Source organism: Macrotis lagotis, chromosome 5 (assembly GCF_037893015.1).
Source record: "Macrotis lagotis isolate mMagLag1 chromosome 5, bilby.v1.9.chrom.fasta, whole genome shotgun sequence".
Classification (NCBI taxonomy): domain Eukaryota; kingdom Metazoa; phylum Chordata; class Mammalia; order Peramelemorphia; family Peramelidae; genus Macrotis; species Macrotis lagotis.
In genome coordinates, this window is record NC_133662.1 from 234030064 (window position 1) to 234174242 (window position 144179).

The following is a 144179-nucleotide window of genomic DNA, read 5'->3' on the forward strand; positions in this document are numbered from 1 at the left end:
GAGTCAAGTACAGAGTGCTGGAGGTAGCAACTAGAACATTCAAGATACCCAGCTGCTAGTTCTTCCATGTTATCCCTCAAATTGCCTTGCATTCATCTTATATCTGTTTTTTTTGTATGTTTATATGTAACTATTCTGTCTCTTCCAAAAGAATGAAAGCTCTAAAAAAAAGTAGGGATTGTTTCATCTTTGGATATATTCAACTTGTAGCAAAGTGTGTGGCTCAGAGTAGATGCTCAATATATAATTATTAATTGAAAACCTGAACTATACTTTTTTTTAGGTTTTTGCAAGGCAATGGGGTTAAGTGGCTTGCCCAAGGCCACACAGCTAGGTGATTATTAAGTGTCTGAGGCCGGATTTGAACTCAAGGACTCCTGACTCTAGGGCTGGTGCTCTATCTACTGCGCCACCTAGCTGTCCCTGAACTATACTTCTAAAAGAAAGAATAAAAGGGAGAAGGAAGATAGAGAAGGGAGAAAGATGAAGGAGAGGAGAAAGTAAGTTTCTCAGCTAGTCACTGCTTCTCACTGCCCCCTGCCCCCACGTGTTTTCCACCACACCCACTAATCTATATTCTGGATCTAAATATTTGAAGATGTTTATCTGTCCCCAGCTGAGGGTAAGTTTTCCCCACAGCCTTACTCTCTTCACAGGGAAAAGGATTTTTCCATGCAGTTGTTGCGTCATAATAATTTCCTTTCTTCATGTGAGTCCCCCCACCTCTGCAGGGATGGGCAGGGGAAACCCCAAGTACTGGATATAAATACCCCAAGCCTGATAAGATGGGGAGGCAGCAAAAGTTGAAGGCACATCATCCTCAGAAACCACAGCTCCTTCAAGATGCAACACACCACTGCGGTCCTCTTTTGTCTGTTACTTGTAACCTTGGGACCCCAAAACAGCTTCGGCAGAAGTTGTAAGTATGAGGCTGATTACTTAGCTTCTCCCTGCTCCTGTGCCACTCCTCAGAGGAGCAGAGTAGACCCCTATGTGTGGGAGACTTCCCAGGGAACTTTGATGAACTCCCAGGCAAGATTTTCTCTGAAGAGAGGGAATCCGGGGAGGAGAAGAGGGACCTTCTCAACTTTGGTTGGGATAGATTGTGGGTAAGGATCTAGGACAAAAAAAAAGTAGAAGGAATAACATTCCAGACAGGGGGGATCTTTTTAACTCACTCCCTTTTAGGCTGATGGTCGTAGAATTAAAACTAGAAGGAAGATCAGTTTCCTGATCTGAAACAATTTACATGTAGGGAAGGAAGAGGTTTTAGGGCAGTACATGTTTAAGTATTGATGAGTTCAACTATTTCATTTTCCCCACATTATCTCAGAAAGGTTTGGTGAAAAGTCTCAGTCTGCACTGTTTTGAAGATAAGTTGCAGGTTTAACACCTATATCTCCTCATTACCTTTCTGGGGCTCCTTGCCCAATATGTTGCTGCCCCGTTGGTATAGGTGAGTGGTAAGGATTCGGTCTAATTGTCTGGGCAGACAAGCCCCTGAAGAGCCCTGGGGTTCTGAGCCCTTGTCTCATGTAGAGAGCATGTAGGTGACTTTCCCTACTTCTTCTTCCTTTCAATTTCTGTATGGAAGGACAGACTGATGACTTATATAGCCCTATAGCCCTGTTCAGGCAATCCTAAAGCAGGATCCAATCTGGGAGATGCCCATTTCTTGCTAATGTTGCTGGCGAGGTGAGCAGAATACTTGGCAAAAAGGTAAGGTCTGACTGACTGTCTTCTGGGATTTCCTTACAGTGGTTGATTCAAAGTCCACCTGCTGCTTCAATTTCCTGAAGAAGCTTCCTTCACCCCATCACATCAGAAGCCATATGATCACTAGCCCTTCCTGCTCCTACAAAGCTGTAATGTAAGGATCTTGGCCCAAACATGGTACCACACTGATGGGGGCCTCTGTAGATCCCTCCACCAGAAACTATCCAAGGACAAGAGACAGCCAGGAGACTATCAGGGAGCAGAAAGAACATTTTAACTGCTTAGGCACTAAGGGGTGCTCTTGGTTTAGAATAAGTCCCTTTGACTTGGGGCTCAGTGGGATCATAATTCCAGATTAGGTACTAGAATGAGGGAGGGGGAAACTAAAGACAGAGGAGCCAGTAGTTAATGGCTTTTGTGGGAGAGGAAGATGCTTTGATCTTGTGAATAGCCTTTGAGAAGTAGCCAGAAATCAGATGATGTGAAACAGAAAGTGTGGTTCAGCCACAGGAACATTAGCTCAGGAATCAGAGAGCCTGGAATCAAATTCTGCCTCTGACACTTGCTCTTCTTGTGACCTTACAAAAAGGCAAGTCAGCTCCCTGGGCCTCAGTTTTCTTCTCAGTAAAATAAAGGGGTGGGGTGGGGGGGGGCTAGATGGGATCTGAGGTTCCATCCAGCTCAAGATTTGTGAGCCTAGGTCATTTAGGTGGCCCAAAGAAAGGAACCTTCAGTAAGAGGAAAGGAGGAAAGGAGGTCGACATTTAGAAGGCAAGACTGATGAGGCATTAGGTTCTGGGAAGAAATAAAGAACTCTGCTCCAAGTATGGAAGGCATGAATAGGTCTGATTTTGGTTTAGCCATCATCTTTTATTCTAACTGGAAGGACAGTCCTTTCACTCAGAGTCCAAGGGTCTGCTGATGCATATTCCATGGCAGGTTACCATACTGGGAACCATTCCATAAAGAAGATGTGAGAGATTGAATCTGTTAACCTGGACTAAGTTGAGGATGAATGTGAGGGAAAGAGAATAGGAGGCAAGTTTGGGGGGTATTAAAGAAGAGGTCAGAGGCTCCTGTTTTATTGGTCAAAGATTAAACATGCCTCCCAACTATGCTACCCTATAAGGGATTTGATCCCAGTAACCTGTTAGGAATAAAGACATTTCTTATTTGAATTTTCTTCTGATAATGGTCTTCAGACTTTCACTTTGTCTCCATTCACAGGTTTACTCTGAAGAAGGGCAAAATAGTCTGTGCACATTTTGATGACAAATCGGTTCAGCATTACTTGCAGAAAATGAATAAAACGAACAATATTGGCCCAATTTAAAGCCGAACTGGAGCCATCTCTAAGCAGAAAACCAACTCCGTTGCACGCATTGTGTTTGTACTCCTCCTTCCTTTGTATATATTTTATATTTAATTGTCTGTGTCTATATTGTGTCCCCAGTTAGAATGTAAACTCCTTGAGGACAAGGAAGGCTTCCTACTCCCTCATCATTTTTTGTCTTGTATCCCTAGCACCAAACACACTCTCTGGCGCATAGCCAGGAATTAACAAATGTTTGTTGAATTGAAGGTGGATTTCCAACAAAGAATGAAAGCTATTTGAGCAGCCTAGAGCCCTGCTTATCCACTAGTTCTTTAATGGTAATTTAGCTGACTCTGAAGCTTGAACTGTGTCTTAATAAGCTATTATTACATCTTATTTATTTACAGGTCTAAAACTTTTGATTTCTATAACCCATCTATTACTTGAACTCTACTTGAAAATGGATGTGTAAGCTTGTTGAACTCATATTGATTGTCATAAGGCAACATAGACCTGTTAGATTTGGAATGAACATAATTTATCAAAAGGCAAATAAATGTTTTGACTACAACTCTCTGTCTTTTGTGTCTCTCATTGGTTCCTGGGCACAGTAATTGTTAGACTCCTTTGCTTTAAGTCAAAGGTAGAAAATCCCCATCTTTAGACAAGTATCCAACTCAGAAGGGATGAGGGGGGTGATTTATCTGGAGTACAGAGTAAAAGTACACTCTTTTTTATACTGCAAGGATAAGATACAATTAAATTATTCACTTTTCTAGCCTAACTGGAGTCTCCATCCCTTCCATTTCAGCCTTGCAAACTCCTGTGGCAAACAAAGGCAACTTGAGACCAGGGAATTAGAATTTTAGAGATGGAAAAGACCTTAGTAAGTTTGGGGCGAATTGGTTCCCTTCTCTGGGTGCTAGTTAACTCACTTTTCAGTTCTAACATGCAATGAGTCCTCATTGTGTGACTACTGTCCCCCGGAGTAGTTAGGACCAAATCTGCTATGCTGCACCAGTCCCTCACAGAATCAAGGAAGATCCCTTGAGGATTAGAGTAGTCCTAGTGTCCTTCCCTTAATCTTCCCCCTTAGAAATAACCAATGTATCGAAAACCAAACTCCAAGATACTATTCAATGTCTTCTGTAAGAATATAAAGAAAAGGAGGTACTTTTTATCAGCTTTTTAGTTGACTCCTGGCCAGTAGAATTATTTTGATGGAATATCTAGGCCATACCTCATATGGAGGTCTCTAGAAATACTTTCCCAGGTCCAAAACACTTTGTGGTCAGGATATATTTAAAAACCGTAATTCATAAGCCCCTCCGAATTCCTTTTGTTCTCTCTCTCTTGTCTTTCTCTCTCTCTTTTTTAACTAGAAATCAGAAGACATCAATTCAAAGCAAATAACATAGCAATATAGATATAAGAAAAAATTCTCCTACTTTCCTATGGGAAAAACACTTCTACTGTGACCATACTACTGGGGTCTGGAAAGTATGCATATTGAGGTTACATGTGACTCGGGAACATATATAAAATACGTTTCTCAGAAACACATAGAGAAAGCATATGCCCAAGTATAGACAGGGTCTCCATAGGACTGGTATAACTTATAGTGCCAATGCCACAGCACTGATGTTTTCTAGTGATTTCACTAAGTTGCTATTTCTTTTTTTTGCACACTTAAAATATTTTATTTTTTCCGTATATTTGCAAAACTATTTTTCAATATTTAATTTTGTGAGATTTTGAGTTCTAATTTTTTTCCCCTCACTCCTTTTTTCCTTATTCCTTACTCCCTTTTCCATGATAGTGAGTAATCTATATAGGTTATAAATGTATAGTCATGTCAAACGTATTTCCACATTAGTTATGTTGTGACATAAGAATCAGAACAAAAGGGAAAAGCCATGAGAAAGAAAAAAATCAAGCAGTAGTGAAAATAATATGCTTCAATCTCCATTCAGACTCCATGGCTCTTTCTCTGAATGTGGATTGCATTTTCCATCACAAGTCTGTTAGAATTGTTTTGGATCATTGTGTTGCTGAGATGTAAGTCTATCATAGTGGATCATTGTACACCGTTATTGTTCATGTTCTCCTGGTTCTGCTCACTTCATTCAGTTTCAGTCCCATTAAATCTTTCCAGGTTTTTCTGAAATCTGTCTACTTGTTACTTTTTTTTTTTTTGGTTTTTGCAAGGCAATGGGGTTAAGTGAATCGCTTAAGTTCACACAGCTAGGTAATTATTAAGTGTTTGAGGCTGAATTTGAACTCAGGTCCTCCTGACTCCAGGGCTGGTGCTTTGTCCACTGTACCACTTAGCTGCCCCCTACTAATTACTTCTTCTTTTTTTTTATATATTTTTCAAGGCAAAGTGGCTTGCCCAAGGCCACACGGCTAGGTAATTAAGTGTCTGAGGATGAATTTGAACTCAGGTACTCCTGACTCCAAGGCCAGTGCTCTATCCACTGCACCACCTAGCTGCCCCTACTTATTACTTCTAATAGAACAATAATGCTTCATTAAATTTATACACTACAACTTGTTCAGTCATGCCACAGTTGAAGGACATCCCCTTATTTTCTAATTCTTTGCCACCACAAAAAGAGTACAGTGGTCAGATATGGATCAGGATGACTGGAGATGGTGCTGGATACATTGGGAGACCTTGTTTTTTTGAGTTAGTTTTTAACAGATCTCATTTTGACTGAGGCTACCCCCATTCAGTGATTAAACTGATATTGCAATATTGTGACGATATAACAATTTACAGTATTTATCTATTTATTTTTATCTCAGAATAAATTTTTTAAAAAGTCAAAAAACAAAAATAAATAGATAAATTGTATAAGTATAAAACAAGTATTTCCATAACACAATAGGAAAGAAGAGATGATTCTATATGAAACTGCAAATCTACTCTGTAAAACTTTCAATTTCATTTAAATACATAATAAAATTATCATATAACCATCTTGTTTTTCTTTTATATTGCCTATCCCTTCAATGTTTTCTCCACCTTAGAGAGATAGCTCCCAATAAATCTATATGTATGTATTATATATGCTCACACATATGTAATATACATGTGTGAAAAACCATTCTATAAGTACTTCTTTTTGGCAGTTACTTCTCTGAATGCAGATAGTATTTTTCTTCAATGTCCTTTGTAGCTAATTTGGTATTTATAACAGTCATAATGACTTATTGCTCAAAATCATTCTTTTTTTTTTTTTTAAGGTTTTTGCTAGGCAATGGGGTTAAGTAGCTTTCCCAAGGCCACACACCTAGGTAATTAATTATTAAGTGCCTGAGGTCAGATTTGAACCCAGGTACTCCTGACTCCAGGGCCGTTGCTCTATCCACTACACCACCTAGCCACCCCTCAAAATCGTTCTTAAAACAATATTTGTTTTACTTTAAGTGGAAGCAACAGGATGTCAACCAGAGTGTATGAAACTGATCATTTGAAAAAAAATCCTTTTCCTAATTCTTCTGGGCTTGTCTCTAGTTCTTCCAGGTCACAAGTAAATTCCAGAAGAACCGGTCTAATTTTGATGATTGGTGGCATTTGTTATGGGAAGGGCTCCCTGAGAAAAGGATCACTAGTCCTGATTAACCTAACATTTTCTTTGGTATAAGTACATTGCAGGGCTCCCTTTTACAGTTAGCACCCTGTCTCCTTACCCCATACCCTAGTATTTTTTAAATTTTATTTTATTTTTTCTCAGTTATATGTAAAAAATGTTTTAACATCCATTTTCAAAACTTTGAGTTCTAAATTCTCTCCCTTCTTCCCATTTTACTTCCCCTCATTGAAAAAGCAAGTTATTTGATATAGATTAAAAATGTATAGTCATGCAAAACATTTTCATAATATTCATGTTGTGAAACATAGCCCCCCCCCCAAAAGAAAACATAAGAAAAAAGTACACTTCAGTCTTTATTCAGATATCATTAGCTCTGTCTTTGGGAATGGACAGTATTCATTATACCTTCAGAGTTGTCTTAAGTCTAAAAGTTAAGTCATTCACAACTGAGTATCTTACAATATTGTTGCTATTTTGTATATAGTACATTTCCCATTGTATCTGTTCCTGAATGTCTTTCCATGTTTTACTAACACCATCCAGTTCATTATCTTTTAAAAAATGATTTTTTTTGCAAAACAATGGGGTTAAATGATTTGCCCGAGATCATATAACTAGATAATTATTAAGAGTTTGAGGTCAGATTTGAACTCAGGTCCTCCTGACTTCAGGGTTGGTTCTCTATTCCTTGTGACACCTAGCTGCCTAAGTTCATCATTTCTTAAAACAAATAATATTCTAACATAATCACATAGCATGATTTCCCAACTGATAGACATCTCATTTTCCATTTCTTCGCCACAAGAAAAGAATTGTTATAAATAGCTATATATATATATATATGTCATTTTTCTTCTGTTTTTCCATCTCTTCTTTAGATCTGTCATGGCATTACTAGATCAAAGGGTAGGGATAATTTTATCGACTTTTGGGCATAGTTCCAAACTGTTCTACAGAATTGTTGAATCATTTCATCACTCCTCCAACATTGTATTAATGTTTCATTTTTTCCCTATATCCCCTCCAACAGTTGTCATTTTCTCTTTCTTTCCTGTTAGTCAACCCAATAGGTATGAGATAGTATCTTCAGAATTGTTCCAATTTGGATTTCTTCAATCAATAGCTATAGGACATTTTAAAAAATATAACCATAGATGAAATTGATAGCATCTGAAAACTATATCTTTGAATCATTTATCAATTGGGGAATGGCTCTTATTTTTATGATTTTGACTCAATTCTCTATGTTTGAGAAATGAGATTGTTATTTATTTATTTATTTTTTTAATAACTAAAACAATGGCATTTAATGGGAACTAGGGGGCATAGTTACAATTACAAAGTCCGAGACACAAAACAAGGATAGGGAGCTGGGTGGGACAGTTACAAAATAAAGGGATCAACAGAAGGGTCTGGAAGGAAAGATGGTCCAGAGATGCCTGAGCCAGGCTAATACGGCCTCTCCAGTCTGTCTTGTGAAATGAGATCTTTAACAAAGAAACTTGTTTCAATAATTTTTTTTTTTTGCTACAGTTACTATTGCTAACTGTATTTCCTCTATCCTATCTCTGTTTATTTTCTTTTTTCTCTCCTTTCACCTGTCCCTTCTCAAAAGTGTTTTGCATCTGAACACTTGTTCCCACAATCTTTCTCCCATCTCCTTCCTCTCCTACTTTCCTCTAGGGTAGGAGATAGATTTCTATATCCAATTGAGATTGCATGGTATTCCTTCTCTGAGCTAATTTCAATGAGAGTAAAGCTCACTTATTCCTTCTCAACTCCCCTTCTTCCATTTTACTGCAAAGCTTTTCTTTATCTTTTACCCCATTCTATATGGCACCCTTTCTCTTTCTTCTAGTACATTTGTTTCTCACCCCTTAAATCCAGTTTTCTTAATATCCCTTCTTATTCAACTCCCACCTGTGCTTTGTCTATGTATATTCCTTCTGTCTTAATATATGAGAAAGTTCATACAAGTTATCAGTATCATCTTCCCAAGTAGGGACATAAGCAATCCAACATCATTAAGTCCCTTCTGATACGGCTTTCCTGTTTACCTTTTTATGCTTCACTTACTAGGAGACTTGGCTGCTGTGCTATGTCTGGGAGTCTCTGGCTAGCTTACCAAGACACCATTGGGGCTGGGCTGCTCTCCTCTTTTACTCAAAAGAGACAGCTCTTTCCCAAAGTCCTTCTAAGCTGGAAAATTGTTTTGCTCCATCTTCAGAATCCATTTAAAGATTTGATTTAACATTGTTTCTGAAAGAAAGTAGGGAGAGCTTAGATAACCTCCTGGCTTCTCTCCTTCATCTTCCCTCTCTATTGGACATTGAGTCTTTGCTGTCATCTGGAAGCTGACTCCCTGGTCTTGCTTTAATTGTCTCTTTGGTCTTGTGTTCATCCTCTGCTTCCATCTATTACATTGGAATAGTTGATCTCTTCAGGTCTATCTGTGGCCTTTTGTCGCCATCTATTGGCGTGCAGTGACTAGTCAGCTCTCTATAGTACAGTTAGTTCCAACTCCCAGCCAAGCAATATCCCAGGTTAAGATAAAATCTTTTCTTTTAACTACCCATTTCCTCATTCATGGTTCTGAGTCTCCAGTTCCAGATAACTATGTCAGTTGGAATTGGGAAATCCTATCTATCTCTTCTCAAATTCTTGATCGTGAATGGAAAATGCATTTCATAGACTTTCCCCTCCCAATGGCCCTCCCACAAAATCCATAGGAGCTATTTAGGGATTTGAGGTTCTGAGATTCCTCTTATTGCAAAGATTTTCTTTGAATGACATGCCAGTGTAGCTTAGGTAAAGCAGTCATAGCCATTGGCTTCTGCAGTTGAGCCACATTTCTTCATCTATTGTGCATATGATTGTCTACTTACATTGATTTCTGAGGTTATACATATAAAACTTCCCACAAGAATGTTTTGTCTCATCTCTCATCTCTTCTGGGGAAATGTAGAACAGTGGAAAGAGTTAAATATAGATTCAGATGACCTGTCTTTGAATCCTTTGAATCTGCTACTTGATACCTGTGTGGCTTAGAAGAAATCATTTACCCTCTCTGGATATGTTTCTTCCCCTGTGACAGGTGCATGGTTTTTGAGGTTCTCTTCCACTCCCAGATCTATAAGGATGCACAAGTGCAACATTTACAAACTCATAATTTATGCAGAATAATTGACTAAGAGTGAGCCTAGGATTGGAGAAATGAACCAATTCAAAGAATCCTATAGAGTCAGATCCCCAGAGTAGCCAAGTAGTTTTACGAGACCAAAGATGCCATTGTCAGTTGGGTCAAAGAAGCAGTTAGAGGTACAGCCTAGATGGAAAGAGTCTAGGTTTTGGAAATTGGTCAAGGATTAGGTGACAAAGCTTTGGTGCTAATGAGTAGATTAAAAAAATACTCATAGTATAGTATTTTTTTTTTTGGCTAGGCAATAGGGTTAAATGACTTGCCCAAGGTCACACAGCTAGGCAATTATTAAGTGTTTGAGGTCTTATTTGAACTCAGGTCCTCCTGACTCCAGGGTGGGTGCTCTATCCACTGTGCCACCTAGCTGTCCCTTCATAGTATAGTATTTCTAACAGTGAACTGTTTATTTTCCCTTATAATTGAAATCAATGGATGATATCATAGACCTGGGTTTTCCCTTTAGTCATGAAGATAGCATCTACATATCTCTGTGCAGTATTTGTCTGGGCATTTCTCTAAGATTGTCACAGGGTATCCACCCAATATGTAGGGAATTATCCCTCTCTTCTGACACCACAAGGCTGCCAGCAGAACACACATTCTTCTCATTGACCAATCCATTAGAACAAAGCCCCTTGAGGACTGGGACTCCTTCAACTTGTATCCTCAGTGCTTAACATTGCCTTAATACTTGTTGGTAGATAGACTGATCCCTTGCTGCTGTTATGCTAACAGCCCATTTTCTTTTTCCAAGCATACATTTCTTGATGCATTTATTTACTTTTTATTTATTATGAATTCCAGAAATGACAACCTTATGCTATAGATAGTGTGGGGGGAAAAGTCTAGAAAGATAAAAATGGATGAGACTAGAGTAGCAAGAGGTAGTGATAACCATTCAATTGATCAGTAAACAGGCATTTATTAAGTTCTTCAGATGTGACAAACAGCAAATTAATCATTGGGGATGAAAATGCAAAGGCAAAACAGTCCCTGCCCTAAGGAACTTATAGTCTGATGTAGGGGAAAAAGATTTATATTATAATCTACTATGATACTACATAATCACAGTATAACATAATATATAAATATAATTGATAACATATGTAATGTAATTTGTGATTGTTATACGTTGTGATACATACCACACCGCACCATACCATACCATTTCACACAATACCGTATCACATTATATCATTATATTTTGCATTATATTATGTTATGTGATGCTATGTTATTCCACATTATATTTTATCATATTGTGTTATATTAATTATATTATATTTTATTATATTTATATTACACTGCATGGTATGATAAGATCTGATATATAAATCATTCTTAGGCATGGAAATGGCAGAGCCAAGTATGACGCATGAGGAATAGCAAGTTCATTGAATCGTAGAATTCTTTCTAGGAGAGGAGGAATGTGTAAGAAAGCTGGAAATGTAGGCGGGCGCCCAGTTGCGAAAGGGTTTTATATTTGATTCTAAAGAGATGAGGAAGTCATTATGGGGGAGAATGGCATAATGAGGCAAGCATGAGGAAAATCACTGTGGCAGTTATATAGAGATTGGATTAGAATAGAGAAAGGTGTCAGGGAAACTAATTAATAGATACTGCAGGGGCCCAAGCAAGAAGTGATGAGGGATTCAAATAAATTGGTGGTTGTGTGAATGGAGAGAAGGCAACATGTTTGCACAATGTTTAAAACATTGAAATCATTAGATTTAGCAACTTATTGGTAATGTGGAGTCAGCAAAAGTGAGGAGTTGAGAATGATGCTAAATATATATTTTTTTAATTTGAATGACTGAAAGGATGGTGGTGCCCTTGGTAATAATAAGGAAGCTTGTAAAAGAATGAATTGGGGGGGCATAATGAATTCTATTTAAAAAAAATTGAGTTTGAGATGTCTCCAAGATACCTATTTGAAATGTCCAATGGGCAGCTGCTGATGCAGAAATGAAACTCCGGAGTGTCACAAAGACCAGACCTAAGTGTGGAAGTCATCTGCATAGAGATAGTAATTGAAAAGAGCTGATGATGACAGAAGAAAAGAGTTCTATAATTAACATTTAGATACAACTCATCTCAGAACTTAAGCAGCCAAGTTTCCTTCAGGGATAAGGCAGTTTCAAGAAACCTGATACCTCAGATAAAGGTTCATCTAGATGACAAGTTGAGAAAGTATTGAGGATAGAACCAGTATGTTGAATTTACCTTGCTGAACTCTCTCAACATTTTCCTCTAAATAACTTTAAAATATTGACTCAAATCAAGTTTTAGAGTGACAAAGCCAACAAAAGATCAAGGCAAGAGATTTTTCCAACCTTAAGAAAACTTAGGTCTTCAGATGAAGTCTGTAAGAAAAAGGTGGAGGCCTGTGTGGAGCATACTCATGTAGTGGAAACAACTGCAGCCACACAGCAATACCAGTAGCAGCAGCTTTGGCAGCTCTTGGTCCAGAGATTGGCAAGGGGTTATGGATCACATCCAGTTCTGGGCTGATAGTCAGTCACAAGGGAGCAGGGTCTGAGCACAGTTCCAAAGTCATCAAGAGTGCTAGTGTTTACTAGCAAGGGGAGCAAGGTCCCTTCCTGGGTAAATGCTAGAACACAGGCCAGAACAGTGACCACACTGCTCCTTGGTTCATACCATTTTGAAAGCACCCAAAGCTCACAGATCCTCAGAACTAGCTCTGAAAATAGAAGCACAAAAAATACCCTTAAACTTGAGACAGTGTCCCCTTCACCTGGAAATAGAGTTCAACTTTAACCTAAAGTAAAAAGTCAAGGAATAGGCTAGAAAAATGAGCACACTAAAAATAGAAACAGATTATTAAAAGTTACCATGGTGACAGAGAAGATCAAGAGACAAACTTAGAAGATGATATTGATGTCAAAACAGATGCAAGCAAAGCTTGAAAGGAAAGAAAAAAATTAATTGGATACAAGTCTACCAAAAATTCCTAGAAAAGCCAAAAAGGACCTTTTAAAAATCAAATACAACACTAGACAAATATAGAAATAAATGAAAGATTCCTTAAAATGATGTTAATTTCTTGTTCAATCTTGGGTTTTTGCCCAAAGATACTGAAGTGCCCTTTCCATATCTAGTGTGTCCCCATTTTACAGATAAGGAACTGGGGCAAATAGGGATTTGTCCAGTGCCACACAGTTGGGTAAGTATCTGAAGATGGATTTGAACTCAGATCTTGCTGCCTCTAATCCAGCATCCACTGGACCACCTAGCTTCCCAAAATAAATAGTATCTATCTGATGATAATGATGATGATGATTATGATGATGATGACAAGAAGCCCATGATATCAAGGGAGGTAATGCCATGTCAAAACATATGAGTTGGATTTGAGTGAGGGCTTGCTGTGCTAAGTATCAGTCTCATTTTCTTCTCCAGTCTTCTGGGTCTGATGACCAAATATGAATCAGGATGACTGGAGATAGCGCTGGATGTGAGGCAATCAGGGTTAAGTGACTTGTCCAAGAGTTAGTAAGTATCAAGTGCCTAAGATAGATTCGAACTCCCAACCTTTTGGCTTCAAATCAGCGTTCTATCCACTATACCACTTAGCTATAATGTCTATAAACTAGAAGCCTTCCCAATAAGAAGCTAGGACATCCATTATCACTACTACTATTAAAAATTTTATTAGAAATATAATATAGCATATATTATAATATCTCTATATAAATATAACAACGATAAGAGAAGAAAAATAAATTGGAAGAATTAGAATGAGAAAATCAAACTGTCACTCTTTGCAGATGATAAAAATAGTATGCTTAGGGAATCCTAGTGAATCAACTAAAAAACCAGTTAAAACAATTGAACAAATTTAGCAAGTTTCAGAATTTAGAACATATCCACATAAACCATCAGCATTTCTATATAAAATCAAGAAGGAAGCGACTGAAAGAGAAATTCCTTTTTAAAATAACTGAAGACTTTTTAAAAGATTTGAGAGTCTGTCTGCTAAGACAAACCTAGAAACTCTATGAACACAATTACAAAATACTTCACAAAAATCAAGACCGATTTAATCAGCTGGAAAAAGATCAACTGCCCATGGATAGGCCAAACCATTATAATAAAAGGACCATTTCACCCAAATTTATCTATTTAATTATTGTCATACCAATCAAACTATGAAAAATATCTTACAAGGCTAGGAAAAAAGCAATCAAAGAGTGTTCCCAAAAGACAAATGCATAGTTCAGTTAACAAGCAGCAGAGTAATAGAGGAGGTGATATTGGTCAGTGGAAAGAAGCCCTGAAGTAAGAGAACCAATATTCAAATCCCACTTCTGTTACTTAATATTTGTGTGATCTTGGACAAATCATTTGCTTAAGCTTCTTGAGACTTGTTTTCCTTATCTGAAAAAATGGATGGATAATTCTGACTTTCCTTTCAGAACTAGACCTAAGGTCCTGATCATTAAGGATTTGTTATGCTAGGCAACTGTGATAGCATTTATAAATTTTTTCTTCCTAGGTGTTAAAGTGCTCTGTTGTATAGAAATTTCCAATGCCAAATATTCTGTCTGTCTCATAAAATTGTGTTCCATGACCCCCCTCTCTCTTTTCCAGAAAGTTTTCCCCTGAGACAAACCATTATCACCAATTTAATCTCTGACTCAGCTTTACTTTGTAAAGAGCTCTTACAGTTTTGGCACAGTTTATTTGTTTTTATCTAAACTTAAATCTTTTTTGCTCTCCCTATTATAGATTCAACTTTCTCTATTATGCTAATTGTGCTTTGTGGATACAATCCCTTTGTTAACTGATTTATTCCTTAATGCCAAAGTACACTGGCTCTAATCTTGATCTCCCACTTAACAATTAAATACCTATTAGCAAATTGTCTGGAAACAAAGGCTTCTTCCCTATCCCCTTCCTTTTTTTTTTTTTTAATACTAAAGCACAAGGTTGTCCTGGCTCCTAAGTAAGCTAGTAGAAGTGTGAATTAGCAGGAGGGGAAGAAGAGGTAGAAGAGGAAGAGGAGGAATAACCCTGGAGGATCACCTTGTGATATTATTTAGTTGTTCCATGTTCATTAGTCAAATCTAGAATCCATAGTCTAAAAATCTTAATTTGCATTAAAAGAAGCATCACTTCCAGAAATAAGGAGGTGAGTTCTGCTGAAGAAACTTTGGATCCTTTAGAACACTTCTAGGAATGATTGTTTAGCAACATCACTGATAATTTAGAGAGGTTCCAGAGAAGGGCAATAAGAAAAATTTATAGATGACATACGAAGAGCTATCAAAGAAATTGGGGAAAACTCATGGGAATAGTGAATAGAGCACTTGATCTAGATTCAGTATCAGACATTTCCTAAGGTATAAATGACTAAGTCATTTAACTTCTGTCTGCCTCAGTTTTCTTTACTTTTTTTTGATGTAGATATCATTTAAAAATATTTTAGTTTTTTTCCAATAACATATAAAGATAATTTTCAACATTCATCCTTTGTAACATTTTGAATTGCACATGTTTCTACCTGCTTCCCTTCCATCTCCCTTTCTGTAATAGCAAACAGTCCAATATAGGCTATATATATAAAATTACTTTTAAACAAAACTTATCAAATAGACTATTCTATGGAGAACTCACACAAGGCATGCACTCACAAGGGGTCAGAAGAAGAAATTCTGGAATACCCTGAAGATCTCTTAAGAACTTTGGAATTGGGGCAGCTAGGTGGCACAGTGGATAGAGCACTGGCCCTGGGGTCAGGAGTACCTGAGTTCAAATCCAGCCTCAGACACTTAATAATGACCTAGCTGTGTGGCCTTGGGTAACCACTTAAACCCATTGCCTTGCAAAAACTAAAACAAAAAAAAAAAAAAACAACAAAAAAACAAACAAAAAAAAACCCAACAAAAAAAGAACGTTGGAATTGGGGCAACTAGGTGGTGCACTGGCCCTGGAATCAAGAGGATCTGAGTTCAAATGTGATCTCAGACACTTAATAATACCCAGCTGTGTAACCTTGGGCAAATCACTTAACCCCTTTGCCTTGCATAAACAAAAACAAAAAACCTGTGTAACTGATTGTACACCATGGGAGACACTGGCACAGGACTGTCCAGCATGGCATACCCTCATCAGTGAAGGTGCTGCACTCTATGAAAAGGGCAGAATTGAAGCAGCTGAATGGAAATGTGACATACATAAGTTTAGAATACCCATCTATAATGTTCACATGGACTGTTTGTGCCTGACCTGTGATAACAGCATTCTGAGCTCATATTGGGCTGATCAGCTACAGTTGGACACACTGTTATTTGTTTCAAATATAGTAATGTCATTTTTGTCTTCTTTGATAACAAAGGATAAGAATCATACCATTGTTAAGCATATTTCCATATTGGTCATATTGTGAAAGAAGAATCAGAAAAAATGGAAAAACCCCATAAGAATAAAAATATAAAATAAATTTTTAAAAAGTGAAAATCATATGCTTTGATCTGTATTCAGACTCCATAGTTCTTTCTCTGAATATAGATGACATTTTCTATAAGAAATCTTTTTAAATTGTCTATGACCATTATATAGTTGAGCAGAGCTATAATCACACAATGTTGTCATTACATGTTCTACTTATACATTTCCCCATGTATAAGATGCACCCACTTTTGAAAAATTTGGGGTCTAAAAGGTGGGAGCATTTGTAACAATGGTTGTAGATGTTTTGACTTGCATTTCCCACTTTTCTGAGCTTCTTGTCTTTGTGCTCCTTACTGGTACATTAGGTTACATTTTGCTGTGTTCTGCCCAGAAATGGCTTAGAAAAGATTTTCATCCAGTGCTGAATTCCAATTCAAAATGATCCAGTTTGTAAAAGTCAATGGAAATTGGACTGCTGAATGTCAGTTTGGTCTCCTCCTCCAAATGAGAAAACAATCCAAGACTGGCTTCAGGAAGAAGAAACCCTATTGAAAATACCACTGTAGAAGAAGGCCATGAACTGATTTCAAGAGGAGATGGATTGAAGAGCAAAAGGCAATTGGAATTCCTCTGTCCACAAAGATAGTTTAGCATGAGTCAAGGAGAATTGCTCATGAAAAAGAAGTGACTGATTTCAAAGGAAGACATGATTGGTGCTTCAGGTTCTTGAAATGGAATGGACTAAGCATGCATCCATGTACCAGACTTGCCCAGGGAGAGCTTATGGTCAACCACAGACCAGAGCACAGATAGGAGAGCAGTCAGAGCCTCTCCTCTCCTAAGACAGTGATTTGCCATCAAACACAGATGAGGATAAGCTAATAGATGGGAGTTTTGACAGTTGTATGAATTTTATGATGAATAAAACTTGACTTCAATAACTTTGTATAATTTTTTTTCAAATTTTGGGCCCCCAAATTCAGGTGGTTTTTATATATGGAGAAACATAGTAACTCAGTATTTTGTACATGCGAGTCTTTTTTTTCCTTTATGATTTCTTTGGGATACTGAGATAACAGTGGTAATTTTGGGTCAAAGGATATATTCAGTTTTATTGTCCTTTGTACACAATTCCAAATGGTAGGATCAGTTTACAACTCCACCAACAGTGTTTTAGTGTCCCAATTTTCTCACAACATTTATCATTTTCCTTTTTTGTCTTATTAGTCAATTTTTTTAGATTTTTCAAGGCAATGGAGTTAAGTGGCTTGCCCAAGGCCACACGACTAGGTAATTTTTAAGTGTCTGAGGTCGGATTTGAACCCAGGTACTCCTGACTCTAAGGCTAGTGCTCTATCCACCGCGCCACCTAGCCGCCCCATTTATTAGTCAATTTGATAGGTGAAATGGCACCTCAGAGTTGTTTTAATTCGATTTTTTCTAATCAATAATTTAGAATGTTTTTCACAGTCTCAGTTTTCTTAATTATAGAATGAGTATGACAACAGCACCTAGAACACAAGGTTTTTTCAGTGTCATAAGAGACACTTTAAAGGACTCAGCCACAGTGTTTATTTTTTATTTAGCTACGAGAAGATAGTTCAAAGAGAACAAGATAGTTGTCTTTGGGCATTTGAAGGGATATCTGTCCTCTGTTTGGTTTTGGGGGACAGAAACTTGAGTATTGGGTGAAAATTTACAGGGAGGAAATTTAGGTTTGGTGACAAGGAAAAACATCAATTTCTTATTATGAGAGCTTTTGGAAAATGGTGTTAAGAGGAAATTCTTTGGATTTTCACCTTGATTTATGAGGCAGAACTCAGGACAAAGTGAATTAAAAGTGTTTATTATGTTACATCAAAATAGCAACAGGTTGACCAACTGATCACTAGAGATGAGCAAGATGTTCAAAAGGGAGCCAACTTTTATTGATAACTTTTGTAATGAAATTAAGTCAATTCAGAGAGGTCTGCATCAACAAAAGTGATAGACCATTACATCTTAACTTCTCCCCAAGGTAGCAGGTAAGTAACAGATGGGGTTCATTGGCTACAGGGTTGTTAGTAAATAATTAAAAATTATAGACTGGGTGACAGTTTTGACAGTTTTGACTGTTGTCAAGGTTGGAACACTGAGTCAAGTCAGCATGATTTTCTATACTGGAAGTTGCCTTAGGAGGTAGTGGGTTATGTCACACTTTATTATTTTTTCTAGTTTATGTCCTTTTATATATGTGCTAAGACAGTTTGCTGAAGCAGGAGTCATGAGAAAACATTTGCCTTTTTTATTTACAGTGGAAAAGAGATGTTAAAAATGAAACAAAAAGTTATTACAGATACATGAAGGAAAAATGGTCCTGTATATGCAGTATGATGTTCTATACTTGAGACACCTCATAGACAAATTAGGTTCCATATCTATCACCTGTCTCTGCAAAATGTTTACATGGACCAGCCAGCCAATCAAAACCAGTACATTCTCTCCCTTGAAATGTCATCCATGTTTTTCAAAGAAGACATCTGGGCTACATGTTTGTCTTGGAATGTCCTCAGAAGGATCTGCCAGTGATTAGAAGACAGGGCTAAAACCTCCTGAATCCATTCAAATAGTAGAGGAAAAGAAAATGGAGGAAAAACTATTCAAACATCATCTTCTTTTGTTATTGACTTGTTCTTTCCTCTGTCTCAGCCTCTTCAGAACCCAACTTACAGAAGGCCAACTTCCTTGGTCTCTGCTACCTAAGTCCCTTGGGGTTCCTCTACTACTTTCTCCATCACCAAACCCACAACCACCACCACAGTGACTATTAAAACCTCCAAAGACATTGGACTTGACCCAGTCTAGAGTTAACGTCTTTCCTCTCAAACTTACCATATTCCCTGGCTTTTTTCCCCTTGGTTTTAAGCATTATATGAAGTCTACAAAACTAAACTCTTTCTCCCTACTTGTGAGCATCTTGGCACCAATAGAATCATGAAAAGAGTCTTTCAATGTTTCTTCTGACATTTGATGAACAAAGGACCAGCTAACTCCTTGCTGCTGTATCAGTTGTCTTCTATCCCTTTAACTCTAGCTTCATTGCTCTGCCTTTAATTTCTATACTGTTATAAGAATTCAAAACTTTTTATTTTTGCATCTTCTACAGAGGTAAATGTACAGGTATCTTTTAGACTAACCTTTACTGCTCTGGGATAAGCTGATCCTTTTCAAATATTTCCTGCAGACTTTATCCAGTAGCACTGAAGGTAAGGTTACTCAGTTTCTTTGAGTCTGTTGCCTTGTTGTTATTTCTACTCTAGTAATTAGGTTTATGCAAGGCAAATAGGGTTAAGTGGCTTGCCCAAGGCCACACAGCTAGGTCATTATTAAGTGCCTGAGACTGGATTTGAACCCAGGTACTCCTGACTCCAGGGCCAGTGCTTTATCCACTATGCCACCTAGCCACCCCCCCCAATTATTTTTTAAGGAAGATGCTAGATGAACACCTTTAAATTCAGTCTTTTTTTAGTTACTTTTGCTTCTTCCACATAAACTTCTTGCTGGCATCAATGCAGATGTCTGCATTTCTAAGATCCTTTCTTTCAATTAAATTCTGGATGTCACTTTTTAGTTTAGAAGTACTTTTGTTGAAATTCAGGTTATCAGTGAAGAGATTGAAATTTGTAATTGCTTCAACTTCCAATTTCTGTTTTTTGGCTTCAAGTCCATTTACCCATTTCACTTTTCCTCTTCCTTATTGCTTTTTTGATGGGCACTTCCTTTTCTTCTTCCTCCTCCTTTTCCTCCTTTTTATTAAAATCTTTTCCTCTTCCTCATCTGATTCCTTGACTTTTCCAGCTTTCCCATGAGTGTTTTTTTTAATAGAAATAGCTTTCTTGATGGCCTAGCAATACAAGATCTAAAACTATATTATAAAGTGGCAGTCACTAAAACTTTCTGGTACTGGCTAAGAAATAGAGTAGAATACATTAGATACAAAAGAAACAGTAGTGAATGACTATAGTATCTACTGTTTGATAAATCTAAAAACTCTAGGATCTGGGAGAAGAACTCATTATTTGACAAAAACTGCTGGGAAAACTGGAAAAAGTTTGGCAAATCTAAGGTAGACCAACACATCTCACACATTATACCAAAATTAAGGTTGAAATGGATACAGACTATGGACATAAAGGCTGATATCATAAGTCAATTAGGGAACAAGGAATAGTCAGTCTATCAGATCTATGGAGAGGGGAGGCGTTTATGACTGAACAAAAGATAGAGAACATTGTAAACTGCAAAATGGATAATTTTGACTACATTAAATTAAAAAAAATATTTTGTACAAATAAAATCAATGCAAGTACATATGATTGCCTCATATCCAGTACTATCTCCATTCCTCCTGATTCATATCTGTCCAGGGGAGGAGAAAGTGAGGCTGGTGACTTAGTATAGCTCCCCTCACCCAAATCCAATTCATGTTCTTGTCATGGCATCACCTCCCTTGTTGTCATGGTCTTCTAGAATAAAGCACAAATATCATCATCATCTCTAGTCATCTGAAAAACTGCTCTAAATTATTATTGATTAGAGAAATGCAAATTAAATGGACTTTGACAACCTCACACCTATCATGACAAAAGACAAACAAAGGAAACTATTCTATGATAGAGAGAAGATATGGGAAGACTGGGACACTAATGCATTGTTGGTGGAGTTGTGAACTGATTCAATTATTCTGGTGAGTAATTTGGAACTATGCCAAAAGGGCAATAAATTGATCTTCTTTTGATCCATAGTATCACTACAATGTTTATACCCCAAAGAGATCATAAAAGGGGGGATGGGCCTACATGCACAAAAAATATTAATATCAACTCTTTTTTGTGGTGGCAAAGAATTGGAAATTGTGGGGATGCCCATCAATTAGGGCATGACTAAACAAGTTGCAGTATATGAATTTAATGGAATATTATTTTATTAGAAATGATGAGAAGACAGATTTTAGAAAAACCTGGAAAGACTTAAAGGAACTGATATTGAGTGATAAGTGAACAGAACCAGGAGAGCACAGTACACAATACACAGTAATAGCAACATTGTGTGATGATCAACTGTGATAGACTTAGCTCCTCTCAGCAGTTCAGTGATCTTGGACAATCCTGAAAGATCTGATATGGGAAATACTTCCCATATCCATGAAGTCTAAATGTAGAGCAAAATATCAATGTTAATTTTTTTAAAACTTCTTTTATATTTTCCCTTCCTTTCTCAATTCCTCCTTCTTAACATCACAAATATGGAAATATGTTAAACATGATTGTACATGTGCAAACTATATCAGATTATATAGTGCCTAAGGAAGTAGGAGGGAAGGGAAGGTATTAGAATGTTCGTTTTTTCAGAATTTCTTTCATGTTTTTCCTTTCTTATGGTTGTTTTCCCCTTTAGCTCAATTTCTCTTTGACAGCATCATTAATATGGAAATCTGTTCAATGTGATTGCACATGTAAAAGCTTTATCAGATTGTACATTGCCGTAGGGAACTGGGGGGAAAGGGAGGGTGGTAGAAAAATGGGAATTTCAAGTTTTCAAAAGGATGAATGTTGAAAACTTTCTCTGCATGAAATTGGAAAAAAACTAAATTTAAAAAAGAAGAAATAGCTTTCCTTTTGGTAGGAATTCATAGATTCTTCCTCAGAGTTCTTATCTTCATCCTTCTGAAGTTTCCTCCCCATCTTTGGCTGGAATTCTCCCCAATTTTGTGACTTTGGGTGACCTATTCTTCATCCTCCTTGTCTTCACTGTCTTCTTGATAGTCTTCTTTCTTGGTTTTCTTCCCACTTGGTAATCCTTGGCATTGTTCCTACTTTGCAACCTTTCCCTTTTGGTTGAGGTAGCTGCTGCTTTCACTGGAGTGTCTCCCTCCTTGCCTGGTGTGATGACATCTTTGACTAGGTGAGACACTTTCTTGGCAGGCAACCACAGTTACCTTCTTATTGGAGTTGTAAAGGCTTTATTGTGTCAACAAATTGACTGGTGGTACCTTTTGTTCTGGTGTAACCACAGTCTACTTTCTCTTCTTTTGAAACCTTTTCTCCCCTGCTTTTTTTGTTTGTTTTCTTTTAAATTTTTTTTTATTTATTTATACATTACTAAAATATTCTTGCACTAAGAGTAAACATAATACTTACTTCCCCCACAAAAATAAAAAACCTCATGAGAAATAAAGTGAAAGAAAGAGAAAAAATCACATCCTTCAGTTTGTGTTCTAATATCATCATCTCTGTCTCGGGTGGATCATTTTCTTTATCATAAGTTCTTCAGAGAAGTTACTCCCATATTTTTCCACAGTTACTGTTGCTGATTGTAATTCCCTTCATCCATTCCTCCCCATTAAAATTTATTACATTTTCTCTCTCCTTTTGCTCTGTCGCTCTTCAAAAATGAGCTGTGGGGCAGTCGAGGGTTGTAGCACACAGAGCACTGGCCCTAGGGCCAGGATGCTCCAAGTCTATGTTCCCCCACCAGAGACCCAGCAACCACCCAGCTCCATGGTTCCAGAGAGGCCACCAAATCCCACCACCTTACAAAAAGTAAAAAAGACTATCCTCTCCCATGATCCACCCTCTCCTCTATCACCTACATACTTTCTCACCTTCCAGTTCCCCTTCTCTCCTTATTCTTCTAGATTTCTATACCCTATTGAGAATGTATGCTGTTTCCTCTCTGAGCCATTTCCTATGAGAATGAAGGCTCCCTCATTCCCCCTCACCTTCACCCCCTTCTATACCATTGCAATAGTTATTTCTTGAATCTTTTATATGAAATATCTTGGCCTATTCTACCTCTCCTTTCTCTTTCTCCCAGTACATTTCCCTTTCACCCATTGACTCCATTTTTACAATATATTATACAATATATTATACCTTCAAATTCAGCTCTCTCCTATGTTCCTTCTAACTGCTCTAATAAATGAGAAGGTACATATGAATATTGTTAGTATCATCTTCCCATGCAGGAATACAAAAAGTTCAGCATCATCAAATCTCTCATTATTTACCCTTCTCGTCCACCCTGTCTATGCTTTTCCTCAGTCTTATACTTGAAGATCAAACTTTCTTTTCATCTGGTAGTTTCAACAGGAACATTTGAAATTCCCCTATTTCATTGAATGTCCATCTTTTCCCTTGCTAAAGGATGTTCAGTTTTGCTGGGTAGTTGATTCTCAGTTGCATTCCAAGCTTTTTTGCCTTCTGGAATATTATATTCCAAGCCCTACAGGCCCTTAATGTGGATGCTGCTAAGTCCTGTGAAATCCTGACTATAGCTCCATGACATTTGAATTGTTTCCTTCTGACTGCTTATAATTTTTTCTCTTTGACTTGGGAGTTCTGGGATTTGACAATAATATTCCTGGGGATTGTTTTTTTTTTTTTTTGGATTTCTTTCAGGAGCAGATCAGTTGATTCTCTCAATTTCTATTTTACCCCCTCCTTCTAGGATAGCAGGGCAATTTTCCTGTAGAAATTCTTTAAAAATGAAGTCAAGGTTCTTTTCCTGATCATCCCTTTCAGATAGCTCAATAATTTTTAAATTGTCTCTTCTGGATCTGTTTTCCAGATCAGTTGTTTTTTCAATGAGATATTTTACATTTTCTTCTAGTTTTTCATTCCTTTAGTATCAAATTATTGTGTCTTGATTCCTCACAAAGTTATCAGCTTCCTTTAGCTCCATTCTACATTTGAAGGAGTTGTTTCCTTAGAGATCCTTCTTATCTCCTTTTCTATCTGGCCACTTCTACTTTTTAAGGCTTTCTTCTCCTCATTAACTTTTCGGATTGTTTTATCCATTTGACCTAAACTGGCTTTAAACATGTTGTTTTCTTCAGCATTTTTTTTGGATCTTCTTGACTAAGCTGCTGAATTCATTTTCATGTTTTTCCTGCATTTCTCTCATTTCTCTTCCTAATTTTTCCTCTACCTCCCTTACTTGATTTTTAAAATCTTTTTTTGAGTCCTGTCATAGTTTGAGCTCAACATCTATATCCCTTGGAGTCTTCATATGCAGAAGCTTGGATTTTTTCATCTTCTGAGTGTATATTTTGATCCTCCACAGGACCAAAGAAATTGTCTATGGTCAGGTTCCTTTTTTTCTGTTTACTCATTTCCCCAGACTGTGCCTGGTTTTGGGGTGCTTCCTGAGCTTTTGAATATTATTGGGAAACCTCTTTAAGGACCTCAGTTACTTCAAGGTCTAATGGGAGGCTCTGACTGCTCTCCTGGCCTGTGTTTTCATCTGTGGATGATCCTCTGCCCTGGAGCTGGGAGGAGGGTCCTTTCTATGGCAATAGACTGTGACCAGAGTCTTAATGTGGACAAAGCACAGGAGTCCTGTCCTAGGGCCAGAAGAAAGGGCTCAACAGCCTCCCCCCACCCCTTTACCTTCTGTGGACTGAGTGCTCTGGAAGCAGCTGCTAGGTGTTTCCCTGCTGGGAAACTCTCTCCCCTGCATTCTTCTTCATGTACTTATATGACCTCATTCTTACTGTTTTATATATCCTTTGGGGGAGGAATCATTTTCTTTGACTTTGATTTTTAGCTTTGCCATGGTGGTGTGTGTTTATGTGGTAGAGGTTTCAAATTCCATGACAGAGACCTAGGCAACATTGGTGGCAGAGGAGGGTGTGGGGAGGAGTCTATACCCTAACATTCCTTTGCTCCTCTTCACTTTTAAGTGAAGGAATTGATTAAAAGTCCTCTGACATTTCTCCAGCTCTAGGGCTTTGAGGCTAAGAAATATCAAGCTCTATCTACAGGTCATTTCTTCTTCTTCTTCTTCTTCTTTTTTATTTAAGGTTTTTTTGCAAGGCAAATAGGGTTAAGTGGCTTGCCCAAGGCCACACAGCTAGGTAATTATGTGTCTGAGGATGGATTTGAACTCAGGTACTCCTGACTCCAGAGCTGGTGCTTTATCCTTTGTGCCACCTAGCTGCCCCTGCAGGACATTTCTTGGTCATTTTGGATGGTCATCTTGGATTCAATCCTTTTTCCCCTTCCAAATTATCTTGAATTTGCTTTAACATAATATAGTACATTGATAGCCAACTATGGAGTCAGAAAGATCTGGGTTTCAATCATAACTTGGACATACAGTAGCTATGGGATTCTACTTAGGATACAACCTCAGTTTCCCAGACAACTCTTTTAGACTACCAATTTCAAAGAAGGTGCCAACCTGCAGTGGTTGGGGGGAGGTTCCTCATCAGGAGGTTACTTATAAAAATGATATCACTGACCTATTCCCTATAACTATCTTTTGTTTTGTCTATATTTATATGTTTTGCATATACAGATTATGAAGATCTCTCCAAATACTCCATTTACACTGACAGTCTACCTCTCTAATGCATGGATGCTAAATCTCCCTCCAAAATTCTTAGGGTATCCTTGGGAGACCATAGAAGGGTTAACTTTCTAAGGTTTCATAAGCTCCCACTGGTGTGTTTCCATTTCCATTGTTAATAGATATCAATGAGTCAGTCAGTCAGACTTAAGTAGCTTTTAGAAAACAGTATTAACCATAATGGGACAGTAAGAACAATTAGTAGAAAATGAATCCTCCCTGAAATAAAATTCTGTCCCAAGTCCCACAAGTATCCACAGAATCTAGGGAAAAGTTGGATCAAATATGAGGGCCCCTGGAGCAACCAAGTTTTTACCCATATATCCTCTATGTGCTTTTGGCTGAAGATGTTCTTCTTGGTTATGGTATGGTTTTTCTTCTGGGTTTATTGTAGAGCCTTGAATTTATTGTTACTTATCACATCTAGTCTATTTTAGGCTCACAATAAAGACACTGCCCCAGCTGTTGTTTTCACAAGGATTCTTCTGGAACACCAGTGAAAAGTTCTAATGCTTTAACCTCTTGAAGTTTAAAATATCCCCTTCTGGTCAAAGAGGGAGAGGAGATGGGAATGAAGATTAAAATTTTTTCTCTCCCCTATTCCCCAGCTATGTCTTTTTTAAAATTGTTTTTGAATTTTACAATTTTCCCCCTATCTTGCTTCCCTCCCCCACCCCACAGAAAGAAGTCTGATAGTCTTTACATCATGCAACTATGTCTTCGTAGAAACTTGGCTAGGTGGGCAGCTAGGTGGTGCAGTGGATAGCGCCCCAGCCTTGGAGGCAGGGGGATCTGAGTTCCAATTTGGCCTCAGACACTTAATTCCATTGCCTTTCAAAAACAAACAAACAAAGAAACAAAAAAGGAACTTGGCTAGAGGCTTCCACTATTAAGTTTGGAATAAGCCCCACCAAGTATTACTGAGTCTCTTCAAACAATCATAATAGATTTCAGGTTGATAGGAAGGAGATAACCAATACTTATTCACACCTAGTTCATAATCCTATTGATTGATTCAATAGATGTATGACTTCCCCTGAAAAGAATGGCTAACAAGGATACATGGGGCAGAATGTGTGACCCTGCTCTTCTCAGTCTATCCATAAGAATACCCATTGCTTCCTTCTCTAGCAAGACCCTGGCTGGAAGATATTGCTTATTTTGATATTGCCATCACTTAGTACAGGATCTAGCACATGGCAACTTCTTTAGAAATGTTTCTTTATTGACTGATAACTTGTCTTTGTTATACCTTAATAGAGAGGTTTGTTGCTATTTTTTTTTACAGGTATGGGCACCATTCAAGTCTTTTCCAATTTTGAATTCTGTGATTCTGTGATATTTCCCAAAGGAATAGAAATTCTCCTGAATTCTAAATCTTCTCTATCCTTAGCAGCACCTAAGATAGGAGTGGGTACCCAGAAGGGGCACAGCCTAGCAAAAATGAATGAATGAAGTTTTCCTCCTAGGGGCTAAAATAAGCTGATGTTTCAACTTGACTACAAGTACACATTGGACATTTGAGAACTTGGACAGAAGATGGAATGAGAAGTTCTGGCGAATAAAAGTTACAGGACATTGAGATAGGTAACTTTCCCAAGGACAGTAGCATAACTTGGGGAGAGAATTCTAAAGTCCCTCCTATGATTCAAAAAACAGCTATAAAGTGTTTGAAAACTTTTTCTTTTTTAAACTATTTTTGGGAAAGTTGCCTGACAGTTGTGTCCTGCTAGATCTCTTTTTGTGATCTATTGTGTATGTACTGACATTTGGGAAAGAAAATAGAATAATTAGGGTAAATGGGTTCCAGAATACCACCTTGGGGGACATGACTCCTTCCAACTTCCCATTCCTTAGGGAATTTATTATAAGTACTGATTAATAATCATCATATTCATCATCAGTAATGTCAACTAGATGCCACAGTTGGTGGAACACTGACTCTGAAGTCAGGAGAACCTAAGTTCAAATCCAGCCTCAGATACTTACTAAGCTATGTGACCTTGGTCAAATTGCTTAACCCTGATTGCTTCACATCCAGGGCCTTCTCCAGTCTCCTGATTCATATCTGGTCACTGGACACAGGCAACTCTGGAAGAGAAAGTGAGCTGGAACTTTGCATAGCACCCTTCACTCAAATCCAATTCACTTGCGTGTCATGGCATCACCTCCCTGATCTCATGTTCTTCTAGAATGAAGGACAAAGACTTCCGGCCAAGATGGCGGAGAGAAGACAGGCACAGTTCTAAAGTCTCCTGATCTCTTCCCCATTTTCACATGAAACAAACCTCTTAAAAGAAATCTGATCCACAAGACCCAGAAAGAAAAGCCAGGAGAAAGAACATCTACCTCAGGATTTGTCTTGGGCAGCAGCACTGGATGAATTCGGGTGGGTGAGTCTGGGCTCAGATGGAGGATCGGCCCTTGATCAACCAGATTAATAGGTGAATTGGAACTGGGAGTCTGAGGGCCGGACCTGTTGGATCAGTGGTGGGGCTAGATGGCAGGGGCTTGAGTCAACTAAGGAGTAAAGGCACTGGTGTTGGTGCTGTCCCCTGGGAGCTTGCAGACAGGGATGGGGGGGGGAGAGTTCTGGTGCAGGAGAGCTGCGGACACCATCCCTGGGCTCCTCTGGTCTGAGGAACTCTGAGTCCCATTACAACTCAGACCTCTTCCCTGAACAAACAAATGCAAACTATTTCTGCCTCAGGCCCAGGTGTGTGAGCAGAAGAACCAGCCCAGCTGACAAATGACCTCAGGCCAGGGTAAAGATCACCATTGATTGAAGGCAAAAGAATTCAATAGCTCCAACTCCTCCCTTCAAGCAAAGGGAGAAGGCCTCAATCAAGGTCACAGACACTCCAGAGAAAGCAACCAGCACCTCCTACTGGCAAGCCAGAGAAATTGCACTCTAAAGACTCTAGCAACACCAAGCCCCTGGGAACCAGCCCCTCCCCAACTCAAGGTCTTAGCAAAATGAAGAAGGGTCAGAGGAAAGGTGGATCCATAGAAAAATTCTTGGAAGGGAAAGACCCTAACTTAGAGAGACCTGGAACCTCTGAGGAGAATACGATCTGGTCTTCAGCACAGAAAGACTTCCTTGAAGAAATAAGGAAGGAGCTTAAAAATTTGGGAGAGACAATTAATACCTTGCAACAAGAAAATCTTTAGAAAGCACAATTGGACAAATACAAAAGGAGAATAAATCTCTCACATATCATCAATTGGACAAATACAAAATGAGAATAATTCTCTCAGATCCTCAATTGGGCAAATGCAAAAAGAAAATAATTCTCTCAAAACCTCAATGGGTCAAATAGAATGAAGGATAAAACATCATCATTATCATTAGTAAATTTATAATCAGTTCCATCAACTTCCCCAATCAACTAATAAGACTCAACATGCTTATTTTGCTGAATCTGATTCTCTTGTTCTTGCCACCTCATCCCTACCCTCCAAATGTTCTGAGATCTCTATATTAAGTAAAAAGACTCACCCCATAGATTGATGATACTGGCTTAGTAGCAAGAGCAATGAATTTGGAATCAGGGGAATCTAGCTTCAAATTTCAGTTCAGACTTACAGAAATGTGACATTTCTCACCTTTGGATCATAATTTCTTTATCTGTGAAGTATCTCCTATATCTAACTCTATGATTTCATACTGGCACATTTTTCTTGGCATGCTTTCAGATGGAGCAAACTATCTAAATCTCTCTATTAATAAGCATGCAGATAGAGACTTTATTTGTAATTTCCTTGGTCTAGGCTGAAATTTCAGTTTAGGATAGCCCCTTAATTAATGCTTCTTGGCCACTTTTCTGTAACTTAAAGAGAGTTACCACTTTGTCCCTTAGTTTCTTCAGTTGTAAAGATGTTTTGCAGGTAGCTAGGTGATATGGATGGAGCACCATCTCTGGAATCAGGTGGACCTGAGTTCAAGTCCAATCTCACATACTTGACCTTGATAAGTCACTTAACCCCATTGTCCCACAAAAAAGGGAAGGTGTCAAATCCAATGGATTTTAAGGTCCTTTATAACTCTAAATCTATTGTAATTCTGAAGGATTAAGAGATTTGCTAGGATCATGTCTTCCCTGCTCCAAGGCTAGATTTCTATCCATGATATCACACTGCTTTATTCCTAAAAATAAAGATCATAGATGTTTAAAAAGATGTTCCATTTTTTCTGATATGGATTCTACCCTAGGCAGATGGAGTTCAGAGAAGGAATCAAAAGAGATACTCAAGACCATTTAGTCCAACCCAGAACTGCCTTGGATCATCTTTCCTATTCTTATGTGATGGATCCAGAGCCTGTGTCGGTAAGGAGAGAGGAATCTCAAGTTCCATGTGCTGTAGCCCTCAAGTAAATTATTATTGACAGCATGTTGTTCAGCATTCAGTACTTTCTTAACTCTACAAACATGCCCTTGCTCTAAGCCTCATGTAGCTCTCCTTCCACTGGGGACAGGAATGTGTGTATGAACATACATGTCTACATATACATATACATGGATGATAGAATGAAGAGAAATTCTCGATCTGGACCAAAAGTTTGGGGTAAGGGATAAATTAAGGGGACAAGGCAATCTCTTCTTCAAGTATGTGTTACATCCTCGCATCTCTCTTCTGAGATCCAGTACCATAATTCAACTCTGTCCACTGTGAATTTTACATTCAGATTTCCCCTAGGACATTCAAACTAACATGTTGAAGACAGAACTCATCATCAACTCTGAGTCTTTTATTCTTCCAAACTCCTATGTTTCTTTTGAAAGTTCAAAAATTGAAGGATACCTCTTGACCCTTCAGTCTCTTTTTCCACATTGTCAAATCCTGATATCATTTCCCTTCCATTTCTCACACCTCTTACCTTCTCTCAACTCACACTAAGGCCATCTCATTACTTTTAAGTTTTATTTTATTTTATTTTTAAATTTTTACCACAGCTTCATGCAAAAGTCAGCTTCAACATTTCAACCTAGAGTTCCAAATTCTTTCCCTTCTTCCCACCCCACTCTCCCCATTGAGAAAGCAATGTTGTAAGCTAAAAATGTGTAGCCATGAAACACATTACTACAACAGTAAGGTTGTAAAAGTAGACATAATCCCCCCCGCCAAGGGAAACCTCAAGAAAAATTGAGAAAAAACAGTGTGCTTCAGTATGTATTCAGATACCACCAGCTCTTTCTCTATCATGAATCATCAGAGAAATTGCTTCAATATTTTTACCCACAGATGCTATTTCTAGCTGTATTTCTTTCCATCCTATTTACCCCACCTCTATTTATTCTATTCTCTCTGTCCTTTTACCTGTCCTTCCTAAAAAGTGTGTTCTATCTGACTACCTTCTCCCATGATCTCTCTTTTATCACCAACACCCTCTCCCCTCCCCAATGGGAGAGACAGAATGCCGATAACTAGTTGGAATGCTGGACTTGGGGTGAGAAAGACTTGGATTCAAATTCTTCCTTTGACATCTAACCATCTGGGACTATGGGGAAATCACTTATCCTCTCTATGCCTCGGTTTCCTCATCTATAAAAGGAAGGGATTTGGACTCTGATTTTTTTTTTTTTTACCTTTTGCAAGGCAATGGGTTTAAGTGGCTTGCCCAAGGCCACACGGCTAGGTAATTATTAAGTGTCTGAGACCGGATTTGAACCCAGGTACTCCTGACTCCAGGGCAGGTGCTTTATCCACTGCACCACCTAGAAACCCCTCCCCTGATCCTTTTCTCTATCACTTTCCTCTCCTGTTTTCCTCTAGGGTAAGATAGATTTTTATACCCCTTTGAGTGTGTATGTTATTTCCTCTCTCTGAATTACTTCTGATGAAAGTAAAGGCTCACTCACTCCCATTCAACTTCCCCCTCTTCCTCCCTATTGCAAAAGTTTTTCCTTGCCTCTTTTATGTGAAATAACATCCCATTCTACCTCTCCCTTTCTCCCAGGACATTCCTTTCTTGACTTTGTCCACAGATCTTTCAAGTTGTCTTGGGCCAGTGAATTGTTTCACTCAGTCTGTTTGTGGATTCTGCCACTCTGTGTAATTGTTTAAAGGTATTTGGAATGATCTGGGCGAGACCTTGTGGGAATTTTTGCCTTTACTCAGCCATCTTGGCTCCACCCCAATCATCTCATTACTTCTGAATTGCTGGAATAGTTGGTCTAATTGACTTCTATGTCTCAGGTCTCTTCTGTCTTCAATCAAATCTCCATAAAAGTGTAGAGATTGTAAATACCACTAATGTGATATTTGTAAATGAACTTAGAACAGTACCTGGTCAAAATTTGTTCCATCAAAATGGTTATTCTTTCCCCCATTGTCTCCCTGCAGTTTTCATAATGATATTCTTACCTTGCAGGCCTAGCCATTGTTACTCTTTTGCTCAAGAAGCTGAGTGGCTTCCCATAATCTTTGACCATGTAGTCTGTCAAATTCTGTCTCTCAGTTATCTTTCTGTCTGATCACATGAGATGTATATAAAGCACATACATTTCATGTACTCTTCCCTCCAATTTCCATTGATTTACTTGTTCTCCATATATAGCCATCTCTTGCATGTCTTTGCATAGGATACCCTCTTCCCTCATGCCAAGAATGGCCTCCTTCAACTCCATTTCTTGGAGCCCTTGTCTTCTTCCAAGTCTGAGTTTATTTATTCCAAAAAACCTTTCATTTACTCATTGGTAAACATTTAGATCCCTGGTAGAATATAAACACCTTGAGAACAAGTACTGACCCACTTTAGTATGTGGATACCTTGTGATCTGTGTAGAAGTATCATAAATGCTTGCTGATTGCTGATTTTTGATTGATCCTCCTCTTAGCTTTAGAAGAGCAAATTTTAATACCAATAGCCCATTTACTCTAACAGAGTGAACTGACTTAATTTGAGGCTGATATTAAAGTAGCTCAGAAATGAGAATTTCTCAGAATAATTAGTCAAATACCTGATGAAAACTGCCTCCTGTAATGAGTTCACAGGATCCCGAGGGCTTAACAAAATTTCACAACCAAATGGAACAAAGCTCTTGTCTGTCAGCATTTCATTTAATGACTTTGAAATTTTTTTTCACAAAGCCTAAGGAAGGATTTCTTAATATCTATGTATAATAGACCCCTTAGGTAGCTTGACTCTTACCCAAGTAAGAGTCCTGGACTCTCCTGAAACTGAGACAGCTCCATTTAAGACAAATGCTTGCTTCTTTATTACTTTATTGCCTGTTCTCTCCTCTATGCCTTCACCTCATCATACTCCCAGATTGTGTGATTTATTCTATCCAAGCACAAACACACACACACACACACACACACACACACACACACACACAAATACACAAGAAAACACAGTTGCCCAGGTTTATAAACAAAACTATATTTTTATGACAATTCAATCATCATAATGTAGTCTCTTTTTCCATAGTAATATTTTTTTTGCAGAAAACTCAAACATCATTTAGCCATATTCTTGCAATTTTCCCTTTAGGTAAAGAGAAGAATTTCCCCCATTTTGAAATGACATGGCCAAGACCCACTGAGATTAAATAACTTGCCCAAGGATTTGTTACAATGAAAAATAAATAAAAATAAAAACACAAATATTTATGACATATTAAATAAAACAGCAATGTAAATAGCAAACATTTAAATTATAATAAACATCTCAGAGAGCAGCTATGGAAGATTAGAGAGAAATAAATTATTCATAAATTCTGCTTTGCTCTGAGGTGGGATTGGGGTAAGAGGAAGTAGTTAGGGTATTATTGGGCTTCATGGTCTTGGCTGTCATATTGTCTAGTCTCTTCATAAGATCCTGAACCCACTGATCCTTTGGATTGGCACAAATGTTGAGGTTACGTTTGGTTAAAAAGCTGTGGAAGAAAGAGAATTTATAAGAACATTTTGAGTATCTTTGTGAATTTAACCATTATAATTGAATCACCCTACCCTAAACCTGCTCTCCCCACCAATCCTGACTCCAAAATTGGGATGAGAGGAGGAGGTACATTACAAGCAACTTTCAAAAGAATCTGTTGCTGGTGGAGCTATTATTTTGGGATAGTTTTTAGAAGTGTCCTATAGGTAATAAATAAGTGATTAAAATCAAATGATGAGTAGTAACTTAGATAGCTGCACATTGAACAGGAGTGGATAATTGAAGACAGAAGGAAAGAACCAAACAAAATTTAGAGATCTCTAAATTTCTTCCCTTTTTCCAACAGCTATCACTGCCTACTTGCATGGCATTTCAATCTATCTGTGGATCTGAGTATCTTTTTATTCTTCCGCACATTTTTTACATTTGAAATTAATAAATCCCAGCACTGTCTTTTGGAATTCTTTATATAGAATGATTAGAGTAGAAACATATCTCTGATTATGATCTCTCATTATTCAGAGGAATAAAATGAAGCTCGAAGAGGGGAAATAGTTTTCTCATAATGACTGAAAGACAAAATGAAATGTTTTCTTCCATGGGGGAATAGGTCATTGACCTAGAGCCAAACAGTCCTTAGAAACCATTTTGTCCAAACTTGAGGAAACTGAAGGCCATGAAAGTTAAATAGTTTGTCCATTATCTCTCCAATATTAATCAACAGAGCTAGAATCAGATCCTCTGATTTCAGTGACAGTATTTTTTCTGTTTTACCACTCAGATATGGCTGATCTTTTTGAAAGAACTCCAAACCAAGAATCAAGAGATTAGCCTCTACCAACAAAAGACTGTGAGTCTCTGGATAAGTCATTTACATATCATGGATCTCATTTTCTTCTTTTATAAAATAAGAACATTGATCTAGAGAGTTTTCCTCTGTGTGTCACTCCATTTCTTGTATTCCATGGTTCTAGTATTCTGCTCTTGCCTTGGATTACCCAATGTCAGTAGTTTGATACCATTCCATGCTTTTTATTTTTATCAGTAGAATCAATTGCATGGAAATGTCCCTCAATTAGTCCTATGATTGAGGGCACAAAGCCTAACATTAGCTCTAGTTTCACTTCCCCAAGTGCTAAAGACTGATTCAACTTATGCTCATTCCATTATCCCCTTTGTGTGTTATCAGTAAAGTATTGTGATTTGGATGCTATTATATTACATTAACTTACATCACTGCTTCTTTGGAGCATTGGCTGTTGGTGTTCTTATAGCTGACCAGGCGTTTCAAGGGTATCTTCTTGCTGGAAAATTCAAAGCAGCAGTTTTCTGGAGTAGATACACCATCTGAATCAATTGAGGTAATATTTGTTAAGTATTTAGAATGACCTCTGTCTGTTGAATACATGTGTGATCCCTCTGTCCCTCCCCTTTGAACAAAAAGTCTAGAATGCTTTATTCCCCCTCCTCCATCTAACAGTGAGTTATTCAAGAAAGAAAGTCCAAGAGAAGACAAGATACAAATATCAAAACTCTTAATTCACAATTCTGAGTCCTGTCTCTCTTCTCTCCACCTTCCTCCACTTTTGGTTCAAGGTCAGGAGTGAACCCCAGGGCAAGGCTGAAAATGTTGTACTAAGGGTATAGATGGATAATGATTCATGACCTAGTTCCAAGTGTTTTTTTTTTTTTTGCTCCACCTTTGAAAATGGGGAAGTTTCAAAACAATACCATCCCATTTCTACCTGCTACGTTTTTGCAATGCAATTAGGAGGTATAAGATGATTTGAGATTTAGGGATTCAGAATTTTGCACACTCATTCATATGTTCCTTATTGCTACAGAGGGTAGCACCCTGAAATTGGAGTCAGAAATGTCTGAGGTCAAATCCAGCCTCAAAAAAGTTCATGAATTGTAATACCTTAGCCAAGTCACTTGACCTCTATCTGCCTCAGGTTCCTCAATTGAAAAGGTCACCCATCACTATGGGGGATGTTGGGATGAAATTCATGCTAAGTTTAAGATGGTATGATAGGAAGAAATTTGGATTGGCAATTAGAAGTCTTGGGGTTCAGTTCAAATTCTGTCTTTAGCCGTTTCCTTAAGCAAGTCATTTTTGGCTTCTCTTTAATTAAAAAAATTAATGAGATTCTAAAATCCCTTCTGATATATAAGGAAAACAAATGAGGATTGCTCTTATGGGACCTTGGAAGGGAGAGAAGGAGGAAGAATAAAAAACACTTACCTGGTACGGCATAGACCTGACAGATGAAGTAAGCAGCAAGAAAGAATACAGACAGATCAGCTCCAAAGATCTTCATGGCACTGTCTGGAAGGAAGCAGGCTTTTGGAAGAAGTTCAGTAGCTTCTAAGGTTCTGTCTGCCTTACTGATCATTTGGCTCTCTTTTCTTCCCTTTTAAAGGGAGAGGGAGACTTTGGAGGAACATAGTGGGGGTCATCATTGGGATCATCATTGGTGAAGAAGCTCCTAAACTTGCTGAGCACACAATATGGAATCTGGGGACTTCACCAGGAAATGAGAGAGGGAAGCTGTGGTTTTGTTATGCATTATTTCCAAGTTGAGATTGAACTACTAAGACCATGGGTGGAAAGAGACCTGTCCAAGAAGATGACTTCAGCAAGTGAGCTAACAGATCTATTCTAAGAGATCTAGTTTTTTCTAAAATCAAACATCCTCCTCAGCAAAGGAAGGAAGCAGAGAAACCAAGATCAGAAAGGTCTCTGTCCGGATTTGAGGACCTTTCCGCTTCTGCTTAATGTTATAATAGAGGTCAGAAAAGCCTTTGGGTGAAGGAAAAAGGAGACCTTCCTAAGAAGTACTCTGACCTTTGTTAAAATAATCATCAATCCTTTAACATGATTTTGCATATTGAACTTATATTAGATTGCAATCTTGGGGAGGAGAGGAAGGGAGGGAGGCAGAAAAATTTGGAACTCAAAATCTTGTAAAAATGAATGTTAAAAACTATCTTTACATGTTTATGGGAAAAATAAAATGCATTTTACTAAAATATAATAATGATAATAAATAATAATTAACAGGGGTGGCTAGGTGGTGCAGTGGATAGAGCACCGGCCCTAGAGTCAGGAGTACCTGAGTTCAAATCCCACCTCAGACACTTAATAATTACCTGGCTGTGTGGCCTTGGGCAAGTTACTTAACCCCATTGCCTTGCAAAAACCTGATGATGATGATGATGATGATGATGATAATGATGATGATGATAATAATAATAATAATAATAATTAACAGTCATCAATGCTTTAGACTAGTCTGGCTAATGGACAATTGTGAGGGAGTAGAAGATAAAGTTAACCCTCTTCCACCATCAGATCTTTTTCAAGTAATAGCTGGCATGAGGCAGAGGAAATTCTGTGGAGGCATGCAGGAGGTCAACCATGTTAAAAATGCCTTGGTTATCCCCTATACGATATATGCTTTTTCATACCTGCACAGTGTTCCTTAAGCTGATCCCTCATCCTGCATTCTTCCCTTCTTTTCTATTCCTATCCACACTCAAACAGTCTTGAAGGCTTAGTCTAAGTCCCATTTTCTCACTACAAATTTCTTGAATATTGTAGACAAATTTAAAATACTGAGAAAGGGTCTATAGGTTTCATTGGGCTCCAAAAGGGTTCTGGATCACAAAAAAAAAACCACAAGAACCCTAGTTCTATGTGCTCTCTCTTAGTGATCTCATTCATTTTTATGGCTTCAGCTTTTACCTCTCTTTAGATAATTCAGAAAGGTTTTTATAAAACCCTCAATTTCTTCCCAGAAATGTCCATATTTCCAATGACCTATTGGTCATATCCATCTATCTACATGATTCCCATAGTATTTCAGGCACAACATATCACAAAGTAAACTCATCTCTGATGCCTTTTCTAAACTTTCTTCTTCTAATTTCTTTATTTCTGTTGATAGCACCATTATTCTTTTTTTTTTTTTTAGGTTTTTGCAAGGCAAATGGGGTTAAGTGGCTTGCCCAAGGCCACACAACTAGGTAATTATTAAGTGTCTGAGACCGGATTTGAACCCAGGTACTCCTGACTCCAGGGCTGGAGCTTTATCCACTTCGCCACCTAGCTGCTCCCAATAGCACCATTATTCTTATGGTACCATGCTTAAATCTTCATTCTCTTTTCTTCTTATCTCACCCTGACATTTAAGCAGCCCCCCTCCAATTCTACTATAGCAACCTATCTTGCAAAACCTTTTAGAGCTCCTGATGCAACCATCTTATTTCATGCCCCCATCTTCTTTTCACCTTATCTTCCCATCAGTCTCCTTCTTTTTAGCAAATTCCTATTAATTGATTTTTCCCCTTATTGCTCAAATTCTATCTCTGATCATGTCACTTTAGTTGAAAGTGTTCAGTGACTCCCCATTTCTTATCTAATAAAATATCATTGGAGGCTGTCATTTCATAGTCTCCCCCATCTGGGTGTGATATACATTTCTCACATTACACTCATATTAAAGGATCATAGATGACATATTTAAGGCTCCCCTAGTCCTACCCAATCTCCATTTTATAGAGCAATCAAATAAGAATCAAAGAGTGTAAGTGATGATTCAAGGTCCCACAGTAAGGTAGTGACAGAACTGAAATGCCAACCCAGGTCAGCTGATGCCAAGTCCAATGCCACTATCATAGAGCCACATTGCCTTAACAACAGGATACCAAATTAGATTTATCCCCATTCATTATTCTATTTCCTTATCTATCTATCTATCTATCTATCTATCTATCTATCTATCTATCTATCTATCATCTATCTATCTATCTATCTATTTTTCAAGGCAGTGGGGTTGAGTGGCTCGTCCAAGGCCACACAGCTAGGTAATTATTAAGTGTTGGAGGCGGGATTTGAACTCAGGTCCTCCTGACTCCAGGGCTGGTGCTCTATCCACTGTGCCACCTACCTGCCCCAGATTCTCACTTTCTCTTGCTTAGGAGAAAATGTTGTGTAATATTAAAAAACATTGCTTAAGGGAGGAATATTAGACAAAAGCAATTTTAAGTTCCTTTGTAACTTTTGGATGTGGATTTATTAGAAGAGAATTTATATTTCTGTACTTAGTAGTACTATAACTAAAACAGACTCCAAGTCATGTGCAATAAGTAGAGACTGCTCTTGGCTCTCACATGATGATTTAAAAAAAAAATAGTTGTTTATCAACATCCTCAGCAGCTGCAACAGTATTATAGAGCAACTAGGTGGCACAGTGGATAGAGCACTGACTTTGGAGTCAGGAGGATGGAAGTTCAAATCCAGTCTCAGACACTTGACACTAACTAGTTGTGTGACCTTGAGCAAGTCATTTAACTCTAATTACTTCACATCCAGTATCATCTTTAGTAGTCCTAGTTCATATGTGGTCATTTGATCTAGATGGCTTTGGAGGAGAACATAAGGCCGGTGACTTAGCCCAGCATCTCCTTCAGACAAATCCAGTTCTCGTGCTTGCCATGGCATTGACTCCCTGGTGTCATGCTCCTCTTTGAGAATGAAGGATGGGGGTGGCTGGGTTGCTTAGTGGATAGAGCACCGGCTCTGGAGTCAGGAGTACCTGAGTTCAAATCCGACCTCAGACACTTAATAATTACTTGTGTGGCCTTGGGAAAGCCACTTCACCCCGTGGCCTAGCAAAAACCTAAAAAAAAAAAAAGAATGAAGGACAAAAATCATCATCATCAACATTATCATTGAATGCTGACTGATTACTCATGGAAGTATCCATTATTTCAAGTATCTTCTCTATTGGTGGTGGTGGGGTATATTCTCAAGTATTCAGCAAACTTAATTTCCTCTGCCACACTTATGTCATTCCCGTCCTTGGAAAACAGTGAATTTTTTACTATATTTTTCATTTCTCTTGTATTGCATCTCTTGCATTGTATAGGACAATGCTTGATTGCTTTCTTGGTAAGTTTCTGTAGAAAATAGCTCAGTAGTTGATGGTCACCCATTTATGCAGGGGTAGAATTGATTGATGGGGATATATATATATGTATATATATATATATATATTAGTTATTATTTATTTATTTTTCCAGTTATATGTAAAGATAGTGTTCAACTTTCATTTTTGGTTTTTCTCTCTCCCACCTTTCACTTTTCCCTGCCCTAAGACAGCAAGTAATCTAATATAGATCATAATGCACAATCATGTGTTTTCTTCTTTTTAAGAATTAGAAAATTTTTTTGTGATTGATATTTTATTTTTCCAGTTGCATGTTATGAAAGTTTTTCAAATTCATTCATTTGCAACTTTATAGGTTATATTTTCTTTCAGCTTCTCTTCCTACTACTCCCCTCCCTTCAACAGTAAACAGACTAGTGAATGTTATTCATGTACATTTGTATTTAACATGTTTACATATTAGTCATTGTGTGTATGAGTGAATTAATTGTGTTAGGACTAAGGGGGAGAAAAGGAAATCATTGGATAGGAAGGAAAAATATAAGAGAAATTTTAAACAAGTCAACAGTTTTCCTTCAGATTCTATGGTTTTTTTTGTTTTTGTTTTTTCTCTGACTGTGGATAAAATCATATTATACATATTTTCATATTAGACATACTAAAAAAGAATCAGAAAAAAGGGAAAAACCATGAGAAAAAAACCTAAAAACAAATTTTTAAAAGTGAAAATAGAAAATAGTAATGTTTTGATCTGCATTCAGACTCCATTAGTCACACCTTAGAATTATTTTTGCTCTCTGTATTATTGAGAAGAATTAGGTCTATCACAGTTGATCATCACATAAAGCTGCTGTTACTGTGTACAATGTTCTCATGATTCTTCTCACTTCACTCAGTCTTGGTCCATTCCAGATTTTTCTGAAATCTACCTGCTCATCATTTCTTATAGAAAATAATATTACATTAAATTCACGTGCCATAATTTGTTCAACCATTTCCCATTTTATAGGTACTCCTAAAATTTTCAATTTTTTGCCACCACAAAAAGTTGTGATGAATATTTTTGTACATGTGAGTCTTTCCCCCCCTTTTTTATGATGTCTTTGGGTTACAGACCTAATAGCAGTTTTGCTAATCAGAAGTTTTGAAGTTTTATTGCCCTTTGAGCATGGTTCTAACTTGCTTTCCAGGTTGGTTGGTTCAGTTCACAATTCCACCCAAAGCGCATTATGTCCAAGTTTCCCCCCCCCCAATATTTATCATTTACCTTTTTCTGTCATATTAGGTAGCTGTGAGGAGGTACTTCAGACTTGTTTTAATTTGCATTTCTCTAATAGTGAGTTAGAACATTTCTTTTCATATCACTAAAGATAGTTTTAATTTCTTTATATGAAAACTACTTGTTCATATGCTTTGACAATTTGCTCAGTTCCTATGTATTTAGAAGCAAGACCTTTATTAGATGCACTAAGTGTAAAAATTATTGAAAAGGTATACCAGCAGAAGGTAAAAAAGATTTCTAATGTAGCCTCAAATGTTGTGAAGGTTGTAGAATTTGAAATGAGTTAGTGGCCTTAAGAAATTCTTTTGAAATATTGAAGTTTCCTTATAACTAGGAGAGACTGGAGCTCCTTTGGGGTAGGTTAATGTGTTATTTTTTTAAATAAAAATTTATGAATATATTTTATTCTCATATCATCTAAATTTTCTCCTATATCCCTTTTACTTTCTTCTCTCCCTCTAAGAGAGTTATTCCTTGCTATGGAATTGTTTTCTTGCTAGAAGAAAAAGAAGAGAATTAAGATCACAAAATCCAATCAGTACCTTTTAAAAATGACAACATAAACAATGTGGAACCCCTATCATTGCAAAGTAGTCGAGAGAGGTATATGCTCATAAATCTTCTCTGGTATCAATTTTTTTTTTTATGTTAGTGACTTGTGACTCACTAAGTCAGTGAGGTTAAGTGATTTGCCCAAGGTCACACAGCTAAATAATAAATATCTGAACTCAGTTCCTACTGACTCCAGGACTAGTGCTCTATCTACTGTGCCACCTAGCTGCCCCCAAGTTTCTGATATTTTTAAAAATTGTTTTGTGGTTAGTTTCTTTCCTTTACATAGAAGTAGCAATTGTATATATTATTTTCTTGGCTCTGCTTACCACTCTGCATCAGTTCATATAAATCTTTCCATACTTCATTGTTTTAATCAAATTTAATCATTTTTCTCAGTATTATTAATGTATTTTAAATTTAGGTCAGTGGCTATCACTAATTTTCGATACTTAAATGCTGGAGCATTAACTCAACACTACCATTCAAAGGATCATGTACAAAATTAAAAAAATCAGCATAGGACTCCCCCAAACTCACATGCTTATACTTGAATAGGTTTGAGAAACCAATGATCAAAAATACCAGGTGGGCAAAATCTTTTAAGAGTTATGGAATAGGGGCAGTTAGTTGGTACAGTAGATAAAACACTGGCCCTGGAATCAGGAGTACCTGGGTTCAAATCCAGCTCAAACACTTAATAATTACCTAGCTGTGTGGCCTTGGGCAAGCCACTTAACCCCATTTGCCTTGCAAAAAAAAAAACCTAAAAAAAGAAAAAAAAAGAGTTATGGAATAAAAACTCCTTTAATTCCTATATTACCCTTGAGATGAACACATGAGTACTTTCAGATCAGCCTAAGAACTCTACTTTGTAAAAAAAGCAAATATCTGTGACAAAACCTTTGTCTTCCCTATGGGCTGCCATGCAAATCAATTCTGGATCAAGATTTATTCAGTCTATCCCCATTGGATGGCATTTATTTTGTTTCCAGTTCTTTACTACCACAAAAATGCTACTGGGTCTCTGGGTGGCATAATGAATAGAGTATTGGGCCTAAAGTCATAAAGATTCATTTTTCTATATTCAAATCAGTCTTCAGACACTTACTAGCTATGTGACTCTGGAGAAGTCACTTAACCCTATTTGCCTCCATTCCTAATCTTTAAAATGAGCTGGGGAAGGAAATTACAAAGCACTTACATATCCTTGCCAAGAAAACTCCAAGTGGAGTTGGAAAGAGTTGGGCACTATGAAAACAGTTAAACAACAAAAATGCTGCTCACTTGATCCTTACAACCACTTTTGGAACTAGGTGACAATTTTATTCTCATATTACAGCTGAGGAAACTGAGTTACATATAGGGGAAGTGACTTGTCCAGGTTCACACAGCTAGTAAATGTTTTAGACCAGAGTTTTAATTCATGCCTTCCTAACTCCAAGTTGATTTGTACACTCAAAGAGCTTACATCCTTCTAAGTAATCTATGTTCTTTTTTTCATGCTTATCTGTAGTGAATGTTCCTTGCCAAATTGGTATGAAATCTGAGGAGTCTTTTCAAGTCTTAGGGTGTTGATAAATATGTACTTTCCTGGTTAGGTATAGTACTTAAAAGATCTGTGTGTTATCTGAGTCTTTTTCCATTTGGGGTTTTTAAGAGTGTCTTTAAAACAAACAATATTAAAAAAAAAACTTTCTCTGACCAGACAGCTTGGCATGTCGATTGTATTTCTCAGAATAGTCATAGGAAGCTGGGAAAGTCCTAGGACCTCAGCAACACCATGTACAAGAACCAATTGTGCAATCCAGTCAGAGAGTGCCTGTAGCTTTTAGAAATGAGGAATTCTTACAATAGCAGATGGTCTACAAAATCCTCTCAAACCCTCCAGAAAGCCAGGAAAGCGAAACTGAACTAAGCTATAGGGGACATAAGGAAACTCAGTTCTTATATAGGACATGAGTATTCTAGGCAGGTGCATTTATCACTTCCTTTCCCACTACTAATCTCAATATTTATTTAAGAGAGAATAGTGATTTGCATTTCCAGGACAAAGTAGGAATGTGCTGGAACCAATTCTTTCTGGCCCTTGAATTACTCAATTCCAACGTGAGCACTTGCCCCTTGGAAAGCAAAAGCTACATATTAACACGTACTTTCTTGTCTGGCTGATTATCTACAATTAAGATAGTGGTGGAGATAATATTCATAATACAGATTAAGCTTAAAAGTGTGTTTGTGTTCTGGAAAATTTATTGATAAACATTTACCAGCACATTTCTTGATGTAGGGCAAAGATTGACAGCTTTACAAGCCCCTTTTAACTGTAGCACCATTTTGATCCAGAATTGATTTACATGGCAGCCAGCAGGGAAGACAAAGGTTTGTTCACAGTGTCTTTGTTTTTTTGCAAAGTGGAGTTCTTAGGTTGATTTGAAAGTACTCATGTTCAACTCAAGGATAAGACAGGAGTTAAAGGAGTTTTTATTCCATAACTCTTAAGAGATTTTGCCCACCTGGTATTTTTGATCATTGGTTTCTCAAACCTGTTCAGATTCGAACATGTGGGTTTTGGGGAGTCCTATGCTGATTTTGTCATTTTGCACATGATCCTTTGAATGGAAGTGTTGAGTTAATGCCCCAACATTTAAGTACCAAAAATTATTGCTAGCCACTGAGCCAAATCTGTTGTACTCTGAGAATATGTATATATTCTATCTAGGAAAGGGGGAAATTCATTAAAAAAGGATGACAATTTTCCATAGTGAAGTCCTTGTTTGCCAGTTTACCTTCAAGATTTCAGGTGACAATCTTTTCCTTATAAATGAGTTGTAATCAAAAGCCTTGTTATGCAATCTTTCCATTTGCAGGAGATCCTTTAAAAATCAATTTATATATATATATATATATATATATATATACATACAGAAATACATAATTATATTTATTATTTCTTTTCATTCAGTAAGGGATTTAGTGACTAGTTTCTAGGTAATTTTCATCACTCTAATCTCTGCAGGGTTCCTAGAATGTGGTTCAGATGCATGGAATTTATAGACTCATCAATAGGGCTTTATATACTTCTTATCAATGTTAAATACATTTAATAACATTTTGTGTCAGAACAATTCTTTCATTGTCCTATCCAATTGCTATTTTTAAATTAGAACTTCTTATCCTTAACCTTAATCTATGAATTTAAAAAAGTTATTTGTTAAGTCATTTCAATCATGTCTAACACTTCATGACTCCATTTGGGGTTTTCTTGACTATTTTTTTTAGGTTTTTGCAAGGTAAATGGGGTTAAGAGGCTTGCCCAAGGCCACACAGCTAGGTAATTATTAAGTGTCTGAGACTGGATTTGAACCCAGGTACTCCTGACTCCAAGGCCGGTGCTTTATCCACTACACCACCTAGCCACCCCTATTTGGGGTTTTCTTGACAAAGATACTGGAATGGTTTGACATTTCCTTCTCCAATTCACTTTACAGATGAGGAAATTGAGGCAGTCAAGGTTGCCCAGGGTCCCATAGTTAGTATCTAAGGCCAGATTTGAAATCATTTTTTTTTTTATTTCAGGGTCAGCACTCTATCCATTGCACCACTTAGTTGTACTTGTTGATAACTAACTATCCCTGGGGCAGCTAGGTGTTATAGTGGTTAGAGCACAAGCCCTGGAGTCAGGAGGAACTGAGGTCAAATAACCTTGGACAAGTTACTTAACCCCATTGCCTCACAAACACATAAAAAGATAACTAACTATATTTCATAATAATTAGTTTCCATTGAATGTTATCTTATGCTTTAAAACCATCTTGGGAAGAGACTGCCAAAGGAAGGTATGACACACAGAATTAAGAACCTCTGCTGTCTTATCAGACCCATATAGTATAAATAATCTTTGGCGAGACCTTGATTCTAATGCCTTACAAGAACAGAGTAAAGTTTCAATATCCAAGAGTAATAATGAAACAACTAATAATACTTAAGCACACAATGAGCAAAACCATGTCACTGCAGAGCAATAACATTATATCTTAGCATAAATTTAGAGTATCTTATCAAATAAAACTTCCCTTACTTGTGTATTAAATTAGGAAATTAACATAACCTTAATATCCAATAAAATATAGTAGTTCACTTCCCAAGGGGGGTTTGCAAAAGACAAAATAAAATTCAAAAATATTAATTTTTTAAAATTTCAAGGATTTTTTAATTCTAGGGAAATGATATAATTTTGAAAAGGGCTGAGTTTCTCATAAGTAGGTTTGAAAAAAATGCACAAAATCAATTCTTGACAAGGTCCCCAACATTTAACCACCAAGAATCATTTATAGCCACTTGGTTAATTCAGTTATACTTTGAGGATCTAGGTTCAGATGTCTTCAATAAGAATAGGGCAGATGGAGGAGAGGTGGGCACAGAAGGAAAGATACTGAATTTTGTTTTGTGAATTTTGGGTTTGAGATGATTATGGAATATTCAGGTAGAGATGTCCAATAAGCATTTGGAGGTATGGGGCTACAGTTAATGAGATAAATGAGAGTTAGGGATGACAGTTATTAGAGCATTTTTCTTTTCGCTTAACTTGCTGCTTTGAACCAATGTGTCATCTAGTTTGCTTGATTTGTTTTTTTAAACATATAGGTGAGGACTCATGCTCCAACTTTCAGTCATCAGTGAATGAGAAATACAAATGTAAAACTCGTATTACACTTATATAAAATCTTTACAACTGAAAATACACAGCTAAGTAGAGTATAATCATAGGAAGTTAGAGCAGGAAGAACAATTCATTTGGAATCAGAGAATTTGGTTTCCTCTTCTTAGATCTGCTACATAATCCCAGTGTGACCATTTCCATGATTTGAATTCCAGTTTATTCATCTGCAATATGAGAAAGTTTGATCTGATAACCTCAAAGTTCCCTTCTGATTACTAATATATTAAACAGAATTCTTGGAAATTTCTAATTCCAATCCAACCAAATTCCCTCCAGATTTAGTCTTGTTTTTGTTTTTTTGGCTTTTGCAAGGCAATGGGGTTAAGTGGCTTGCCCAAGGCCACACAGCTAGGTAATTATTAAGTGTCTGAGGCCAGATTTGAACTCAGGTACTCCTGACTCCAAGGCCAGTGCTCTAATCCACTGCGCCACCTAGCCGCCCCCAGATTTAGTCTTGAAACAGAAAACTGCTCCTTCTTTCCTTCCTGACTGCTAATAATGGTTGAATCTCTAACATAGATGGAGGAGACATAGTCTGTTGACTTACAATTTCTTTCCTTCCATTCAATCTATAGTTATCAGATGTATTTGAAATGGTTTCAGTCTGACCTTTGGTTTCTAATGAAAAAACACCAAAGGAAGGAATCTCCAAGAGTGAGAAGAAATTGCTCATTAAAGACTGAATATTGACCAATAGGATGATGCATACTTTCTTCACCCTGGTGATATGAACAAAGAAAGCATATATAGTTTAAAAATTAAAAAAAAAACTGGTTAACTTGTACCACAGTTTTCAAGTATACCTTTATGTTACATTTATATTACATATATTACATATTGCATATATTACACTTATATTACATATCACATATAACAGATTTGGCTCAGTGGCTATCAATAACTTTTGGTACTTAAATGTTGGGGCATTAACTCAACAGTTCCATTCAAAGGATCATATGCAAAATGACAAAGTCAGCATAGGACTCCCCCAAACCCACATGTTCAAATTTGAACATACATATTACATTGTTATATTCCATATTTCAGGAGGAGGAGATAGCAAGATGTTCTTGGAATATTCTTTCCTATTGTGAAATGGAGATGAAGTCCTTGTGACTAGTTTAAAAAATCCCTTGGTTTAAAGAAAACAAGGGAAGATATGGAAGAAATCAGAAAATTGTTATAGGATAATATGTTACTTTATGCAGTAAAATGAGTCCTGAAGACAAAACCATTGGATATAAATCCTGACTCTGCTACATTTTATCCCTTTTATGGTCAAAAGTAAATCACTTAACTTCTCTGATCCTAGGATACTGGACTATAATTTGAAATACAAAATTCTATGTAATACTTGCTAATTTATAGTGACTAATTCAGAGGGCATTCTTAATTGGGCTTTAAAGTTTGGAGAACTAATTGCCAGAGGGTCTAAGGCTGAACTAATATGTGTGTGACTCTTTGAACTCATAATTTCCTATGCTTCATAACTATTTGTTGTGATTAGAAGATGCTCCCCAACTTCCATAGTATTAGATTGAGAATATTATTGAGAAAAGATCACCCAATGGAAAGTAAAAGTAGTGACTCAGTTGACAATGCTGCCACCTTATTGAAGGATTGATTCTTTAGAAAAACTTATTTGGAATATCCTTTCTACTTTGTGAAAGGGAAGAGATGAAACTATGATATAGGATTAGATATAAATTCTTGGTGTCGTACAAAAATGAAATGGTTTTCTTCAGGAATAGTTTGCATCTCAATGGAGGTCTTTCAGTGGAGGATAGATGATCAATTGTCAATTTTATTACAGAGGCATTTCTTTTCTCATTTGGGCTGACCTGGATGACACTGGAATTCATTGTTCCTGTAACCTAGTCTCATATGTAGAAACACATAATAACCACTTTCCAATGCTTTCAAATTCTGCTCTATTATCATCTGCTTGGTTTGCATCTTGAGTTTCATCTAACTTGAAGGGTTGGAAGATGAAAAGGAATTGACCTAGGAGGTAGGATTGGTACAAACTTTTGAAAACTAAGAGAAGGGTTGATGAAAGTATACTTAATTCAGCAGTATGTCTGCTTAGATTTTTTATTATATTTTATTTTTTATTGCTTTGCTTTTCCAAATACATGTTATAAAAATTTTTTTAAACATTCATTCATATGCCTATGTATATTTCTAATTTACAAAATTTTCTTCCACCCTCCCTTCCCACCCCCCCTCTCCTCAGTGGGGAACAGTCAGGTTAATATGGAATTTACACATTTGTGTTAAGCATGTTTACAGGATAACCATTTTCAGTATGAGGAATTAGGATTAAGGGAAAGAAATACATAAGAGACTTTTTAAAACAGTAAATGTAGTGTTCCTCAGATTCTGAAGGATTTTTTGCTTTTGCTTTTCTTCCTTTGGATGGGGATAGGATGGTCCATAGCTCGTCTAATGGGGTTGTACTAGTTCTCTGAACTTCTGAGAGGAGGGTTGATCCTCTTCCAATGTTGTTGTTAATGTGTATATTTTTCCCTTGGTTCTGCTCCCTTTCTTTGCTTAGCATCAGATCCAGTAATTCCTTTCGTGCTTCTATGGAGTCTGAGCATTTATGGTTTCCTTATAGAACAATAGTATTTCATAATATTCATGTACCATAACTTGTTTAACCATTCTCTAATTCTTGAATTCCCCCAGTTTCCAATTCTTTGCCACTGCAAAAAGAAATGCTATGAAGATTTTGGAACATGTTGGACTTTTCCCATTTTTTATGATTTCTTCTGGGTATAGACCTAGAATTGAAATTGCTGGGTCAAAGGGTATGAACATCTTTATTATTCTTTGGGCATAGTTCTATACTGCTCTCCAGAATGGTTGAATCACTTCACAACTCCACCAGCAATGCATCAATGCCCCAAGCCTCCCACAAGTTCTCTAGCATTGATCATTTTCCCTTTTTGTCATCCTAGCCAATCTGATAGGCATGAGGTGATATCTCATAGTTGTTTAATTTGCATTTCTCTAATCAATAATGATTTGGAGCATTTTTTCATATGATTATATAAAGCTTTTATTTCTTTTTTTTTGAAAACTGTCTATCCATATCCTTTGACCATTTATCAATTGGGGAACGACTTGCAACATTATATATTTGATGCAATTCTCTATATATTTTAGAAATGAGACTTTTATTAGAACTCCTAGTTGTAAAGATTGTTTCCCATCTTTCTGCTTTCCTTCTAGTTTTGGTAGCATTGATTTTATTAGTGCAAAACCTTTAATTTAATATAGTCAAAATCATTCATTTTGCAGTTTTTAATGTATTCTACTTCTTGTTTGGTCATAAATTTGTGCCCTTTCCATAGATCAGAGAGGTAGAGTATTTTTTGGTCTATTAATTTATCTGTGGTGTTGCCCTATATGTTTAAATCTTGTACCCATTTTGACCTTATTTTGGTATAGGGTAGGAGATATGGTTCTGTGCCTAGTTTTTGCCATACTATTTTCTAGTCTTCCTAACAATTCTTTTCAAATAGTGAATACTTATCCCAAAAGCTGTCTTTGGGTTTGCCAAACAATAGATTACTGTAGTCATTTACTGCTGTTTCTTTTGCACCTATCCTAATCCATCGATCCATTACTCTATTTTTTAACCAGGCAGTTTTGGTGACTGCTGCTTTATAGTAAAGTTTTAGATCTGGTAGAGCTAGGCCACCTTTCTTTAAATTTTTTAATCGGTTCCCTTGCTATTCTTGATCTTTTGTTGCTCCAGATGAATTTTGTCACTATTTTTTCCAGCTCAGTAAAATAATTATTTGGTAGTTTGATTTGTATGGCACTGAATAAGTAAATTAATTGGGTAGAATTATCATTTTTATTACATTAATTCAATCTAACCATGAACAATTGACATTTCCCCAGTTATTTAGATCTGTCGTTATTTGAGTGAGAAGTGCTTTATAATTGTGTTTATACAATTTCTGGGTTTATCTTCAGAGGTAGATTCCCAAGTATTTAATGTTATCTACAGTTACTTTAAATTGAATTTCTCTTTTTCTCTCTTGCTCTTGGGCTTTGTTGTTCATATGTAATAAATGCTGATGATTTATGTGGATTTATTTTATGTCCTTCTATTTTGTTGAATTTGTTAATTGCTTCCAGGAGTTGTTTAGATGATTTACTTGGGTTCTCTAAGTATACCATCATATCATCTGCAAATAATCAAAGCTTTTGCTTCCTCATTGCCAATTCTTATTGCTAGGGCTGTCTGCTTATATTTTAATAATGAAGTCCACTAAAAAGTGTGTGAGAGACCATCTGGAAATTGCGAGCAGGGAAATAACCAGAATTATTGGATATTTTCAAGTTCAACTTTCATAATATATATACCTATTTTTCTTTATATAAAACATTCAAGTCATATGACTAATAGGGTAAAATAAGGCATTATTTGACTTTGTATGTGTCTATGGGAATGATTCCCCATTGCCACCATCAACCAACCTAGGATAATGAAATAGCAGAATTTTAGATTCATGTTGTTACTTGCTACATTTAATGTGAAATATGTAAACCCCAAGTAAAACAATTTGTGTGTGGAAGTTAAAACTTGTTTTTTCTTCTGCTTTCCAATTCATTTTGTCAAGTGCAACATAACATGTTGGTTTCCAACTCTACTACAATTTTTTAAAAGTTATAATAACTTAGGGGCAGCTAGATGGCACAGTGGATAGCACACTGACCCTGGAAAACAGGAGGACCTGAGTTCAAATATGGCCTCAGACATAATAATTGCCTAGCTGTGTGACCTTGGGCAAGTCACTTAACCCCATTGCTTTAAATTAAAAAAAATAAAAAAGTTGTAGTAACATGAGAAGAATTATAGTCCTTTAAATTTGTTTTTTTCCCTAAAATGTTCAATTGTCTCTTTTTTTTTTATTATAGGTAACATGGTTCATGACTCTTCTGTGAGTGTAGTTGGTTATTATGCTCATCAGAATTCTTAAATCTTTCATGTTGTTTGTCTTTACAATTGCTATTATATAAATTGTTCTCATGGCACTGATCACTTGGGTTTGCATCAGTTTGCATAAGCATTAATGGATTTTTCTGAAAATAGCTCTATTATTTTGTATAATCCAATAGAATTCTATCACATTTATATAACATGACACGTTCAAGCATTTCTTAATTGATGGTCACTCCCTCAGTTTCCAGTTTTTTGGCACCCCCAAAATGAGGTACTATAAATATTTTTGTAGATGGGGTCCTTTTCCTCTTTATTTGATCTCTTTGGAGGTAAAGATATAGTAGTGATATTTCTGGGGTCAAAAAGACATGCATGATTTAATAACTACTGAAACTATTTCCAAATTGCTTTCCAGAATGATTCATCCAGTTCACAGTTTCAACAACAGTGCATTCCAACAACAGTGCATTAATGCTTGTCCACCTTTTGCCCACAACCTTTTCAGTATTTGTCATTTTTCTTTTTTTTGGTCATAAGTGATAAGTGTGAGGTGGCATCTCAGATTTCTTTTTATTTGTATTTTTAGCTTATTTATTATTGAAAACATTTTTGTAAGGCTATTGATAGTTTGTAATTTGGGAATGGATCTTATCCTTATAAATTTAAATAATTATCCTATATTTCTGAGAAATGAAAGCTTACTTAGAAAAACTTTCTGCAATAACTCTTCACTCCCTACCATTTACTTGCTTCTTTTCTTATTTACTGTGAATTTGTGCAAAAACTTTCAAAATTTATGCAATCAAAATTGTCAATTCCACTTTTTGTGAATCCCTTTATCTCTTCTTTGATCATAAAGTTTTCTCCTATTCATAGAGCTGAGAGTAATATCTTTTATGATTCTCTGATTTGTTTATGGTGTTTATGTCTAAGGATTGTAAAGAAAGCAAGAGAATTTTAGGGGAAAAAAACTACTTTTACTTCATTTACTACATAAAAGGTTTGAGTGTTTGGATCACAAAAAAATATGGTAATGCTTCAAAGATATGGAAAAACCAGATCATCTTTACTTGCCTCCTGTGAAATTTGTATGTGAGTCAAAAGGCAAGTTAAAACTGAGAACAAAGCAACCAATATGTTTAAGATTTGACCAGGAATATGACAAAGTTGTATACTGTCACCTCATTTATTTAATTTAAATACAAATACATCATCCAAAATACCAAGATTGATGAGTCAAAAGCCAAAATCAAGGTTGCTGATAGAAATATCAACAAATTCAGTTACCATTCTGATGACAGAAAATTAAAAAAAAAGAATTAAGAAGCCTTTCAATAGGGGCAGTTAGGTGGCACAGTGGATGGAGTACCAGCCCTGGAGTCAGGAGGATCTGAGTCCAAATTCAGTTTCAGACACTTAATAGTTACCTTGCTGTGTGACCTTGGACAAGTCACTTAGCCCCATTGCCTTAAATAAATAAAATTTTGGGGTGGCTAGGTGGCTCAGTGGATAGAGCATTGGCCCTGCAGTCAGGAGTATCTGAGTTCAAATCTGGCCTCAGACACTTAATAATGACCTAGCTGTGTGGCCTTGGGCAAGCCACTTAACCCCATTGCCTTGCAAAAACTAAAAAAAAAACCAAAAAAAACCCCCAAAACCCAACCACCCCCCAAATCCAATATAAATAAAATTTTAAAAAAGAAACCTTTAGATAGGGATGAATGGAGAGTATAAAAGCTTGCTTGAAGTTAACAGAAAAAAACAAAACAATGCAAAGATTTTGGAAATTGGTCACATCACTTCCTGGGAAATACGGGAAGAAGAAATGGAAGGAGTGTCAGGTTTCTATATTCTCAAAGAACACTCCAGATGGTGACTGTAGTTACAAAATTAAAAGATGATTGTTCCTTAGAAAGAAAACTTTGGTAAACCTGGATAGCATGCTAAGAAACAGAAAAATCAGAATGCTAACAAAGGGCCGCTTAGCAAAGCTATAGCTCTTTGCAGCAGAGAACAGGGTCATACAAAAATCTGAGCACTGCAGTATAGACACTTTTGAATTGTGGTCCTGGAGAAGACTTTTAAGAATCTCTTAGGCAGCAAAATGATCAAATCAGTCAGTATTTTAAAAATTAACTCAAACTATTCTTTGGAAGGTTAGATCCTGAAGCTGAAACTTAAATACTTTGGCAAGCCTGACATTGGGAGAAATTGAAAGCAAAAGGAAAATGGGATAAAATAGATAGTGTCATGATTCAGAGATTTTTAAAAATAAAAATGATATAAATCAGAAAATTGCATTGGTATCAGCGGTGATGGAACTCAGTTGATGGTAAAATGAAACATAGACTTGTAAGTCTTAGTTTTAAATATCTATCTCCCTCCCCCACTTCAAAGTGCAATTTAGACAGCTTGAAGTCCTACTAAATAATCATTTGTATCAAAAAATTTGAATGGAAAGCTTCATGAATTTTTTTAATTATTAAAAGGGTAGCAATCTTTTTCCCCACTGCAAGGCAATGGTGTTAAGTGACTTGCCCAAGGTCACATAGACAGGTAATTATTTAGTATCTGACTCCAAAGTCCATGCTCTATTCCCTGCACCACCTAGCTTCTCCATAGCAATCTTTTTTTAAAAACACTTTTTCAATGTAAAGGGAAGAAAAAGGTTCTTTGAAAACTGATGCACCATGGAGCCATGTGACAGCCTCATTGTCATGAGACAATTCACTCCTTTTGGTGGGGATTCAAGAATGTTGACTAGATTAGTTTTGATTGCAAAACCTACCCCGGCTTCATGGCGTTTATTTTTACTGAAAAACATATATCCAGCTCTGACTTCAGTAAACTTGCCTTCATTTGTCAGCCTTGTTTCACTCAGGGCTGGTATTTGGATTCCATAACTGTTGGGTTCTCTCAGAACAAGAGCTGTTTGAATTTCAGATCTGTTGTATCTTGTGTTGTCTATAAGTGTGCACATGTTCCATGAACTGATGGTAAGTGGAATATTCTTTGAAGTAGTTTTTGTAGATTTTTTTTTGTGTGTCTCAACCACATTGTGGGATTCCCTGCCTGCCATGGTAATTGGTCCAGGATTGGGTAAGCAGACAATTTTTAGGGTACCTTTTCTAGCCCCTTCCTCCCATCAGGAGGTGAACAGTGCAGTCCTTAAAAGGGCTGCTCAGTCACCCAAAGGGCTGCTGAATCCCACTGTTGCTTTCAGTGAGGAATGATCCTATGACCCTGGGCCACCTGTATGCAGCATTGTGACTGCAATTCCCAGTGTATCCACACCTGCTGCTTCGTCACAGGACTTTGATGAATGGTTATGAGTGATATCTTTTGTTGCTTGTACAAATTGGATTTAATTGAGTTAGAGCTTCACAAAATCGACTACTTCACTATCCCTTCCAAAGTCCTCATGGTCCAGCATTGCAAGACAGAGTCAAGACAACAAGTGATGGCCTCAGATGTAGCGAATGATCTTGGTGGTCTTCCCAACTCCACAGCACCTGCTCCAGCTGACTTCATGACCATTGGAATGAATTGTTTTCCTCCACCCATTCCTCCAGGGGAAGACTTCACATGCCTGGGGTAAACACCTGCTATTACTCACCAATGAGTGTGAGACTCCCTCAGTTACCCTCAGCCTGGTTTAGTTCACCTGCCAAAATGGTTTACTAGGAGCTGCCATGCATGCTATAGCTCCTTGGAGCCACAGGTGAGAGTTAGGTGTCTGAGGTGGACATCAGAGATAGAAAACAGCTCTGAGGAGGACTGGGCAGCCCTCACACCAAGGTACTAATCTTCCTTGAACACACCCTGACAAGCACTGATGAAGTTAAAGAAAAATTTTATGAAGCCCTGGAGACCCTTATGATCAATGTACCAAAAGAGGACAAGTTTATAATTCTGGGTGACTAATTCTAGAATAGGCTCAGATTACCAGACATGGCAGGGAGTTCTTGGGAGGAATGGAATTGGAAACAGCAGCAACAATGGTCACCTTCTATGAAGACTTGTGTCTCTCAGGACAAACACTGTTTTCTCTTTTCCTAAACTTCCTGGATGCACCTTCATAGCAAACATTGGCATCTATTAGACTATATCATTGAAAGGGGAAGAGACAGACAGGATGTGAGAGTGACAAAGGCAATGTGGGGTGCCGGGTGCTGGACTTATCAGACTCATCCTCTGTGAGCTAAATATTCATATTCAACCAAAGCAGTGTCTGCAAGGCAAAATGACTCCTAGAAGAATGTGTCAAGAGAATAGTGTCCCTCTGAGCAGAAAGTTGGTTGCTAACTTGAAGGAAAAACTGAGCCAATACACAGTTGGCAACAGTGGAGCAGAAAAGGAGTGGGTAACCTTCAGAGATCTGGTGTACAGCTCTGCATTTACTCATTTGGGCCAGAACACTTGCAAACACCAAAACTAGTTTGATGAAAATGATGGGGAAAATACAGAAATGTTAAATGAAAAATGAGAACTCCATAGGATTTACCAGCAGGATAGTCCATCCATTTCTAAGAAGGCAGCATTTAATTCCATTAAAAGTAAAGTCCACGTGAAGCTTAGAGAAATGCATGGCTTTTGGCTTAGTTTTGGCCTAAGACAGCAAATGTAATTCAATTTTATGCAGATAGTAACAAACCAAAATACTTTTATGATACCTGAAGGTTATTTATGGGCCAAAGACATTTCCAGATTATATAGCATGAAGAGGTTATCCCCCAAGAATTCAAGGATGCCTCCATCATCCATTTCTATAAAGGTAGAGGGAATAGATTATCCTGTGACAATAACAGGGATATTTCTCTTTTAGTCACTGCTGGTAAGATTCTTGCCAGAGTCCTTCTCGATGGGCTTATCCTTCACTTGGAAATTGTTCACATTCCTGAGAGCCAGTGTGACTTCAGAAAGGATAGATGAACAGTCATAGATCTGATCAAGTCTGTTGATACAATCGATTGTGAGGGCTTATGGAAAATTATATCAAAATTTGGTTGCCCCAAGAAATTCATTAGTATTGAACATCAAACTCATGATGGCATTACAAGCCTGGTTTCTGGATAATGGATGATTCTGTCGAGATTTTCCAGTTACAAATGGAGTAAAGTGAGGATGTGCTCTTGGTCCCATACCTTTTAACATGATGCTTTCAGCCATGGTATCAAACACCTTCAATGAGGATGAACATAGCCTCAAGGTCAGTTATTACACTGATAACAAATTCTTCAACTTGAAAATGCTACAAAACAAGACCAAAGTGGAGGGAGTGTTGGTGCACGATCTTCTGTTTGCAGATGATTGTGCACTTAATGCAGCCTCTGAAGCTGAGATGTATTAAAGTATGGATAGATTCTCTGATGCTTGTACTAATTTTAACACCAAGAAAACTCAGGTGCTCCATCAACCAGCACCACACCATCCATATGTGGAACCATCAATTATAACAAATGGTGAAGTTTTGAGTACTGTGGACAAGTTCACTTACTTTGGCTAGCTCAGTATTTGGGAGGCTCTGAAAGAAAGTATGGGAGAGAAAAGGTATTAGACTGACACCAAACTGAAGGTCCACAGAGCTGTTGTGCTGACCTCATTACTATATGCCTGTGAAACTGGAACAGTCTTCCAGTACCTTGTCAGGAAACTGAATCACTTCCATTATTTTAGGATGATTCTGAAGATCCCCTGGCAAGAGAAGATACCAGACCCTGTGGTCATTTCTCAAGCTAAACTGTCTAGTATTCCAACATTAATACAGAGAGTGTAACTATGATGGGCTGGATGTGTTGTTAGAATGCCAGATGTATGCTTGGAAAAAAAATACCCAAAAAACTATTTCATGGAGAAATCACACAGGCAAGGATGATTAAGGGGGTCAGGACACCCTGAAGGTCCCAATGAAGAATTTTAGAATTGTTTGTACAGCATGGGTGACACTGACACAGGACTGCCCAGCATGGCATGCCCTCATCAGTGAGGGGGCTGCACTCTATGAGGAAGGCAGAATTGAAGTAGCTCAAAAAAATGACATATGTAAGTTTAGAGTGCCCACCCCAGGTATTCACATGGACTATTTGTACCCAACTTGTGATAGAGCGTTCCAAGCTCATATTGGTCTGATCAGTCACAGTTGGACACACTGTCATTTGTCTCAAACACAGTGATGTAATTTTGGTCTCCTTTGATAATGAAGGATAAGAACCAATCAATCATGGAGACAGAGAATAGGGCATTTCACACTATTGTGAAATACTATTCCTCTTTTCATGCAAAAATACTTCCAAAGGTATTTGAACTAAAAAAGCAAACTTCCATTTTTCTTAATTATCATAATAATGATGAAATAAGCTCATCATATCATGAAAATTTCCCTCTGAAATGTGTCTATTAGATGGATATTTTTGAAAAACATAGTTCTCTAGATAAATTTGGAGTATAAGATGCTCAATTTCATTTTCTGACCTAGAAATGTGTAGCACATAAATATAAAGTGACTGTATTTCTGCAAAAGGTACTATGAATAATATTTGAATACTTAGATTCTCAATTGAATCTTTAATCTCATCCCTTTGGAGGTTTCTTTACAACTCATCAATGCCTTCTCATACAGTTCAACAGTCATCCATGCCCTCCCATAAATACACCACAGGAGTCCCACCTGTCATGCAAGAGTTCTACTTTAATTTCTCTTGACTTTGGGAAGATGCCAGTGAAGCATCCTAATTATCTATCTGTAAGTAATTCTTTATCTTGTCATTTCATCATCTTGTCTTCTTTTCTTATTACACATTTCCTTGATGATGTCCTTTACTTCGATTTTTCAAAGTTCTTAATTAGTTATATGTTGCTTCCTACTCAATCCAGTCTAATACCTCTCCTTTTATCTATGTGATATTCATTTTTAATTCTTCTAAGACTTGTATGACATCTATTGATGTTATATAACAATTAAAATATTATGAAAAAAGATAGACCTTCAGAGAAGAGATATGTTAAAACATTGGCTCCCACTTCTTTATAGAAATGAAGGACTGTGGGTGCAGAAAACTTAATATAATAGCATTTATGGCTTTTCTTTATGTTAGTTTTGCCAAACTTTCCTTCTTTCAAAAAATATTCTTTATAATAAGGGATAAAGCAGTGCTAAAGAACCAGTTCAATTTCTTTCTCTCTATGATCAATGGATAGAGCACAGACAGTAGAGTCTGGAAGACCTGAGTTCAAATGTGATCTTAATGCTTACAAGTTTTCTGACCCTGACTAGCAAGTCACTTAACCCTGTTTACCTCAATTTCCTCATCTATACAATGAACTGGAGAAGGAAATGGAAAACCCCTCTAGTACTTTTGTTAAGAAAACCTCAAATGGGGTCATGAAGAATCAGACATGACTGAAACAACTGAACCACAACAATCAATTCTAGAGATAAATATGACTATAAACTGCAAATAAATTATTACTCTTGGTCAGCAGGAATTTCCACATATATGAATTGCTTATAAGTCAAAAAAAATCACAGGTTTATTCCCCCTCATAGTAAGTAGACTTCACAATGAACAGAATATTGGGCCTGAAATCAAAAAGACCTCAGATACAGACACATACTTTCTATATGTTACTTGATGAGTTACACAATCTCTCTCTATCTCAGTTTCTTTTTTTTAAAAATATTTATTTTAGGGGGGTGGCTAGGTGGCACAGTGGATAGAGCACCGGCCCTGGAGTCAGGAGTACCTGGGTTCAAATCTGGCCTCAGACACTTAATAATTACCTAGCTGTGTGGCCTTGGGCAACCCACTTAACTCCATTTGCCTTGCAAAAATCTGAAAAAAACCCCATTTATTTTACTTTTAATTTATTGAAAAAAAACCCAATCATTTCCATAACGTGCTATAATAAAAAGATGATTGTGCATGAAACTGCAAATCTATTATGTACAACTTGCTATTCTTTTAAAATATATGATGAAGTAATCATATAATTTTTTTTCTTTTCCTTCTTTTCCCTCCCTCCCACCCTAGAGATGTTTACCAGTAGACACACATACATCTATATATGTATATATAAACATAACATATATAAAATAATCCTGTACATACTTCTAGCAATCAGTTTTCCTTTGGCTGTACAATGGAGATAATAACGACACCTACTTCCCAGGGCTGGTGTGAGAATAAAATGGGATAATATTTGTAAAATTATTTGAAAACTAGTGCTATCTAAATGCTAGATTTTATCATTACTATTATATGGAATGGCTATTTGGGATGAGTGGAAATAAGTGATGTACTGAGAAGTGTAGGCGGTATGAAAATTATCTATAATAATTCATATTTTAAAAGATGGATCATTATCTCTATAAGAAGTTTGAGATTATTTAAATAACTTTGGAATTCATACCTACACATGATGTGCAAGTCCATGTGGACATGAATGATAACTATGATTCTTAATCATGATTTTCCTTTCCCTTGAAAGGACCAGTCTTCCTTTAATTGACAATGCTTTGATATATTGGTAATCTTAGTCATATCATAACAGAATTAGCACTTGTTTTGGAGTAAGAGGGCATCATTCTGGTTCAACTATTTGCATTCTGTGTGATCTTTGACAAGGCATCTCATCTCACTAAGATTTGGTCTCTGAAATGAGTAGGTTTGGCTCATTAAGGTTTCAGGTTGCTTCCATTTCAACATGCTAAGGATACATAGAACATTACAGTATAGAAAGCTTTAAATCCGGAGTCACAAGTCTCAAGTTTGAACTCTAGCTCTCCTATATATTATCTGTATGACCTCGAGCAATTCGCTTTTTCATTAAAGAACTCAGTTTCTATATCTGCAAAATCAGAGGGTTGGTCTTAATGATTTATTTAAGTCCCTTATATCTCTAAATCCTTTGTTCTTATCCTGAAACTGCAGTCTCCTTCCCTCTTTCCACCTCCACTTCCAGATTTCTTTTTTAAAGAGGAAACCACTTCCTTCCTTTCTGGGTCTGAGTAATGTTGGGTTTCTCACTAACAAGAATTACTTGCTTTGCTGATTTACAGTTTCTGTTCTTTATAATTAGAAGATAATTCTGCAGATACAATGAATGCTTGAAGTGATTTCATCCTGAATGTAGAACATTCTTCTAAATAATCCCTCTTTAAGCCCTAGGAGAAGTTGGAAAGTCTTGGAAAACTTCATGGTACTGGATTTTCCAATAATATGAGGAAACTATCAAAAACAATAAATGTTGATTTTTTCTTCCTTTTTCTAGCAAATTACAATAAGGAAAAGCTATTCTTTAATTTTTCAAAAAAAGTTAAATTATTATGGATACCTTTTCTTTTTATATTGCCTTTTTATTTTTTATTTATTTTTTTAGGTTTTTTTGCAAGGCAAATGGGGTTAAGTGGCTTGCCCAAAGCCACACAGCTAGGCAATTATTAAGTGTCTGAGGCCGGATTTGAACTCAGGTACTCCTGACTCCAGGGCCAGTGCTCTATCCACTGTGACACCTAGCTGCCCCTTTGCCTTTATTTTCTAATACAAGATATCCCAAAAGTCTTAGTGTCATTTTAAATTACTTACATTATTGGAGTTTGTGAGGGTCTTCCTTCTGTGCCATCAAGAAAGTCACCCCTTGTGGATAGAGCACTGGCCCTGGTGTCAGGACGACCTGAGTTCAAATCCAACCTCAGACCCTTAACAATTGCCTAGCTGTGTGACCTTGGAAAAGTCACTTAACCCCATTGTCCTGCAAAAAAAGGAAGTCATCCCTTAGAATAATGAAGAACAATAGTTCAGTAAGATTAATCAGCTTGTTGACAGTCTCACAACATACAGTGTTCCATACCCATAGTAGCTAACTCCCTCAGATAAATCAGTATTCATTCTCTAAGTCTTGCCAAAGATTCACCTTGCTAATTATCATTAGATAGGATTTAGCTTTGATTTTGTTTTATACTTTTAATTTTTATTATTGGTGATGGTGAATGATAATTCATATTTTTCTAGGCTTTTCTATATCCTTTTATATTTATTAGTTCCAACGATGCAATAATATTGATGAAAGGAGTGCTGCAGAGCAAGTGGAATATTAGTGAACCAGCTTCTTAAAGTAAATGATGCCTTTATTAGAGGGTTCTTCCTATATTTCAAGGAATTCACAGTATTCTGTGACTGTTTTCTGACAAATTAATAGTGAAGAGGAAACTTTAATTGGTCACTGAGCTAGAACTAGTACAAATAAAGTGCTCCAACAGAAAAACTCAGTCTCACTTGTCAGGTGGTGATTAAGGAAATAATTGCCATAAGCCTCTATGTTGTGAGAGAGCCTCAGGACCTTATTTTCCCACTTGTGTTGATGAGTGATCATGGATTTATGGCTTTGTGGTTTCTTCTGTCCCATAATGTTTATTCTTTCCTACTACTTGGTCAGTTACTAAACATTACAAGAGTTTATTATTGTTCAGGCATTGTGCTAAATTTTGACAAAACAAATAGAAATACACAAAAAAGAAAGAGTCCTTGTCTTCTGGGAGTTTACAATCTACTAGGGAGTGGGGCAAGGTAGAGGGAAGACAATAAACATACAAAAAAACTGAAGAGGGGAGGTATCTGGCTGGAAAGCGATGACACACAAGTCCAGAGGAATATAACCTGGTGATGTTTTTTTGTTGTTTGTGTTTTTGTCCTTCATTCTTGAAAGAGATCATGATATCAGAGGAGGTGATGCCATGACAAGCACATGAATTGGATTTGAGTGAGGAGGGGAGGGCTGGGCTTTGTCACTACCCTCACTTTCTCCTCCAGAGTCATCTGGATCCAGCTATGAATCAGGACAACTGGAGATGGCCTTGGATGTGAGGCAATCAGGATTTAGTGACTTGTCCAAGGTCACAAACCTAGTAAGTGTCAAGAATCTGAGGTCGGATTTGAATTCAGGTCCTCCTGACTCCAGGGCTGATGCTTTATCCATTTTATCAACTAACTGCACTTGTAGCCTGGTGAGAAATGAAGAGATGGTTGGCCTGAATTATTTCCCTAAAGGAATGGAAATTCCTGGAGAACATAGACTTTTGTTTTTGCCTTCTATTCTTATCATCTAACATAATGTTTAGCATTCAATAGGGTACTTAATAAATGTTTATCTAATTGTTGGTCAGTTTTGACAAGGCATAATCAGTGACAGTTGTCTTTTGAGGTGGGTGAAGAAATTTTTTTTTTACAACCTAATAAAAGGAGAAGGAAATTTCTTAATTTCCTTTTTTATGACCAGTGGGTTTGAAATCTGCAACCAAAACTTTGGCAATACTCTAAAGTCACCATCCTGGGGAGCAATTCTATAAAATCATAATGTGAAAAAATAGATGCTAGAAGTTCTTTGAAAGGGAAGCAAAGGTTAGTGTTCTGCTGAGGCAGTGGATGGATATAGGAAATATTGGTTTGCACCCATATATCTTGGGAAGGGGGTCTCAAGAACAAAATCAACTCTAGTGCTTACTATTTATAATGGTGCTAACTTTAAGATTTCCTGACATTAAGCCTAAATCTTGCTCTCTACAACTTCTACTCTTTGCATAGTGTCTGACAAATAATAAGTGCTCAACAAATGTTCCATCTTTCTTCCTTCCTTCCTTCCTTCCTTCCTTCCTTCCTTCCTTCCTTCCTTCCTTTCTTTCTTTCTTTCTTTCTTTCTTTCTTTCTTTCTTTCTTTCTTTCTTTCTTTCTTTCTTTCTTTCTATCTTTCTTTCTTTCTTTCTTTCTTTCTTTCCATCCATCTGTCTGTATACCTATCTGCTTCTCACCATGCCCACTGAAGACAAAGAAAGACAAGTCAAGTGTGTTGTATCAAGAAGCACTTTCAGGGGAGGAGCCAGGGTGGCAGAAGGAAGACAGGAAATCCTAGAAGCTCTCCCCCAGACCACTCCAAATGGCTTTAAGTCATGACTCTAACCAAATTCTAGAGTGACAGAACCCATAGAAAGATTGAGTGAAACAATTTTTTGAACCAAGATAACTTGGAAGTTCTATGGGAAGAATTCATTCCACTGGGGTGGGAAAGGCCACAGTGCAGTTTGGGTCACACTAGCCCTGCTGCAGCAAATCAGTTCCAGTCATCCAGGAATGGCCCTTGGGGTGCCCGAGTCCCTGGGGGAGCCTAGGTCCATGGCAGCAGGGTGGGTTCCAGACCTCTCAGCCTAGGGATCACCAAGGATAACTTGGAAGGTCAATGGGAAAAAATTCTGTCACACCAGAGTGAAAACAGAGCCAAGGTCAATATATTCCTCAGATCAGACTCAGCCCCGGAAGCAGGCCCATGGAGCCACCTAGCACCTACTTCCAGAATTCTCAGTCCATTGACCGTAAGGGGATTGGGGTAGACTGAAGAAGTCTGTCCTCTATCCCTGGGGCAGGACTCTGTTGCTTTGCCCATATTCAGATCCAGGTCACAGTCTGTGGTCCCATACTGCCACAGTAGAGCAGGGACCCTCCTCACAGCTTCAGGGAAGAAGGGAGTGCTTTTGACCATCCACAGACCAGAGCACAGGCCAGGAGAGCAGTCAACAAAAATCCTCAAAAATTTGGGACAGTGTATCCTCCTCCACCCTGGAAGTTGAGTTCCATCTTAACAAAGAGCTAAAATCAAGTCATAGACTGGGGAAATGAGCAAACAAGAAATCTGAATCTGACCATAGACAATCATTTTGCCCCCATGGAGGATCAAAATACATGTTCAGGGGTGGCTTGGTGGTGCAGTGAATGGAGTACTGGCCCTGGAGTCAGGAGTACCTGAGTTCAAATCTGGTCTCAGACACTTAATAATTACCTAGCTGTGTGGCCTTGGGCAAGCCACTTAACCCCATTTGCCTTGTAAAAAAAACCCTTTAAAAATGCATGTTCAGAAGATGACAAAGTCAAAGCTTCTGTATCCAAAGACTCCAAGAAAAATATAAATTGATCTCAGGCTGTGGAAAAGTTCAAAAAAAGATTTTGAAAATCAAATAAGGGAAGTAGAGGAAAAATTGGGAAGAGAATGAGAACAATGCAAGAAAATCATGAAAACCAATTAGTAGCTTGGTGAAGGCAAGCGAAAAAATTCCTGTTGAAAATAACATCTTAAAAACCAGTTTAGATTAATAGAAAAAAAAAACTTTCCAAAAGGTTAGTGAGGAAAAGAATTCCTTAAAAAGAAGAATTAACCAGATGGAAAAAGAGATACAAAAGATCTCTGAAGAAAATAATTCCTTAAAATGTAGAATGAAGCTAAGTGGAGTTGATAACTTTGTGACAAATCAAGGAACAATAAATGAAAGCAAAAGAATAAAAAACTAAAAGAAAATGTGAAATATCTTATTGGAAAAACAACTGACCTAGAAAATAGATCCAGAAGAGATAATTTAAAAATTATTGGGCTACCTGAAAGTCATGACCAAGAAAAGAGCCCTTTTCAAAAAATTCTGCAGGAAAATTGCCCTGATATCCTAGAAGCAGAAAGTAAAATAGAAATTGAGGGAATCCACTCATCATCTCCTGAAAGAGATCCCAAAATGAAAATTCCCAGGAATATTGTAGTCAAATTTCAGAACTCCCAAGTCAAGGAGAAAATATTGCAAATAGAAAGAAAAAATAAATATCATGAAGCTACAGTCAGGATTGCACAAGATTTATCAGAGTCTACAGTAAAGACTTGTAGGACCTGGAATATGATATTTTTGAAGGCAAAAGAGCTTGGATTGCAACTGAGAATCAGTTACCCAACAAAACTGAACATCCCTTTTCAAAGGAAAAGTTGGACATTCAATGAAATAAGGAACTTCCAGACTTTCCTTTTGAGGTGACCAGAGTTGTACAGAAAATTTAATCAAGTACAGGACTCAAATGAAGCATAGAGAGGGTAGATGGGAAGAGCAAATGATGAAGGATTCAGTGATGTTGAACTGCTTGTATTCTTGCATGGGAAGATGACACAACTCATATGAGCCCTCTTATTTAAGGAGAGTTAGGAGTATATCTATATCTATATCTATATCTATATATCTATATATCTATATCTATATCTATATCTATATCTATATATACATATATATGTATATACACACACACACACATATATATATATTCAAGGTACAAGAGGGAGTTGAATATGAAGGTAAAATATAAAGTTGCAGATATTATATGAGAAAGGAATGTACTGGGAGAAAGGGAAAGGAGAGGGAGAATGGTAAGATATTTCATTTAAAAGAGGCAACAAAGGCTTTTGCAATGGAGTGGAAGAGGGAAAGGTGAGGGGGAATAAGTGAGCCTTCATTTTCATAGAAATGGCCCAGAGAGGAATTAATATTCACACTAAAAAGGTATAGAAATCTATCTTACAGTAGAGGAAAAAAGGAGAGGAAAGGGATGGGAGAAAGGAGGTAGGTGATAGAAGAGAGGGAAGATTGTGGGAGAGGGTAGTCAGAGACAACACAATTTTGAGGAGGGACAGGGTGAAAGGAGAGAGAGAATAGAACAAATTGGGATGGGGATGAATAGGATGGAAGGAAATACAACTAGTAATAGCAATGGTGGGAAAAGAATATTGAAGCAACTTCTCTGATGCACTTAGGATAAAAAATATGATACTTTCCTAGATGATGGCATCTGAATGAAGTACATGGTTTTTTTCTCTCACTTTGTTTTTGTTGCTGCTTCCTTTGTCTTTGTGTGTGGGGGATTAATATTTACTTTTACAGCAAGACTATTGTAGTAATGTGAATAAATAAATAAATAAACAAACAAACAAATAAAGAAATGAAGAGATACATTTAGATATTTGAAGACAACTTTAGTCTTATATATTCTAGTTCCTTCAATCAGCCAAGGTCTTCCTCTTCCAGGCCACTGTTCGCTGTGTGCTCTTGAGTTTTCAGCTCTTGTCCTAAAATGTAGCTTTTGCAAACTGAACAAAATTTTTCATATATAATTTGAATTATGTCTTCAGATGTGGAACTGGAGGACTATCAGCTCTAATTTGGGAACACCATTTTTCTCAATGCAGTGAAGAGATCACTATCATATTTTCCTGCCATGACATTTTATTGACTTGTATTGAGTTTATTAATCCACTAAAACTTCCAGATCTTTCACAAAAGACCTACCACCTAGTTTTGTTTTCCTTATGATTTCAAAATTCATTTTGGACAGTAGAAAGCAGAGGTGAAATATATAATATCTTTTCGGCATATTCTCACAATTGCTCCATGTCCTTTTGTTTAAATCCCAACTTCCCACAATAGCTTACAAAAAATAACATTGAAAACTATCTGTGCATGTCACTGGAAAAAATGAAATAACATTTAAAAAATAGTTGTGATTGGGTTATACTTTTAAAGCTTTCCATTGACATGTGTTATAGAACCTTTAATGTTTAGTATTTGTTTTATTTATAGGTAATAACTACCTCTTTATGTCTAAAATTCATGGAACATTGAAAACTATGTACTTTTGAAGAGTAGACATGAATAAAAATTTAAGCTTTAAGTAATTTTTCCATGGAATTTCCAAAGAAATATATTTCTATGTGGTGGAGTTATAAGAAGCCAAAATGTTTGAAAAGAATCCCAATCCTTTTTTGATAGAGGTCAGGATCCATTTACCAAATTTAAGCTTCTAGAGTAGAGGGGGCTTCTTAATAGGGAGGGAGATAGTGCAATGATACAGTTGCCCTTGACTCATCCCTGATTATAATAGATTCTGTTAAATGTCATCTTAAATTTGATTTTTTTAGTTTTTAGCGTTCTTTTTACATATAGACTTTGTCATCCAAAACAGTGTGGCACAGTGATAACACAATGAATTTGAAGTCAGATATTATAGGTTCCAATCTCACCTCTGTCACTTATTACCTGTATGATCTTGAGCAAATTATATATCTTTTCTGTACCTCAGTTTCCTCATCTACAAAATGAAGGGCTTAACCTATATGGGCTGTAAGGTTGCTTCTAGTTCAGGTATCTAGCCAGAGGTGCTCCTTTAGATTGTAGCTCTCAACCTGCTTGAAAAAGTTTAGGAAACTGAATACATCCTGGGTTTACTATCAAAGTTGAAATTTAAACAACAGAATCTCAAGCAGTTTGCATGACTGCTCTATCGATTTTTTTATATTTCACCTCCGCTTTGCTTTGTCCACATATTACCCTGATAGCTCCAACTGGCTTCCTGTATTTTCCAGTTGCTGCTTATCTCTTCCTTTAGAGAAATGCTTAACCATAGCCAAAGCTGCAGCTTTTACTATCTCATAGCGACTTGACTCATACAGGAATAGCAACACCTAGTTTCCACTGATGACAAAAGGTCATTTCCTACCAAACAGAAACTCAGAGAGGTTCTACGTTTTTATAAAACAGGGTCTAAACCCAGGTCTTTAGGCCTCTAGACCAGACAATGAAATAACTGCTCACGTGCCAGCTGTCTTTATTGCTTTTGACTTTTGTATACTCCAGTAAATAGGAAAGAATGCTTTGGAGCAGGGCCACTTCCTTGCAATTGTGGATTCTCCCCGCCAGCTGTGAGACTAACCAAAGGAACTGTTCTGGCATTTGAAATTTTCCCTTGTCATCATGCAACATTTTGTAGGGGAGGGGGGAGGGTGGGTAGAAATAATTGCACAGTAGGAACTAGATTAGGTTTTACTCTTTCCAGTCCACATATGCTATTACCCTCCCCCCATTATTCTCTTATTTAGACAGATTTTTCAGCTTAGTTTTGTGGTAATAAAGAAAATCAGCAAGATTAACTTTCTCTTCCTCCATTCCCTACTCCTAGATCTCTTTTCTCCTCTTTCTATTTTTCTCTTCTCTTTATTTCTCTCTCTCCCTCTCTTTTTCTTCTTCTCTCTTTTTTGCTCCTTTCTCCCTTTCTCTTTTTTCTCTCCTTTTTTCTTCCTCTCTTTCTCTTTCCCTTCTTTCTTCCTTTGTCTTTCATACTCATTTCTTTCTCTCCTTTTAATCTCTCTTTCTTTCTCTTTTTCATCTCTTCTCTTCCTCTTCTCTCCCACCTCAATGTTTGTCTCTCCATCTGTCTCTGTCTCTGTCTCTGTCTCTCTGTCTCTCTGTCTCTCTGTGTCTCTCTGTCTCTTGTCTGTCCATCTGTCTCTGTTTCTCTCTGTCTCTCTGTCTCTGTCTCTGTCTCTGTCTCTCTCTCTCTCTCTCTCTCTCTCTCTCTCTCTCTCTCTCTGTTTTCTAACCAGCAATTTAGAAATTCCACTAAAGCATTCTGAAATCTTTGGTCTATTAACTTATCATATGAGTTCCCATTCATGGAAACAGCTGGAACTTTCTAGGATAGATGATGATTGAACTTTTCATTGCAAACTTTAGTTGATGACTCTGATGTTACTTCATCATATGACTTTGGACGAAGTTGCTCTTCTTCTCTGTGAGTTCATTTTCCTGTAAAAATATTAGGCACCATTTTCTTGGAGCCAGAAGGAATGAACTGGTCTGAAAAGTAATTCACCATTTCAGTGCTTAAAAGAGCTTGTGATTTGACACAAATGTAATCGTTTTTTTCTAAGCAGGGCAAGTTACAACGTTTTCTTAGCATGTGTGATATTTTTGTTCATGTCTTTCCATACAAACCCATCCCACACCCACACCAACCATGGTCATTTCCAAAATCAATGTCTTTTTATATTAGAAAGACTGTTGAGGGGAACAGCCAGGTGATGCAGTAGATAGAGCATCAGTCCTGGAGTCAGGAGGCCCTGAGTTCAAATCTGACCTCAGACACTTAATAATTACCTAGCTGTGTGACTTTGGGCAAGTCACTTAACCCCATTGCCTTGCAAAAAACCAAAAAAAAAAAAAAGAAAGATTATTGAGTTTGGAGAGGTAGTGGAATTAGGGAGAAGGGGGCAACAAGGTATGAAAGGAGAGTCTATTTTGGGAGAAGATGAAAGAAGAGATGAGGATTGTATAAATGGAAGATGTTGGAGCTTTAGTAACATGAAACAGACTATTAGATGGATTTTCTGAAAGCATTCTTCCTCCCAAGCAAAGCAGGTAGAGAGAGAGAAAGGGGCCCCACCTTTTATTGGGCAAAAGACACTTTTTGAATTCAAACAGGGGATGAACCACCTTCAAAGCTGTAGGAGGTTTACCACAGATGGGTCATGGTCTGGAGATGGAGCTGAGAAGCGGAAGTGGTAAGTGTGAGAAATGATTGACATACACACACACACACACACACTTTACAGGTGTTTGATACTTTCAGGCTGGGGTTGGGATACTTGCTTTGATAACTACCTACTTGATAGCTTTCTGAAGCAGTTTGATTTCCATCCTGCTTTTTTTTTCTCTGCTAACATTTGAGTCAGAATCTTAGTGGAAATAAATCAGCTGTGCATGGAAGGATGCTGGGCTAGGGTCAATTGTATAGCAGGAAGCTTGTGACTATTCATAAAAACACCCCCCCCCAACCCCCTTTCCATTCTTCAACTGATGCTGTGGAAGAAAGAGAGAGCGAAATTTTGGAGGAATGGAAAGTTTCTGTCTTAGTGCCATAGAATTTTAGATTTAAGATTGGAAGCAACCTTAAAGGTCATATTGTCCAGACTCTTCATTTTGTGGATGAGGAGCCAAAGTCCAGAGAAATCAACTGAAAATAAATATCAAAAATAGGATTCAACAAAGCAGGCCTTCTGATTCCATATGCAGGATGTTTTTACCATGCCATTTTGCCTGCTCATTGCCCCAGGACCCTTAGTTTATTCACTTCCCAGGAAATTTTCCAATGAAAAAACAGGAGTAATTCAAATCTACTTTCTCTTCTAGAACTGGGAGACTCTCTAAGGAAATTGGGATTCCTAGTCCAAGATGTAGTTTATATAGAGGCTTCTGGGTAGGAATCAATATTCTAGGAGCTCTCCAGCCAGAAGAATTCTCTTTGTCACTACAGGAGATTTCCAACAATGATACACAGGAATTTCCCTTCCTTTTTCTCCAATTCCCTTCCCCCCAATCTACCTCAAGGGAAGAAATAGTCTCTTTTTATGTCATCTGACCCAAAGAAAAGGTGAGAAGAAGGTCTCAGAGGAACTATGCTTCTCCGATTCCTCCCTTCCCCTTATATGTTATACATACAACCTAACTCTCTAAATGACAGATTTTTCTATTACTTTCAAGGGAAGACTTCATCATCTGGATTAAAAACATGGAGGGAGAGAAGTGAGATTAGGGGGAAAATTGTAAAATTCAAAATAAATAAATAATTAAAAAAAAAAAAGAACATTGTTTTTGAAATCAAAGGACCTAGGTACAGCTCCCATCTCTGATGCTACTGTATGATCCTTTCAAGTCCCCTGTCTAGACATCTATAAGCATAATTGTAGCTAGCATTCTAGATGTGCCAGTTGTGCACAGGAGAACAAATTTTAATTTACACAAAGTGTACTGGCATACAATGCATCCTCCACTATTATCTAAGGGTTTAGTATTTTGCTCAGATTGTTGAAGTTATGAGAAAGGATGAGCTCTCTGGGGAAAGAGATAATGGACAAAAAAAAGTCTATAGAAGGTCAACATTAGAACTGTAAAGAAAATCTTCATTAAGAGAAAGAAGATCAAAAGGAATTATAGAAAGAGAGCGAAAAGTAGTGGTCAGAGAGACAGAAGGGGCATTAAGAGAATGTTGTCCAGTGTAAAGATTATCAGATTACCTTCTGTGGGAGGGGAGGGGGGAGGGAAAATGTAAAATTCAAAAATTTACTAAAAATGATAGGTAGAAACTACTTTTGTATATAATTGGAAAACAAATAAAATACATAATTAAAAAAGGGAATGGTGTCTTAAAAGTTTCCAGGAGTATGAGATGTTCAGGAGTCTCAACAAACTTGACGTTTATTTTTGACTTGTTGAAATCATACATAACTGGGGAAGACTTCTACTCTCAAAGCCTCACTAGAAGATATGGAGAAGGAAGGGGTGGTATCTTGTCTAGTGGTCTTAAAAGATCATTGATACTATGCAGAAAGATAGCTTAGGGACCTAGGCTAATGAGGAAACTGAGGTTTAAGGAGGAAAAATGATTTATTTAGATTCATCTAGGTAGAAGGTATAATAGTTGGTAATCAAATTCAGGTCATTTCTCATTTAAATAATCCTTATCTTTTTTTTATTTTGCAAAGCAATGGGTTTAAGTGACTTGCCTAAGGTCACACAGTTAAGAAAGTAGTAAGTATCTGGGGTCAAATTCAAAGTCAGGTCCTGAGTCCAGATTTGGTGCTCTATTCACTGTGCACCTAGCTTAGGAAGAATTTCATGATTTAAAAATATTTTAAGTCTTACAATAATTAATAGTGAATCTCCTTGCTTCCCCCCCAACGTTCTCCATGAACCACAGTAATACATTCTAAAGCCTCTGTCTACCTAGGAGACTTTGAACAACATTCTATCTGGGGATTTGTGACATGGGTGGTCAAAAAAATTTTGCTCCCAACATTAAAGAAGCTCAAGTCATGTTTCCCTTTTTTCCTCTTTAGGAGTAGTTGGCAGTAATTGACCAATGAACACGAATGAATGCCCCCTAAATATAACAATGGAACTATAGGCCGGCATTCAAGAAAGTGCTTAGATTTAAATCCTGCAACAGAGGGAAAGCTACCCATTTGTTAGGAACAATAATAATTATATTGGTTGTCCTTCATTTTTTTTTTTTTTTTAGTTTTTGCAAGGCAATGGGGTTAAGTGGTTTGCCCAAGGCCACACAGCTAGGTAATTATTAAATGTCTGAGACCGGATTTGAACTCAGGTACTCCTGACTCCGGGGCCGGTGCTCTATCCACTGCGCCACCTAGCCACCCCTCATGTCCTTCATTTTCAAAGAATACCACGACATCAAGGATAACATGATGCCCTGACAAGTACAGAATTGGATTTGAGTGAGGGGGTGGCTATTGTGCTAAGGCACCAATTTCACTTTCTCTTCCAGAGTCATCTGTGTCCAGTGACCAGATACGTATCAGGACAACCAGAGATGGTCCTGGATATGAAGCAGTCAGGGTTAAGTAACTTGCCCAGGGTCATATAACTAAGTGTCAAGTGTTTGAGGCTAGATTCAAACTCTTGTCCTCTTGCCTCCAAGACCACTGTTGGGGAACAAAGGAAATTCTCGATATCATTTACACTCACCTGTGGGTGAAGTGAGGCTTTGAGAGTGGAAGTCTTCCCAAATTATATCTGATCTCAACAGGTCAAAAGGAAAATGCCAAGTTTGTTGTGGCTGCGGAAGAATTCCTTCTTTTACTCCCTGATTCAGCATTAATACTAGTTCCCACTTCCCCTAACACTGCAGTCCAACCCAGCCCCATGTAAAATATCTCTGACAAGACAACAATGATGCCAATGGACAGGAAAAGCCAAATTCACATGCACATAACATTAAGACCTCTTATTCATTCTATGAAATTTTATAAATTAGTTTTGAAAGATATCTACCTACCTATTCTATTCTACCCCCTTGTCAATATTAAAATGTCTCCAAAGGATATTAAGAAAAATTAAGAAAATTTAAGAAAAATAAGTGGCCTAGTGGTAGATGTGTGTTGTTGCCAAGGACTCCATCAGCAACCAGGCCATTAGTCCAGAAGTCCTGTTTCCTATCAAATCAGGACATAGGAAAGACAAATGAGAAGGATGTCTTTGCCTCACAATAGTAAACATAATGTGTAAGTCATACTACCATTTGTTTAGTAGTTATAGTCCTCTTTGAAATCAGATGACTACAATTATTTAGGTATTTTTAAAAAAATATTTATTTAAGGCAAAGGGGTTAAGTGACTTGCCCAAGGTCACATAGCTAGGCAATTATTAAATGTCTGAGATAAGATTTGAACTCATGTCCTTCTGACTCCAGGGCTGGTGCTCTATCCACTGCACGACCTAGCTGCCCCCCCCCACAACTAATATGTTTTAAAGAAATTTTTACTGATGTATTTCCAGCACCACCATATATTTCCTCCTCTTTCATCCAGAGAATCATCCCAAGTAACATACAAAGAAAAGAGAAAAAGAAGAAAACAACCAGCATCAATGATCACTGTATCAGAAAAGTATAAAGCATTTGTAGTTCTCTCATCTCTGCAAGGAAAAAATGGGGATGCCTCATCCTATGTCTTCTTCTGAGCCATGCTTGTTCTTTATAATTTTGCTTGATTTTGCAGGAGGGGAGGAATTAAAAAATTAATCATAGGTTAGGATAAAGGGAATACTCTAGTGTTTAGAAAGGAGAAAGAAGGATATTGAACTTAATTAGTTTCATTATTAAGGTATGGGAGAAGCATATATAAAAATGGAGAAAGGGATGGAAGTGAGTGGGAAGCAAATAAACTTATTTGCAATAGGCAAGGGAGAGTTGAATATACAGACACAGGCCAGCAGATAGTGTAGACAAACATTAATCTCAATAATAAAGTCAAGGTGGAAGCAGAAAAGGAAGGTTGAGAGGGAGTAAAAGAAGTGTTAAGTGGGAATGGTACTAGGCAAAACACTTCTTGGTTCTGAGTTAATGAAGTCAAAAGCAAAAGCGAAGAACTAAAATCTAAAAAGAGGGGAGGGCTCAACATCTAGAGAATGACTAAAATATGGTATATAAATGTGAAGAAATGTTATTAAACTGTAAGAAATAACAGAAGAGGAGCAACTAGGTGGCAAAGTGAATAGAGCACCGGCCCTGGAGTCAGGAGGATCTGAGTTCAAATGTGACCCCAGACATTTAATAATTACCTAGCTGTGTGGCAAGCCACTTAACCCCATTGCCTTACCAAAAAAACCCAAACAAACCTAAAAAAAGGAATAACAGAAGAGAATTATGGGTAGTATGAACTGAAGCAGAGTGAAATGAAGCAGAACCAGGAGAATGATCTATTTGAAGATGGTCATGTTGTATAGACCACTGTGAAAGATGTAAATTTCTTTAATCAATACAAAGACCAACCTTGTCTCTTAGAGGGTCTAGGATAAATATGCTACCTACTTCTTTAGAGGAAGGGGCTGCAATTAGAATGATAAAAGAGACTTATGTTTTTGGATATGGATATTATGTAGATTCATTTTGCTTTTTTTAAATGCTTATTTGTTATGAGTTTCTCTTTTGTCTGAGTCTATCTCTCTTTCTCTCCCTTCCCCCCCCCCCCTTCCTTCTTCATTTTGTCCCCGTTCCCTTTTGGCCAATATGTGTCAGAGGTAGAATTTGAACTCAGGTCTTCCTTGCTCTGCAATTAGCTCTGTATTAACCATACCACACCCTTCTCTTCAAAAGGGGCAATAAAGGTTAAAAATGTTTTATATGGTATTAAACATCTTAGAAAAAGTAGCTTTTTTATTTTAGGTGACAATATGGTTTTTAAGACAGAAAGATCTGTGTTTGAAGGAGAACTAAGACATTTACCACCTATATGACCCAGCGGAAGTAATTATATCTCTCTGAGGATATGAATTCACAACAGGAGTTGTTATTGTTAACTGTTATCTTTATTTTATAGTTATTGTATCTCTGTCTCCTCCCCAATTATGCTGTAACACCATTGAGGGTAATGGTTTAGTATTTTTTGAATCAGATTAAATTGAATTGACCTTGGATCAGTCCCTTCCTCTCTCTGGGTCTCAATTTCCTTGTCTGAAAATGATGGAGGCAGTCAAGATTCTTCCTACAGTCTCAGAGCTGACATAGCTCTGTGACTTCTAAATAAACCTGGGCAGATCCTAGATATGAAACTAAACCTCCAGACCTCCATTTTCTAATAAAATTGGTGACTGTATATCTGTCATATGATTGCCAGCCTAGTTACATGTGAGAGGCTCATCACTAGAAGATAAGTGGCATATAGATTTTTCAACACCAGCAATTTTCATTGATCATATGCTGTCAAAGAGGAGTTGTGAATCAATGTTAAAGGGAATATCCATATCAAGAGACTCAATAAATATCTGAAGTGCTTATTGAGTCATAGATGCTCTTCAATTTAGAGCTGGAAGTGACTCCAGAGGCCTACAAGTTCAATGTCTTCTGATTGGATGGGTTCAAAAACTAAAGATTGGAATGATTAAGTGACCTGACCAGGGTCACTTAGCTAGTGTCCAATATAGAATTTAAAGTTGGGACTTTCTGACTCCAAGTCCAATGTTCCATTCTTCAAACCATACTGCCTCCTCTACTGAGTCACCTTGCTAGGCACCATGCTAAACTAGAGATGAAAATCAAAGTGACATAGATCCTGCCCTCAAAGAACTTGCAATCTGCTCACAAAACTCAAGAAGAGGGGCGGCTAGGTGGCGCAGTGGATAGAGCACCGGGCCCAGAGTCAGCAGTATCTGAGTTCAAATCCAGCCTCAGACACTTAATAATGACCTAGCTCTGTGGCCTTGGGTAATCCACTTAAGCCCATTGCCTTGCAAAAACATAGAAAATACTCAAGAAGAAAGAAAAGCTATTTTTCATTCAGTTGTTTTAATTGAGTCTGACTTCTTGTGACCATGTATGGTGTTTTCTTGGCAAAAGCCACTGAGGAAAAAAAGCCACTGAAGTGGTTTGCCATTTCTCTCTCCAGCTCATTTGAGAAATGAGGAAACTGAGGCAAACAGGGTGAAATGACTTGCCCAGGGTCCTATAGGTATGAAGTGTTTGAGTTGAGACTTGATTTAAGGAAGCTGAATCTTTCTGACTTCAGGCCCAACACTTGTTCTTTTTTTTTTAATTAATTTATTTATTTTCTAATTTTTTTTATTCTCATTTCGTACAAATGTTTTTTTTTACATTAATAAAATATACTTGTTTACAAATAAACAAAATACCCCTCCCCCCATGAATATAGATAGACTTGCTTGGGCAAAAAAGTAAAGGGGAGAGAAAAAAAATTAAAATTAAAAAAATAATAATAGTAATAATTGTAGGTATGGCCAGGTGGTGCAATGGATGAAGCACCAGCCCTGGAGCCATGAGCACCCGAGTCCATATCCAGCCTCGTAAACCCAATAATCACCCAGCCATGTGACATGCAAGCCACCCGATCCCCACTGCCCTGCAAAAACCAAAAAGAAGAAAGAAAAAAAAAAGACCCAAAATAAAATAAAATAGTAATAATAGTAGGGGTGGCTGGCTGGCAGACAGAGCATTGGCCCTTGAGCCAGGAGCACCTGGGTCCGAATCCGGCCTCAGACACCCAAAGATCATTCTGCTATGTGGCTCCAGGCAGGCCACCCAGCCCCACTTGCCCTGCACCCTCCCCCAAATAATAATAACAAAAAATGTGCTTCAGTCTTTGTTCCAACACCATCAACTTTGTCGTGAGTGGATCACATTCTTTATGATAAGTCCATCACAAAAGTCACTTCCATATTTTTCCAACGTTGCCATTGCTGATCGCAATTCCCTCCTTTCTTATTTCTCCACTACCATATACTATATTTTCTCTCTCCTTTCACTCTGACTCTGCTGTAGGGTTGCTGAGTGGCGCAGCAGACAGATCCCTGGCCCTGGGGCCAAGAAGCCCCGAGTCCCCATACCACCCCTTAGGCCCAGAATCCACCTGGCCCTATGGTCCTGGGCAGGCCATCCAATCCCAGCCCCTTGCAAGAAGTAAAAAAAGAAAATGTGTTATATCTGACCACTGTCCCCCCATGGTCCATCCTCTCCTCCTTTATTCACATCCCCACCCCTTCCCCCTGCTCCCCCCTCCTTCTTACTCCAGTTGTCTATACCCCATTGAGTATATTTGCTATTTCCTGTTCTAGCCATCTCTGATGAGAGCAAAGGTTCCCTCATTCCCCCTTGCTTCCCCCCTTCCATATCATTCCAATAGCTCATTGTAATAAAAAAATCTTATTATGTGAAATATCTTGGACTATTCCCCCTCTCCTTTTTCTTTCTCCCTTTCCATTTCCCTTTTTTTCCTATTGACTCCATTTTTACACCATATTTTATCTTAAATTCAGCTTTCTCCTGTGCTTCAACTATAAAAGCTCCCTCTATCTGCTCTATTAACTGAGATGGTTCATATGAATATTATCAGCATCATTTTTCTATACATGCAGTTCATCCTCATTAAGTCCCTCATATTTCCCCCCTCTCCTCCAATCTCCATGCTTCACCTGAGTCCTGTATCTGAAGATCAAACCTTCTGTTCAGCTCTGGCCATTCCAAAAGGAACCTTTGAAATTCCCCTGGTTCATTGAAAGTCCATCTTCTTCCCTGGAAGAGGACATTTAGCTTTGCTGGGTAGTTCATTCTTGGCTGCATTCTAAGCTCTTTTGCCTTCCAGTATATTGTATTCCAAGCCCTACGAGCTTCCAATGTAGATGCTGCTAAATCCTGAGTGATCCTGACTGCAGCTCCACGATATTTGAACTGTGTCCTTCTGGCTGCTTGTAATATTATCTCTTTGACTCGGGAGTTATGGAACTTGGCTATAATATTCCTAGGGGTTGGTTTTTTGAGATCTCTTTCTCTCGGGGATCGGTGGATTCTCTCCATTTCTATTTTGCCCTCTGCTTCTAGAATATCAGGGCAATTTTCCTGTAGTAATTCTTTGAAAATGATGTCAAGCCTCTTTTCCTGATCATGACTTTCAGGTATTCCAATAATTTTCAAATTATCTTTCCTAAGTCTGTTTTCCATATCAGTTGTTTTTTCAATGAGATATTTCACATTTTCTTCTAATTTTTCATTTTTTTGGTTTTGAAGTATTGATTCCTGATTTCTGGTAAATTCATCAATCTCCCTGAATTCTATTCTTTGTCTGAAGGATTTATTCTCCTCAGAGAGTTTTCTTATCTCTTTTTCCATCTGGCTAATTTTGCTTTTTAAAGCATTCTTCTCCTCAATAACTTTTTGAACTGTTTTATCCATTTGACCTAAGCTGTTTTTTAGCATGCTATTTTCTTCAGCATTTTTTTGGATTTCCTTGACTAAGCTGCTGACTTCATTTTCATGTTTTTCCTGCATCTCTCTCCTTTCTTTTCCCAGTTTTTCTTCCAACTCCCTCATTTGATTTTCAAAGTCTTTTTTGAGCTCTGTCATAGCCTGAGCCCAATTTCTGTTTTTCTTGGAGTCTTTAGATGTAGGAGTTTGTGCTTCCTCATCTTCAGACTGAGTATTTTGATCCTTCTTGGGCTCATTTGCAAAATATTTCTCAATGGTCTTCCTCTTATTTCTTTGCTTGTTCATTTTTCCAGTCTAAGCCTGTTTTTTGGGGTGCTTCCTGAGCTTTTGGGACACTCCCACAGGGGTCTCAGTGTGTGAGGTTCTGTCCTCCCTCCTGGTCTGTGAATGAACATAAGCGCCCCCCTCTGCCACAGGGCCGAGGTGGGGGGGCCCTGTTGTTCTACGGGGGGCCCTAGACTGGGATCAGGATCTGAATGTGGTCAGAGCCCCAGAGTCCTGTTCCAGAGGCAGAGGACAGAGCTCAGCAGTCTCTCTCTCTCTTCACTCCCCTCCCTCAGCTCAATGGGCTCATGCCCTGGGGGCTCCTGCTTACTGGCCCCACCTGCTTCTGTTTCCTAGATTTGGGCTGCCAAGACCAAGCTGCTGGCTGTGTACCCTGAGGGCTGGGCTTCATGTGCTCGCTCTGGCAGAGGTCCCCCACTGTTCCCCCCTTTGTGCCGGTGCTCCCTGGGGTGCAGCTCAGGAGACTCCCCTGCTGTTGTGAGCCGCAGCTCCCAGCTCCCTGGGGCTGTCTCCGGGAGGCTGAAGTTCTTTGGCTCTGGTGGGCCACACCTCTGGTGGGCCACCCCTCCGACCCCAGGGAGCAGAGCCTTTCTGCTCTTTTCCAGGTTACCTTGAGTAGGAGAACTGCCTCACCGGGTCCCTTTGTGGGTTCTGTCTCTTGAAAGTTTAGTTAGAGTCCTTAGTTTATGAGTTTTTATCAGAGAGCTCCTAAGACTCGAACCCTTCATGTGGCCATCTTGGCTCCCCCAACACTTGTTCTACTGAACCTCTTAGCTGTCCCAGAATAATATCTTTAATTATCTTGTCCATAGCTTATTTGCCGTTTGTCTGTTGTCTCTCTCATTAAATAAATATCTTTCATACCAGGGACTGACTGTCTTTTGTTTTTCTTTGTAGACCCAGCACTAACTCAGAATAGTGTCCAGTTCATGGACTGACTGATTTATCTATACTAAGTGTGTGATCCTGGGAAATTTTCTAAAAATCCTAGTTGCACATTCATTGTAGGTCTTCATTGATAGCAGGAGCTCCTAGGTCTAGTGTGAGTCTATTCATTCTAGAGTGAGCAGATTCAAGATGCTATGTAATCTAGACTTAGAGTAGAATCAGAGCATTAAGCCATCTGAGCAACTCTGCTTCCTTAATTTATCCTGTTAGATTAACTTCCGTGCAGTTCCACAGATCCTCTTCCTTGTTTGGAACACATCTATTTCCTTGTTATCCCTACTTACTGAAATTTTATTCTCCTTTCAAAGTACAGTTGGAATACCACTTACTCTATGAAGTATTCTAGAATTATGGTTTATTTCTGCTATAAGTGTTCTCTCCTCAGCTCTTAGTATTTTGGTACTAGATTTGTCTGCATATCATCTTTGTTCTTATCACCTCCTACTTTGTATTATATTTATAGGTAAACACGACATATGTCCTCTAGTAAATTCCTTGAACTAAAGTCACATCATGGTAACATAATAATGTCTGAGGAATTCTTGACTATGAGTCTGGTGGAGAAGAGGGTGGCCTTAACAATCTTCATTTTACAGTGGAGCAACCTGAGACCCAGGAAAGTACAGTGATTTGGAGCCAAGCTGGTGGTGTGAGGGCAGGAATTCCAGAAACTTGTCCCCCCAAAAAAGCTCCAAAAGCCATCAAATTTTTACTCTAGCCAAAATTTAGAGGGGCAGAACCCACAGAAAGACTGAGTAATACAATTTCCCATTCCAAGACAACTTAGAAGATCCATGGGAAAGGTCTGTTTCACTGGGATCAGGGGTGGGAAAGAACCACATAGCAGCTGGGCTGGAGTAAACCAGTTCAGTTGTCTAGGAACAGCCTGTGAGGTCCCTGGATCCCTAGTCATGCCTACGTCTGTGACAATGGGGGTGGTTTTGAGATCTCCCAGCCCAGAGATTGCAGGGAACAGCGAGAGAACTTTGCTGTACTAGAAAAAGCACAGAGCCCTGGACAGCACTAGCCTCTGAGCAGCCCTGTGGAACCACTCAGCATTTCCAAAGCATATTATGACCCACATATGGTTAAGGGCATCAGGGGAGACTGCAGAGGTCTTACTGCTATCCCTGTTGCAGGATTCTGCTGTTTGTCCGTACTCAGATACAGGTTGCAGTCTGGACCCCCATACCACTAAAGAGGAGCAGGGGCCCTCCTCACAGCTCCAGGGCAGAGGGGAGTATTTGTGGTCATCCACAGACCAGAACACAGGCAAGAGAGCAGTCAGAGCCTCTCATAAGACTTTAGAGGAATGGAGGACCTTGTGGAGTGTCCCCAAACCCTCCAAAGCCTTGAAAGTGTAATAAAACAGTCATAGGCTGAGGAAATGAGCAAACAATAGGAATAGAAGAACCTGATCATAGAAGCTTACTTTGGTCCCATGAAGGACCAAAATACACATTCAGAAGATGACAAAGTCGAAGCTACTGTATCCAAAGCCTCCAAGAGAAATAGGAAATGGGCTTAGGCTATGGAGAAGCTCAGAAAAGACTTTGTAAAGCAAATAAGGGAGGCAGAGGAAAAATTGGAAAGAGAAATGAGTGATGCAGGAAAATCTTGAAAATCAAGTCAGTGACTTGGTGAAAGAATTACAAAAGAATATCGAAGAAAATGACTTATTAAAAACCTGATTAAGTCAATTGGAAAAAAGCAACCCAAAAGGCAAATGAGAAGAATGCCTTAAAAAGCAGAATTTACCAGCTAGAAAAGGAGATGAAGATGCTCTCTGAAGAAAATAACTCCTTCAAATGTGGAAAAGAGTTAAAGGAAGCTGATGACTTTTAGAGAAATCAAGAAACAATAAAACAAAAACAAAATAACAAAAATTAGAAGAAAATGTGAAATATCTCATTGGAAAAACAACTGACCTAGTAAACAGATTTAGAAGAGATAATTAAAAAATTATTGGGCTACCTGAAAGTCATGACCAGGAAAAGAACCTAGGCTTCATTTTTCAAGAAATAATACAGCAAAATTGCACTGAGATTCTAGAAGCAGAGGGTAAAATAGAAATTGAAGGAATCCACTGATCACCTCTTGAAAGAAATCCCAAAAGAAACACTCCCAGGAATATTATAGCTTAAATCTGCAAACCCCCAAGTCAAAGAGAAAATACTACAAGCTGCCGGAAAGAAACAATTCAACTACTGTGGCTCTACAGTCAGGATTATACAGGATTTGGTAATGTCTACATTAAGGGCTCATAGGGCTTGGAATATGATATTCTAGAAGGCAAAAGAGCTTGGTTTACAAGTGAGAATCAACTGCTCAGCAAAACTGAACATCCTTCTATAGGAGAAAAGGTAGACATTCAATGAAACAGGGGACTTTCATAATTTCCTGTTTAAATAACAAGAGCTGGGAAAAAATTTGATCTTCAAGTACAGACTCAGGTGAAGCATAGAGAAAGTGGAAGAGAAGGACTAATTATGAGGGACTTTATGCTGCAGAACTGCCTGTATTCCTGCATGGGAAGATGATACTGATAATTCTTATGAACTTTCTCATTTATAAGAGCTGTTAGAAGGAGCATATAGAGACAAGGCACAGGAGGGAGCTGAATATAATGTATAATATAGTATAAAGTATAAATTGGTATAATATAGTATAAAGATAAGGTATAGAAATCTATCTTATCCTAAAGAAAAATGAGTGGAAAGGGATGGGAAGGGGGCATGGTGGAGAGAAGAGGGGAATAGGTGATAGAAGAAAGGCTAATCAGATACAACACACTTCCAAGCAGGGACAGGGTGAAATGAGAGAGAAAATAGAATAAATGGGAGTGGGGAGGAATAGGATGGAGGTAAATACAGCTAGTAATAGTGACTGTGGGAAATATGGGAATGTGGGAAAATTCTTTGGTGGACTTATGATAAAGAAGACATCTTTACTCATCCCAGAGACAGAGTCAATGGAATCTGGACACAGACTGAAGTACATTTTTTCCCCTCTCCCTTCATTTATCTTGAGATTTCTCTATTTATTTTGGGGGCAGGGGGTTTATGTTTACTTTCACAAGATTATTGTAATAATATAAAATAAATCAGAAAAGGGGAAAAAAAGAAAGTGCAGTGACTTGTCTGAAGCCAATGAACAGATTTGGAGGAAAGATCGGATTGGAAAAATGGATGTCTCAACTTCCAGTCCACTTAGTGAGCTGAAGGTCAAAGTACGGCTGGAGAAACATCTGGCTGGCCCTCAGCCATGTGGAAACTCCATTGTCTTCACATGACTATTGCAGAAAGTCCCCTTCATAAACTACAGTTGAATTGGCTCCCTCCACCCTTCCTCTGACATGGAAGTTCAGCTATACATTGCCAAGTCTCCTTCCTCAAATAGTTGCCCATCCTTTCCATTCATGGGTTAGATGAGTTCAAAGCATAGCAAGTAAACTTTCACTCCATTGTCTCAAGGTTAGGCAGGCTATTTTTGCCCCTCCAGGATCTAGAGTATCCTGAGTGGTTTCAACTAATAAAAATCTTGCACAATTCAAAGATGCACCAGCAAAAAGGATTTACCCCCCCTTTTCATTATTCCCTGAAGTCATATCCACCTATTACCACCATTAGCAAGGTATATTTCAAATATTGGCCCCTGCAGCAGGGCCAGTGGAACATTTCCACAAAGAGTTCAGCAGAGAAAGATGGAGAAAATAATTCATTTGGTGATATTTGGTTCAAGGATAGAGGTGTAGAGAAAGTAAAGTGTCAACCAGTCTCCAGAATCACTTGAGGATATTTCTAGTCCCTTACAAGAAAGGATCTGAACCTACAGGTAGTTCTGGGGGGAATCAGTATATTCAGTTTTGATGATGATGATGATGATGATGATGATGGCTAAAATGTGAACTCCTTTAGAATAGAGACTTTCATTCTTTGTGTGGGAGTATTTATATATGTATGTATGTATGTATGTGCTTGGTTGCTTCTTGTCCTTTATTTTCAAAGAAGACCAAATGACATCATTATGTTGGAGACAAATGACAGTTTGTCCAACTGTGACTGATCAGACCAAGAGGAGCTTGGAACGTTCTGTCTCAGGCTGGGCACAAGTAATCAATATATTTATATATTAATATATATTAAGTATGAGCCATATATATATATAATATATATATATATGGTTCTTGTTCTTTGTTGCTGAAAATATCACTACATTAGAGATCAGTTATAGTGTTATCAGTCCAAATGAAGCTCAGTTATTCTACCAGAAGATTTTATATATATATGTATGTATATGTGTTTGTGTATATATATACATATATGTGTATATATATATATGTGTGTGTGTGTGTGTGTGTGTGTGTGTGTGTGTGTGTGTGTTTCTTGCTTTTTAATTACTGAAGATCAAATAAATGTCACAACATTAGAGACAAGTTACAATGTGACCCGACCAATTCATGCTTGGATATTCTATTCTACCAGAGGATTATATATAAATAAATAAATAAATAAATAAATAAATAAATACACAAACATATATGTTATTCATTCATTCATTTATGTTTGTTTATTTATTTATTTATCTCCAGTCTATGACTTACACTTAATAAATGTATGTTGATAGATTTATTGGTGATGCAATCTTGTAAAAGCTCAGAGAATTCTCCGCTTTCCATTTGACATGGTTTGGAGTGTACTACCCACCTAAAATAGTCATTTTTATCATTGAAATTCTCAAGAGTGGGGCAGCTAGGTGGTGCAGTGGATAAAGCACCAGCCCTGGAGTCAGGAGTACCTGAGTTCAAATCCAGTCTCAGACATTTAATAATTACCTAGCTGTGTGGCCTTGGGCAAGCCACTTAACCCCATTTGCCTTGCAAAAAAACCTAAAAAAAAAAGAAAAAAAGAAATTCTCAAGAGTTAGAATTCTAGGACTTCAGAGACAGAAAAGTTCTTAAAGTTCATCTAGTCCTAGCCATTCATTTTACAGAGGGGGAAAACTGAGGTTAACACAGTGCTTAGCATATAGGTAAGTGCTTAAAAATGCTGCCTTGACTGAAGTTCAGATTTGAATTGAGTTGCTCAATAAATACCATATAACTAGTAATCATTAGTTATATGGTAAAAGAAAATTTGGGCCAAAATTTTGATTTGGAATTGACTCCAAGTTCAGACCTTTTACCACACTGTACCACATAGTCTTCTGAAAAAGTCACTGAGATTCATGAAACCAGAATGAGAAAGATGATTAGAGAAGAGTAACTTTATTGCTATGTTGAGCATGTGAAGGGGAGCAATATACAACAGAATTAGGCTGTGGAGGACGTTAAAGTTGACTTATTATGATGTTAAACTTGATTTCTTAGGCAACAGGGAGACCCTGCATGTTTTTGAATAGAGGAATGAGAGCAGACTTGTGCATTGAAGAGATGACTCAGGGAGAGCATTGAGGTTAATGGGGATGTGCATGCTAGGGCCTGGAAGGCTAAAGAGAAGTCTCTGCAATGGCTGAAGTGAAAAAGAGGCAAGGCCCCCAGACTAGAGTTATTGTAGTTGCAATAGAAATGGAAAAGAGGGGTTTGCCACATCAGAGGCACATTTTGATACCAGGTCTTCCTGACATCTGCTATGGCACAATGTCTGTCTAGGAAGGTTTGGAACATGAAGAGACAGAGAGAAGAGAGACAGTGACAGAGAGGAGGGAGAGCTAAAGAGACAGGAGAGAGACAGAGAGAAAGACATATAGAGAGAAACAGAGGGACAGAGTATGACAGACACAAAGACAGAGACAGAAAGACAGAGACAGAGAAAGAGGCATAGAGGGATGTAGAGTTAGAGAGATAAAGAGGTAGAGTGACTGAGAACCAAAAGTAATGAGTATAAGTGTTTAAAAAGATGGTGGGACTATCATAAAGATGTTGCAGATGCAGGATTTGGGGGGACCAAAGATGAATTTTTGTTTGGGATATGTTGAATTTGAGGCATTGACATTAGAATTTGGAGAAAAGAGAAATCTTTGTCCATTGCAATCTTCTAGAAAGGTTGAATGGAGAAGGCTGAGTATGAAGCAGAGCTTGAATAACCCATAATATTTGACTAGGTAGAGAAGGAAGGCATCCCAAACAGAAAGAACCTCATGAGTAAATATCTAGAGATTTCAATAAAACTGTGTGTGTGTGTGTGTGTGTGTGTGTGAGAGAGAGAGAGAAAGAGAGAGAGACAGACACACAGACACAGAGATAGAGATAGAGACAGAGAGAGAGACAGAGGGAGACAGAGGGAGACAGAGAGAGCACATTCAGGAGTTGGTGGAGAAAGGATTTTCAAAGTATCCTCAAGATATTTTTAGTTTATCCCTTTTGAATTGATTCAGCCTCTCCTCTGCCCTACCACCCATGAATGCTCCAAACTCACCTGGAGAGACATTGGGGCAGAGTAGAAAGGGTGATGGATGTGGTGCCAGGAAGACCTAGTAGTATCCAAGCTTGCCTGTGAAATTTGCTAGCCAGATGATTCTGGGCAAGCAGATTCACTTATCTAGCTTGTTGAGTCATCTGAAAAAAATGGGAATGATAGCAGACATCTTTCTCACATGGTTGTGACTCAATAAGCTCAATGTATAAAAAAAGTCCTTTGCAAATGTTGAAGGAGCATTTTATTTATTTTTAAAATTTTTTTTTAGGTTTTTGCAAGGCAAATGGGGTTAAGTGGCTTGCCCAAGGCCACACAGCTAGGTAATTATGAAGTGTCTGAGGCCGGATTTGAACTCAGTCCTCCTGTCTCCAGAGCTGGTGCTCTATCCACTGTGCCACCTAGCCACCCATGAAAGAGCATTTTAAATGTGAGTTATGATTCCCCCCCCCAATAAAAATCTAGTCATAGGGGAGAAAAGAGTCTGTAATTTATGGTCCTTCATTGCCCCCATCATTGAGCAAGACTAGGGAGCCAGGGCCCAAAGGCCTAAGTTGGTGAAGGTCTTTTTCTTGAGAGGTTTAACTACTCCTCCATAAAAGATGACCTAGGCTTCCTTCCTTTTTCCTGGGTTTTTCCTTTATCTGAGGAAAAATAATTAATTTCAGAGAAAGTTAGGTCTTAAGAATAGTTCAGGGAGCTGTAGTCAGCTTTGTTTTTCTTTCTTACCAACCTCATTCCACCCCCCCCCCCCAGTGCCTTAACATCAACAAAAAAAAGTCATGCTGAGTTCCAAAACCACAGCTTCCTAATTTCATTTCTTGGAAAACTCCTCAGAACTTTGCCAGGAGCTCGATTGGTTAAGAGTCTCTTCACTATCCTTTCCCAAAAGAATTCTCAGTGATGACCTCCCTCCCTCCAGAGCCCTCTCTCACTCCCCAAAAAAGAGGTGAAAAGATGGCCAATCAGTGGGGCAGGAAAAAACTTGGAAGCTTTGTTTCCACATTGCACTAACATGAAGGGCTCCAGAACTGTTTTTCTTTCCCCCCTCCACCTGATCCTTATTGTTGATGCCCTCATCTGTCAGATGCATGACTTCTCACAGTTACATATCCTTTTCTCTTCTCTAAGAGGGAATAATGCATATTATGCATTACTAGAATGGGAGGTGATCTTAGATATGTGATTCTCTTGTATGACTGGGGGAAACTGAGAGAGAGACAGAGAGAGAGACAGACAGACAGAGAGAGACAGAGAGAGAGAGAGAGAGAGAGAGAGAGAGAGAGAGAGAGAGAGACAGAGAGAGAGAGACAGAGAGACACACACACAGACAGGCAGAGAGAGAGAGAGATGACTTGGTCAATGTTATATAGCTATAAATTGAGAAAATTGAAATCCAGGTCTCCTCGCTCTCAGCCCAGGGCTCTTTACATCATAATATCCTTTTTTTGTAAATTGGAAAGGTAGGAAACAGGGTGGTTTTGCTGATGGTGGGAGGGTGATAGGCATACAGTTCAGCAAGTCATTCAGTCAGGGTTTTGTGTACTGAGACTCTGAGCCCATTTTTCTCATCTCAGGGACTTGTAGGTCATTACCTTTCAATATTCATCTTAACCAGGGACCTTAGTACTCTCAAACCCTCAAACAGCAGCAAGGGACCTCCTGGTTTGGGTATGGCACAAATCAAACTTTGATGGGTTCCAACTCCTTAGGTTCTAATCCTTAACCACTCTATGGGTAGTGTGATTGCTGGATTCTCTAGATGCCCTAGAACCCTAGAATAGACTAGCCAGGGAGATGGCTACATCACCCCAATTCACCCAGTGAGGTGAAATGACTCTTAGGCAAGTGGCAAAATTTTGATTGTTTTCTGGATTTTACTTACAGTTGATGAAGCCCACCTGTTCCTTTGTCTTCCTAAGTGGCATCTTTCACACCAATTCATCAAAGGTTAGCTCTTCCTGTCCCCCCCAAAGGCTGTGATGTGAGTTTCTTTCCCAGTGATGGTTCCACACTGATGGGGACCCTATAGTTTCCTCCACCTGCAATGAAACTGTCCATGAATGAGGGAAAGCCAGAAAAATCATAGGGAACAAATGAGAAAGTAAATTTTCTTAGGAGAAGGCACCAGGGGGCACTCTTGATTTAGAATTGGTCTTACTTGGGGCTCAGTTGGAGCCCAAGTCTGGACCAGCACTGGTACTAATTCATTGCTCTGAAGTAGTTCATATAAAGTACTATGATTATGGGGGTGGGGGGACAGAGGGATCATGACAATGTGTTCCAAATTTTATCAGATATCAGGATACATTTTTTTTTTCTGGATAGCCTTTGTGGGAGAGAATCTCAGATTAAAAACCCACACTGTGCTCTTTTATTATTTTTGTTACCCGGAATAAATAACAACAGTTTCTTCAAGTAATAAAAGGAGATTGGAGGAATTAATCTCTAATGTTCCTTCCAGTTATGAATCAATGAGAATATGCAGTGAAGACAGAAAGACTGGTAGGTAGGTCAGAACAAAGACTGTGTGGACCAAGATATTTTTTCTTTTCATCTAGGTGACCTTCTATCATGTAGAGTACCATTCTATAAAGTGACTGGGAACTCATAAGGGCTGAGTAGAGTAGGGGTTAGGGGAAGAAGTTAAGAAGAACAATTTGGAAAAGATTGAATTGCATTGAATCCAAGGGAATTTCTTCTCTTTCCATCAGAGATTTATTATCACTGGAGATCTCATTTGGTTTCACTACTCAGATATTGGTCATGTGCTTTCCTCTCTGTCTTCATTCATAGCCAAGAGGGGGGTAGAAAACACTGTGTGAACCATGAGGACAAATGGATTATGATTTCTTGGTTTAAAGCAAAGACTGAGAAGATGCTTAAAATTCAACTTGAGTGTTATCTACAGGAAGGCTATTCTAATCTTTGCTTGCTAGTGCCCTCCCAGTCCTTGTCTTATCCTTCAAACTATGTGTACCATCATTCATTGTATTATGTTACCATTCTGGTGATGTATATATTAGAATTTATTTCTTACAATTTTGAGGCACACTGGGAGAGTTCCAGTACTCAGATTAGGAGAGCTCCAGTGGGGCTCCATTCCACCAGCTCAGCTGGTTTGGAAGGTCCAGGAGCCAGCCCCTGGTGTTTCCAGTGGAGCCCCCAGCATTTCTGTGGGAGGACCTGACTTTCCCCAGTACAAACACAGAAACAGCCCCAGGTGTTCTCACATTGTCCCAAGAGGCCCAGGTTTGTTTTTGCAGAAACAAAACCACAACAACTAAGATTAAAAGGAATGGAGCAAGTTGGGGAACAATTTTTACAACTAGTATTTCTGACAAAGGACTTATTTCTAAAATATATAGAGAACTGAGTCAATATTATAAAAAAATCATTCCCCAATTGATAAATGGTCAAAGTATAAGCAAAGGCAATTCTGGGACAAAGAAATCAATGCTATCTATAGGTCATATGAAAAATTGTTCTAAATCATTATTGATGAGAGAAATGCAAATTAAAATACCTCTGAGGTACCACTTCACATCTCTCAAATTGGCCAATATGACTAGAAAGGAAAATGTTAATGTTGGAAGGGATGTGGCAAAACAGGGACACTAATGCATTGTTGGTGGAACTGTGAAATTATTCAAACTTTTTGGAAAGCAATTTGGAATTACACCCAAAGGGCAATAAAAACGAGAATCTCCTTAGATCCACCAATAAGATTACTGGGTTTGTATCCTGAAGAGGTCATGAAAAAGGGTAACACTCCCACATGTACAAAAATATTCATTACAGCTCTTTTTGAAGTGGCAAAGAATTGGAAATTGAGGAGATGCCCATCAAATGGGGAATGGCTGATCAAATTGTGGTATATGTATGTTACGGAGCACTACTGTTTTATTAGAAACCATGAGGGAAGGGATTTCAAAGAAATCTGGAAAGACTGGATTGATGCTGAGTGAATTGAAGAGAGCCAGAAGAACATTAAACTCATTAACAACAACATGGGGTGATTATCAACCATGATGAACTTGTTCATTTAACAGTACAATAATCAAAGCCAATTTAAAAAGACTTGTGATAGAAAATACCATCCATATCCAAAGAAAGAACTGTGGAATTTAAATGAAAGTCAAAGCTTCAATTTTTTAATTAAAAACAATTTTCAATTTTTAAAAAGTCAATTTACGAATTTTGTCATTTTTTTCTCTCTAATGATTTTTTCCATTTGGATCTGATTCTTCTCTCACAACATGTTCAATATCAAACTGTTTAGCATGGTTAAAAATATAGAGTTTATGTCAGATTGCTTTCTATCAGGGGGGAGGAAAGGAAGAGAGGGAGAAAAATTGTAAAACTCAAAATAATACAAAAAATTGGTGAAAACTACTTTTGCATGCAGTTGGGAAAACAAATAAAATATTTAAATTAAAATAAAAAGAAAATCTCCCCTAGTTTAACCAATTATAACTTTATTGATAATGCTTATCCTGGTCTCAAATTTCCTCTTAGCTTTTGAGATTGTAGTTTAAATCATTTATTAATTCCTTGATTAATTGCTCTTTAGGGCACTGGATGGCACAGTAGGTAGAGCCCCCAGTTTAGAGTCAAGAAAATTCATTTTCCATGATTCAAAGATGATCTCAGACATTTACTAGATGTATGATTCTGGGAAAGTCACTTAACCCTATTTGTCTTGGTTTCTTTATCTGTAAAATGAACTAGAGAAGAAAATGGCAAATCACTCCAGTATCTTTGCCAAGAAAACCCCAAACAAGATTACAAAAAGTCAGACACAATGAAAATAACTGAATAATAACAAAACTCATCTTGAGTAAATTGATATATATTCTAATCCCATATTCTCATCCCTCTCAACCAAGTACTAGGCACTAGGCTCATAGATCCCAAATCATAGATATAGAAATAGAAGAAACTGATAATAAAAATAGAAGAAACTGATAACATTCAATTATTCTCCAATAAACACCAAAAAGGAAGGTTATTAATATTAATATATGTTCACTTGAGGAGCATATATTACATTAAAAAGGAGGGTTAATTTGAAGGTATATCAGAGATGGAAATTTTTCTGTATAAAAAGAACTCCTTGGAAGGAGTGTCTCACACAACTTATATTTGGAAGACCACAGTCATTCCATTCTACCTTCAGCTGGGCATGGCATAATGGAAAGGTAATAGTATCTACATTCTAGAGAACTCAAGTTCAAATTCCTCTGCCAATTGCTTTTGTGTGGGAAGGTCACTTGACCTTTCTGGGTCTCAGTTTTGCTATTAGCTCTAACTCTAATGACCAGTTTTGTATATAGGACCCAAAGATTTTCTTTTTTATTATTAAAAGCCAATTATTAGTAGTTCATTTATTAGATGAATTTTTCTTTTTTTTATTTCTTGTGAAGGACAGGGCTAACAATGAGACATTCTGCTCAATCTTGGGTAGGATCCCATCAAGATGGGAGAGATTATTTCTCATTAAAGAATAAAAAGAACCTAGTTTAGATGAATTCCAGATGACTGTGCAATTCGTGTAGGATTGTGTGGTATATAAATTCTTTTGTATAGATTGCTGGAGATTGTCAGATAATACTGACATGATCAGTCACATCCCCTAGCCCCTCATTGGATTAAGTCCAACTCTCGTTATAATAGACATTCCCTTATTAATTGTTAACCAATCAGAATTAATTTTCACCTTCAGGGACAATCCCCTCTTTCCAAGGGTATTTAAAAATTCAGTAGTATTTGATTTCCTAGAGAACCATTGATCTCAATTTATTATCTGCTATCCTAATTAATAAATTGATTAATTAGAAACTATACCTCTTAGACTTTTTATTCTTTTCAAATATTAATAAATTTCATTTGGAAATATATATCTTGTGTGGATTTTCTCTTCTATAATAGATGCAGAGATAAATATCACTCATTTGTATATTCCAGAAAATGTAGTCACTTTATTTTATTTATTTTTTCCTTTTTTTTAACATTTTATTTGTTTTTTCCAATTATATACAATAGTAATATGTACCCATCATTTTTTGCAAGGCTTGGAATTCTACAATTTTTCTTCCTCTTCCCTTCGCCCCCCCAGAAGGCTGTCTGACAGTCTCTACATTGTTTCCATGCCATATATTGATGTAAATTGAATGTTATAAGAGTAAACCTAAGAATAAACTTATGTTTATTATTATTATTAAACCCCTTCCCCTTCCCCCAAGAAGATAGGAAACCTCAAGAATAGAGAGAGAGAAAAGAAAAAAAATGTACTTTAGGCTGTGTTCATATTTCAATGTCTCTGTCTCTGAGGTGAATTGCTTTCCCCATCATAAGTCCACCAGAGAAGTTGCTTCAATATTTTTCCCACAGTTGCTATTACTAGCTCTACCTCCACTCTATTCCTCCCCACTCTCATTTATTCTATTCTCTCTCTCTCTCTCCTTTCATCCTGGCCCTGTCCAAAAGTGTGTTGAATTTGAGTACCTTCTACTTTGATCTTCCCTCTCTTCTATCACCTATTCCCCCCTTCTTGCCCACCCCCCATTCCCCCTCATCCTGTCCCTTTCCTCCCACCCTTCTTCAGGGCAAGGCAGATTTCCTCACCCTATTAAGAGTGCATGCCATTTCCTCCCTGAGCCATTTCCTATGAGAATGGGCTCGCTCATTTCCCCTTGCCTTAACCCCTCCCCTCCATTGAAAAAACTTTTGTTTTGGCTCTTAAGTGAAATCTCTCAGCTTCTTCTTCATCTCCTTTTCCTTCCTCCCAGTACTTTCCCCCGTGGCCCATTGACTCCATCCCTTTACCACATCTCATACCATTATATTCTGCTCCTTCCTATGCCCTGTCTATATCTGCTCCTTCTAACAGCTCTTATAAATGAGAAAGTCCATATGAGTTATGAATATCTTCTTCCTGCGCAGGAATACAAACAGTTCAACATCATCAAGTTCCTTATAGTTAGTTCCTCTCTTCTACCCCCTCTATGGTTCACCAGTGTCCTGTACTTGGAGATCAAACTTTCTGTTCAACTCTGGTCATCTGGTTAGGAGAGTTTGAAAGTCCTCTGTTTCATTGAAAATCCATCTTTTCCCCTGAAAGAGGATGTTCAGTTTTGCTGGGTAGTTGATTCTCAGTTGTTTACCAAGATCTTTTGCCTTCCGGAATATCATATTCCAATCCCTACAAGCCCTTAATATAGATGCTGTGCCTTGGTAGTTGAATTGTCTATTTCTGGTAGCTTTTAGAATTTTCTCTTTGATTTGGGCGTTTTGGAATTTGGCTATAATATTCTTGGAAGTTTTTCTTTTGGGATCCCTTTCAGGGGGTGACAGGTGAATTCTCTCAATTTATATTTTATCCTCAGCTTCTAGGATCTCAGGGCAATTTTGCTGCATTATTTCTTGAAAAATGAGGTCTAGGCTCTTCTCCTGGTCATGGCTTTCAGATAGTCCAATAATTTTCAAATGATTTCTTCTGGATCTGTTTTCAAGGTCAGTTGTTTTTCCAATGAGATATTTCACATTTTCTTCTAATTTTTGGCTTTTTTGGAAGAGTTTTATTTCTTCCTACTTTCTTGCAAAGTCATCAGCTTCCTTTTGTTCCATTTTGAATTTGAAGGAGTTATTTTCTTCAGATAGCTTTTTTTATCTCCTTTTCCAGATGGCCAGTTCTGCTTTTTAAGGCATTCTTCTCCTCATTTGCCTTTTGTTTTGCTTTTTCCATTAGGCCTAAACTGGTTTTTAACACATTATTTTCTTCAGTATTTTTTTTGTATATCTTTCACCAAGCTTTTGATTTGGTTTTCATGATTTTTCTGCATTGCTCTCATTTCTCCTCCCAATTTTTCCTCCACCTCCCTTAATTGCTTTTCAATGTCTTTTTAGAGCTCATCCACAGAGCCCATTTTCCTATTTCTCTTGGAGGTTTTGGATAAGGAAACTTCAATTTTGTCATCATCTGAGTATGTGGTTTGATCTTCCATGGGACAGAAGTGATTCTCTATGGTAAGATCCTTCTTTTTCTGTTGTTTACTCATTTCTTCTGCCCAAGGCTAATTTACAGCACTTCCAAGGCTTTGGGGTTGTTTTTTTCTGGAAAACCCTACTGGACCTTTATTCCTCCAAGATCTTAAGGGCTCTTGCCTGTGCTTTGATATATAGATGACCACAGCACTGCCCTCTGCCCTGGGGCTATAAGGCGGGATCCAGCTATCTTAGTATGGAAGCCCAAACTTGGGTCAGAGTATAGACAAACAGCAGAGTCCTGCCCCAGGGAGAGCAGAGAAATCTCTGCAGACTTCCCTTATCTTCTCTGGAGGTGTAGCATGCTTTCTTCTAATTCTTACTGCAGATTCTGCCACCAATGCTCCTCACTCCACACTCACCCAGGTGCTGCAGAGTTCTCTTACCACCCCTTCAGGCTATTGCTGGTGATCTCTGGGCTGCACTGAGCTGTGCTGTGCTGGACTGGGTTGTACTGTAGCCTTGGATTTTTTCCAGCCCCTGGTCCTGGTGAAGCACACCTTTCCCCAGGAACTTCTAAGTTATCTTGGACTGGGAAAATGTATCACTCAGTCTTTCTGGGTTCTGCCCCTCTAAATTTTGGCTAGAGCCATCCTTTGTTTTGGGGGGGGGTTGGGGGGTTGGAGTTGTCAGGGAATGCTGCCTTCATGGTGCTCTTGGCTCTGACCCCTAGTCATTTTAAGATGTAGATGGGATCATAGTGAAGCTTGAATAAATCATTTCTCTTTTTCTTCCTCTCAGTTTCCTGGATTGTAAAATGTTGCTTAGGTTGGATTGTTTCTAAGGCAAGGTACCACATTGCCCCTTCCTGAACCCTCATTGCACCACATAATTTCCTGATATAAAGACACATAGATTTAGAGCTAGAAGAAATTGTAGAAGTCATCTATTCCCATCATTTATTCCCATTATTTTACAAATGAAGAAATTGAAACCTACAGAGTGACTTGCCCAAGGTGACACAAATAATTTCAATCTCTGTTCTAGGTAAGTTCTCTGTTTCCACATGCATATCTGAGCTGTTACAATTATTAATTAGTTATAGGATCTTGGGCAATTTCTGAATCGTAGTTTTCTTAGCTGTTAATAAAGTGACTGGACAAGATGGTACTTGCAGTCCTTTCTAGTTCTATATCTATAATCCTATGATCATTTGCTTCCTATGCTTTAATACACATCAATCAATACACATCTATTAAGCAATTACTTAGTTCAGGATCTGGTACAAGACCCTCAAGTTACAAAGACAAAAGATTGTCTCTGCCCTCAAAAATTTTCTAATTCACTCAATCACCCATACATAGATAGATAGATGGATGGATAAATTGATAGATGGATGGATAAATAGATAGATGGATAAGTGGATGTATGGCTAGATATATGAATGAAAAGATGAATGGATGAATAGATAGATTGAAAGCTAAGTGGAAGGATAGCTTGAAAGATTATATATATATAATACATGTATATATTCATATCTAAATACATATTTATGCATATATACAAATATATGTATATATATACATAGCAGAATAGTGATTAATATGTGACTTGCCTTCAAAAGCTTTAAAAAATAACAAGGAATCATGATCCTAGGTTTAGTACTAGAAGGAAGTTTAGAGTCAGCTTCTTTCATTTTTACAGATGAGAAAACAAAGGACCAAAAGATGTCAAGAGACTTGACCAAGATCATACAGGTAGTAAATGATAGAGGTAGGATCGGCATTTTCTATATGGATGTAGCAATTTTGATGAAAAATGAGAAATTAGTTGTTCAAGTAAATGACAATAGTCATTAGGGATAGGAGTCCACAAAATCATAGTTTACTTCAAAGAGGTAAATAAGTCAAGTTTGATGTGTTCCTTAGATTTTGCAATAATGCATATCAAACTATTAAAAGGAAGGAGAGGTAAGATCTAGCAGTCTAATGTTTTGTAGAAATCAGTCCAAGAGGGATGATGGCATAACTTATAAAAGAAACACTAAAGATATGTGTGAAAATGATTCCTCTGAGCAAGAAAAATGGGACCTGTCTAGAGAGAGAGAGAGATGTGACTCCAGAGGGAAATCATGAACAAACAGACTTTCAAAGAGATAATGTAGATGAAATGGAAGTAAAGGCAAGAAGTCAAACAAATCAGGACAAGTACAATGCGAAAATAGTCTCGAGAATGATAAACACCAGAATGAACTAAGCCTGATAAGAAATGCCCAGAACAACATAAAATCTATAGGTTGAAGATGTTTTAAAGCTATACTGGGACCAAGTGGAGCACTGAGGTAGGGATAAGACCAATGATGGGAGGTAGAGACAGGTAGTAAGAATTATAGTGAGAGAAGCATTCATCTCTTAGATGAGTCTAATTTTCATTTTCAAGGATAATGGTCTTGGAAAGAGAAAGAATAGAGGAAAACTAGTTAGCAGGCTTGGAAAAGGGGGTAGCAAGATCGTTGTAACAATGTCATTTCAGAGTGTCCCAGAAGAAATAAAAGGTACTGAAAGAACTTGTTTATAATCTTTGAAAAGTCTTTTAGAATGAAAGAGTTGCCACAAGAGGAAAAGAACTAATGTTCTTATTTTCCTTTTTTTGTAAAAAAAATTTTTTTGCAAGGTAATGGGGTTAAGTGGCTTGCCCAAGACCACACAGCTAGGTCATTATGAAGTGTCCGAGGCCAGATTTTAACTCAGGTACTCCTGACTCCAGAGCCAGTGTTCTATCCACTGCGCCACCTAGTTGCTCCTAATGTTCTTATTTTCAAAAACATGGAAAGAGAATAATTTGCAGACTTTAGGTCAGTGCGTTTAACATTTCCATTTCTGGAAATATGGCAGGTTTTTAAAAATAGTACAATTGGCTTTCTTTGAGATTTCAGGAGCATGTGACAAAAGGGCCACAGCTTCCTCTGAGGAGCAAATTTAGAGGCTCTCAATTGACTTGTGGGACCAATATGGACACTTTATCTTTTCAGCACAGTTTGAAGGAAGGCTGCATTCAAATCCTCTATGGTCATCTGTTCAAAAGGAATTATATTCTTGATCTTTTCCATCTTTTCTGTAGTTTTGCGATCTTAACATTTGAAGTTTTCATGAAATAAACACCAATTTTTTCATTTTCCTATTATCACATCCACTAGGGCAGTGAATTTATCTTCTAGAACAGACATCTTCAGCTCATTGTATCAAACTCATTCAGAAAGTCCAGACACAGTCACATTTTTCTTGTAGTAAGTAAAATTATATAGTACATAAGACAACTTTTTTAATTTTTAAATTGAAGGTAGTAGTCTTTGGTTTTTGTTTAAACATCACAGTTCTTTCTCTGGATACAGATGGTATTCTCTATTGTAGATACCCTAAAATTGTCCCTGATTGTTGCACTGATGGAATGAGCAAGCCCACTAAGGTTGATCACCACCCCCATGTTGCTGTTAGGGGGTACAATTTTCTTCTAGTTCTGTTCATCTTGCTCGGTATAAGTTCATGCAAGTCTTTCCAGGCTTCTCTGAATTCCCATCCCTCATGGTTCCTAATAGAACAATAGTATTGCATAATGTACGTATATCACAGTTTTGTTCAGTCATTCCCCAATTGATGGCCATTCACTCAATTTCCAATTCTTTGTTACCACAAACAGAGCTTCTGTGAATATTTTAGTACAAGTGATTTTTTAACCTTTTCATGATCTCTTCAGGATATAGACCCAGTATTGCTTGATCAAAGGATATGCACATTTTTATTGTCCTTTGGGTGTAATTCCAGATTGATCTCCAGAAAGGTTGGATCAGTTCACAGCTCCATCAACAATGTATTAATGTCCCAGATTTCCTACATACCTTCCAACATTGATCATTGTCCTTTCGGGTAATATTGGCCAATTCTAAGAGTTGTGAGGTGATACCTCAGAGATGCTTTAATTTCTGTAACTCTTTCAATGTTCAAAATTGCCCCCACAAAATTGGATCTCTTACTTTTATTAAACAGTTTTTTCAGGAAACAACCATATCCATATAAGATATTATGGCAGACATACTTCTGTGGCAGCTAAACTGAAATACAGTTGTGCACTTTCCCCATAGAGTCCAGGATAAGAGAAACAACAGGAGGGATCTTCAGCAGTCAGAGTTCTTAAATGCTTGGAAATATGCCCTGACTTCAGTGAGGCGAGAAACTGAGCTTATAGTTAAGTCTATGAATAGGCAGTCAACACTGATTGCTACTGACTTAATGATAATGATGAAATCATCTTGGCACACTTATAAATAGTCTTTTATCTCATTGACTTCAACTTGAAAATTGCCCTTAGAAGATTGGGATGTACTGCGCCTTAAATAAATGTGTATATTGGCCATTATGACTAGAAAGGATAATGATCAATGTTGGAGGGCATGTGGGAAAACTGGTACACTAATGCATTGTTCGTGGAGTTGTGAACTGATTTCTGGAGAACAATTTGGAAATATATTCAAAGGGAAATAAATATGTCCATACCCTTTCATCCAGTAATATGATACTGGGTCTGTATCCCAAAGAGATCACGAAAAAGGGTAAAAATCCTACATGTACAAAAATATTCAGCTCTTTTTGTAGTGGCAAAGAATTGAAATTGAGGGAATATCCATTAATTGGGGAATAGCTGAACAAATTGTGGTATATGTATGTGATGGAACACTATTGCTCCATAAGAAATCATGAGTTGATGCTGAATGAAGTGAGCAGAACCAGAGGAACATCATACACATTAACAGCAACAGGTGATGATGATCAACCAAGATAGACTTGTTCATTTCATCAGTACAATAGTCAAAGACAATTTTAAGGAATTTGTGATGGAAAATATCATTCTTATCCAGAAAAGCCACTGTAGAGTTTAACTGAAGACCACAGCTTATTATCTTCAATTTTAAAAAATTGTCTTATGCATTATCTCTAATGTTTTCTTCCTTTCTTTTTATATCTGATTTTCCTCTCAAAACATGTTCAATTTCCATCCATGTTTAGAATGGTTAAAATGTAAAGCCTTCATCAGATTGCCTTTTGTTGGGGGGGAGGGGAGGGTAGGGAAGGGAGGGAGGGAGAAAAATTGTAAGATTCAAAACCTTGCAAAAAATGATTGATAGAAACTAAAATAAATAAATATGCATCCCCTTCTTTACAAGCTCTGATTCACAAAAGTTTATCATGTTAAAGCCAGATGGATAAATTCAGGTAGAACTACCTTGTCATTTTCCAGAGGAGAGCTAGTCAAAAGAATAACTTTCCTGTGTTTAAACCTTTAGTGATTGATAGAGTCACATTTTGAATAAAGGTTTTCTGACCTGAAATTCAGGGGTATTTTTGTTGTTTGTTTCTTTTTGTTTCTTCATATCACAATGCCTTCTGGGTAAATGCACAAAGATACAAGTGTATAGAAAAAGAAAAGAATGACAAGAGTAGCTTTCAATTTCAATGAGATGTAGATGCTTTGAAGGAAAGGAATATTAGATCAGATTTGAAATGTGAAGCATCATAGTGAAATATTTATCTGGATCAACTTCATCACCCAGAATATGCCAACATAGCAGTCTTGCCAAATTCTTCAGCTACTCCCTCGAGTCAACTAAATAAGCATGTCTTCCTGAAGTTGCCATTTAAGGCTCGAAATCACTTGGCCCACATTCCTTTACTTTGTACCTTCTTAAATTGTCCTTGAAGGAACCAGTCCTGGGAAGAAAAGGGACCCCCTCTTTCCAATTCATTAGTCTTGAAATCCAGCAAAAATATGAAATGCATTATCAGGGTCAATAGGGTCATTGGGAAAAAGTCTGATTCTTTTACTTCTGTCCTTAACATCTGGATGTTCCTGCTCCAAAAAGGGAAAGAGAAGAGGAGAAAGCATCACCACTAATTTCCTCTCCAACCTAGGTTATATAGCTTCTTTCTTTTCTGGGTGAGATTTCTCTTTTCCTATTAAAAAATTTTCAGAGAAAGCCAAGCACACACACACACAAAAACCCTTACTTCCTATCTTAAGCCTTGACATGGTTATTCTCCTCATTGTCTTTCCACCTCAGAAGCAATATAGAACCATGTAGTCACAGACCACAACTTCCTTCTTTCACTTCCTGGCAAACTTCAACTGTCTTCAGCAGAATTAGGAATGTCCTTATCCTTTTTTTTCCTATTAGGGCTCCAAGGAAGCGGAAACCTCCTCCCACTCTTCCCTTTCCCCATAAATAAATAAAAGTGAGGAGAAGAGACCAAGAGTCACTTGGAAGCTCTTAAGCCTACTCCTCAAGCCTACCTCCTCACTAACAGTACCATGAAGCTCTCCAGGGCCATTCTCCTCCTGATTCTCATTGTTGCAACCCTCTGCTGTCAAGACCATGCCTTACCTGGTAAGTGCCTTCCTTCCCAAGGATGCATGGGATTAATTTTTTCTCATTTCTGCAAATAGGAATGGTGGAAAGAATCTTTGATACGTATAGTCCTCATTTTACAAGAAGGTAAATCAAGGCCCAAGAGAAGAAAATGACTTATCTATGGATATATATATATATATATGTATATATATATACATATATATATATAGTTAGCTGAGGATAGAACCCATGTCTTCTAGTGGTCTCCAGACTTTCAATATCTTTCAAGAATAGATTCCATGGTATGGCTACTCTCTCAGCAAAACCTATAATAATTGGTGACTCACTTGTGGAGAAATTTCTGAAGTTGAGTAGAATAGTTCCTTTGCTAAATTTTGCTTGGAGACCCAGAACCTTAACTTAACAATGAGTCTGAAATCCTATTGGTTAAAGTTCTGGTTTCTGATCTTCTTTTCTCTCTCAATAGATAATGCCCATGGAGGACAGGTGGGCCATAGTCACATTCCCTCCCCTGGCACTTGTTTGCTTATGATTACCAAAGGACAGATTGCACGTTTACTAAGCACCAATGTTTAATCCATCTTAGATACTTTTTATGATTATTTCTTCTTAAGTATATTTTAGATTATTAAATTGAATTCATATTATATTTTCATTATTCATATTATACTTTCCTATTCCTTTGGTCAGAAAACTGCGTAAAAAAGTTTAAGTCGCTTATCTCTGAGCTTATCTAAAATATCTCCAGTGTTAAGTCTGGGATACCCAGTAGTTCTGGGATAGAGAAAGGTACTTGAAATTGCAGGTGAAGGTGTTTATTTTCCATATCTTCTTTTCCCATTTCTTTCTTGAAATACTCATGTTAAAAAAAAACAATTCAAAACCAGAAAAATTCTAAACTGCTGCTGGGTTCCTTTCAGATGGTCCTGAGACTCCAACCTGTTGCTTTGACTTCACCAGTAGGAGGATCCCTTTAAAGCTGGTGGTAGACTATGGGACCACCAGCAGTAGATGTGCCAAGGAAGGTGTGATGTAAGTTAACCAGACATTGGCCCCTGTATTCCATTGGTCATTCAGGATGGGAAGAGGGGCCTGGAGAAATAGAAGTCAAATTCATAGTTGAACTTGGAGGAGTGTTCATATAGCAGGTTTAGACATTTTTGTGATCAAACTAAAATAACTTAGTTTTCCTGTCAGGGTTAGTGACACAATTGATGAAAAAAAAATACCAAGAATAAATAGCAATGATGTGATTAATATGTTAACGTTCATAGTCAAAGTTAAGGGAGAATCCAACAACTACAGAATAGAAGAATAGGATGAGGTGATAGAAGCCAAACATTTAGACCAGACCACTTTTTTCTTTTAAGGAAAGTGAAGACATAGAAAAGAGAAAAGATTGGCCACATAGCTAAGTTGTGTCAAAGATGGTTCTAAGATACAGGGTTCTTGACTCCCAGGTCATTTGTCTTTTATAAAAGTTATTCTGTTTTCTCATAGAGTAGCTTTGGGTGAGCTTTCCTTTACCTTTATAAAGTGAGGACCAGATGATCTTTGTGGTCCCTTCCAGAATTTAGCCTACCAAATGAGAAGCAAAGGAGGAATGCAATTTACTTCAATTATCTAAAACAGAAAAGAACCAGATGGGCTCTTGGGCTTGACTGATTTTTTTGGTTTGTTTTTGCAAGGCAATGGGGTTAAGTGATTTGTCCAAGATCACATTGTTGGGTAATTATTAAGTGTCTGAGGCTGGATTTGAACTCAGTTCCACCTGACTCCAAGGCTGGAGCTCTATACAATATGCCACCTAGCTGCCTCAACTTTATGCTAAATAGAGCAGAATTAGGGTATACCATTCATATCCCAACCCATGGTCAGTCTAGAACCTGATGATGGCGGAGCACCTGTGGAGGTGGAGAAAGGGCTCTTTTCACAAAATCCAATGGAAGATAGGCCCTCTTTACTTGGATTTTTAGTTACCACCTATAATCCTTTCTTAACTTGCTGATTATCTTAGCTGGTATTTCAACAGGACATCCCAAAGATAAGGAAAACTCTTCCTAGGCAGGGGGAACAACAGATGCCTATTAAAAGTAGTTCTCATTAGGTTTCCTTTTCTAACCCCAGTTTCTAGATCTAAATAACTATCTATCTAAATCACTCACCAAAAGCTCTTTCTTCTACAGCTTAACCACAAGACAAGGTTTGAAGATCTGTGCTCACCCAAGCCAGCAGTGGGTCCAAGGTATTATGAGGCAATTAGATAACAAGAGAGCCAAGAACCAGAGTTCATGAAAATTACTTCTACTTCCGCTTGTCACTGCCTGCTTGGAAACCCAAGCATGAGAGAAGAATAATTTATTTCCCTCCCACCTCCTACAGCTGCGCTATGGAACATTTTATGATAATTTAAATGCTTTGTTTTATTTAATTTATTGTTGTTTGACTTTATGCATCACAAGAATTTGTGCCATAATCATCATAATCATTATGATTTTTTGCATCCTGTTCTTGTATTAGCATTCAGCTCTATGCCTCAACTTTCTCATCTATAAAATGGATGAGGCTCCATTTTTCTCCTCCCTTTTCATAAAGATTTTGTGCAAATTGTATTAAAAATCCATGCTAAAAGTGTTTGAACCTTTTGTAGGAAAGTTAAACCCTTAACCCAAGGTACAGATAAATGAATGTTACTTTGGAAAATAATATGACACTACGACTATTGAATTTCTATCAACAAATATAATTTTGTTTGTAAAATCTTTCAACTGTGTTTTCTTGTTCATATATGGAAAGGGTACTTGGGTGAGGGTTGGAGGGGATAGTAAATTCTAGGGGAGGCAAGAAACTCACGGTTGCTATCCTTTCTAGCTTAGTTAGAGAAAATCTCTTCATATTAGTACAAATCAATCAAGTTTTTCTTTCTAAGAAACCCTTCCCTACATAAATATCAAATCTGTCTGTCTATATCTTTCATTCTTGTTTTTAATTTCCCTACCCCCAGGTCTAATAGTTCAAATTTAATTTCTTTAAAGTCCCACCTTTCATGGTTAAGAAGACAATCCTTAAGGGCCTTTAATCTTTGCCTAAGTCACCCTCTATACTGGATTTATATTTCTACTTTATCCAACTGATTCTCCCAAGAAGCATCCCATCCTCTACTGTTCTCTCTGTGCCCTAGGTTAGCTCCAGCTTATCAAAATCCTTTCTTTAGGATGGAAATTTGTTGACAATTCCCAACCTGCTCCTCAGTTATTAAGAATGTTCCGAAGGTTGACCAAAATGGTGCCTTGGGAAATTTAACACCCCAGAAAAAATCAGGGAGAAATGAATGTATAAAGAAGATTGATACTTCTGAGTCACCCAAGGAAAAAGTGATAAGGATGAGAGAGGGCTAAGAGAAGGGTCTTCTCTATAGACACAAGAAGACTTGTTCAGCAGCTGTCCCCTCTAGACCTATGGACCTTCAGAGTCCTTGACTAGAGACATATTATTTTTCTTAGCTTTAAAAGTGCCCCCCAAGCTAAGCCGACCCTATTGATAGAGAATGCATTCACATTAAGCCCCCTATATCTAAGTAGTCACAGACCAGACTCATTCTTATATCCCATCTAATCATCTACCCAGTTTTCTGCCTCCCTACCTGTCCCCCCCCATTGAAAAACTCAGGTTATTTTCTTGACATAAACCCTATAGTTGTATATCTAAAGCCTAATTTCAGAAAAATATCAATCAAGGTGAGGAAGCAGAATAGTTGGGGATGGCACTGATTGTGTATGCCCTGTATTAGGCCCTGAATTGAACTCAGGTACTCCTGACTGTGTATGTGTATGTGCGTGTGTGCACATGCATGATTTTGCCATTGATGAGACAAAAAAGAAGCAAACTCCCTCAAGGAAGGTTGAGCTCCCTTAATACTCAAGATACAGTTGACATGGCTATATGACCTACTGATGATCTTATGGTTCTGAGTGTGATCTCCCTATATTTGAATATAGGCAAGTTTATCCTCGTTCTTATTATTCATATTTGCCTTTTTAATATTTCCCTTCTTGCATTTGCATACTGTTGTCCCCTTCATCAATAATTCTGTTACCATTCAGGATTTGTTTTTCCTCTGGAGTCTTATATTCAGTTTTTCTTAAGTCTATATCCTTTGTCTTCTGGAATATATTCCAAGTTCTATGTCTCTTTACAATGGTGGTTGCTAAATTATGTGCAATCCTGACTGTGAATTCTTTTTTTATTAAATGTATTTAAGGCAATGGCGTTAAGTGACTTGCCCAAGGTCACACAGCTAGGCAATTATTATTTGAACTCAGGTCCTCCCGACTCCAGGGTCTTTCTAGCCGCTGCTCTACCTAGCTTCCCCGTGACTGAATTCTTGACATCTGAACTCCTTCTTTCTGGCTGCCTGCATTATTTGATTCAGAAACTTTGAATTTTGGTTATGATGTTGCTAGAAGTTCATTTTTGAAGTTTCTTTCAGGAAATGACTGGTAGTTTTTTTCCACTTTATCCTCCAATTCTAAGAAATCTAGGTAGATTTGTTATCTAGGTTCCTTTTTTGGTCTTGGCATTCAAATGGTCCAATGATTTAAGTTTTTGCTCCTCAGTTTTCCAAATCAGTAGTTTTTGCTATTGATTACATAATCTCTTTTATTTCATCTTTTGTCTTTGCTTTTATTTCTTGTCCTCTCTTAGTATTAGTCATTGGTTTCTATTTAGTCCCTTGTAATTTCCAGAGAGTTTGTTGCTTGGACAAGATTTTATACCTCTTGGGGTAAGCTTTAATTTAGTTTCCAATTCTATTTTTTTCCTTACATTTTCACTTAATTTGCTTCATTTTTTCTAGGCATGGTAGTGTTTGTGCTTTCTCAAAGAATTGTAAAAGTTTTAGGGTCATTCGTTTTGTATTTTGAGTATCTTTGCTATCATAGTAGCAAGGATATTTGTTTTGGTTCTTTTGAGCTCATTATTTCAGGTTCTACCCAGTTTGGGGAGGGTCTAGCTGGAAGCTCACGTCCATCATCCAGGCTCCAACTTTACTTCATGTTTTTATTTATTTCTTTAAGGCAATGAGGTTAGGCAGTGAGGTAATCAATACGTGTCTGAGGTTGAATTTGAACTCAGGTCCTCCTGACTCCAGGGCCAGTGCACCACCTCACTGCCCTACTTCATGTTGTTTTACTGGTGAATTAATTTCTGAGATGAAATAGTTAGGGTTATGACCTTGTTTCAAAGGGTAGGAAGAGCTAGCAGAAGTCCATTAAGTTTAGCATATAGCAGTCTACTGGTAGCTACAGTAACTGAACTCCAATGAGAAGTCAGATCTGAAGAGCTACCTGCCTGATTAGGCCCTGAATTGAACTCAGGTCCTCCTGACTCCAGGGCCAGCACTCTATCCACTGCACCTCCTAGCCACCCTGAAACATATCTTTTTGAAGTGCACATAATTGAAGAGAGGACAGTGATACAATGAATTTATTATACACTTGAAAAAAGAAAAATAAAACTCATCACATAAAATCATTAGATAAAAATTAGATACGTGATTCTCAAAAAGAAAATCTGTCACTTGATTCTTGCCTGTCTGCCACTAGGTAAACAAATGAAAGCACAATGACCTCTACAATTCCTTATAGAAGTGTTCTGGATAAGAACAATGGATTCAAACTACATCCCAGTTAGATGAGGATAACAGAGCAGAATCAGAATGAAATGGGGAGACTGGTTAATGCATGTTCAGTCCAAGGGGCATGTGCAATAGGAATCTGCCTGCTGGTAATCAATGGAGAATTTGTTTGAAAGTATGTGATGGAATCCTGGCAGCTCAAGTACAGATAATCAGTGATCTTGTTGAACATGAAGATATGTTGTTCCTACTATTGAGTCTTTGACATCTTCCTATTCCTGAGTAAATCTGAAATGGAATCACCCGGCTTGTGATCTTGTGAATGTTTAAAGACTAGAACAAACAGAGTTACATAAAGTTTGCTCATGGTCACGGTAGCTATCTGATCTGGTGAGTGTGGCGAGGAACCAGACTTGAAAGAGCTACCTGCTTGGATCAATCTAGAAATAGCTCCTCAGTCACTATGACTTCTGTAGTGTTAGTAGAGTACACTCCCATTCTTCCTGAGGCAAGTGAACATATAGTTTTGTTTGTGTTTGTTTTTTTTTGGCAAGGCAATGGGGTTAAGTGACTTGCCTAAGGTCACACAACTAGGTAATTATGATGTGTTTGAGGTCAAATTTGAACTCAGGTCCTCTTGACTCCAGGGCCAGTGCTCTATCCACTGCACCACCTAGCTGCCCCTATACTATCTTCTGAATTCATCTAACCATACCCCACCATCTATTTTCTCTAAGGCATAAATAAATGAGTGAATTAAAAAAACCCCATCATTAAAGGCTTATTGTGTGCCAAACATTATGCAATTCTCTATCCATAAAAATGCAAAACTGAGATAGTGCTTGCCTTCTAGAAGCTTATATTGCCAGGGAGGAAACAGGATATCAAGGAAAATGTGGACCAAGACTGGCATATGTCTTCTGGGAAATCACAAGACTAATGAGTGAGACCATGGGGTGGTTTATTGTTATTCCTTCTCCAGAAATCATGGTATTAATGATTTGATTGAGTCACCGAAATCAAGAAGGGGGTGTATTAGAAGTGTGACTTCAGGGTATATGACAAGAAGGCGGCTTGGATGGATGATTAAATAGGATGTGAGGATAAATTTGGTTAGCTATTGGGGTTTTGGGAGAGTGAATTTCCTTCTTCATCAATTAAGACAGCTTAACTGAAAGGGTGGAAAATTCAGAACTGAGTAGATTAACTCCTCCAAAGACATGGACTTTGGAAGGAAGTTTGTCTGAAAGTACCTCTTCTGGGACAAAGGCAAGAGTATATCTTGGTGAATGTGCCGGTCCTTAAAGGAACCTTCTATGATTTTTTTTCTTACCTCTCCCCAAATATTACAGAGGGGAATTTTACTTCTTTACTGATTATGCTTCTCCCCAATTTTTCCTGGTATGCTCGGATTCCAGTGAGAGTTCTAGTAAGTGTTCAGAACATTCTGGTTTGATGGGAAGCAGATAGGGGAGGCAGCCATCGTGAATTTCTGCATTAATGAAAGTACAGTGATAGGCTGGAACAAAAACTCAAGACTCAGTGAGCCTATGAGAAAATGGGACCGTATCCTTTTGGAACCATTTGAAGGAAGGAGAATGTAGATACAGAGAAAGTCATGACTTGCATGGAGAACAGAGTGGCAAGAGAACTATCTTCTTATATATGAAAGATTTTGGTTATGTAGGCATGGGGAGACAGAAAAAAGGCCATATAAATGGCAGGTTTAGGGAAGCCATTTTTAAATTTAACTTAAGAGCTTGGTTACTTAGGAAGAAGCACTATGTGAACCTTGCTAAGGTTGCTCAAGAGGTAATAAATCCCCTTAGTGGACAAATTTAAGTGTGTATTTTATTAGAGAGGGAATTCTGGATTCTAATATGATTTTCTCCTAAATTTTCTCTGAGACATTCCCAGATTGAGATTCTATAACTTTAGGATTCTAAAGTAAGACAGACAATAGAGAAAGTCAGTGGACAAATGAGGTCATTTTGAAGTACATAGGGTAGGAGTCAGAATGGCAAGTGTTGAGGGAGGAAGAGATGAACATTTGAACTTTCTCATCCTATTTCTAGTGAAATATGTGAAATGAAGATATTTTTCCAACTAAGCCAGGAATGGCAACAATGATGAGATTTTTAGATCCTCTGGGGCCTGCTGTCCCTTCCAACCCTCACCTTGGCTCCCTCTTACCTTGGGAAGTGTAACCTCCCCATATATACATGCAAGGAAACACAGTTATCAGATTTTATAAATAAAAATATATTTTTTATAGAAATTCAATAGTCACAGTGTAGTAACATGTTCCTCAAGAATATTCATTATCAATACATTGGGTTGAGAGCATGACTTCTCTCCAGAAGATTCAAACACATTTCACATGGATTTTCATATCAATTTTCACAGTGTCTCTTTGAGGTAGGGAGGGGAAGAATGGAACATTGCCCATTTTACATACACAAAGGCTAAGGCACAAGGTGAAATAATTGACCAAAAGATAAATTTCAAACCCCCCCCCAAAAAACTATAGCAAAGACACAAAATCTTGAGGCACAAGAAATTAAACACTAGCAATTTAAATAGGCAAAGTATTCTTAAATTATAATAAAATGTCTCTAAGAGCAGCTGTCAGAAGAGTCAAAATAAATTATTTTCAATAATATTTTGGCATCAGTTCGAGCAGGACAAGGAGGAAGGAACAGGAGCCTTTATGGATTCCGGAGCTTGGCTTTCTGGTTGTCTAAATGCTTTATAATATCTTGAACCCACTGTTCCTCAGGGTTAGCACAGATTTCACGACCTCGTTTTGAGATAAGTCTGTAAAGGGGGAAAAAACTCTTGGTGAGTGACTTTGTGGATTCAGCCCAGGAAGATGAAACATCCTACCCAAATCCTCTTCTCTCTCCCTCCTTTCATTCTCCTAGAACTAATATTGGAAAAGTAAACCTAATGAGAACTGATATCAAGAACATCCTGTATCTTGGGATGTCCTTCTCAGATATGAGTATGAGTAGACTAAGAAAGGATGGTGGTGATTGAAGATTCAAGCAGGTGGGATCCATTCTTTTCTTGCCTTCCTCCCACAGAAATGTGTCCCCTTTCCCAGGCATTGGGATCTAGTTCTGGATTGAATGTGGATTGGGTTGCAGGTTGTGGGTGAGAGATTCCATCCAAAGTCAGGGATAAAATCCCTTTGAAACATTTCCTCCTTTCTTGAATTTGAAGTTAATTGTGAGTTTATTTGGAAGGGTAGAATGAAAATGTAAGAAGAAGAAGGAGGGACATTTGACATATCGCCATCCCCATCCCCATCCCATAGAGGAAGGAATTGAAGCTCAGAGAATTAAAAATGACTTTTCCAGAGCTATTTGGTGACAAAGTCATATGTTGATGTTCAGACTGTCAGATCAGAATAAATGTGGCTAACCTTTCTGAAAGAGCACTAGAGGGGAGTCGGGGGACTTGGATTCTAAAGTCAGCTCTTCTGCTAAATTGCTTTATATTCTTGAGGGAAACACTTCAAACTCTGAATTTCATTTCCTCCTTTGTCAAATGAACTGACAAGATTAGATTGTTCAAAATGCCCTAGCATTTTATGGTTCTAGGATAGCATCCTATGTATAAATTAATTAATGCAAATGGAATATTGATACTTAAATTGTTCATGATGCTTGCTCTTTTCATTAATAGTATCCATAACCCCAATAGGGAAACTAGTTTTCATGTTTGATCACAAAAAGTCTGAAGGTCTAAAATTTTCATATTTCTACCTCCCAAACCCACCAGCCAAATCTGGCTTCTGACTCCACCAATCTTTGGTGAATAACCATTATAGAACAGAAGGTGAGAAGGAAATATATAACTTACACAACTCCTTTCTTGCTACACTGGCTATCGGTGGTTTTATAGTCTGCCACCAGTTTTGAAGGGAAACGTTTGTCGGCGAAGTTGAAGCAGCAAACTCTTGGAGTGTTAAGGCCAGCTGAAAGAATCCCAAGAAAAATGGATTAGTAGGATTTATCATTTTTTTCCCTAAGTATGAGTATTTTGTGAAAGAGAGGCCAAAAGAAGCAAAGGTAAAAAGACAAAAACTCTTCAGTTTCCGCTCCAGGTAGTGTTGTCTGATCCCATCACTACAGCACATTGCCAGGATATGAACAAAGACATTCTAAGTGGGTACAGATGCACATGATCTATGAACCATAAGTTACTTAAGTTTTTCCTTAATTGTATCATGAATAAAATTGGGAAACTTTGAAACAATGCTTTCCAATGTCAACCTGATAAATTTCTAAGATGCGATTGGGAAATATTAATGATTAAAAGGATCTAAACCATTATCCATGAGATTTGTGCTGATGCACATAGAAGAGCAGAACTCCAACCAAAACAGCATCCAATTCATTGTCAATTAGGTTCAGCTTTAGAAATGTTTTTTGACATATATCAGGAGAATTCTCCTCAAGTGTGTTACTGATCATTGTAGGGGCTGCTGAGGATGTAGCTAAAATGAGAAACTTTAATTGAGACATTGATAGTATGGGGAAACAGAAATATTACTGGACTAGATATAGGGAAACCTAGATTTTTATCCCCAGGTTTGCAACTATCTGTGGACATACCACTACTTATCTCTGGATCTTAAAGTTCCCCTTCTTTGAAATAAAGAGATCCCTTCCACCTCTGATATTTGAAGGCAAGACAAAAATGAAAGAATTTCCCCTATGCATCCCTGGGTGAGAGGGAAAGAAGAAGGCAGAATACTTACAAGGTGAGGCATGGGCTTGATAGCAGAGGGCAGCAGCAATGATAAGCAAGGACAGAACAGCTCCAGAGACTTTCATAGTGCTCTCGGGGAAATAGCAGACTGTGAAAGAACTGGATTCGGTAGCCTCCAAGTTTCTCTCTACTGAATTTGTGCCTCTCCTCTCCTTTTTATTGGAAGAAGTCTGTGGTGGAGAAGATGCACATCATTTGGAGACGTCATGGAGAAAGATGACAAGGAGACTTCTAAATTAGAGCATACAGCTAAGCTCTAGGAAGTTTTCCAGGAACTAAGTTTCTTAAAATTAAGTGACAAATTGCTCTGCATAACTTCTCTATTACTACTGAGATAAAAAGACTATGGGGAAAATGACCATGTCTGATAAAATTTGACCCCCAAAGTGATCTCCTTATGACATCTACTTTAAAGACCCAACTTCCTCAGAAATGAGAGATCTTTACTAAGAAGCGAAGGAGGCAAGGAAACTGAGTTGAGAAAGGAGTCAGTTTTTCTATTAAAATATTTTCATTTTTTTTTTTAGGTTTGGAGAAGGAGCAGTCAGATTTTAGGGATAGAGATGAAGAAAGAAAGTTTCTTCCCTGCCAAACGTTGGACAGGGAAGCATTTCATAGTTTTGCTGAATCTCTAGGTTAATGAAGGGGAAGTAAGTTAATGGAAAGGGAATGCCCTTTTCTTCCTCACACTGACCCTCACTAGGGGAAGCCGAAAGGATGCACAATAAGGAAATGTGACTTGGAACCACATTATTGAATGGCAGGATTATAACTTTAGATTTTATTCAATGGATAATAGGAAGCAATTGAACATTCTTTAAGCATAAGAGTGGCATATTCCAAATGGCAAAGTTGATTCAGTTGAATGTGTTTCTAGGATTCCCTCCTTTTCCATTCTACCCCCCTTCTGAACTTACATTACATTGATAATTTTCCATCCTCAGTCTTGCTCAGTCCTTTTGAATCTCTGTTCCTATTTAGACAATTTTAAATTTAATTTAAATTTAAATTTGAAAGTCTTCTTTTAAAACCCTACTCTGCCACTTACTAGTCTTGCTATAATTGTTCAGTTGTTTCAGCCATGTCCAACTCTTTGTGACCCCATTTTGAGTTTTCTTGGGAAAGATACTGAATGTTTTGTCATTTACAATTTATTTTATAGATGAGGAAACTAAGGCAAAAAGGGTGAAGTGATTAGCCCAGGGTCACACAACTAGTGAGTGTTTGAGATCATATCTGAAGTCATTCTGACTTCAGATCCAGCACTCTATGCCTTCTAGCACCAGCAGTCTTGACTTTGGGAGAATCATTTCACTTCCATGCACCTTAGTTTCCTCCTTGGAAAATAAGGAGGATGTACAATTTGAGGGGTTTTTAAGGTTTTTGCAAGGTAGTGGGGTTAAGTGGTTTCCTGAAGGCCACACAGCTAGGCAGTTATTAAATATCTGAGTTCGAATTTGAGCTCAGGTCTTCCTGACTCCAGGGCCAGTGCTCTATCCACTGCACCACCTAGCTGCCCTGACAATCTGACTTTTAAGCTTTCCACCTTTGAAATTGTCTAGTTTTATGGCTTGGAGATTTCCTGGATGGGGATTTGTATTTATTTAATTTAATTTATTTAATTGTCCCAAAGGGTCATGTTCAATGACATCAGCAATAACTGCCTGTATCTCTTCCAAGATTATTTCATCATCATCCACATCAGCAGCATTGAATATTGACTGGTTTCTCACATGTATGTGTTCAGGCTCAGATCCAGGAAGTATATATGAGATAATATTTGACCTTAAATTGTCCTACCTGCAAGGCCAGTGTCCTTTCCACTATATTCAGAGTACCTATAGAAAAGGTGCTTCTAAGGGTAGGAAAAAATCAGTATCCTGACATAGGAGCAATTATTTAGCAAATATTCAAGGATTTCATCCAAAACCTGATCCTATAGCTAAGGATCCTATAGTTAGAAGTTAGATTATCTAGTTGACCTCTGATGTCCCTTCCAACCCTCTGGTTCAATTTTCCCTCCAAAATATAAGCTCCTTGAGGATTCCTTTTATAGTAGAAAGAGTAGTAGACTTTGCTGTCCAGAGATCTTAGTTCAAGACAGTTTCCACTACTTAACCTCTATGAACATCATTTTCCCATCAGTTCAATGCTGGTAATAATGATGATGATGATGATGATGATGATGATGATGATGATGATGATGATGGTACTAGTGCTGGTGATGAAGTTGCTGCTGCTGTCACCCACCCCCTAACCTTATGGTATTGTGAAGGAAATATTTGTAAACTTGAAAAGACAGTTATTTCTATTTAATGATCTTAGCTGCTGACCAGGAGTAAGCCAAGCGCAAGTAGTCAGTTATGGCAAGACAGAAGTTTAGATAATTGGAATTCCTGATCTTCAGACTCAATTCTCTGGCATATGGCAGGCAGCTAGGTGGCAAAATGAACATTCCACTTCCTGATCCTGGGGTGAGGAAAACTTGAATTCGAATCCCATCTCATTCACTTATTAGCTGTGTGATAACAGGGAAGTCATTTAAACTCTATTTGCTTCAGTTTCCTTAATTATAAAATAGTGATAATAATAATAGTAATAATACCTTTTTCCCAGGGTCTTTATAAGGATCACATGAGATAATATCTTTAAAATGTTTAGCACACTGCTACCTAATCATTATCATCATCATCATCATCATCATCATCATCATCATCATTATTATTATTTCTGAGAAAGATAATGGGACTGGGGAGATTATTCGTATATGTATTTTGATCACATGACAAAGTAGATTAAAGAAAACACGCAACAGAATTATTGAGCTCAGAGTTAAGAGATTTCAAATCAGAGAGTAGAAGACAAAAAATGCTATGAAGCAACAATCCTCAGGCAATTAGGAGCTGTTATGAATAGAGACACATTGCTTTATTTGAAGTCACATTTGACTGGGAGTTAGGAGACCTGGGACCCAGTCCCATATCTGCTTCTAGCTTGGCAAGTCAATCACTTCTCAGAACTTCAATTTGTTACTCTGCAAAAATAAATAATTAAAAAAAAAACAAAGGGTAATTTATGTCCCTCAGAATTGTATAGAACACTTCCACCAATCATCTTCCCAGGAAGAAGCAACTGGGAGAGAAGAAAGAAAAGAGCTGGCCAATCTTCTGGAGAATGACCAGGAGGGCTGCTAAACTTGCAAGCCCTGAGGTTTCATTCTAAGTATTTGCAGGAAGGTTTCTGGTCTTTGAATTCAAAAGTGAAACTCAAGAAGAGAAATTGCAAAACAAATTTATTATCTGATGAAATGCTCTGAAGTGTATGTTAAAATAAGATGGCCCTCTGGCTCAGTCATCCCAGGGGTCCTTTGTCTTTGTCAATCAAATGCATCTCTGAATTTCCTGGTTCTCAGTCTAACATATTTGTATAGATCCTTCAAGTTCCCACATACTATCTATGTATTATCTCATTTTTATTTTCAAGACTCTGAGAGTCAAATGCTATTGTTATCATCCTGATATTACAGATGAGAAAATCAAAAAGAGGAGCATTGGGAGAGCTGAGAAATCTTTAAGTATTCCTACATGGATTGCTAGACTGAGTTGTTGCCTCCCATTTGCCTCCTTTGGAAGTTATTCACCTTACTGAAACACAGACCCCCATCAATAAACCTTACAAGGTTGTAAGTCATTGGAAGGATCAAACAAGACAAGGCATGCAAAGCATTTTAGGAAACCTTAAGGAACCTTAGGGAACTTAGACAAAAACGAGAACCATGAATCTCAAGTGGCATTTGACTGCCAAATGTCTGAGTGAGAGGACCACTTCATTTTAGTGGAGACTTTGGCCACAGAATTTGGTTTTGCTTTTGCAATCCATCTCTTTGGAGTTTCATCTTGGGTTAATGTTCAGTTAATTTCTCTCTATCTTTTTACTCTTTATTTTATATTATTTCCATGTGAGTTTTCTTTATTGATTTTAGCACTCTTTTAATGCTAAAACTTTTTTTCTTTCATCCTGGTACTGAATATTTTACACAAATTTGGGCCAAAAGATGACTTTTTACAAGGGATCACTAGTAGTTGTGGTTTATTTCTAACTTTCCTAATAAATGAACCTAAAACAACTAAATAAATAAACCCTAAAGAAAATATGTAATTTTTTTCCAACATAACATGGTACCACCCATGAAAGAGGTAAAGATAGCTTTCAACATTCATTTTTTGGGAAGATTTTGAGTTCTATGTTCTTTCCCTGCTCCCCTTGACAGGGAGTGTTCTGATAGAAAACACTTGGTTAGTTTCAAGGGTCATTTGTTTCTTATTCTTCAGGCATCCCACAGTTCAACTCAACAAGCAGTTATTGAGGCTGCTCTGTGCAAGGCATTGTTCAAGGTTCTGTATAAGGCATTGTTCTACGTCATGTTGCTGAGTCATTTCAGTCATGTCTAACTCTTGTTGAACCCCATTTGGAGTTTTCTTGGCAAATCTACTGAAGTGAATTGCCATTTCCATCTCCAGCTCATTTCATAGATGAGAAAAATGAGGGAAAAAGGGTTAACTGACCTGTTTAGGGGCACATAGGAAGTGTTCAAGGCATGATTTGAACTCTGGTCTTTCTGACTCCAAGTCTCTAGCTTTTGAATTGCTTAGCTGAATTATAAGAGGAATTCAGACTATTATCCTTCCAAGGAGCAATTTCTGTATTGGAAATTTTTACTGATCCCACTTCTCACTTTCCATCATAACCATCCTGCCCATCTTCTTTTTGGTGAAATTCCTAACCAGCTTGTCTACAACTATATCCCAAAAGTTACCCTGCTGTATTGTTCTCCTAAGTTTGCCTATGACACCCTGAATGTTGGAGTTCCAGGTTGCCTTCCACTGAAGGTTTCCCACATATCCAGCTCATTGCCATCTTCTTGCCCTGAACCTCTTTTCCCTGGGTTTGCACTGTGGGGAAAGAGAAGAGTGTGATTAAAATAGATCATCCTCTATGCACTTTTGTTTATCACCTGCTATCTCTTTTCCTCTTTTACAGGATTGTTTGGTGAGTCTATAACATGAGAATACTGATACTCCTGCTCCATAACTGAGCACCCCTCTACCTTGGTGCTTCCTTCCTCTCTATTTCCATTCAGAGGCCATCTGAAATATAACCCCCCAACCAGGGAACTGTATTCCTTCTCCTAGTGGTCCTGATTATTTGCCAACTGTATGGTGGAAGTATCCTACTCATCTCCTGAGGTCCTCACCTTCTATTTATAGAGTTTCTTCATCTTCTACCTCACTTTTGATACCACCCCTCCCACATAGAGCTTCCATCCTCTCAGTCACTCAACCTCCAACCCCCAAAGGTGACACATTATAGTTAGGCAATGAGGGTTCCATTCCATCTCTGTGCTGCCAGCTGCAATATAGGGTCACTTGACACTCTCACCTTTCCTTCATGCAGGGTGTAGTAGGCAGACTTAAGAGGAAAATTCAGCAGGGTAACTTTTGGGAGAAAGTTGCTGTAGATAAGTTGGTCAGGAAATTCAACAAAAAGAAGATGGGCAAAATGGTTTTGATGGAAGGTGAGAGGTGGGATCAGTAAGAAGTTCCAAGACAGACATGAGGATAAAAATAGAATATCTGCCTTTAATAACAACAGCAGACTGGGACTTTACTGGTTATTATTTCTGCCTCCTTCCTTAAATGAATGAAAATCATTCATTAAAGGTTTATTTGTGAAGCACTAGCCTAGGCACTGGGGATATAAATACAAAAGTGAGACTGTCTTTGTTCCTGAGTAGCTTTCATAAATTAATGGAGATAGGAAAGAGGGGGCCAGGGAAGGGAGTTTTAATCTGGGATATTTCAGGAATAGTGAATGGGGCCAAAAGAGCAATTGATTGTTGCACCTTTCCAGAGTAATTGCAGTATTTAATTGATTGAGGTGCCAAGACCAAGAAAGGAAAGAGGACTAAGTTGTGAATAGAGTTTCAGGGTACTTGGTTAGAAGACAGCTGAGCAAATGATCAAATAAGATATTAAGCCTAATCAGTTCTGAGAAAGATTAAATACAAAGTGTTTTGTGACTGTGTAGTTATTTTGACACCAATCAGGACCTCTTGATCCAAGGAAACAAGTTCCAAAGATGAATGCATTAACTCCATCTGGGTAGGGAATTTGAAGACCCACTAGTCTGGATGGGGCTACTGTTGGACAGGTGGCAGGATGATGTCCCATTGAGAATTCAAGACCAGGAGAGGACTTACCTCTTGGTTTACTCCCATCTTTATCCCTCCCTTCTTCTCAGTGGCTACCTAGGAAATCTGCCTTCTTCACTCATTCCCCTTCTTTACTTTGTCCTAAGTTCTAGAATTCCCAATTCCCAATACTTTGGAAAGCTGACTGAATGCCCCATCCTCTGGAGAGCAGGTTGGGTAAATGTTATTATGTTCTATATTATTGAAAGGGTGCTAGCAAACTGGATTAAGTCCCATGCAAGGGAGCAGAGGGTCACAAGAGTTGCAGACTATCTGTCTATCTGTTTGTCTGTTTATTCATCTACCCATCCAACTATCCAGTCCTCTATTCATCTATCCATCTAAATATCTATCTATCTAAATATCTGTCTAAATATCTATCTATCTTTCTCTAACTTTCTTTTTTCTTTCTTTCCCCTTTCATCTGTGAAGTTAAATATACTCATGTATGTATCTATGAGCTCTTTATGTTCCTTCTTTTCTTTCTTTTTCTTTATCTATGTATCTATCAATCAATTTCAAACATCATTTTAAAGGAGGACTAGACTGGCTTGCTAGTCCCTAAGGGGAAGAAGGTATAGAGAAGCAGCTTTTAGGTTTATATAAGGAATAACTTCTAAGGAAGGAGAATTGTTTGAACTTAATAAGTAACAAATCCCCTCTCTGTGGAGGAGTTTAAGTGTGAAATCTTTTGAAGTGCCTCTCCTGCAGGGGAATTCCTTCATTGGCTTCCGAGGGCCCTTCAGATCCCAAGATTCTAGGACATTCGGATTCTAGAGCAGTATAGGCTTGGAAATGAAGAATGTGATAAATAAGGTGACTTTGAAGTGGAAGGGGTTGGGCATTGGAGCACTGGGGCAAGATTCAAAAACTTTCTCATACTATTCCTCATGGTTTTGCCCTGAAATAAAGACTTTTTCATCCAAGCCAGGAAGGATGACGACCATGAATTTCTTGTTTTCTCTAAGGATCTGCTGTCTCCTCCACCCCCTCACCACCTACTCTACAAGCTGTAGCCTCCCCCATATATTCACAAGAAAACACAGTTGTCAGGTTTTATAAACAAAAATATATATTTTCTGTGGAAATTCAGTAAAGTGTGGTATTGCTTCCAATAAGATAATTCTTTTACAACACCTTGAATTTATATACACACAAAACATATATGCATTTTCACAATAAAGATCTACATATTTGTCACAAAAATTAAACATTAATAATTTAAATAAAACCAAACATATTTAAATTATAATGAAATGTTGCAGACAGCAGCTCTGGGAGGTGGGAGGGAAATAAATTATTCTTCATCCCTGCTTTGGGCAGGAACAAGTATCAGAAAGCTTCATGGGCTCTGGGTCTTGGCATTCATTTTGTCCAGGCGGTTCCTGATATTCTGTACCCACTGTGCTTCGGGGTTACTGCAGATGTTGTAGCCACGTTTAGTCACCAAGCTGTAGAAAAATGAATATTTGTTGAATGGATTTGTGAGTTCAGGCCAGGAAGGTGAGAAATTCTACCCTGAACATCTCCCTAAACATCCTGATCCTTCTAGAAACTGAGATAGGAGGTCCAGGAAGAGGCCTTTGCCTCTCAGGGACAAAACCTGATACTGACTTTCAGACTTTCATATCTAAACAAGTTAAGTTAGGCTTTCCAGATGAGAATGAGATTAGGAGTCATGAGACCTGGACTCTGGCATCAGCTTGTCCAACTAACTAGCTTCAGAAAAACAGCCCACCGCTCTAGTCATTCATTTCCTCCTTTGTCAAATGAGGAATCTGGACTAGATGTTCATAGACTAACATTTTTTTTCCTGCCTCAGCATTCTAGGTGCTGCTAAGATGATGTCCTATTTTTGAATTAATATCATTAAAATCTAAGCCAATGTTCATAGTTTTTAGTCTTTTCATCACTAGTAAAAATAGTTCCAGCAAGTAAATCAAGTCTCATGTTTGTTCATGAAGTAAGCTGAAGCTCTGAGCTTGTCATATTCCCATTTCCTAAAGCCCTTTGGTCAAATCTGATGTCTGTCTCCCTTGGTATTCTACTTCTATAGCAAATCACTAGTGTGGCACAACAGATAAGGAAGAAACATATGGTTAACTTACACCACAGCTTTTCTGGCACACCTGTCACTGGTGATTTCATAGCTCACCACTAACTTTGGAGGAATAATCTTGGTGGTGAAATCAAAGCAGCAAGTAATTGGGGTGCTGGGAGCATCTGAAAGAAGATAAAAAAGGAAAGAATGGTTAAAAAAGATTTCTAAAAACTCCTTTCCTTTCTTTATTTTTGAGTATTTCAAGAAAAGGAAGGGATAAAAGAAGATTTAGAGTTCAATCTCTTCAAATTCAATTTCAATCACCCTTCTCTAATGCAAGCTAAAGATAGAGAATTTGAGAACAGTTTTGCAGGATCCATTTAAACCACATGCTTTAGTTTAACCACCAATGCAATGGGGAAGTTTCATAATTATAGTAATGCATCCTAACCTGAGAAGTTTCATGGAGATGCTACTCATTCAAAGTATTCAGGATGAATTGAACTTTGGACATTCAGCACCTTGGCTATCTGTCACCTAGCATCTATAAACAGGTCCAAGGGAGGAAATATCACTGTGACCTTTGTGCCCTTCCAAAGCCATTATCCCTGGGAGCTGTGCTGAAGACTCATTCGGTGTGAACTTCATGTAACATCAAGATAAAGTTTTAAGCCTCCAAGAAAACGTTTTCAAAGGTTTTTTGCCTAATTCCAAAAAATGTTGTTGTCATAGAGTAGTGAATTTCTCTTCCAGTGGATTACGCACTGGCCTACAAGGGCCATTGGGAGGTTGCTAAATTGTGGATTTGTTCTAGAGAAAGACATTGGGGAAGCTATTGAGTGATAGATTTTTGGACTGGAAGCTCTGCTGCTAACTAGATTGAATATGAGTTAATGGAACAGAGTATCCTTTTCTTTCCCAGATGGGCGGGCTCCTTCCAGGAGAAAATTTAGATGATGAATGAGAGTCAAATGTGAGTAGGAGCCCATTGAGGGAACCTCTTGCATGGTACTACTTTATAAAATAGGTACTAGGGAGCCTCAGAAGACTCCTGAGCTAAGTAGTAGCACTATTGGAATTGTAGTAGTATGATGTAGTGATGAACTACATTTTCAACCTGTTATAATACTCCTATTCCTAGCTTCTATATTACATGCCAATTGGATGTTTCCCCATCTTTTCTTGCTCTATCCTCTTTCATCTTCGTCTGCTATTCAATTAAAGGGTTACAACTGAACTATGATGAAAACACAGAGATGAGAATATGTTCCTCATGTCTCTCTAGAAGATAGTGCTGAAAGGACCAGGGATACTTACCTGGTGAGGAATCAGCCTGACAGCAGAAGGCAGCAATAAGGACCAAGAGTAGAAGAGCTCCGGAGACCTTCATAGTGTTGGCAGGGAGGAGGCAGACTTTAGGATCGGGTTTAGCAGCTTCCAAGTTTCTGCCTCACTGAGTGTCTGCCTCTCTTCTCTTCCCTTTTATTGGAGAGGGAAAGAGATGAGGGAGGGGGAGGGTCCTCCTCCTCCCTTGGATGTGTCATGAGGAAAGAATGGAGAGGAGTCTCCTCAATCTGCTGAGCACAGAGCAGGGCCCTGGGGAGTCTGCCAGGAAGTGAGAGAGGGAAGCTGTGGCCTATGACTCTGAATGATTTCCATTTTGATGCCGAGACAATAAGGCCATGAAGGAGATGGCTATGCCCAAAACTTACTGCAGGAAATGAGATCTCTGGGCTATTCTTCAAGGACTGGCTTTCTCTGAAATTAGAGATCTTCACCCAGAAGAGAAAGGGACAGGGAAACTTAATTGAGCAAGCAAGGGATGAATGATGATCTCAATAGTTCTCCCATAATTCCATGCTTTGGAGCAAGGGAAACCTAGTTTTTTAGGATTGAGGAGAAGGAAGGAGGTTTCCTCTAAACACGATTATGGCCCCTATTAAGACTGCCCCTACCCCTCCCTGTCAGATTTCCAAGTTAATGATGGGGAATGAGTTAATGGAACAGAATGCCTTTTTCCTTCCCTGGAAGGGTTCCTTCCAGGAGAAAATTCAGAGGATGAATGGGAGGGAAATGTGAGTAGGAACCTGTTGAGAGAGACTCTTGCATAGTAAAACTTTATGAAATAGATACTAGGGAGCTCCCCCAAATTTTTGTATTAAGGAATAACACTATTAGAATTGCAGGTCAATCCCCTGCAGTGATGTATTGCATTTCCAACCTGATATACTACTCCCCTTCCTAGTTTCTCTATCTCCTATACATTGGATGCTCCCCCATTCTTTTCTCACTTTCTCCTCCTGCATTTTTGTGCCTTTGGCCAGAAGACAGTGTGGTCTTTAAAAAAAAAACCCAACCAAACAAAAGACAAATTATGAACTTGAAGTCAGAAGACTTTCTTTCAAAATCAACTCCTACTAGATGTTTGATCTTGCTTAGGTTATTTCCCCTCAAAGACCTTCACTTTCTTATTGTTAAAATAAGGAAACCAGGTTACAAATGTTTCAAGTTTTGTTCCAGCTCTGACATTCTATTGTTTTGTGGCATAGGCATTTCAGAGGGGAAATATATTTTTATATAATGGCCAGTAAGCATCCAATGTCAGATTCAAAGCCATATCCAATGGTACTGAAAAAAGATTTCTCATGGTTCCCCAAGATTCTGTCCTGAGCCCTCTTCTCTTCTTTTTCTACACTGTTTCACTTGGTGAAACTCATCAGCAACTAAGGATTCAATGATCATTTCTAAGTAGATGACTCTCTAATCTGTTTATTTTATTCTAACCTCTCTTGTGACAAGAAGTCTTGTATCTCCAGCTGCTTCCTCAAATGGATCTCCCTTAAAAATCTTCAACTCACTATGACCAAAATTGAATTTATTACCCTGCTCTACTCCCAACCTCACACTCTCCTGTCTTCCAAACTTCCACATTATTGTCAGGAATACTGTCATGTTCCTTGTTACCCAGGTATCTGGGCTTCATTACCTAGGAATGTTCCTTGAGACTTCATCCTATCTCATACTACCCTTCTCTTAATATAAAATTGGCTGCCATGTCTGATTGATACTGCTGTCCCAACACATCTTATATACGTCCCCTTCTCTTGTCTGATACTTTCACCCTATCAGTCCAGACACTCATCTCCTCATGCCTGGTTTATTATAATAGCCTCTTGTTGGTGTCCCTATCTCAGCTCTCTCCACACATCACTCCATCTTCCAGTTTGCTACCAAATGCTGTACTCTTGTTGTATCAACTTCAGGGTCTTTCTGTTCTATCTTGGATCAAATACAAACTTCTCCATTTGACTTTTTAAAGCCCTCAATGGCCTCATTCCTTCCTATCTTCCCAGTTGTCTTACATGTTAATCTCCATTTACTCTATGATCCAATGACACTGCCCTTCTTGCTCCTCCTACTCATGTGAGACACAAGCATCTTATGGTTGGTTGGTCATACATAAAAACTATTCCATGCTTAGAATATTCTTCCTCCCTCTCTCTGACTCCTGATTTCTCTCACATACTTTCTTCAAATCTCAGTTAAAGTCTTATCTTTTGTAAGCAGCATTACTCAGCCTTTCTGCTGAGATTATATGCAATTTATCCTGCAAAGATCTTGTATGTACAAAGGGGTTTGCATGTTGTCTTTCTTAATAGAATTTAAGCTCCCTGAGGTTAAGGGTCTTTCTTTAGTATCTCCAGTGTTTTACCCAGGACCCAACTCATAGTAAGTATTAAACAAATGGTTATGGATTTGAACAGTTGAATCCACTGTCCCAAACTCATATCAGTTAACTGATAGGAGTGCTGATTACTTACCCAGATGTGCCTTCAGACTCATTTCCTCACCCCCATAAGTGAAAACTCTTACACCCAGGTGTTCAGGTACCTTACTACTGATGCTCCTCCCTTTTATCCTTCCTTTCCTGACTTTCCTTGGGAAAAGGAGTTTCATTAACACTGAGAGCATAGCACTGTCCTTGAAGTTCACCATATACTAAAGGGCAGGGATCCTACAGTCACATTTAATGAGAGGAACAGAATCTGTGTGTGTGTCTGTGTGTGTGTGTGTGTGTGTGTGTGTGTGTGTGTGTGTGTGTGTTCAATGTTAAAGGGGTTGTAGAAGTTGTGACACATCTAGGATGCCCAGGATTTCCTTCCCAACCATAAAGATTTCTTCCATTTAATAATAGTTGTCCCTTGATTTCAAAGAAGACCATGCCAGCCACCTTAGTGGTGGCATGACTTGCATGCTAAGTGTATTATAATGAGTTATTATAGTGTTGTGCAAATATATCCTTCTCACTCACCTTTCCCAGAATCATTTCACCCTATGATCTGAATTGATAGGAAACAGGACTTCTGATGATAGTCTCAATGCTACATGAATCTCTTGGTCTTTGAATATGGTTTCTTATTCCTATCAGCAAGGTGTCTCAGGACTTGCACAGGACCAGGAAAAGCACCAGTATTTGGTTTCTGGTGACAGAATGGTGGCATCATAGTATAGCCAAGCCTTATTCTCAACAGGCTAACCCTTAGTGTGATCTTTTCCTCACATATCAGTGAGGTACCATGAAGGACGTGATAGCATCTTTTAGTGGCATTATTAGGCTTCAGCCAAGTGTCCTGGATGTGGTGGAAAATGTAGTGTGGTGGAAAAAAGAGTCATATAGAATTAAGAGGATGTGAGTCCAGATTCTGGAACTCTTACTTCTCAGGAATCATATGAACCCTAACAAGTCATTGCCCTCCTCTGATCTATGTCACCTACAAATTGAGGAGTTTGGACCTGGATGTTTCTAAGACCCTGCAGCACTAGACTGCATGAATGTCTTCATATAGGTACAGCTATTGGAGGGGATATAAGAATTTAGAGGTATCATTTTACAACCTTAGTCTATAGTTAAGATAATAGAATTAATAATAGTCTTTTAGTAATTCTCCCCCCACCCCTCAATGTATGTCAAAGGATTATGGTCTTAGAACTAGAAGGGACCTTCCAGGTTACAAACCCATTTTCCTGATTTTTATAATTAACAAATCAAGTCACATAGTGGTTAAATGATTTGCTCTGGAAAATATGACTGGTAAATGCTGGATGTTGGATGTTAATTTAGGACTTTCTAGTTCAATTTCAGTGCACCATTCATAATGAACTTAAAGGGATCATGCCTCTGAGGACTCGGTGAATTATTGTCCTCAAGTAGAAACCATCGAGTGAACAAAAATTGTTGGATTCAGGCATTTAGGCATTTCCATAGTAGGAAAATTTAGACCAAAGGTGTCAAAATCAAAAAGAAGCAGGGGCTACTAAACTGTATGTATATAAGTATCCCTATGGGCAATAATCTTTATATATATATATATATATATTTCTTTTTAAATTAATATTTAACTTGTTAAATATTTCTGAATTTCATTCTAACCTGGTTTGGGTCACATTCTAGAGTACGTGGGACCCATGTTTTATTAAATCTTGTTTAACTTAAAAATTTCATGGTTCTTTTTCAATATATGAGTTTTATGATCAGAGGGCTCATGTTATGATGTAAAAAGAGCTTGACTTATTCATAGAATTTAGGTTAAATCTATTTTACTCACTAGTTTCATGACCCTGGGCAAATCATAGCCTCTTTTTGCCTCCATCAGTTAAATGGGTATAATAATAATACTTATACTCTCTACACAACAGGGAGTATTATGAGGGAAATATCTTGGAAGCTTGTGAGGATTGCTATTTTCAATTTATGACCTTATGTGCTGACCTTACATTAACTGTTGGAATAAGTCTGAAGGAAGTGGTTGGGTGAAACAGGACAGGAGTTTAGATCACTGGAGTTCTTGATCTCCAGACAACTAGCTTTCTTCTAATATATGAGCATCTCTGAGAAAGGAGATGAAGCTGGGGAATTATTTATATATGGCTCTTATGCTTTAGTCACTTATAAAATAGACTGAAGCAGATCGTTAGTCTATTTGTACTCAGAACTAACAGATTCCAATTCACACAAGAAGGGACAGAAACTGCTGGAAAGTTAGAACCTTGGGGTGATGGAAAGCTCTTGTGAATGGAGGTACATTACTCTACTCAAACCACACTGGACTGAGAGTTAAGAGACTTGGGATCCCATTTCTGCTACTTATTGTGCGACCTTTGGCAAGTAAGCTACATTTGAGCTTCAGTTTTCTCCTCTGAAAAGTGTATAGTTTGGATTCAAGTCATTCAGTTTTCCCCTTGGAATCCCCCAGTTCAAGTCATCAAACATTTTTTTTTCATTTTGTACTTCTTTCCTTCTTTCTTTTTTCCAACTACATATAATGGAAGTTTTCAACAACATTTTTTTTACATCTTCTCCCTCCCTTTCCTTCCTCTTCCATATATATATATATATAATGTATAGGCTCTGTATCTATAGCCATGTCAAACATGGATCCATATTAATCATGTTTATCAAATATTTCTTGAAGATCCTTCTATAATGCATTATTCTAGGTTCTATAGGTACACAGATGCAATTAGCAAGTCTCTAGGGAGTGGATAGACCTAGAGACAGTCCTAGAGATTGTTGTTTATCTTTCACTCTCTAAGAGGACCATGACATCATGGAGGTGATGCCATGAAAAGCATGTGAGATGGATTTAAGTGAGTCAGGGCTGTGCTAAGTCACCAGCCTCACTTTCTCCTCTAAAGCTGTCTGGGTCTGATGGCAAAACAGAGATCAGGATAAACTGGATGCCATGGATGCTTTGGTCTTTTTAAGTTAAGAAACAATTCACTGAAATGGCACATATTATGGAGTCCTACTCTGGCTTACTCTATTGTAGAATCTGGATGGCCCACCTCTTCAACATTTCTCCAGGCCATTCCTATTAGTGATGTCACAGAGATGTCTGCTGCTAGTCCTAATTCAAGTGAATACAAGCTCCCTTATAGCAATCTGAAGGCAGCAGTTAACTAACCATTGAACTTTCCTACTCAACACAACTTCCTTCAGTATAATCTACAGACAACTGAATAGCCAGTTAAGTTAGCCCAATACAATCAGTGGGATTCCACCCACCATCCTCACTATCATCAGTCTGACAGCATAACTAAACCTAATCATCTTCTATCCTAATCCACCAGAGAGAAATGATTTCTCCTTGTTGAATTCCATAGACATTTCTAATTTCCTTCTATTATCTAATTCTACCTTTTGTTCCTTTTTATCCCTTACTATTCCTGGAAATAACTGGAAGATTTTAGGCCATTCAGCAGGTGAAGCCCCACTTGGTCATTGTTTGGGTCCTGTTTGGTTAAGAATAAATGTATATAGCAATTGCTTCTGTTTTGCCCAGAAACCCAGAGGGTTTTCCCCTCCCAGACTGCTTTTATTAACTAGGCTAAGAAGTCATTGTTTTGCCTCATTTCTTTCTTAACCTAGTCTTTTTTTTAGGTTTTTGCAATGTAATGGGGTTAAGTGGCTTATTAAGTGTCTGAGGCCAGTCTCAGGTACTCCTGACTCCAGGGCAGGTGGTCTATCCACTGCACCACCTAGCCTCCCTTAACCTAGTCTTAATCACTAAATGTGCTTTGTTTCAGTTCAACTGAGACTGGCAAAGACCCTAGCTTAAAAAGATGAAATTCTCCCACTGCATTCAGACCTATCACCAGTCATCCTGATTTGTGAATCAGGACATTTGGGTCCAGATGGCTTCAGGGGAGAAAATGAGACTGATGACTTGGCACAGCATCTCCTCACTAAAATCCAACTCACTTGCAGTTCATTACACCCCCCCCCCCGCCCCCGTCCTCTATGAACATTAAGGACCAGGAACAGCAACAGTTAAGTACCTGATAAGAATAATTCTCCAAGTAGGTAGAAAGCCTATCCTGAAATCCAGAGGACCTGAGTTTAAATTTGACCTCACCCTGATTGCCTCGAATCAAGGGTCATTGCCAGTCATCCTGACCCATATCTGACCACTATTCCCAGATGACTCTGGAGGATAAAGTGAGGCTAGTGACTTAGCACAGTCTCCACCCTCACCCTTACATAAATCCAATTCACTTGCTTTTCAAGTCATCAACTCCCTGATATCATAGTTTTCTTCAAGGATAAAGGAAAAACATCATCATGATCCTTATGACTGATGATGATGGTAATAACATGAGAACATTAAGGATTTTTACAAATCTACACTATGATACCTTGAGGACCATGAAATCCAAAGAAGCATTTGATTGACAAAAGACCCCTAAGACCATCTTATTTTAACAAACCTTCCTGCAATGACCTATTATGAAATCTCAGGGCTTGTATGTTTGGCAACCCTCCTGGTCATTTTTTTAGGTTTTTGAAAAGCAAATGGGGTTAAGTGGCTTGCCCAAGGCCACACAGCTAGGTAATTATTAAGTGTCAGAGTCTGGATTTGAACTCAGGTACTCCTGACTCCAGAGCTGGTGCTCTATCCACTGAGCCATGCCCCCGGTCATTCTGAGCAGACTGACTAGCTTTTCTCTTCTCTCCCATTTGCTTCTTCATGGGAATATGACTGGTGGAAGTAACTCTACATAATTATGATGGACAGATAATAACCACCTGGAAACATTTCCAGCTTTTGTTCTACTAATAATTTAATTTAATTTGAGTAATTTTTTTATGCCACTTCCATTTCCAAATTCCCATTAAGAGGTCATCTCTAGAAAGAAAGAATCAGGAAGAAAGAAAGGGAAAGAAAGAAGGAAAGAAAGACAGAAAGGGAAAATTAATGAAGGAAAGGAAGAAACAAAAAGGAAAAGAGGAAAGAAGGAAGAATAAAGGGGAAAAAGAAAAGGAGAAGGAAGGAAGGAAAGAGAGAAAAAGGAAAAAAATCATTAAAGCTTTGAAATATATCAAAGGACTCACAGTATAAATAATGATCCACACCCACAGTGCCCAACCTCTGTAAAGAATAGAAGATGTTATGTTTTCTCATCTCTTCTTCTGAGTCAAAAATTTTTTAAATTATGCCTATTGGGGCAATTAGGAGATGCAACGTATAGAGTACCAGGTGTGAGGTCAGGAAGATCTGAGTTCAAATGTAATTTCAGACATTAGGTATATGATCCTGGGCAAATCATCTACCCTGATTCAGTTTCCTCATCAATAAAATGGGGATAATAATTGCATTTACTTACCAGGATTGTTGTGAGAATGAAATGAGGTAATAATTATAAAGCATCTGACATATAGTAAGTACATTATAAATGCTGGCTCTTATTTTAATTATATAATATTTTGTTTTTCCATTCATATTATTCTAGTCATTTTGCATAGATTCTGCTCACTTCTCTTGGCATCAATTCCTAGAAATTTTCCCATGGATTTCTGAGTTCTTCATATTCATTGTTTGCTTTGCAATTCATATTCCACTTATTCATGTGCCATAATCAGTTTAAGCAATCTCCTGGATGATGGGCATGCATTTTCTTTACTATACTTTGCCTATACAAAATGTACTACAATTATTTGGTGCATATGAGATCTTTCTCTCTTTGACCTCATATTGGAATCTCTGGGCCAGTGTATGGTTATTTTAAAGATTTTCTGCTAATAATTTATTTAAACTTATTGATATCATTTACTTTTATATCACCTTCACTTCCCATATCTTTTTTTGCTTCCTCAAACTCCCTTGAAAAAAAACTGTCCATAATTATAGCCTAACTTCCTCTTTTCTTACTTTTAAACCTCCTGAAATCTAGCTTCTGATTTCATCATTCAACTGAAATTGCTTTCTGCAAGGTCAACAAGATTATCTTCACTGATATATGTTTCCCCCCATCCCAAGTTGTCATCCTTCCTTACTTCTCTGAAGCTTTTGACTTCATGTTCTTCCTCTGTTTGCTCTCCCCTTTGAACTTTGAATAATATTGTTCCCTTTTGATTATTCTCCTGTCAGAGTACTTTGTCTCTGTCTTATTTGCTGCTTCATTATGCTTCATTATTTATCTTAAATCTTTCGAACTATAGGTGAATCCCCAAGGCTTCATTAAGAGCCCCATTCTCTTTCTTCACCCCACTTTCTTACTCTGTAACTTCATCAGCTCCCACTGATTGGATTATTACTTCTTTGAAGATGACTCTTTAGTCCACAGATTTATCTCAAGTTTCCATCACCAACTGCCTCCTGAATATCTTGAGCTGGGTGACCTGTTATCTGTAACATATCTGGAACAAACTTCATCACCTTTCTCCTAAAAACCTACCATTCTTCTGAAGTTACCAGTCACTGTTGAGTATACTACCATCCTTCCAGTAACTTGGGTTTACACATTTGGTACTGTCTTTGGCTCTCCATCCTCCTTCATCACCTAGACCTAAGTTGCCATGGCAACTCTCCCTCCATCCCATCTTTTGTATGTTTTCACATTGCCAGCATCCTAGCTCTGATCCTTATCTTCTCTCCCCTGGACTATTGAAATCTTAATGGGTCTCCTGGTCCTCTTTCAACCTGCCTCCCCAGCTGATGAAGAGATTATCCTAGTATTTCCCTGTTCAATAGAGGGATTTTCCATTAGCCTTAGTATCAAATATTAGTTTCTCCATTTAGTATATAAAATTCTCTGCAACTTGTAAGTTTTTTCAACCTTCTTACACAATGCTTCCCTCAAGGCACTTAATATTCCATTTAAAACTGGTTTTCTTATTCCTTAAATATGACAGTTCATCTGTCATTCTTAAGCCTTTGCATTGACTGTCCACAGTGCCTAGATTAGACTTCATCCCTACTGGAATACTTTTTTTAAATTATGAGGTCATTCCTTGTTCCCTTACCTTCCAATGTCTTTTCCCTAAAGCTACTTAATATCTTTTTAGTTTTATCTGCATTTATACATAGTTGTTGCAAAAGTCTGAGTAATTTTAGACTACTAAGGTTTGATTTAAGTTATTAAAGCTTAAAACTTCACTAAGACTTCTGGGACACCCTATAGTTACATGATGTCTCCCGTGATGGACTATAAAATCCTCTAGGGCAGAAGTTTTGAAGATGCAACCAGCAGGCAATATATGGTCTCCAACAATTCTGAATGCGACAGGAATCAGATTAAAATATAATGGAGAGATAATTAACAAAACAATAAAAAATCAACTGAATATAGATAGTGCTAATATATATGGTTTTCTAAAGCAATATACAGTCAGCAGGGATACTAATGAATGGCTTATTGTTTCTTTTTTCTATTTGAGTTTGACACTACTGCTCTAGGGCGAATGGTACTTTTCTTCCATTTTTGTATCCTTGGCAATTATTACTGTATTAACATACAACTGAGTTTAAAAAATACTCAGTGAAAGACTTATTTTCCATTAAGTCCCTCCCACCTCACAATACAGAGCCCCTTTTTTATAAATGTAAAAGAGAAAGAAAATCAACAGTAGTATAGTAAAATTAGCCAACCTATTAATCAGGTCCAACAGTCTATTCTGCTAATGACTTTTTTTAAGGTTTTTTCAAGGCAATGGGGTTAAGTGGCTTGTCCAAGGCCACACAGCTAGGTCATTATTAAGTGTCGGAGGTCAGATTTGAACTCAGGTACTCCTGACTCCAGGGCCGTTGCTCTATCCACTGTGCCACCTAGCTGCCCCTGCTAATGACTTCTTAAGTGAACTCAAAGAAGGCTCATGGTATGGCCTAACAGATGGACACTCAAATATTCCAAGCATTCCTGATGCTTTTAATGTAGCTGCTCTGTCTGTCAACTGATTAGGTTCTGCTCTGATTTTGACAATAGACTTCAAAGATTATTGTACTACAAATGATCTTTGCTCTGTAGTCAACTGATGATGAACCTCTCAAAATATGATATTAGTTCTAAGGTGACCATCAGGCAGTTCATCATTAGCACCAACAGACTGACTATAGAGAGGAAGGTTAAGACTCCTATCTTTATATCTGACCTCTTCCCCAGGTTTACTTAGAAAACAGAATGATTAGGGCGGGTAGGTGGCGCAATGGATAGAGCAACGGCCCTGGAGTCAGGAGTACCTGAGGTCAAACCTGACCTCCGACACTTAATAATGACCTAGCTGTGTGGCCTTGGGGCAAGCCACTTAACCCCACTGCCTTTCAAAAAAAAAAAGAAATCAGAATGATCCATCCACCCATCTATCAATCCATATATCTACATATACATGTTTATATACACATATGTGTATATATATTTACATACATTTGTTTCATTGACTCTTTTTTCTTCTTTTCCTCCTCCTCTTCCTTCTCTTCCATTTCCTTGTTCTCCTCTTCCTTCTCACTATCATTTCCTCAAACTCCCACGGTTTAGTCATCATACCAACTCCCTGCTATTTTGTAACCACTAGTAAGATAATCCAGTGCCTAGAAAAAAAATTCAAGTATAAAGTTCAGTCTGCTGAATCCAGTTACCCCCTTTTGTCCCCTCTTCACTATGTGAACATATGTCCTTCCAGTCTTTCTACCAACAAAAACAAAGAAAGGAATAGAGAATAATTCCTTTAAAAATAACATATTAAAGGCTCTATAGCCTGGAAATAGAACTTCTTGCCTCTTTTATATCAATTATTCATGACAACTGCCCTAAGTAATATTTCTCATGGTTTTTTTATTTTTATATTGACCCTTCCTAGGCTTATTTCTTTTTTGTCAAATTTCAAATCCCCTCCAAATGGGTCACTAGAACCTAGAATCTAGTGTGAATCAGTTTCTCAACCTTCTCAAAAGTTTTCCTTCCCTCCTTCCACTTCCTAATTCAGTGAAATCCAGCTGTACTTTGATGACACTTACACACTTTTTCTTAATCTTCTCCACCTTTCTACTCCTTTCTAATCCTAGCAGGAGGTGGATAGATTAGCACGTTCCTTGTTCCTCATTTCCACTTCCAGATCATTATTTTTTTAATCCATCCACCCCTCCCTTCTGAAAGGGAGAAGTAATGTACTCTTTCTCACCCAGGCTACTAAATCCTATGTGGCCTTAATCTCTTTGGACTTCAGTTTCCTCTGCCGTAAAATTAGAGTTGTAGTAGATATTATCTAAGATGCCTAACATCTTTAGAAATATGATGCTATGCCTTATGGTCCTCCACATCCTCTGGGAATTTGCTCTATCCATTGCCTTTTCTCCTTGTTTTGTTTATTTCAATTGACATTTATTAAGTGCTTTGTTTATATAGCTCAACGCTTCAGGTACTAGAAGAGATAGGAAGTTCAGGAAAAAAATATGGCCTCTGTTGTCATCTTCAATGCCCCCTGGCCACAGTCTCTAGCTCCATCTATATATTTATGTATCTATTTATATATTCAAGTGACTATCTATGCATCTAACTATATCTATCTATCTATCTATCATCTACCTATCTATCCTCTCTCATTTATCTACCTACCTCTCATCTTTCTCTCCCAACCTACCGCTTTCTCTTTCTATTATCTACCTACCATCTTTCTCTCTACTACTTCTCTCTATCTTCTATGTACCTCTCTCTCTCTCTCTCTCTCTCTCTCTCTCTCTTTCTTTCTATCTACCTCTATCTGTATCTGTATCTATCTGTTGGGGACCTAGTTTCAAAAGTCAGTCTCTGGCATCACAGAACTTACATTCTAATAGGAAGAGATGGTAGATAAGCAGAAATATGACAATTAAGGTGTTTTCTCAGAGAAGTCAGAGCTGAATAGGCTCCTGGGGAAGATACCCCAAACCTGAGATGGGTCAGTGAGTGGTAATTCATTAGTTTTTCTTTTTCCCTAAGGATTATAGGATAATGATTAGCTGGTAATAAAGATACCATCTGTTATTCCCATTCCCACATTTTTATTTTGAGCTCTTTGAATATTATAATTGATTCAGGAGCCAAAGGAGGGAGAAGGAGAGTTTAACTCATCTCCTAGAGCCAACTTTGAATATTTATTATTCACTACATTAGTCAGTCAAGCAACAGGGATGCATTAAATGCTTACCATGAAGTCTCCTGTTCTCATGGCCTTGGGCTGAGTTCTATGAGAGATATTTTGTTATTTGCATATTACGTTAAGTGGATAGAGTGCTGGGACTGGAGTCAAGCTGATCCAGGTTCAAATCCAACCTCAGACACTATGTAACTATGCAATCTTAGGAAAATCATTTTGTAACTATTTGTCTCACCTGTTAAATGAGGACAATAAGAAAAACCTTTCAGAGTTGTTGTAAGGATCAAATGAGTTCATATTTGTAAAGCCTTTAATTAGCACAGGGCCTTATGCCTAGTAAGCTTTATAGAAGTGATAGATTATTGTGATTTATTATTAATTGTTCATTACTATTGCCATATTATTATTATTATCATCATCATCATCATCATCATTAGATTCCCATAAGCAAAGAGAGCAAAAAAACCAACAAAAAGAAACCATACTTAAGTTGGGCCATAATCTGAATTTCTTAATTCTTGATTCATTTGAGTCAGTCTCCAGATTTTTAACTATGCTATGTAGTTTGATAAATAGGTTAATAGTTACCTGGGAATTTTATTCAATATATTATATATTGGAATGGGTGTCTTTCACCAGTGAGGTAAGTCAACAAGTAAATTATACAATCCATTATGGTCTTTCCAAATTCTGATCTCCTTCACTTTAAACTAAAATTTTACCTCTTCCATGAAACTTTTCCCCATGTCCCAACTCAGAAATAATCCCCTATTGTTCCGAACACCATACCCACCTCTCTTAAAACACATACTGCATTTCAACTCAGACTGCCTCTAGCTTAACTCTTTAACTAGACTAAAAGAATTTTGAGGACCAGGACATTGCTTTAAATTTTATATTCCTCTAGCTTCTAGGATGATGTCTTGATGACAGGTACCTAATTAATGTTTCTAAATTCAATTGAATTGGCCTTATCACACTCTTGATTTTTTTTTTCAGTTGACTTAGGAAAGGCAAGGGACTCATTCAAGGTCATATAGAAACACATGTAAGTTTATTTTACTTATCTTATTTCTCTCTTTTTTCTCTCTCATTTTTTTTTTTACTCCATAGTATAGAAACATTTCTTGGAATTGATGAAACCATTGTCATTTTGAGTTTTAAAAAGCTCAGTATCTAAGGAAAAGGAATGAATCAAAGAAAAATAGATCTCTGGGATCCCATTATTTCTCTCTTAATTCACTGCTAGAATCCAGCTATGCAGCAGAGACTTTCTCTCCTGGAGGGATGGGGTGAGGAAGAAGCGTGAATTCCCAGATTGGGTCTCTTTTGGAAATTCCCAGCAGATGTTCTAAAGGATGTTTTTTGGCTAGAAAACTGGAATGTTGGGTCAAGTCCAGAAGTCTGTTTTCAATTCATATTCTGGGCCTAAAGCCCAGTTTTCTTGGATCTGTTCACAGTTATGAGTGAGAATGACTAAACAATGCTTCAAATGAGTCATTCTGGGGAGGTAGAAGGGGTTCTTGGAGGCAAATAAAGTAAGGGTCCAAAGGGTTACCAGAATAGATGACTTCTGACTTTTTTAAGTTCAGTGTCTCCTCCTTCCACCCCAATACTTCCTTCACTCCAAGATGAAGGATGGAAATTTTCTTTGCATGAATAATCATAGGTTTCCTGTTGGACTACTGACCCCCTCCTCACATCCTCCCACTGTGCCTCTAGTTTAAAAGAAAAAAAAGGGAAGTGAAAGTAAACTTCCTTTGAAAGATTTCATTCAGTGGTAAGTGCCCTCTGATGGACTCAGACTCCAGAGAGAGGCAAGTTGTATATTGGTACCTCTTGACCTCACACTTAGCACTTCTCATCTTCAACCCTCTCTTCCATGGTCAATGGGATAAACCTCTTGGGCCTTTGACAGTGATTCACAACAATTTTTTTTTTAAATCTAAAAAGTAACTGCTATTCAGTAATAGTGAATCCTGCAATCTTATGCTTTGTTCATATTTGGGGTGAGGAGGAACTCAGACACCTCCTTTGCCAAGTTGTTCCATTTCCCTTACCTGAGCTCCAACATCTCCCATGACTGCCTTCACTTCCTCCTCCAGCTTTTCCCAGGATGTCCAGATGATTTCCTTTCGGCCTTATTTTCTATTCACCTTCTCCCTTTTGGAACTCAATAGTCTCTTTAACCTCCAGGGTCTTTGGTGTAGGAAATACCATGGGAGGTTTTAGAAGGTCTGATTTAAAGACAGAAATGAGGGAGAAAATGTCAGAGGAGAAGAAAAGAATAGAAAAAAGTAGAAGAAAGAAAAGGCAAGGCTAGAGAGAGAAGGTAGGAGTAGGGTAAGCAAGGCCCTTCAGTGCTCTGTGTGATCTGCTTTTATGCCACAGGTTGGTTATCTCTAGAGTCTATGCTCATCTCCTCCTCCTATCTATCACTCGATTATCATTTCCTCATCCCTATATAGGACATGTCTTTGGGAGGAGGTTACTAGGTGATACTTGGAGTTAGGAGTCCTGGAGTTAGGAACCCGTAAATTCAAATCCTACTTCAAATACTTATAAGTTGCATGACCCTGGCAAGACATTTAAGCTCTATTTTCCTTACTTTCCTTATCTGTAAAATGGGAATACGAATAGGACCTAACTCACAGAATCTATGTAAGGATCAAATGATCTAACATAAGTTCAGTCCTCTGTTAACCTGAAAATGCTATATACAATCTGATAATGATAACAATAATGACACATGATCAATGAAGAATTCATATAGCCTATATTGTGGCATACAGTTGAAAGGGCAACCCCTTCTGTTAAATAGATATGCTTCAGACAGATGCTGTTGATAGGCCATCCTACTGGACTTATAGTGAATAAGATGAGAATGTCAAGCTGAGTGACATTTGGAAAATTAGGTAGCCTGTTCCATGATATCAATTTGTTCTGTGGCACAAGCACTGACTACCAGAACCCAGACACATCCATGCTCGGTGACCCTGTAATTAATGTTGATGTTGATATGCTGGTCATTTAAATCATAAAATGCCACAGTCTCACAGGAATCCTACAGGTGACCTAAAAGGAACACTAGAGACATACATACTCTGTGTGTGTGTGTGTGTGTGTGTGTGTGTGTGTGTATGTGTATATGAGAGAGAGAGAGAGAGTAGGCTACAATATTATGAGTAAAGATTTCACAGGAGAAATTACCCAAAAGGCATTATCATGACTATTCCTATTAAAGATTGTTAGAAACAAAATAAATGACTTCCATGAAATATTAAAATGATCCCATGATGATCTCAACATTTTCAAAGAATTTTCTATAGTTAGGAGATTATTTTTACTTTATTCATTTATTCATTTCCTAAGTCAAAATTTATTCAACTATTCATTCATTTACTTATCTATTCATTTGCTCCTTCCTTTCTTTTCTCTATTTCTCTCCCTTCTCTTTTTTCCTTTTATTTCTTTTCCTTTCTTTCCTTTCTCATTATTCTTTTTTCTCCTTCCTATAGCTCCATATCTCTCTCAGACTGGAACTACAAGGTCAGTATATGCATAGGCCAACCTCTTGCTGAAGCACAGAAGCTTTGACTTACTCTGTTTTTCAACTTGGACTGATTCACCCAATCCTAGACTACTTAGTGGTTTTCATCTTGGGATCTCATTATCTTAATGACTAGCTTATCTCATTGAAGCCAAGAGCTCCGGAACTCAAGATTTCCTCCAGCTGTAGTTTTCTTGATGACAATATATACATGCACTACTATGCCTGGCTTTTTCCACTTCTTTATAAAACTGTTATAGATACCACTTTTTCTTATATCACAATTATTTGTAAATATTCATTTGTTTCTCCCTCTCCAAACAAAACAATGAAACATGTTCTGATTTTAACAAATGAAAACAGTTAACAAAGTCAACAAAACCAATTACTTCAGCATCTTATAATGAATGAATTCTTGTGATCCTCCATCTTTCTACTTTGAAGAGAGAGATGTCTTTCATTGGCAGTTTACTGATACCAATATTTATTATTACAATTATTCAACATTTCATTTTACTTAAATGTTCTTTTTCATTTACAATATTGTAATCATTTTGTATAATACTCTCTTGGTTCTATTTATTTCATTTTGCATCAATGTGCATAAACTTACCAATGTTTTTCGAATTAGTAAAATCTCAAATTCATAGTTCCACTAGTACAGAAACATTCTGTCATATTTATATGCCACAATTTGTTTAGTCATTCCTCAATCAATGTGATATCATTTTGTTTCAAAATTTTTTAATATCATATAACATGCTACTATAGATTTGTTGATATATATGGGACCTTTGTTTATGATGTTCCTCTCTGGAATAGATAACAAGTAATGGGATATCAGGGTCAAAGTCTATAAAAAAAGTTTAGTGATTCTTTTATGTTGTTTCAACTTGTTTCCTATAGTGTTTGGTCCAACTCCTATCTACCCATGATATATTAATCTGTGTGATTTTCCTTAAGAACTCCAGCATCAACTGATACTTCCAACTTTTTTTCATATATTATAAGAAAGATGAAATGTTTTCATGTCAATTTGTCACATTAGTAATTATATAATGGTCATTGAAACTTTATGATTTTTCAAGCCATTCTCCAATTGACAAATAGTCAAAGGATATGTAAAGGCAATTTACAGATGAGGAAATCAAAGCTATCTATAGTCATATGAAAAATTGCTCTAAATCATTCCTGATTAGAGAAATACAAATTACAACATCTCTGAGGTACCACCTCACATCTCTCAGAATGTGACCAGAAAAGACAATAATCAATGTTGGAAGGGATGTGGGAAATCTCGGTCATTAATTAATTGTTGGTGGAGCTGTTAACTCATCCAACCTTTCTGGAGAGCAATTTGGAATTATACCCAAAAGGCAATAAAAATGTACATACCTTTTAATCCAACAATACCATTACTGAGTCTATAACCTAAAGAGATCATGAAAAAGGATAAAAACAAGACTTGAAGTTCACTCTAATTGGGAAAGATGACACATCTATGATAATTTTGTTATAAATTACAGAAGTCCTAAGAATGTAGGAAGCCTAGAGGTAACAAACTAGTCTACAAAAAGGAAGGGGAGAAAAGTGAGATAAGTGAAGTATAGGGAAAGAGAAAGATGATAAGTTAATATTTTGGGATTACCTTTCTCACTGAAAAATGTTGTATGAGGGAAACAGGAACCGTTTTTGTGGTGGCAAAGAATTGGAAATCAAGGGAATGTCCATCAATTGGGGAATGGCTAAACAAATTGTGGTATATGTATGTAATACTATTTTTATATTAGAAATCAGGAGGTTTGGGATTTCAGAAAAGCCTGGAAAGATTTGCACTAATTGATGCTGAGTGAGATAAGCAGAACCAGAAGAACATTGTACACCATAAACACAACATGGGTATGATTATCAACCTTAATGGACTTGCTCATTCCATCAGTGTAATAATCAGGGGCAATTTTATGGTATCTATGATGGAGACTATCATCACTATCCAGATAAAGAACTGTGGAGTTTAAACAAAGACCAAAGACTATTGCCTTCAATTTTTTTTTCAACAAAGCTATCTTATGTACTACATAATTTTGCCATCTCCAATATTTTACTTCTTCCTCGAGGATAGATATTTTTTCCTCTCTCAGAACATTCAGTTTTGATCATTGCATAGCATGGAAACAATGTAAAGATGATCAGACTGCCTTCCATGGGAGAAGGGGGAAGGGAAGGGAGGGTGGGGGAAAAATTGTAAAATTCGAAACCTTACAAAAATGATAGGTAGAAACTGCTATTGGAAAACAAAATTACATATATATATATATATACATATATATATATATATATATATGTAAAAAGAAACTGTGATTCTTCTTTCAGAAGTTGTCCCTGTTCTTTGATCATGTATGTATTGGGGGTCATCTTTAGATTTCATTCATTTATGTTAATTCTCTGAGGCATTATGGCAGAATGGGTAGCCATTGTGAGCAAGATTTTATTTAATTTTTAGCTCTAAATGATGCTGGATGTGTAATTCTGAGCAAAAAACCCCAAACAAACCAACAAAAAATATACAAAATAAACTTGTCTATGTAAAGGAAGGGGAGAAAAGTGAGATAAGTGAAGTATAGGGAAAGAGAAAGAGGATAAGTTAATATTTTGGGATTACCTTTTCATTGCAAAATGTTGTAGGAAGGAAACAGGAAGCTTCTGATGTCAAAAATAGTTTGTTCAGTCTCATAGCTGCTAGGGAGAATCCATATTGGCAAAAATTGACTTAGTTCAGATATCATTCCTTCTCCACATACCTGAACTTGTTGAAAGGACAACAGAAAGGAAAAAGGCAAATGACATATGGGGAAATAGTTATCAAGATCAGAAGTCACTGGGCCTAGTAGATGATTGGTGGAACTGTGAATTGATCCAATCACTCTGGAAAGCAATATGTAATTTGCTATTGGAGAGACTAAAATGGTCATATTTTTTAATTCAATATTCCTACTGCTCAGCAAATATTCCAAGGAACTCCAAGACAGAAGGACAGAACAGTTTTGTGTATGTGATAGCAAAGTGCTAGAAAATAAGATGTCCAGTGATTGGGAAATGACTAAACAAACTTTGATATATGAACATAATGGAATATTATGGAATGAAAGAGAAAAATGATGGATATGAAGACTATAAAAAGGCATGGTGAGGTATAAATATAAATCAAATACATTTATTAGGCACTTGTGTCCCAGATGTTGTGCTAAACATTGGGGGAGATACAAATATTAAAAATAGAAGTTTCTGATCTCAAGAAGTTCACTCTAATTGGGAAAGATGACACATCAATGAGAATTTAGTTATAATTTCCAGAATTCCTAAGAATGTAGGAAGCCTAGAGGTAATCAATCACCACTTCCATTAGAGACAGAGGATGACTCTAAGGGTAGGAATCTAATAGAGAATTCTGGTTTCCCTCTGGTAGGGATCAGTGTACAAACAGAAGAGGAAAAAAGGAGAATAGCAGGAAGAGTAAAGTAGATTTTGGGGCATGCTAAGATAAGAGAGGGAGAGCCAGGTTTTTATCAGCTTAAAAGAGTGACTGCCAGATTTCTTAGAGAAATTATGGGCAGGAAAGCAATAATGAAGAATGGTTGCAATAATGTAAATGGATCCACCAAAAATGATTCCAAATTTAATTCTGTGTAGTTGTAATGATTGTGCTTGATACTGCAGAAGTGATATGAAAATGTCCTTGCTTTCTGTATAAAGATGAATGTACTATTTATGGAGGTATGAATTGGATTTTATGGAACTATGAATCCAACCATTCTAGAAAGCAATTTGGAGTTTTGCTAAGAAAGTGACTAAAATGTCTATACCCTTTGACCCAGACATTGCCCCAATTGGCATATATACTCCAAGGAGATCAAAGATAGGGGGAAAAATACCCCTCCCACAGGAAAGTACATTATAGTAACACTTTTAGAAGGAGCAAAGACATGGAAGCAAAGCAAAAGTGTTTTGATTGAGGAATGCCTAAACAAATTGAGGAGATGAAGGAATATTGTCAAAACAGAAAAAATGATCACTATTAACATACCTGGGAAGACCAGCATGAACTGTTGCAAACTGAAACAACCTGACAGGAACAATGGGAAGGTCAATAAAATAAATAGAAGGATAATGAAATAAAGGAGATGTCCATTGATTGGGGAATGACTAAATAAATTGCATGTGTGAAAATGATGGAATGTTATGGAATGAATGAAACAGATGATAGATATGAAGATTTTTAAAAAGGCATGGTAAGCCTTTCCGCCGGTTCTGCTGCCTTTCTGCTGGTTCTGCCATATTCCAGTGAGTTGCCAAAATGATAAACACAAAAGGAAAAAGGAGAGGGACTCGATACATGTTTTCTAGGCCCTTTCGAAAACATGGTGTCGTCCCTCTGGCTACATATATGCGCATATACAAGAAATATGATATTGTAGATATCAAGGGTATGGGCACAGTTCAGCAAGGAATGCCCCACAAATGTTACCATGGCAAGACTGGACGAGTCTATAATGTTACACAGCATGCTGTAGGCATTGTTGTAAACAAACAGGTTAAGGGCAAGATTCTAGCCAAGAGAATTAATGTGCGTATTGAGCATATTAAGCATTCTAAGAGCAGAGATGGCTTCCTGAAGCGAGTAAAGGAAAATGATCAGAAGAAGAAAGAAGCCAAAGAAAAAGGCACTTGGGTTCAACTAAAATGTCAGCCTGCTCCACCCAGAGAAGCACACTTTGTGAGAACCAATGGCAAGGAACCTGAGCTGTTGAAATCAATCCCCTATGAATTCATGGCATAAATGACTTAAAAAATAACCAATAAAAGGTTTCTTGAATTTTGGAAAAAAAAGGCATGGTAAGACATAAACATGAATAAAATACATTTATTAGGTATTTTTGCCAGATGCTATGCTAAATATTGGGGATACAAATATTAAAAACAGAACAGTCTCCGTTTTAAAGAAGGGCAGCTAAGTGGCACAGTTTAGAGAAAGTACCAACCCTGGGTCCAAAAGATTCACATTCCTGAGTTCAAATGTGGCCTCAGACACTTATAAGCTATGAGACTCTGAACAAGTCACTCAATCCTGTTTGCTTCAGTTTCCTTATCTGTAAATGGAACTGGTGAGGGCAATGGTAAACTACTTCACTATCCTAAAAACTAGAGTCATGGAGAGCATACATGACTGAAATGACTGAACAGCAACAACAACCCCAAAGAAAAAGACTACATTCATCTTTCTTCTTTGCAGAGGTGAAAGGCTATCAGTTACGAGTATAGTTTTATTAAATTGTTTTTTAAACTTTTCTTTTTTATGCTTTATTATAAGGGGTTGTTTTCATTATGGAGAGGAGGAAAAAAGAGCAAAACAAGTCAGAAAATGAAAGAGATATAAAAATGAAAGATGGCTTTAAAAGGTTTTGTAATTTAGTAAAGGTTTAAATGGTGGCTTTGCTGGGGTCTTACCAAAAAAATAAAAACAAAACATGAATAAAAAGTAACTAGATAAACTCTCTAGGCTCCATTTGGTATGGAATAATCTTTACCTTGCTAATGGGGAAAATTGTCATTAATATTTTATGAATTAAGGGTCTATAAGACTGTGAAAATTGTAAAGTGAGCTTGTATTGAATATTTCTCTGAGGCTCTTGCAAGAAGTTCCTTGATGATTTAGCAGAAGAAAGAACAGAGTTTTCAAATCCAAAAAAAATTAGGAAAAGGTTTGGGACAGATATCAGTTGGACCTTTTCCTCTGCCCATACCAGAGTAGCTGTTAAATTCTTGGCTTGCTCTAATGATAGCTTCACTCTTCAAAAGATGGAGGAAGCAACAAAAGGAATTTCTAGTTCAGAATCTGATCAGTTGTCAATCCTGACCAGTTGTAAAATCCCAACCAGTTGTAAAAATCTGGTTTTAGAAGTAGAAATGATGGAGCCTTTGAAGAGAGAGGATTCTTCTCTTCTGGTAGTTTGGTGCAACAGAATTAAGCTTGGCTTTGGAGTCAGATGGTCCATGTTTTAATTCCAGCTCTGTAAATGACTGTGTGATGATGGGCAAATCCCTTATCATTTCTGTGCCTTAGTTTCACCATTTGCAAAATGGGGACTTGGACTCCTTTTCCTCTAAAGTCCATTTCAAGTCTGTATTGATTATTCTAGGATCACTCTGCCTTAGAATTTGTGATAGAGGAAAAGAAGCATACCTTGACTGACATCCTAAATTTTGATTTAGGATGTCCAATGATACATAGATAGGAACCTATAGTCTGAGGTGGGATTTGGACCCTGCTTTTCTGGACTTCAAGCCAAGTTCATCCACTCTATAGTGCTGACTCCATTTAGAAAAGGAATCCATGAGCACAAGGAGTCAGCAGATCTTTTTTAAAGCATCTCTCATACTAGACTTTGTTTTTTTGGTAGTTTCGAAGCTGGTACATCAGGGAATGGTATGGCTGCTACACAGCAATTGATAAAATCTCATTCCATCAATGAAATTTATGGAAAAAGTGGAGATAGGTGCTACATAATATAATAGCCGTGATAGATATCTTCAAATATATGGAATCAGAATTAGGTTGATCTTTGCTTAGCTTCAGAGATCAGAATTAGAAGTAATGGGAAATGCACATTTTGGTTAAGTAAGTTTAAGAAAAAACTTGTTAATAATTAAAGCTATGCAAAAAAGCAGAATGGGCTTCCTTAGTATAAAGAGTTCCCCCTTTACTTAAGCTGGGGGATATTGTACTTATTCACATAGAGATGCTTATTTACAAGGATGTTGGGCTAGATGATTTCCGATATTCTTTCTCATTCTAAGGGCCTTTGCTCCCTCCTGTGAGTAAACTTATTAGAAAAACTGGAAGATTGAACAAGAAGAAATGAATGACTGAGAAATTGCTTAGGCAGGTGGCATGAATGAAGCACTAGATGCCTGAAAGGATGGAGCCCCAAAGTCAGATGCCACATGTTAACCAAGGCAGAGTAACAATGAGGGAGTCCACAAGCCGACTCAGCTTCTTTTGATTTGCAGGGCAGAGACTGTCTCATTTTTATCTCCGTATCCCTGTCTGGCTTGTAGTAAGCACTTAATGAATGCTTGATTGGTTAATTGTTTAATAAATGTTGATTGGTTGAAAGTCACCTCCATTCCAGTTGAGATAGGACTGTTTTATTTTTGACTTCATATCCTTAGTGAATAATAGAGTGCCCAGAACATCATGATGATGAATGATAATGGATGGATGACAATGATCATTCTTAATGCTCAATCTTTTGCTTGCTTGTTCCTTCACAAGTGGCCATATTTGCCTAAGATCTTTTTTCTGGAAGGTAGAATATTGCTTTCACCTCTTTTGAGGCTCTTTCCAAGTCTATAACTCATTAGTACCTCCCTTCTGAAGAAAAGTAGAGTAGTTTTGTTAATAGATGTTAGACCTCAGGAACAATGCCAAAGCACATGTGATTCTTCGTCAGGTCAGCAGTTATAACATGTACTTCCCCTTCTCCTTGGAGGGAGAGGGTGGAGCAGGGCACAGTATTCCATACAGTAAGCACAGTGACTTTGCCTAAGTTACATCATTCCCTTTCTCCTTAGTCATATGTATGACACAACCCAATTCTCTTTATCTTCCCTGCTTCAACTAACCATATAGCTTTGCTTCCCTTTCAGAGAATTATTAGGATCTATTTTTTTCTGATGAATTTATTTTCAGTTCCCCATTTGTCTTTTTGCTCTCTGCCCATTCATAAAGTTCCATTTGTGCACAACCAGTAATTATAAAACCATGAGGATGTTTCAGCAACAGTTAAGATTAGCATCAAGTGGAATAGCTTTAAAAATTTCTTCAATGTGTTGGGGGAAAAAGTTTGGCTCCTCTCGCAAAAATGTCAGTGCAAACTATTTCTTTTTATGGGATTGCAAAAGCAACATTTCTCCAGTCATCTTTCAGGACAGAGATTCCTGAGTGGGGATAACAAAATTCTTTAAAAATCTGGTAATCAGCAAAGACAGTCTCTC

At 37.7% G+C, this 144179-nt stretch overlaps 6 protein-coding genes across 8 annotated transcripts; 3 read left to right on the plus strand and 3 right to left on the minus strand.

The window, feature by feature from the left end:
* The first annotated feature begins 808 nt into the window (after nt 1-808).
* On the plus strand, nt 809-3588 carry LOC141490134 (C-C motif chemokine 13-like). Its single transcript, XM_074190388.1, has 3 exons — nt 809-919; nt 1759-1870; nt 2944-3588. Exons 1-3 carry the CDS (start codon nt 844-846, stop codon nt 3047-3049), a joined length of 294 nt encoding a protein of 97 aa, XP_074046489.1. The 5' UTR covers nt 809-843; the 3' UTR covers nt 3050-3588.
* A 14249-nt stretch (nt 3589-17837) lies between these two features.
* Nucleotides 17838-102660, plus strand: LOC141490136 (C-C motif chemokine 3-like). 3 transcript variants are annotated; one of them, XM_074190390.1, is made up of 6 exons: nt 17838-18267; nt 34303-34371; nt 87441-87503; nt 99766-99975; nt 100881-100992; nt 102147-102660. In XM_074190390.1, exons 4-6 carry the CDS (start codon nt 99900-99902, stop codon nt 102253-102255), a joined length of 297 nt encoding a protein of 98 aa, XP_074046491.1. In that variant the 5' UTR covers nt 17838-18267; nt 34303-34371; nt 87441-87503; nt 99766-99899; the 3' UTR covers nt 102256-102660. The 3 variants fall into 3 exon arrangements, with proteins under 3 accessions (XP_074046491.1, XP_074046493.1, XP_074046494.1); XM_074190392.1 differs by lacking the exon at nt 87441-87503 and having other exon boundaries at nt 34303-34882; XM_074190393.1 differs by lacking the exon at nt 87441-87503.
* On the minus strand, nt 32868-35934 carry LOC141490135 (C-C motif chemokine 13-like). The gene is made up of 3 exons (XM_074190389.1): nt 35767-35934; nt 34754-34868; nt 32868-33516 (listed from the first exon to the last, which is right to left on the minus strand). Exons 1-3 carry the CDS (start codon nt 35915-35917, stop codon nt 33345-33347), a joined length of 438 nt encoding a protein of 145 aa, XP_074046490.1. The 5' UTR covers nt 35918-35934; the 3' UTR covers nt 32868-33344.
* A 5600-nt stretch (nt 102661-108260) lies between the features above and the next one.
* On the minus strand, nt 108261-110478 carry LOC141490138 (C-C motif chemokine 3-like). The gene is made up of 3 exons (XM_074190395.1): nt 110364-110478; nt 109463-109577; nt 108261-108412 (listed from the first exon to the last, which is right to left on the minus strand). Exons 1-3 carry the CDS (start codon nt 110437-110439, stop codon nt 108304-108306), a joined length of 300 nt encoding a protein of 99 aa, XP_074046496.1. The 5' UTR covers nt 110440-110478; the 3' UTR covers nt 108261-108303.
* Nucleotides 110479-117682: 7204 nt separating this feature from the next.
* Nucleotides 117683-120107, minus strand: LOC141490137 (C-C motif chemokine 2-like). The gene is made up of 3 exons (XM_074190394.1): nt 119983-120107; nt 118733-118847; nt 117683-118075 (listed from the first exon to the last, which is right to left on the minus strand). The coding sequence occupies exons 1-3, from the start codon at nt 120053-120055 to the stop codon at nt 117967-117969; spliced, it is 297 nt and encodes a 98-aa protein (XP_074046495.1). The 5' UTR covers nt 120056-120107; the 3' UTR covers nt 117683-117966.
* Nucleotides 120108-140472: 20365 nt separating this feature from the next.
* On the plus strand, nt 140473-140961 carry LOC141490140 (large ribosomal subunit protein eL21-like). Its single transcript, XM_074190396.1, has one exon. The coding sequence runs from the start codon at nt 140479-140481 to the stop codon at nt 140959-140961; it is 483 nt and encodes a 160-aa protein (XP_074046497.1). The 5' UTR covers nt 140473-140478.
* The last annotated feature ends 3218 nt before the right edge of the window (nt 140962-144179 follow it).

Coding starts and splice junctions, on each gene's coding strand:
- LOC141490137 (XM_074190394.1), bottom strand. CDS start 120,055: ATGAAGGTCTCCGGAGCTCTTCTACTCTTGGTCCTTATTGCTGCCTTC. Junction 118,848..119,982: donor TCAGGCTGATTCCTCACCAG/GTAAGTATCCCT, acceptor ATCTTCTTTCAG/ATGCTCCCAGCACCCCAATT. Junction 118,076..118,732: donor TGTGCCAGAAAAGCTGTGGT/GTAAGTTAACCA, acceptor ATTTTTCTACAG/CTTGGTGACTAAACGTGGCT.
- LOC141490136 (XM_074190392.1), top strand. CDS start 99,900: ATGAAGCTCTCCAGGGCCATTCTCCTCCTGATTCTCATTGTTGCAACC. Junction 99,976..100,880: donor TCAAGACCATGCCTTACCTG/GTAAGTGCCTTC, acceptor GGTTCCTTTCAG/ATGGTCCTGAGACTCCAACC. Junction 100,993..102,146: donor TGTGCCAAGGAAGGTGTGAT/GTAAGTTAACCA, acceptor TTTCTTCTACAG/CTTAACCACAAGACAAGGTT.
- LOC141490135 (XM_074190389.1), bottom strand. CDS start 35,917: ATGATCAGTAAGGCAGACAGAACCTTAGAAGCTACTGAACTTCTTCCA. Junction 34,869..35,766: donor TCAGGTCTATGCCGTACCAG/GTAAGTGTTTTT, acceptor CAATTGATTCAG/ATGGTGTATCTACTCCAGAA. Junction 33,517..34,753: donor TGCTCCAAAGAAGCAGTGAT/GTAAGTTAATGT, acceptor TTTCTTCCACAG/CTTTTTAACCAAACGTAACC.
- LOC141490134 (XM_074190388.1), top strand. CDS start 844: ATGCAACACACCACTGCGGTCCTCTTTTGTCTGTTACTTGTAACCTTG. Junction 920..1,758: donor AAACAGCTTCGGCAGAAGTT/GTAAGTATGAGG, acceptor ATTTCCTTACAG/TGGTTGATTCAAAGTCCACC. Junction 1,871..2,943: donor TGCTCCTACAAAGCTGTAAT/GTAAGGATCTTG, acceptor CTCCATTCACAG/GTTTACTCTGAAGAAGGGCA.
- LOC141490138 (XM_074190395.1), bottom strand. CDS start 110,439: ATGAAAGTCTCTGGAGCTGTTCTGTCCTTGCTTATCATTGCTGCTGCC. Junction 109,578..110,363: donor TCAAGCCCATGCCTCACCTT/GTAAGTATTCTG, acceptor GGATTCTTTCAG/CTGGCCTTAACACTCCAAGA. Junction 108,413..109,462: donor TGTAGCAAGAAAGGAGTTGT/GTAAGTTATATA, acceptor CCCCCTTTACAG/ACTTATCTCAAAACGAGGTC.
- LOC141490140 (XM_074190396.1), top strand. CDS start 140,479: ATGATAAACACAAAAGGAAAAAGGAGAGGGACTCGATACATGTTTTCT.